The 144,179-nt window shown below is 43.6% G+C and overlaps 6 protein-coding genes across 7 annotated transcripts; 4 read left to right on the plus strand and 2 right to left on the minus strand.

The window, feature by feature from the left end:
• Positions 1-3,505: 3,505 nt before the first annotated feature.
• Positions 3,506-20,853, plus strand: ssh2a (slingshot protein phosphatase 2a). The gene is made up of 14 exons (XM_079224993.1): positions 3,506-3,698; positions 10,701-10,813; positions 11,248-11,312; positions 11,601-11,722; positions 11,942-12,004; positions 12,260-12,325; positions 13,008-13,202; positions 15,673-15,766; positions 15,896-16,024; positions 16,147-16,193; positions 16,539-16,685; positions 16,793-16,993; positions 17,087-18,002; positions 18,638-20,853. Exons 1-14 carry the CDS (start codon positions 3,571-3,573, stop codon positions 20,246-20,248), a joined length of 3,897 nt encoding a protein of 1,298 aa, XP_079081119.1. The 5' UTR covers positions 3,506-3,570; the 3' UTR covers positions 20,249-20,853.
• A 3,039-nt stretch (positions 20,854-23,892) lies between these two features.
• Positions 23,893-55,133, minus strand: ankrd13b (ankyrin repeat domain 13B; the record flags this gene model as incomplete). Of its 2 annotated transcripts, none has more annotated exons than XM_079224767.1 (15): positions 23,893-24,094; positions 26,395-26,471; positions 28,017-28,183; positions 29,193-29,381; positions 29,604-29,761; positions 30,487-30,623; positions 31,613-31,677; positions 33,723-33,804; positions 35,146-35,212; positions 37,727-37,970; positions 38,590-38,733; positions 39,137-39,182; positions 40,320-40,444; positions 41,751-41,886; positions 55,026-55,133. In XM_079224767.1, 15 exons carry the CDS (start codon positions 55,131-55,133, stop codon positions 23,893-23,895), a joined length of 1,947 nt encoding a protein of 648 aa, XP_079080893.1. The 2 variants fall into 2 exon arrangements, with proteins under 2 accessions (XP_079080893.1, XP_079080894.1); XM_079224768.1 differs by having other exon boundaries at positions 37,727-37,963; positions 38,583-38,733.
• Positions 55,134-56,844: 1,711 nt separating this feature from the next.
• Positions 56,845-73,770, plus strand: git1 (G protein-coupled receptor kinase interacting ArfGAP 1; the record flags this gene model as incomplete). The annotated part of the gene is made up of 20 exons (XM_079225472.1): positions 56,845-56,896; positions 60,476-60,609; positions 60,957-61,069; positions 61,941-62,046; positions 62,393-62,479; positions 62,593-62,723; positions 62,813-62,907; positions 63,033-63,075; positions 64,551-64,599; positions 65,366-65,438; positions 66,078-66,175; positions 67,150-67,261; positions 67,712-67,836; positions 68,986-69,138; positions 70,186-70,539; positions 71,724-71,804; positions 72,317-72,393; positions 72,859-73,035; positions 73,385-73,448; positions 73,555-73,770. 20 exons carry the CDS (start codon positions 56,845-56,847, stop codon positions 73,768-73,770), a joined length of 2,340 nt encoding a protein of 779 aa, XP_079081598.1.
• A 3,662-nt stretch (positions 73,771-77,432) lies between these two features.
• Positions 77,433-83,132, minus strand: tp53i13 (tumor protein p53 inducible protein 13). The gene is made up of 9 exons (XM_079224901.1): positions 83,010-83,132; positions 82,771-82,848; positions 82,519-82,554; positions 82,202-82,260; positions 81,903-81,981; positions 80,704-80,832; positions 80,202-80,393; positions 79,047-80,109; positions 77,433-78,931 (listed from the first exon to the last, which is right to left on the minus strand). The coding sequence occupies exons 1-9, from the start codon at positions 83,121-83,123 to the stop codon at positions 78,825-78,827; spliced, it is 1,857 nt and encodes a 618-aa protein (XP_079081027.1). The 5' UTR covers positions 83,124-83,132; the 3' UTR covers positions 77,433-78,824.
• Positions 83,133-87,028: 3,896 nt separating this feature from the next.
• Positions 87,029-96,968, plus strand: LOC306742888 (uncharacterized protein). The gene is given in 28 exon segments (XM_079225334.1): positions 87,029-87,135; positions 87,676-87,827; positions 88,130-88,246; positions 88,701-88,793; positions 90,082-90,163; positions 90,917-90,969; positions 91,051-91,143; positions 91,539-91,717; positions 91,719-91,842; positions 92,096-92,179; positions 92,474-92,522; positions 92,609-92,655; positions 92,741-92,795; positions 92,895-93,016; positions 93,164-93,241; positions 93,484-93,585; positions 93,684-93,776; positions 93,869-93,964; positions 94,046-94,138; positions 94,223-94,312; positions 94,395-94,457; positions 94,556-94,618; positions 94,770-94,826; positions 95,092-95,196; positions 95,331-95,402; positions 95,499-95,582; positions 95,663-95,707; positions 95,853-96,968. Coding segments are annotated over 28 exon segments (3,132 nt in total). The 5' UTR covers positions 87,029-87,110; the 3' UTR covers positions 96,669-96,968.
• A 918-nt stretch (positions 96,969-97,886) lies between these two features.
• On the plus strand, positions 97,887-101,511 carry LOC306742857 (uncharacterized protein). The gene is made up of 4 exons (XM_079225294.1): positions 97,887-98,048; positions 98,245-98,342; positions 98,636-98,881; positions 101,358-101,511. The coding sequence occupies exons 1-4, from the start codon at positions 98,027-98,029 to the stop codon at positions 101,361-101,363; spliced, it is 372 nt and encodes a 123-aa protein (XP_079081420.1). The 5' UTR covers positions 97,887-98,026; the 3' UTR covers positions 101,364-101,511.
• The last annotated feature ends 42,668 nt before the right edge of the window (positions 101,512-144,179 follow it).

The following is a 144,179-nucleotide window of genomic DNA, read 5'->3' on the forward strand; positions in this document are numbered from 1 at the left end:
TTTCTGCCAATTCCCATCAAAGTGACAGAAGAAGACAGTTGTGCAACTTTTCCAGGTCTCAGGACGAAACACCACAACAGACTCTCATGTTTCCAGCACAGAGACACCGAGTACTGGTCAATTAAACGACACTAAACAAAACCACATGACTAGTGCGTGTGCGTGTGTGTGTGTGTGTGTGTCTGTGTGTGTGTGTGTGTGTGTGTGCGCGTTTTGGTCATGGTTGCTGGCAACGTGCCTTGTGATGCAACGGTTGTTGATGGGAAGGTGAGACAGAGTAGAGCTTACTTTAGTATGAGGGCAGGTGTTGGTGTGTTCATATTTGATGTTATCAGTTGAGCTGAGCAGAAGTCACATGTAGAGTCGCTAAAGGATTGTAAAAAAATAAAAAAGGCCTGTCACGATAACAGCTTTTGTTGGACAATATTGTCTGAGGAATGATTGCGATAAACAGTATTATTTACATGTGATTTTTAAGTCCATTTTGTGGCAATGATATGACATAAAAGCATTTCATTCTTAAGAATATTGGAACTAATATGTGAATATTAAAATATTAAAAATAAATTTCAATATCTGCGCAATACCATAGTCTTATAATAGTACGGAAAACCCTGCTGTTAATTCTGGCATCATGAAACCCGAACCCAAAATGTTGGGGACATTTTAATGTGAACAAACATGCATGTAAACACACTGGGGCAATATCGAGATCAACAATAATTGAGGTCATGTCCCGATATCGGACGGTAAATTGAATTATCGTGAAATTATTGCTAAATTGTAAAGCATTGCTAATAAGATCAGTTATGTAGTTTATAATATCCCATAAAGATAATATCAGTTATTTCCAGGAATATTATGAACATGACATTATTAACTAACAATAGTATTGCTTAAAGTACATTGGTTGCATTTCTGTTTATTGTCTAGTATCTCGACTGATAACACGAGCCATTTATGGATTATTTTAGCTTTGCACATGTACACATGTGTAACAACAAGAAGAGAGTTTTGAGTAATATTGAGGCCGGGTTCCTTTTTGCAATTTAGTCATGAAGAGAAACAATTATATTTCAGTGGCAAGAGGTGGACGTCTTTTAATTAGTTTAATAAAGTTGTAATTTCCCCTCGGTTAAGAGTGTAAACAAGGTTCTTCTGATTGTTTACTGAAGAAGAGATTTGCGAGGCATTCCTGTGTTGTTGTGTATTGTGCGTTAGCCGTCGTTGTGGTCCCCAAGGGAGAGGGAGGAAAAGGGGACTCACCTCTGACTTAAATTTAAAAAACAATGTAATAGATCTGATTCCCTGTGTGAAGGAAACCCGGCTTTTACAAATAGTCCCCCTTTGTCTGTTATAAAAAAAAAAATCACAGGATGTAGGCTGATCTCAACATGGTAGTATTTTACAGGACAGAACAAAATGTTCGCCTCGTACTTTTTGGACATGTTACTGAATCCCCTGCACAAAAAAATGTCACAATGGATTTTAAAGTTTTATATGATGCATAAACACTAGAATAAGAGACTTTTCAGACAAGTCACATCCTCTAGCAAGACCACAAGGCCACACATCTGACCAACATGGGTTTCCATTGGCCAGAAATGTAGCTTGTAGTAGTTTGTGAACACCGAGGTGTGGTTTACAATAGCTTACTTAATTGTGTCTCAGTCAAACTCCCTATTGATAACCACTCGGCTCTAGAAAAACAGCCCAAACACGAACATAAAAAATAAGTAAAAATGTTCTGTCTGTTTGTTTTTGTTTGTTCCTGTCTCTTCCGCTTTTTTTTCTTCAGTTTGTCTCTGCCTTTATTAAAAGCATATTTGAATACTTAGAGAAGTGCTATATAAAATGTAAGTATTATTATTATTATAAGCATTACAACAAAGCTTGGCTCCGCTTTGTCCAAGACCCCGATGTCTTTGTTCCCGGGCTCTTGGCGCACGCTGGTGTGAATAATGATGAGGCTGCTGCAGTTTTACAATGTTTTCCAAATTGTTGTCAGACCACACGGGGGCCTTCCATGTCGGCACGCCGGCAGAATATAAAATGTTTAATAGGCTGTAAAATAAACCAAAGCACTGCGTCCACCAGTGTGCCTGTTGATTCTTGCCGACCTCGGACCACCTGAATGGAGAGGAGTGAGCATCAAACACAAAAGCAAACCAACATCTAATGTGGGCTCAATTGACTCTAATTCATTAGTTTAATAAGCCTTTTATTCATTGTTTTGACCCTGTTGTACCAGGACAGGATTAGCCTGTGGACGGCAGTTGATTGTAACAATATTACCACGTTATTAGGATTAATAAAAAGATATCGGTAGCCTACAGCATTATGTAACCCATCATGTGGGCAACCATGTGCCATGTGGTACCAAGAGCATGCAGCTTTTAGGCCAGTGGTTCTCAAACTGTGGGGCGCGCCCCTCTAGTGGAGGTATTACAGGTGGGGCGCAAGGAAGAAATGCAGAATTTCTTTATTTCAAGACTTTTTTTGAGCCAAAAGTACACGGACATAACACGTCATTAATAAATACATGGCGAAATGCCTGTACTTTCGTGGAAATGTTTACGTTACACCGTTAACAGGTTTTGGATATAACTTTATTTGCATCATTCTAACAAAGTGATTGCACATTTTATTTGTTTTTGTCTGATGAAGCAATCTGGCTTACTTGAAAGTGATTGCAATTTTCTTGTATTCTATTATTTGAAAAAGCACGGATGGAGGAGTCACAAAAATGGATTTCAATACAAATTCAGCATGGACCATTTCGTTACAATTTGGTTGGGGCGGTGGGGCATGAACATTTTTCTTTCTCCAAAGTGGGGCGTGCCAGAACACGTGTTTAACCACTGATGTATCCCACCATGAACCATGTGCCATGTGGTGCCAAGAGCATGCAGCTTTTAGGCAAACACACGCAGGCAGCGCGTTCTCGGATAAGCACGCAATTCCGCCAGAGAGGAGGACCCAAACAGTCTGATAAACTGCTGGATTATTAAATACCTGCACGGGTGCCAGCGTTTCTCTATCCCACGCGCCCCTCGGAGGGGATGGTTGTTGTGGGCGGTCCCACACCTCCGCTGCCGCTGTCCTCATTGGCTCCCCGCTCTTCCCAAAAAAAAAATCCCCACACGTCTCCAACTCCTCCCTCCTTGACTTGTGCAGCGAGAGTTGGACCCAAGTCATATGTGTGCGTACTGTACGCGGGTGAGGACGTCATTTAAAGAGGGGTGAATAATGTTTAAACAACTCTGCGGACACTTGTTCGTTATAGGCCTCGCTTCCGCAATATTTGGAAACCTCGGACAGCCAGGCGTCTCCGTTTGGAGCCAAAGTGCGCGAGACTGAAACACTTATTTTATTTCTGTTGCCCCGCGTCCTTTATTACGACAGAAAGAAGCACGAGCGCATTTACGTCGCGGGAATACTTGGTGTCATATTTGTTTCTACTGAGAAGTTTTTGTGGGACGTTTCGACATGACCGTGGGAACCGAGTAGCACGTTTTCTGTCGGGGACCGAAAGAAACACCTGACTCTCTGCGTCCTCTCGCCGCCGGCATGACCCTCGGCGCGGTGCCCGGACCCGACGGCTCGTCTGCGGCCAGCTTCTGCTCCTGCTGCGGGGCCAAGATGGTGCCCTGCTTCAGCGAGGACGCGGTGGTGTCCAAAAACCAAATCAACCAGCTGTAAGTTCCTTAAAATAATATAAATATAATAAATAAATACAGATAAATAAATATATTTTTTAATAAATATATATATATATATATATATTTTTGTATATTTATGCATAACATAAATAAATATATCATTATTTTTATTAAGTGGCACGTTTTGGAGGGTGGATCGTATTCTGGATTAAAATGCGGTTTTAGAAGGTTTTATACATATAAAGACTTTAAGACAGTCAAGGTTGTCGAGAAACTAACAGGGTCCTCCATCAATGTATAGACTGCTCCACACCCGGTTACATGTGAGCACACCTTCAAACTGTGACGTTTGAATTGTTTGTTGCTACATCTACACGTGGGTCTAAACATTTCAGCATTTAGTCTGCGATTTGGAAACTGTTTTACATATTTTCAACATTGCGAGGAAGCCGAGCATGTGTCAGAAGTTTTGCAACATCTGTGTCTGGATGCGTTTCCTGCTGATGTAGAAGGTTCTTACTCATCTCAGTGGCGCTTTCTGACCTTACTCACGCAGCCTGACTCATCCTACCTGTTTCTCAGGTCCACAGGGGGGAAACCACATCTACTGATTTACTGAAATGAGCACCTGGTTGTCATTAAAGGGTGATTGTCCCTCCCTTTTATTGTTTGTCCAAGGCTGGAACATTGTGTGTTTTGAATCAGTGGGTGGTGTGATGCCCATTGTTGTTATTAAGCAATTAAGGACTGAAATGTAAGCCAGAGGACAGCATTGTTGTTTTGAATTAATATATTTTTGGATCAAATTTGGTGTTTGACCGTAAACAACTTGGACACGGATCCACACTTGTTGATGCTTCGTTTAGGAAACCAGGATGCAAGCAAATGAACATCACTTTGAACACAACCCCAACTATTATATGCTACACTGTTTTGCCACTGATGAGAAAGACTCTAGTTAACCTTTGACCTACCGACTGAACTCATTTGGTTCTGGCTCCGTTGATACTAATGCAGCGATTGTGCTTCGATGTAAGAGTGTTCACACTGATGCATCTCGCCCTGATCTAATCTGCGGTCTTCAGTGTCTGCAAGACATCAAGGCAAAGTGAGATTTTAAAACTGATTTACTCGACTTGCTGAAGTTTTTGCCCTTCAGATCAGGATCAAAGGCCTGATGGTCTTTTCCCAACTCTCCTGTGGAGCTGGTCCAACAAGTTTTGGTGGGAAAATCAATGTGGAAAAGTACTGCAACTGGATTAAAAGATGACGAAATCAACATTACCTAATTTATTGAGTTCCAGTGTCGGTGTTTTGATGTTGTTGTGTAACCTTTCCGTGCAGTCGGTAATTGGTTGTGCCCTGCATGAGAATTGGCCTTCTGTGGTGTTTTTTTCAGCAAAAAGTCGAAGTCCGCTTTCCTCTTGATTGCATCGTTTCCCAGCAACTTTACACATGATTGTGCAGTGAGGTTATTGAGTAAACTGAACATTTAGTCTTTATTAGGACTGCACCCTGTCTTTAAGGAAGTTCATTTTCCTTCTTTTTTTTCAGCAAGTTTGCATAAAGAAGGTTTATGGGAAGATGTTACTGCATGACACACGCACACACAAGCGCATGAGTCTAGTAAATAGCAGCAGATGTGGGAATCTTCTGACTTCCTGGTTTGGTTGGCCACGTTGCATGATTGTTTTTAATCGCCCACTTCTTTGTTGCTCAGGATGGCCCTCGTCACAATGCGCACGGATTTTGGCATCCTTGCATGTGACTACAGTGTGTCGGCATGTCTAATGTTTGTGCACATAATGTCTGTTTGTTCAGTGTGAACGCCAGTACGCACCACAATGTTTAACCAGGGTTTGAATGAGTAATTACAAGCCTTGAGGCCGTCCGTGGAGTTAAGTGTTACCTGTGGCTAAATGGCGTCTAAAAGCCCATTGTTTTCCCACCAATTTTAGAAAATGCCAGTAAACCCTTCTCTTCCGCTGCACTTGTGTGTTTTGTGTTGTCTCCGTGTCTTTCAAAGAAAAACGGAAGAGATCAAAAACGTGTCTGTGTGAGGGACTTCAGCAGCTGAACAGGGATTTGAGCAGCTGGATGTTGGTCACGACTTGTGCTTTTGTGTGTGTGTGAGTCCACAATCAAATGAACTGAACCTCAGTAAATGGCTCGATCAGACCAGCTGTTTAGCTACCTGGTAGTGTTTGCTAATGGACGTAGTTCCTGGAAGTTCCATATGTTGTTCCTCATTCTTTCTTTTTTTTTACTACGAGCTATTAAAATGGGAGTGCAACCATTTATTGAGTCAATGTTACTGCCGACTGAGCTACAGATGTCTTCACTCAACCAGCATTCAATCATATTTCACTGGGCTTCTTTAGTGGGCTTTTTTCTGCCTTTTTAGTTTGTTTAAACTGGAGGTTAAAATGTAATCCGAATCCTTCTCAGAATAGCGTGGCATGGAGGGGTAAGTTATGTTTAGTGCACTCAGGTGGCTGCCACTTGGACCACGGCCTGCACACTGGATTATTAAAGAAACCGGAGCAATATATGCAAAATATGTGGTTCTCGCTCGCACACATCCAGAGGACAATGGGTTGACGGTCATCTGTGATGGTTGATGAAAGTCTATGTTTAGTGTGACCTGGTATTCATTTCTCTTTAGCAGCCCTGACCCTCTCCTCCCCAACTTGCCGTCTGTCTAAAGCCTCGCCCCAATAATCTGCTTTGCAAGTGTAATAAATCTTGAACCTATTTCGAGGGCAAAATTGCTATAACTGGACTGTAATGTTGGAGAGTGAGACGACGCGTTGGGAGTTTTGGGCCTCGGCTACACGGCGCCCCATGAACTTGACCTTTGTCCCCTCTGTCCCTATCTCCTGCTTGACACATTTTCCACGGCCGAGCTTCCAAGCATCAGTGCCTAACGTGCACCTGTGGACGGACACACACACACCAGTTAACTCCCTGTCTTTCCCATGGGCTGTATCCGTCTCTGGTGCAAACTCATAAGGCCTTAGCGGGGCTTGCCCTCCGTAGAACCAGGCCCTATATTTATCCCACTCTCCTCCTGAGAGTGACTAATATGGACATGGGCAGCAGGCGGGGGGTCTATGTCCACTATGTGGAGTGGTCCTTACATAGTGATGATTGTGTCTGTGACTGTTGCCCTAACAAGTACCTACCGTTTCTCTTCTGCCCAAAGCCCGGGATGACTGAATGCCAAAAGATGAACCCACTCTGACTCGGTCTTCATTCTGTATCTCCCTCCCTTCATTGTCTATTCCTCGTTTTACTATTTTTATCTTCACTAGCTTTATCTGTCTGCTTTGATTGGCACCTTTCCAGTTGTCCATTTGGTTTTTCGATCGTAACAATGAGCTCAACATACAAATATTGTAGTTCATCTGGGTGCATGCTAACAGACTGAGTAGTGGTGTTATCGATCTTTGATAGGCTTCATTAGTAATGCTGTAATGACCGATCAGTTTCACTCACTCCAGTCGAGCTGTATTACATAAGTTGACATTGCTAACCTTGTAACAGTCATTGGTGCAGAAGTGTCTAAACATATATTGTTTGTGTGTGGTATTGGCTATTTTGATGAGTTAATTCATCATTTTGTTGATGGAGCACAAGAAAAAATGTTTTGTATCATTTCCCACAGCCCAATGAGACGTTCCTCATCGAAAATATACAGTTTACCATCAAATATGGCAAAGAAACATCAAACCTTTGCAATGAATGTGAGGCGTTTTTGTTTTTTAAAATCACTGAAACAATTGATTATGAAAACGGTGAATACTGGTACATTTTCTGTCAATCATCAATCGATTAATCGCTGCAACTGTATGGAATCAGTGGGTGATTTAATCGGTGTTAAACCCCTGCAGAAAGCTGTCGTATTGAAGACATGCTTTTATGTACAGTAAGTCGTCCGTGCTCTTCGGAATCCAGTCTATCAATAGCTGAGACTTTTAAAGGACTACAGTATTTTTAGAAACTGTAGTTGAAAGTCGTTCACAGGCCCCCCACCACCTCCCCAGGCATCGGGCTTAGAGGCCACGTCCTTGACGTGTCTGTGTGCAGGTGTGGAAAAGTGTGTGTGTGTGTGTGTGTGTGTGTGTGTGTGTGTGTGTGTGTGCACGTTAGCCGCCTTCCATGCATGATTTTCCGGGAGAGTACAAGTGTTACATTACAGATGACATTGTGTCGGGAATGCTGCTTACACACGACCATTGCCGTGTGTGTGTTCAGTGGGACGTGATACAGCAGGAATTGAGGACATGAAAAGTTGGACGAAATTGTGAGAAATGCAGAAAAGAGGAAGTGACAGAGGGCAGGGTGAGAGGAAACGGCTGGTTCAAGGGTGAGTGGATTAAGGGAAGTTAGCTCAGCACAAAGCTGTTTTTTTTTGTGGGTTTTTTTCTCTCTGTCTCCGTTGTCCGTGTCTCCTGATCCTGTACATCCACGGTCTCAGCAAAACTCAGGAAGGACAGTAGGATGCAGAGATGAAGTTGCAGAGAAAACGGGCATGCCAGGAAGTCTAAATGGCAGACGGTGTGAAACTGAAGAACCGCAGAACCTGGTGAACTGTAGAGGCCGGGTTCATTGAGTGTAGACTTGCTGCAAAGGGCAAGATGGATTCTCCAGCGCAGCGCTGAACTGTCAAAATAAACAAGTCAACCTATTGTTTGCGCAATTTCTAAATATGTTCGTGGCTCTGATGTCATCGCCCCACTTGGATTGATCCCAGCGATCGTCAGTGCGTGTGCAGTTCTCATAACACTCGTCTTAAAGTTTAGCAGAACAGGTCGCCCAACTCCCTGAATCAGTGTTTGCTCTATTAACGCTCGTGTCCCCGGTATTTGTTCTGTGTCGTTATGGACGACAAACGGCAGTTAGCTTAAACCTGTTAGCTCTACTGCATTTGATCGGTTACGTTCCCGGATTCAAGGTCCTGGGGACGAGGGGAGTAGCAGTATAAATAGACCCAGGGAAAGAGTCACGGGCAACGGATGAATAAACAAAAGGAATTTATGAACAAAATAGAAATGACTGCAAACTACTTTCTAAAAGGAAAGCGGCACTGAATATCAGAAGCAACAATTTAAGACTTAAATCAAAAGACCACAGTACAAGACAAACTAATCGGTCACACTAACAAACCCCGGCACACACGGCTCGAGCAGAAAAATCACCACAAATGCACACACGACACACACGGCTTGAATGCTGCAACTTGGCCCACTTGGGCCGTCTGTCTGCCTCTGCTGGCCTCTGGACCGCCAGGTTGCTAATCAGTGATTGAGCCCAGCTGCATTCACACACTGCAGCTGCTGGGCTTGGAAAAGGGTGGCACCTGAAGAGACACTGGAGGGTGGGAGGAGAGAGAGAGAACACACACACACACACACACACACACACAGCACGTAACATGACCTCTTAAAAAAGAGCATGTTCTTTGTAAAATGTTCAATGTGGCATAGCGGAGAAATACCAAAATGTGTTTTTCTTGGCGTCTATTTCCCCATTTTAAGGCCTGTTTGGCTGGTTGACAAGCTTGTGGCTGCACATGTTCCTGTTCCTCGATGGGCTGCGTTCCTGCCAATATGACTTGCGGTCTCAATTTTGGCAAAAGCCAGCAGTCACTCTGCCCATTGTGATGAAACATTCCACATGCTTAGTTTTATCTGACATGTTTTGGTGCTCTCTGCATCCAGTGGTATAAACGCAAGAGCACCATTGCCCGCAGTGCTCACTTTCTAAGTGGACCAGCATCATAAAGGTTATGGTTTACTGGTCCCATGGCTGTCATTCGACATGAACATAAGCAGCAGCAGAAGTGGGTCTTCACCCTGTTTTATTGATATCTAATGTGCCTTCGGTTCGTGTGAGACTTGAAGAAAAGCCTAGTTATGAAATGTAAGCAGGTGCTCACACAAACACACTCAAGGTTTGGTGTCCAGTTGAAACACTGACCTCCGTTTATTATGCGTCCTCCTCTTCAATGCAGTGACCTCAATCACAGTTAATATGATTAAGTGTTCCAGAGAGGAACAGAGATTTGGTTGCACCCTTTTTAAAATGTTCTTTTAATGTACTGCATGGTATTGATCAGTGGTAAAAGACAACGAAGTACAATTAATGAAGTACTTCTGCACTCAAGTACAGTTTGTATGCATCTTTCTACTCTATTACATTTCAGGGTGCAATATTGGACTTTTTGCTATACAGAAACCACCCAACTCTATAAAATGAAAAAACATTTACTCTATTGCAGCCAGCTCCGACTTTAAAATGCATCTTGCATGTAATTGTGTAGATAATAAGAAACTGATGTATAAATATATATTAATGTAACAATGTCATTTTAATCAATGACACTGTCTCAGTCTGTGGTTTTCTGCTGCACATATACGTCCATCACGCGCTGTGCACGGCTACATTTTCATGTACGCATGCACAAAAGCGGTCCGTCTAACACGGAACTGCTCAACGCCCCTCTTCAAAGTCACTTTGGAGGCGGGGTTTGAAACGTGACATGTTTAACTCACTCACTCTCAAAAAAAAAAAGAGTGCATACATCCTGTCCCTGCTTGTGTGCTGGCCAGCGCTTATCTCCGCTCTAAAACATTGTGGAGGAGAGGACTCGCGCTGTCTTCCCTCTCAGACCCCGAGTCGCCTCCCTACTGGCAGCTGCAAGTGTGAGTAAGTGTGTGTGTGTAATCCAGCTGTGTGGAGGAGAACATTGTGTTCCGAGTTCAAATTGGGGCTTGAATCTTGTTTTACTTGCACTGGACTGGCGGCACTGATTTGAGGGGGAGCCTGTCGACCCAGAGGCCAGCTGAGTGGATCTTTGTGACACTGACATAAGCCCATGACGATGCTCATCTGTTCCCTGTCCCTCATCTCTTGCTTATAATGCGAACACATTACACAAGGGACACTAAATACCAAGTATGACTGGATCACTTGGAAGGAGTCCCTGTGTTTAAGGCTTCTATTCATGTGTTTTTCTTTTCTCTTCCTGCGCAGCATCAGTGAGAGTTTCCTCACCGTTAAAGGCGCGGCCCTGTTCCTTCCCAGGGGAAGCAGCCCCACACCTAACTCTGCACCTTGCATCAGCCAACGCAGAAACAAGCACACAGGTAAAGACCCGGACGCACAAATGACACCTGCAGCTTCTCCCACCGCCGACTCTCGGCCTCAGAAATGAACTCCGCTGAGGAACGTGATGTTTTTCAAATGTACATTCCTCTAGAGCATCATCGGTAACAGCTGGTGTAAACTTGACCAAAGCTCTTTCACAACACGGCAGATGAGTTCATGACTGCAGTCAGTTGACTGCTGCATGCAAAATATCTTCACACTTTAAGAAATATCAGTTTTTCTTCCCCTCAGACGTAGAGATCGGGTTGAATGTGGGCCCGAGTGAAAGAGACTCCAGTGTGAAGGCACTGGGAACTCGCCACTGGCTCAATGATACGTTATCTTACGTGTTATGTCAACCTACAAAATGCAGAGAATGCAAGTGTTGTCCACAAGGACCTGAAACTAAATGAGGATGTTCTTTTCTATCCAGGTGACCTCCAGAAACATCTTCAGACCATGTTCACTGTGCTGCGGCCGGAGGACACCATCCGACTGGTGAGACACACACACACACACACGCTGGAGAGAGGTGGCATTGTGATCAGGAGCCGGTTTCAGTTCTTTGTTAGTAAACAAAAAGACCTGAAACTGGGTATATAAAAAAAAAAAAGAGTCTTAACCCTGATATCTGATAACAAACATACTCTTACATAAAACAGACAGTACTCAACGTTTTTAGAGTGATGCACATTCCTTCTATGTTTTCTCTGTAACATCTTTGAAAAAGAGGTATTCCAGCTATTTCTGGCAATCCGGCAATCTCCTCTCTGTCTTTGCCCGCAGGCTGTGCGTCTGGAGAGCGCCTACCCTCAGGTAACCCGCTACATGGTGGTGGTCTCCACCAACGGTCGACAGGACACGGAGGAGAGCATCGTGCTCGGCGTGGACTTTGTCTCCTCTGATAGGTCAGTGCTTAGTATTAAAACTCATCAAATCCCACACTCGTACCAACGACGCAAGAGAGATGGCATGTTGCCCCTCTTTTTAGCGCTGCAATAATATTGACTACTTGAGTCTGGCGTCCTCTACTGTGTTTCTTCTTAACGTTGTCCTGGACACTCGCCTGTATCATGTCAAATCCAATGTCTTCTAGTTGCTTAACGTGTCGATGTTCCTACCCGCAGCTGCACAGTGGGTCTGGTTCTACCTCTCTGGAGTGACACTTTGATCCACCTGGATGGAGACGGGTAAGACGCCACACCTACCGGCTCACTGGGGCCACTGAGTCTGACTCTGATGACTCTTATTTAGTCATCTTATTGAGGGTAGATTTGTTTATGTTGTAAAAAGGCAATACACTATAAACGTGCATCCCCTTTCTAATCTCTCTCTCTCTCTCTCTCTCTCTCTCTCTCTCTCTCTCTCTCTCTCTCTCTCTCTCTCTCTCTCTCTCTCTCTCTCTCTCTCTCTCTCTCTCTCTCTCTCTCTCTCTGTCGTCACAGTGGTTTTAGTGTTTCGACGGTGAACAGGGTTCATGTTTTCAAGCCAGTTTCTGTCCAGGCCATGTGGTAAGCAAACCCTTTTATTGTTTCCAGCAAATGCCAGCTATGTGAAGTTGCATGAAAGTTAAGTTTGCGGCCTTCAAAAAACTGTCCAGTGTAGCCCCCCCACACTTTGACTTTGACCTCCAGCCTTTTATCTTTGTCACTGTTATCTGCCCTTTCCGCTTCATTTTATTTTTCTCTTTCTCATTATCTCTCTTCCTTCCAGTCTCTTCATTATCTTCCCCTGTCTCACATGCCAGCGCTGCCTCCTCATTTCCGTACTGGTCTTCATTTCCTCATCCCTTTTGTTACCTTGCTCTCCATCTGACCTCCCTCCCCCTTGAACATCTGCTACCTTCATCTATCTGCAGTTATATCTCCATTATGTCTCTTCATCTGCAATCTTTCTATTCTTCTCTTCTCATTTTGTTTCTCTCGCTAATTACTAAACCTTCCTTATGTGTATTATTATATTATTCATTCCTCACAAGTTTCCCTCTCTGTTTTGTTGCATTTAGCATAATACCTCCCTTCCTTTGTCCTTTGTTACAGCCTCTCCTGGTTTGCATACTTTTACTCTATCATTTATTTGAGGAACACTGTCATGTTAAGTCCAAAGTTCACTCTGCAGTAGTTTTTTTTTGTTGTTGTTGTGTTTTTGTCCCTCGAGACAACAAAGTGTGAATCCTCCTCCACTGTGCCTCAGGTCGGCCCTCCAGTCGCTCCACAAAGCGAGCGACGTGGCCCGCTGCCACAACCACTACCCGGGCAGCCTGTTCCTGACCTGGGTCAGCTACTACCAGAGCCGCGTCTCGTCCAACCAGGTCTGCGTCAACGAGTGGAACGCCATGCAGGACGTCGAGTCGCACCGTGCCAATTCACCCGTTCTCTTCACAGACCTGTGAGTAGAGACCACATGACGGCACACACACACACACACTACGCAAATCCACAGTTCATACCGATGATGCAATATCTGGAATATTATTTGTTTTGTGGGGCAGAGCTCCCATTGATATGAAGTGCAACATTCCTATTGAGTGAGTGAATGGTCGACGCAAAAGATGTGTTTATTGGATACTTGCAACAAACACTGCATTTCATTCCACTGGACAATATATAGATGCATACAAAAAAAAAATTTTGTGACCAAAACTAAATAAATTCTACAGCAATAGTTGTTTTTGACAGTTTCCTTTTTTACAGTAAAGTATTCAGACACTTATCTTGATCATGGTTGCGGTAATCAACCGCTTAAAGGACCAAATCGTTCCGATAGAAAAGCTGTTTGGATCCTTCACTGATCGAGGCGTCCGCTTAGTGTTCATTCATTCATGACAGAAAACAGGGGACAGCAGCGATAGTTGAAGCTGCCCTCGTCAAGTGGATTAATGATGCCTGGTCATGCATTGCCCCTTTGACAGGGCTTCGGCACGCTATTTCTTTTTTAATACAGCACTGTTCTGTATTATAGTGTATTTTAATTATACAGGGGACAGTAATTTAACTTGCACAGTAATGTAATTTGGAAAGCGTTGGAAACAATTGAACTGTATTCTGAAACGTCAATCAAATTTAAATAACTAGCGACGCTGCCGGAATATGCACGTGTCGATTTGAATGATAAACAAAGACAAAAGTTAATATAATAATCATAATTTGACAATTATATATATATATATATATATATATATATATATATATATATATATATATATATATATATATATATATATATATATATATATATATATCTCAATTTGACAGTGTTGCTACTACAGCAGGGCATCAGTCTTCAGAGGCTCTATGTAACCAACGTGCAGTCAGAGTAGACAATCCGTAGCAATGCAAGTAGACACATGCCGATAAACACTTGCATTGAGTCTTTGCGACAAAGATGTCTAGAGATCCACGAGGGAGCCTTGAAATCACAGACACAGGCTGCTGGATTTATGTCTTTACTAATAGCAGAGAAATTCCCCTCTCTGCTGCTTCGTCACGGGCCTCGCTATTTGGAGCGTCTCTCATTCACACACACACGCGCCCACACACACACACACTTCAGACATCCTCCAGGGTCCAAAATAGCTGAGGCTTTGGTCGGCATGATTTACGGTTGGAAAAATGGAAACCAGACAGACGAATAGGTAGACCGACAGAAGGATGGACAGAAGCAGGTGGTAGGCAGAGAGGAGTTCGAGGAAGGGGGTTTTAGGGGAGGATTAAGAAGAATATTCTGCTTCAACCCATGTTTACCGCCTGTCTGGAAACAGAAATACTTTGCACACTCTATTTTCGGAAGAGGTGTGTTTGCACTCGAGTGCCCTTATCCTTAAGATTTCCACCTGCACTTTATGAGCTCCAAGCGCATAAAGGTGTGTTGCCCCCGCGTGGGAAGACTGCCAAAGCCACATGACTGGCAGTGTTTGTTGACACGGCGGTCGTGTCCTTGTGTAACCACTGGACGCTCAGAAGTTCAGATAGCAGGAAGTGGCACGATCTCTGCACGTTATCGTCTTTGTTGACTAACGAGGGTTACTGTGAGTTCCCGTAGGCGACTCCTCTGTCAGCCGTTCAAGGAAGTGACATGGAATTTTCATTCTCCAGTTACTCACTGGTTCCTTGTGTCGTCATACACGTGTCCTGTGCTTTTTTTTTTTTTGTTTGTTTTTTGCTCAGCTGTCCCTCCTTCAGGCAAGTCTAGGCTCGCTGTGGGGTTAAAGTTTTAGTGGATGGCCATAACTAGCTCTTATTTGTTCCTCTTACGCCCCGTGGACTCGATCTCTCGGGGTCAGTAAGACGTTCAGCGTTGCGGTAAACAAGCCAACAATCTGAGATTGCTTTTAAGCCTGCAGTTACACACTTGTGGCCTCTTTGTGACTGCTGCCCCACACTGCTCTCTACTCCTACTGTGAGGGTCCAGTGAGAGGCAAAACAAAAGAAATTGAGACAACAGAAGGAGACTCTAGGAGACCGAGTGAGCTCTTCTCTCCAGAGACGTAATTGGGCCACTTGTTTGTATCATCAGTGTGACGTCCAAGAGCTAAATACGTCCCCCAGCAGAGTGGTTAGAAACAGCGCCAGGCACAACAACAGGCGCACTTCACAAGGGGACTTTGTTGCGGATCGCTGATGGGCCACGCTCTCAGATTTTCGGTTCCCTCTCCAGTTTCTGAGAATAAGAACAAAGTGGCGATTCTCTCTCGGAACAAGTAATGTCTTTGATAGAAAAGTGAAAATGAATCAAAGGAAAGTGTTGTTGCTGTGACTGTGAAGGTGGTTAATTGTGTCAAAGGGCGGTGTGTTTTTTTGGCGTAGAGAAAATGTGTTTAATGTTGACTTCTCATGAAGGTTTGTGTCTCCATGTGCAGGCCCACAGAGGGGGAGCGCACAGAGCGGCTGATCAAGATGCGCCTCAGAGAGATCATGATGCAGAAAGACCTGGAGAACGTCACCTGTAAGGAGGTAAGAGGCACACGGAGGAATGCGGTGACATTCATGTGTACATCTTGGTTTAGCAAATGCAGCTTTTAATTGTTGAGATACCAGAGTGCCGATTTTTAAATTGTTTTATTTATTTTTTTACCTTCCCAGATCCGAACAGAGCTGGAGATGCAGATGGTTTGTAACCTGAGGGAGTTCAAGGAGTTCATAGACAACGAGATGATCCTCATCCTGGGTCAGATGGACAGCCCCACTGAAATCTTTGAACACGTCTATCTGGTGAGTAAAACATGTGGATGTCTGAAACAATGTACAGGAACCAAACTCAAAATCTCCCTCATTCTTACTTTTTGTCACGCGCTCATACACATTGATATTAACTGGACTTGTGACGTCTCCAGGGCTCTGAGTGGAACGCCTCCAATCTGGAGGAGCTGCAGAACAGCGGGTATGAGTCATTAACTTAACACACACTTGCACGCTCACTAATATCATTTTAATAAATGGAGAGGCTACGCTTCGTTTATCAAACATGTTTTCTAATTGAAGTTCATTGAAATGAGAACATGCATTACCTCTGAATCAAAGTATTGCTGCAAAGGTTCAAACATTGGATTGAATACTTCAGTCTTCATCCGCATCATTATTGAAACTCAAATTCGAGGCCTCCCGTTAATTGCATTGAACTCCACATTTCTTTCCAGCCATGTCTGACCCCCTGTGGTATTTGTGAAGCATTGATCATCTGAACTACCACACATGATTTTAATGCCTTTCCCTGTCGCTTATGCAGAGTGCTCTACATCCTCAACGTGACCAGGGAGATAGACAACTTCTTCCCGGGGATGTTTCAGTACCACAACATCCGAGTGTACGACGAAGAGGCCACCAACCTGCTGGAGTACTGGAACGAGACCTACAAGTTCATCACCAAAGCCAAGTAAGATAAACACACACAAGCTTGTCTGGTCCTACTTGAGTTCTCAAATGTTGTAATCCAACACAATTCCTCTCTCTCTCTCTCTTCTGCCTCCGTGTCTCTCTCAGGAAAGCTGGCGCTAAGTGTCTGGTTCACTGTAAAATGGGCGTGAGTCGCTCCGCCTCCACGGTGATCGCCTACGCCATGAAGGAGTACGGCTGGGACCTGGACACGGCCTTCGACTACGTCAAGGAGAAACGGGCCGTGACCAAGCCAAACCCTGCCTTCATGAAACAGCTGGAGGAGTATCAGGGCATTCTGCTGGCCAGGTGTGCTTTCATGTCGCAGCAACTCTGCAATGTGCGCGTTCTTCAGGGAGCATTTTGGTGCTAACGAACTACTGTTTCTCTTCACTTCCGCAGCAAACAGAGGCATAACAAGCTATGGCGCTCGCACTCTGACAGTGACCTATCGGATCGCCCGGAGTCCATGTGCAAAGCCTCGTCTCACTCTCTGGGCCGCTCCGACTCTTACAACAACAACAGCACGTCCTCCCCCTCCTTGCATCACTTCCTGGGCGTGGCCGTGCTGCACGCGCTCGGCGCTGGGCCCGAAGACTCTGCCGAGGCGAATGCCCCCCTCGCCTCCGACTCCAACGGTGTGTGTGACTCACCGGATCCGGAGGAGGTCGGGTCGGGTTGCGGAGACCCCCTCCTGCTTCCCCTCCCCAGACCCCGAGCAGCCGCCGCCGTCCCGGAGGAAAGGCTGGACAACTCAACCAGCGTGGCCGTCGCCGTGCCCGCCGCTTTACCCCAGCCTCCACCATCACTCCACATCTTAACCCCTACTCCTGAACTCCAACGTGCCCACCGGGGCCCGCCCACACATCTGTCCATCTCAGTGCCCAAACACAAACCGTTGGAGCTGTCACTGAATTTGCCTGAGCGAAGCAGCTCAGAAGAAATCTCTTCTCTCACTCTGGGATCTGCTGACTCGGACATACTAGACTCTTTATCAGATGTTACAAGTGAGAAACAGAGCCCCCTCAGCCCTGTGAACATCCCCCCCCTCCCCCCGGCTCTTCCGCTCGCTGCCAGCGACGACAACAACAACCCCAGCGAGCTACAGATCGGGCGCGGCGAGGCCGACGGGTCGTCCATCCACAGCGCCGACAGCATCGACTTCTTCAGCGCCAGGGAGAAGTTCCTGGGCCTGGCCCAGGATGGCAGGGCCCGGACGCTTTCTGAGCAGGCACAGCAAAGGGCACCTCTGTCCTTTGAGGAAAACGAAGACACTGAGGTTCAGGAGGAAGAGGAGCAAAGCTATGGGAGTAGTCAGGTAAACTATCATTCAGCTTTATATACTGTTATCATTTTGTCTTTGCTAGTAGAACATGCTTCATGCAGAAAGATAAACACATTTTTTGATGTGCGCTTTTGTCTGTGTTTGCATTTGCTATGCAAACGTTACCTCAGTCTGCTCATGCAGCTGTCGCCGCAGCGTCTCATTTTGTAATCTTTTTCCAGACTGCATATTTAATTCAGGAGGCCCACAGCCATGCTAGAAGAGGGAAAGGTTTTCTTTGGCATTGTGGTATTTTTTTCAAGCAAACTTCACTGTTACCTCTGATCGCTTGCAGCCTTGTACTGGACGCTCCACTGGGTGTGAATGTAACCTCAGGTCTTCAAGGAAGCAGATGAACTGAGCCAATAGCACAGATTCCACACTAAATGTTTATGAATCATAGTGACCCCTTCTGGAAGATGAGAGAATAGTCCAGATAATATGGGCACACGTGTCACTCGATTGTCTCCTTACTTTCTCATTTTCTATTGCGCTCTCTGATCTATGGTGTTTTACGTATAACTTATAAACTATTTATTAATGTCACAAAAACACACACACTGCTGCAAGTACACAATGACTAATATTATATGCACATGACTCACTTGCTTGCTCTGTTTGTCTCTCAGGCGTCTCCGCAGTCTGATGACGGCGTCGACAAAGCCAGTCTTGACCGCACTCCTCACGACAACGGCGTCTCAGTCCGCCATATAGTCACAGAGATTGAAGCCATATGCCACCCTGCCTCCTGCCTCCCCGCCGCCGCCTCCTCCTCATCGTCGTCCCTTCCGCCATCCTCCCACAGCCCTCAGCTCATCCGATCGGACCATCCGACGGAGGCCGAGGTTCCTGAAGCCGCGCCCGGCTCTCTAACGCCCCCGTCGTACCCGCAGTCCCCCTCCATGCTGCCGTGCGACTGGCCGGCAGGCTCGGTGCGGCGAGCCGCCGAGCAGCTGGAGCAGAAGCTGAAGCAGGAAATGGAGACGGCCGCGTCTCAGCGCTCGCCGCTGCATTCCCCCGGCGCTGAGCAACCTCCGGTCCGACTGTCCCCGTGTCCCCTGAGCGCCGAACATCCTCCCCTCGACTCGCCTCAGGACTGCACAGAACAAAGGATCACTCAGGGAGAGGTCGCGGCCGACTCTGCCAAGTCCAAAGACGAAGAAAAGCACACAGGGTCACAGGCAGGGCTCAGCTCCTCGGGCCTGGACAACCTCCCAGACTCGAATATCAGTGCTATACCCATCATTGTGTCCACTTCCATAGACAGCCATATGTTCACATCATCACTGGCATCATCTCTAGATACCTCAGCCCAGTCCCAAAGACGGAGCCAGCTCTGCAGCCAAAGCCAGCCACTTCAGACCCAGGACGCCTCTCACCAGATGACTCTGGATGGGGCGACAGAGCAAGAGTCCGACACAGACGAGAGGATGGAGTCCAGCTCTCGGGGCGGCTGCGGCCCCGGCTGCGACGCCGAGAGCAGGCTGGCCCGTGGCAGCCAGGAGCTGGAGAGGATTCAGCAGACGCTGAGAGAGCTGCAGGCCTTCCTCCACGAGGGCGTCGGCCTGGAGATGACGGACAGCCAAGACCAGAGCCCGGGCCCGAGAGACGTCATGGACACGGAGCCGGATCCTTGTAAAGATTCGGGCTCTGACCAGACGGAAGTAGGGCTGCGGCGCCGAGAGAGACAAGAGGGCCAGAGTTTCCTGGAGCCCATCGTGTGGCACAGAGCCATGGAGCTCGAGGCCCGCATCCGCCAGGCGGGCCTCACCCCTCCTTCTCTCATGAAGAGGTCGGCCTCCTTGGCGAAACTGGACTGTCTGGAGCTGTCGGCCAACGACCTCAGCGACTTGGACCTGAGGACGCACACCAGGGCGGCGTCGTCGTCACATTCCCAGGACTCCTTCTCCGCGTCCACATCTCACCCCGACGACACCTGGAAGAAGCAGAAAGTGTTGGCTCTCAACACGCGCGTCGAGAGGACGGGCTTGTCCCGCGGCGCCGGGGAATGTCCCGAGTCCTCCTCGTCGCCCTGCCTCTCCCTCCCCCTCTCCCCCAACGGCCCACACTGCTGTCCCAAAGACGACACGGGGGAAAGGGAGGAGCCGGACGGCGGCGGGAGCGGCGGGGTCGCCCCGGCGCGTCAGCAGGGGGCCCGGGGACACTCGGCCAGACGATCTCGCAAAGGCTCCGCTGAGAAGAAGCAGCGAGCCGTCACTGTGCTATACAACACCATGTAACCTCAGCCAGCGGACTGGAGCTGCGCAGATGTGCGAGAGGCATGATGCGTACTAACGTGTAGCAGGAAAACTGGAGACCTCGTGTAACCTCCCGATGTACGTTTAAGAATTGAACTACAAACATTTGTTTGCATGTAAACCACTGGATGTGTTGTTTCAACTGGAGTTCAGGTTTGTGCGTACAGTAATGAAATATGAATGTGCAACTGAAGGCTGAACCAGTGCATACTTTATGCACTCCACTATGTCTGTCCCCCTCTCTCTCTCTTTTTAAAGAAGCCTTTGTTTTCAGTGTTTGACCCTCACTGCCTGTTTCTACGAGAGGGGCGTTTTCTCCAAACATGCACTTTACTGTTTCAATGATTTTACTTTATTTGAACTCTGTTTCTTACCCCGGGGAGGATTATTTTGCACTGATCTCGGTCGACTTGTCTTTGTATGCGTGTTTTTATTTTGTTTTGTTATTGTTTGTTTTTCAAAGTGCACAGACGTGTCTTTATTCAGATTTTAATTGAACCAGGACAAAAGCTGATACCTTGTTTTTTTTTATTCTATGCTTCAGCAGTAAATAAATATGTTGAGTTTGTTTTGACTCCTGTGATGTACGTTTGTTCTGTGTGTTCATCTGAAACGTACACATACATTTGAGGTGATGGGCTACAGATGCCGAATTTATAAAATGTATTGACGTCACTGCCACCTGGTGGCCAAGCAGAAAACTACAGTTTGTAACCAGTCCTGCAGCAGTAGAGTGAGAGAAGGTGTGCAAGTGGGACATTGCAGCAGTGTAACAACCAACGACCACTTTTAATGGGTGAAAGATAAGCTCATAACCTTATTGTTGGGCTTATTGTTCTGGCTGTCATTTTTAACTGCCAGTGTGTGTTCCTACAAGTCAATCCCGTCTCCTCGGGGGTCGGCACAGCTTATTTCAGGCTGATATTTTACCCACCGTTTCATGTGGGTAATTAAACCTGGAGATGGAGGCCCTGCTGTCTCCTTCAGTGAAGGCCCCTCCCCTCCCCGCGCCGCAGTGGGAGGCTGCTGCTCGAGTCACAGACCAGACTATTAGTGAGATGAGAGAAAGTGTTGCTCAACGTTTCACCTTCTAGCTGAGGCCGCAGCATAAGCCTGCTGTGTGCTTAGCAGAAGCTGAGTTATTACATGGCATATTTCTTTTATGACTTTTTATCATACTATGCGAAGACTTTTTGGGACTTTGACTTCACATCAACTGACATTTCTTTATGTCTTTATAACATCCTTATTTCCATTCTGCAGTGATGTTTTTATTGTCGTTTTTTTTTTTACATACAATACTATGACTTTGTAATATAATAAATATAATCTTTGCTGGGCGTCATGTATCAAGAGGAAAGCTAAGATCCCTTGATTGATTTAACCAATGAACTGGCCTCAATGGACAGAGCATCCTTGTTAAAGGATGACTTTTTTTAACAGTCTGTGTCCCAAATTCTAGTTCCTGGCCCAAGTCGGCCAGGAACTAGTTGAATAGTGAGGAAAACAATCTGTGGAGAGGAACCGAGAGGGAGCTACGCTGCGTCCTTCCTCTTTGCATATTGACGCTCTGCTTCACGCTCTCTCTCTCTCACACACGCCTTGTTTTGTCTGCGGCTCTTTTTACAAATTCACTTCACACGCCTGCAGCCCAGTGCTTCCGCCGTCCTGATGTTATTCATAACGTCGAGCTGAGTCAGGGCGCTGGAGAAGTTGCGGCTGCATACTGCTGATTCACCGGGATAAATCCTAAAAAAAATATTTTTTTTTATTCTCTTTTTGCATCAGCCCACCGCCAAAGCACAGAAAAGCAGCCTTTGCACAAATAGCAGTGGGGTTTCTTGGATGGTTTAGAATCTCCAAGCTGTCCTGTTCCTCCCTGTCAAGCCTTAAATAACTACAGGCATAGCCCCCCTTGGATTAGGCTGAGGCGCTGGGAGTCCATGTCACGGGGAGGATGATGGAGGTGGGAGCTGCTAAAAACAGATCAACTCTCTGGTGCCGAGTGACGCGGCAGCTCTCTCTATCTCGTGAGAAATTAATTGCCCTTGTCATCGTCCTTCACTCCAGAGGACCGGGAGAGTAGCTTCCAGTGGAAAGCTGTAATTCAAAATAAAAAAGAACCCACGCTGTTCCAAAAAGATGTTTATTTGAATCATTGTCTTAACTCAAATCCCGGCATTCACCATGAAAACATCTCGCTGCATCTCTTTTAGAAAGTAAAAAACTGAATAACATATCTATTATGCAAGCTTAAATGTGAATTGGAGAGAAGGCAGAGGTGGTTCACCTCTGTTTGTGCTGATATTAGTGAGAAGGTTGTACATTTCTTTTGAAGAAATAATACAAGGAAAAAAAACAAGCTTTCCTTGTCGACCCGTGCAACAAAACTGCAAAATGTGTTCCTCGGTGGTTAGCCTCGAGCTCTGCAATATGATGTGACTCACAATTATGAGAGCCAGACTGAACAATCTTTCCAATCCAAGAACATAATGCTCCACAGTTGTTTTTTGGGGCCAATTTTCAGATTTTGTTGTGCCGTGGAACCAGTGATCCTTTCGGGTCACGTCCTCTGATATTTAGGACTCGAGGCTCGACCCAAAGTCGGACTAAATGAACCTCACGCGAGTGCAGACCATGCTAAAAACACACATTGTACCGTGGAAATCATCCGCTCATGTAAGGTGAGAGGATGCAAAATGTACACTGACACATTTTCTGTAACAATTTTATTCCACAATCCACTTAAAAACCACTATCAAGTCCCTTTATTATTGTAATTACACACAGGCCAGCCACAAACCCATTCAGTCACATACAAGTTAGTGAGAAACCACCGAAATCCGATCTGTGCTCCTGCAGTGTGAAGTTTAAACCTAGAGCTGGCCTGAGCTTAGCTTGTGCTCTAACTCGTCATCTACATCCATCAACAGTCATATATGTACATGATCTGCCAACAAGCTAAATACAGTACATCTGGATTTTGTGCAACAAAAAAAAGAAAAAAAGTTGTAGTCAGTCATTTAAAAAACAAAAGAAGTTGTTTTCATTAAAAGTCAGGTTTGTCGACATTCAACTCAACTTGATCAAGGTTACAGTATTCTCCGACACCACTGGTCCTACTCTTTTTTTTAAATTGATTTTATATCAGTTAAGACTGAAAACCACACGACTCAGTGGCAAAACATTGAGCGTGTGTGTGTCAATATGTTTTCAGGACAGAAGGCGACCTGTTAACAACTGTGCTGAGAGCTGGTTTTGAAACACACACACACACACACACACACGCACACACTCATCCATGACACTAAACTTTGTCGGTTGTAAACTGGCCCTGGCCTAGAGAGTACCGTACCACGGGGCCCCAGAAAGACGCCTCTCTCTCTGGCGGTCTGAGGCTGCAGAACCAGATCACTGTATATGGCTTCATGAGAACGGTCCGGAGAAGGAGATGGGAGAGAAAGGAGGAGGCCAATTGGTCGCATGCAACCAGCGAGATGGTTCTGCTGTTTACTTCCAGCGTGTGCTTTTTTAAAAGGAGCCTTTGCTGCCCTTTTCTCCCATGTGCCCTTGGTCCGGACCTCCCTCCTCTCCTCAGACCCCTGCTGGGCTCGCCACTCAACCTCTCACTTCTCCATGAGTGACAGCCGGATGATGCGCTGCAGCTCGGCCTCTTCCCGCCGCCGCCGGAGCTCCGCCTCTTCCTGCTCTCGAGCCGAGATCTCCATGGCAATGCGAAGCTGCTCGTCGTAGCTGCAGGCGGTCGGCTGCTTCTTGGAGGGCGTGGAGCAGAGGCTGGAGGGGGGGCGGGGCTTGTGCTGGGGGGTTCTGGGTAGGATGGAGGAACACAGGGTGAAGCAGCCGCTCTGGGAATGACAGCACGGCACTTTGTTTCATTCCAGTACATTATGTTAATCAAATAAGGGAAAGGAGAAGTTTAGTTGATGTATTAAGTCACATGACTGACTACTTGAACATCTAGCTGTGTGAGCTTCGACCACGATGAAAACACACATTCTGGTACCCGAGACATGAGTCAAACTTCCACTTGGCAACCACGCTAATGAAAGATATAACTATTCACAAAATCCCCCTCATAAAACACGTGTTTCCTTATTGTTCTGCATATTTGAATATTGAAATGATGGAATGATCAGGCACGCGTCCACGTTGAAAGCAGACCACTTTAGTTTTCTACGTATGCTGCTTTTGTCCTGCTGCTGCACCAAACTGGGGTTGGATGTGTAAACCATCCACATTCTCCCAGGCTTCAACTCTGAGTAAGCTTTTATGACACTGCAGGTCGGGAAATTACAACCGTATGGTGTGATTTAGAAGACGATAAGCGGTTTGTACTACAGTTAATCTGATATGTTTTACATGCAATGCCTGCTGAATGCTCCTTTAACACCTGTCCTGCTTCCAAATTAGAGCTTTGATTAAAAATAAGTCACTTTGTCGCAGTCTGAAGCAGCAAGAGAAGAGCTCAGGACAGCAGGCTGCTGCCTTCCTTCTTAGAAAACACTGAGGATGTGCTCTGACCTGTTTGGCCACATCTGTTTATGCTTCTCCCGCTGTAGCTCTGGAAGACGGCCAAGGACGATCAGGAGTTTAGCATTTAGCTCCTTTAACTGCTTTCACAACTGCAGACTGGATTTATCAACATTAATTTAAAACGTTTGCTGTCGGCTTATCCGACCTTTTGACCTTTGGCAATGACTTCATTGACGTGCTTAGCTGTAGAATTGATGGTTTATTAGAAAGTAGCATAGAAGACATTGACAGAGGACACTGTTTAGGAAAAAGACGGATATGTGACTAAAACGTAGCTTGGAGTCATTTATGTGACGCTGATCCATACGAGGAAAGAGCCCGGCTTGATATTGTTTATGAAACGGATTCTAAATGAGTTAGTTAGTTTTGACAGAAATTGCCGCTTTAACCCCAAAAGCAAATATTTGTTCAATATTGTATTTACTTTACTTTTACATGCTGTTGTTCCACATCTGAACAGCTTAATACGTATTAAGAACATTATGTTGGACCCACTGCCCTTCATCAATATTTCACCAACGCTTAGATGTAAAGAGACGAAGCAAATGTCGTGCTGGGATTTCTTCACAACCTGGCAAACCAAAGGTCAGCGTCTTATAAACCGGTAATTACCCATAAGCGGTACCATGTTCTCCATTCTAGGTTCACTTTTAGTTTTCTTCTCACTTTCTGGGATCATTTCATTCTTGTCACAAAGAGGACATGTTGAACTGGCTTTTTAAAACGTCAAAATACTTTCGCACGCAGAATACTTAGTTTCAAGGTGTTTCCACGATAAGTTCAACAATCATGTTCAATCAAAACAGCCGAGATTGCATTTGCTTCTTTTTTTCACCCCTTACAGGACATGAATTAAAGAACACCACAACCGCAGTTTCCTTGAACATCATAACGCCGATGTCAGTAAACACTGCAACAGCAAGATTGTGTCACAAAAGCGAAAGACTGCGTATCCATCCACTCCCCTACAAACAGGGGGAGAAAGCACCGGGTAAAGATAACGCGCTTAAGTCAACAGCCGTACTGTCGGCTGTGAAAGCAGGAAACTCTCCCATCCTCCAGTCTCCCCCTTTCCACACACACACACACACACACACACACACACACACACACACACAGCAAATAGGAGACGAGAGGAGAATAGCAGGATGGATAAGAGAATGGAGTCGGGGAGGACAGGACAGGAATACAGGATGTGAGTCAGGGATGGCGGGAAAGATCTGCAGGATGGAAAAAAATGCAATGGAAGACTGTAAGACAGTGAGGAATGACAATGGAGGAAGTCAGAGACAATATAGGTGAAGGAAAAGCAGGAAATATTGCCTTTGTCCTGACAGTCATGGAGATTTATGTGTGTGTGTGTGTTTATTTTTTTTATAGATTTCCAGCTCTTTTGAAGATAAAAGTCCCATTCATTTTTTAACGACTGATGCGTTTATCCGACTTCATCTGCAGCTCCTGGTTGTTCTCCTGATAATAGAGGGGTTGGCCTATACAGTGATGTACAGAACAGAGAGGAAGCCTGAGGATAAAGAGAAAAAAAGAATGGGATTGAAGAAAAAGAGACGTCTGACCTCTCCTGACGACTCGGGTCACAGGGCAGAGGGTGTGTTCCTGGCTTGCTGTTGGTCAGCGCCTCCCAGATGGTCACCTGGACACAAAGAGGAGGCACAGGAAGTCAGAGAGCGGGCACAGGAAGTGGGTAGTGGGCGAATAAAGAGACGACGGTGCATGTAACACAACGGCATCCTCCCTGCAGGCCTTTCCCTGTTAATGTATGATAAAGTACCTCTCACACACAGCAAGCCGGCTTGATTATGAATTATGAACTGACTGAATGAGAGCTAGATCGATCCCTGGTCTTGGTCCTTTTGTGCATTATTATTACTACTGATACCGCTATTAATATTGATCGGCACCTGTTAAAAACTCTACACATTGAATACCATTCGCTCTTTGAGGGTTGGATGTTTGGCCTGATTTCACAACAAAGTTTCTACTGAAGACCCTGTTTTATAATCTAGTTAGAATATTTTTAATATTTACTTTTATTCTGTAACATGTATCACCGAGCTATAGGGTTGCATCCTCAGCCTTTGAATACACTTTCATGCCACTGCAAGTTAAGATTCTCGCTGTCATAAATTTAAAGGAAAATGGGAACGAAAGACGGGGAATGACGACGTTATGGTATTTTAAGAAGATGATAAGCAATTTGTACAGTCGTTATTACTTTGTATGTTTGACATGAAAGGTCCTTTCCTGTCCTGCATCCAAATTAGATTTGTAATAAAAAAAGGTTCATTTATCAGCAGCAGCAGTACACAGGTTCAGGACCGGAGGCTGCTGAGCCTCACGAACCGCACAAACCCGGCTGCTGCCTGCCGTCCTGCAGCCGAGCGGAGAAAGCACTGAGGATGTTCTCCAACCTGTCTCACACAGACTATTTATACTTCTCTCCCCGTACCTCTGGAAGAAGGCCAAGGACTATCAGGACCAGGATCTCTGGGACTTTTAAAACAGCACCTATCCCGGGGCCGTGTTGAGTATAATGGGTCTCGGCTCCGCACATCGCAGGCAATTTATTCTGCTTATTGATTTCGCTTCAGCATTGATTGTTTGTATTTTGAAAGTGGTCGCTCTTCTGCTGCCGCACTGTGTCTGTTTGTCTGCTGTTGCTTTATTTATCTGTGAATTGCCTGCTGTCATTTTGACTGGATTTTACAGCTCGGTTGATATGGCAACATGGCTCTGTGAACCTTGAAAGCATTATGAAAAACCTTTGCAACCTGCGCTAATGTAGTACTTTACAAGGAGGCAGGAGAGGAACACACTTACTTACAAGTGCAAAAGCCCAACATCTTCAACACAATCAAATGTGAGATTAAATTGACTGATTTGATTGGCTGCAAGCCCCGCCCTTTAACAGCGATTGTCCAATCGTAGCGTAGCAAACGTGACACGGCACGACCAGCTCTGTCATGTTTTGGACATTTGATGTGTGTAAAGTGTGCATGATGTCAATTTTTTGGGCTTTTCCAAAAACAAGAGAAAAAGTGATGGATTTAACAGAGCTAACTAGCTTACTACAGCCAACTAAAGCCAAGGCGCTAATCATTAGCGAGCTTAATTTGTAGGCTGGACCTAGAAATTAAACTGAACCTTCCAGCAACAGTTCCTCTCACAGGCAGCTCACCTGATCGTATTCGGAGCCGGCCTCCAGCAGACTCTGCTGTATGGCGAACTGCAGCAGGTCCTCCTCCTCATCCCTCATGCTGTCTCTCTGCTTGCCCCCTGTCAGCATGGAGTACCCAGACGGGGGCTCGAACACACACGGGGGAATCTCTCCGGCTCGACACGACACTGCAACACACGGCAAAGGGCAAAGTCATGTCTAACGACCTGCAGGCCGCAGCTTCAGTTCACACATTGTACTTTATTGCGCACCCATGACTTTGTGACATCTCCCATCTCTTTTCACATCAACCCTGAATAAAAAGGAATTTGCAAATGAAAGAACTTTGTCTTAAAGTAAATTAAGGTCCCAAGCATGGTGTGTTTTAGGGAGTGGCTACAGCCTCTCTCCCACGGCATCCCTCCTCCGCCGTCCAAATATGGTCACGTCTGTTCAGTGGTTACAAAAAAACAAGATGGCGATGGCCAAAAGGCTTCAAAACCACAGTTCACAAACCAATGGGTGACTTCCCGACGACTACGTCCCCTTCTCATCCACAGTGGTGTAACTTTATTGACTCTTATCGACTTATCGGACTCTTAATAACAACCCTGTGTGGCCGACTGTCAAATACTACAGCCAGGAGCAGCGTTGCTGATACACATCTGTAAGAGAGGGAAGAAGTGATATTTAACAGTAGAGGAGATGATACCAAAGGAGGAGAGCAGGAAAGGAATCACAGGATAGTCATTTCTGAGTGAAAGGAAGATAAACCCAAAGTTAAAGAAGTCGTATCAGGTCCCTTTCCTTGCATACTATTTGACTCAACTGTGTGTATTTTTACTGGACTATAACTCAAGATGAAGAGGTTCCTTTGGAGCGGTCCCACAATAAATGATATCGTCCCTCTGCATGGATGCAGTTCAGAAGCGGTAGAATGATGAGGAAACCATAATCTCACACGTAACTTAATAAAGAAAATAACCTATTGTCCAACGTGATAAATACTCCTCGTAAGTTATCACGCAGCTGCACGACCCAGATTCTGTGGAGATTTATACAACGGCTCGTTGAAAATAAATCTGCTGAATATACAGTTGAGCCGAACCTCATCTGTAATTGTATCAGCTGAAGAAGGAGATTTACAAAAAGGCCCCTCCGGTACAACAAATAAAGTGCGTGGCAGTGTGTGCTTACTGGTGGAACTGGAGCTGGAGACGCTGGAGGAGTCGCTGCCCGGAGACGGGGTTTCTGTCCTCGGGACGTCCCTCTGTCCGTCCCCCTCCACCCCCACTTCGTTGTCAGCCCGGACGCCGGAGCCTTCCTCGCAGCCGTTCAGGTTGCTGAAGGTGATCCTGGCGTTGAGGATGTGGTAGAGCGGGATCTCTGCGGGGAGCGGAGAGAACGTGAGCAGGAGGCGGCCTTCTTCTTTGCATCAGTCTCATCACCCGGTTCATCATGCATATCCTGATATCAATTCTTTTACTTTAAGGGAGCATATATTTCACTCGCTTCATCTCTCCGTCTTCAATTCTTTCCATCCATCTTTGTATCTGTTTTAATTTCCCATCGTCCCCCTTATTTAACGCTCCCATCCGTCTCACTCACCGATCTTGACGGGGAAGCCAGGCGGCAAACGCAGAGTGATGAAGTCTCGCAGCTTTGCGAACAGGGCGTTCGAGATCGCCATGAGATCGATGATCGGCACCACTTGCTCGGCCAGGGACAGAGGATGGGACTCGCACAGCCACAGCTTGGCTTTAAACCTGGACACAAGAACACAAACACAACCTCAGGATGCTGATGAGGTGCAGAAGCAATTCATGTCCTCCATCAAGTGATGAGCTCTTTCACCAGACACACACACACACAGACATTGATCACATCAGCTGGCTGTCCACAAGCTGCTGAGTTGTTTGGAAATTGAGGCCAATCAATGCTTATATTTTAACTCGTCCGATAATGAACACAGCATTGAGAGGCTGCTCTGAAACCTCCAACACTTCATTCTCACGATGTCCCGTCACTGTTTATTGAGTGCCAAAGAATAACGACACTTTCAAATGAAAAAGACAGCGAGGCTGATAGGCAGTTAGAGGAACACGGGGCAGATGATTGCACAACAGGTTGGCAGGTGGATTAGAGGAGCAGGATCATTGAAAACCAGCATCATTCGCTGCATTACAAATAAATAACAGAAAATGCCTCAATTTATACTGAGAGAAACTGCAGGACATCTTATTTTTGTTTAATCTTTCCTTTGCTCATATAAGAAAAGATGACTTGTCATGAGCTGTTTGAATACTCTATTATTTGTCTGTCGTTCCCAGGATCTCGGCCGTCAGCTGCCATGATCGGCTCGCTTTACTCTGCCTGCATGTCCGCGTGAGCCTGTCTCCTCTCTGTCCATCAGCTTGTCAGCTCTGGCACTTGGCGGTGACTTCACTGTACGCATGGCTGCCTGTCTGTTGTCGCCGTCTGTCTGTGTCACCTCTGGGTCTTGGTGGTGAGCTGGCACGGGTGGCCGATGTCCCTCTGAGTCGGTGACGAGCCGGGGTTGAAGTATTCCTCGGCCGTCAGCGCTGCGGGGTTGGTGATCCCGGCACACGTCATCTGGGTCACCAGGGCCTGCAGAAAGTCAAATAATGAAAGAAAAACCTGACGTAACAACGTTGTCCGTGATCCATACTGTAAATGCCTCTGGCATTTCAAACTAACTTTATTTGCTATTCTCTGTCACGGAGAAAACACTCAGCACCCACTGGGATTTCAAGGCTATCCTCTTAGTTGCTGGCATTTTCAAAAGCTCAATGAAAAAAACAAAAGCAACATCTGCTCAGAAGCCAGAGCTTGAGAACAAATGACGAGGCAGTTTTCTTATTGCAGTATTTCATGTGGTTACAGTAAATGATGCGTCTGTTGGTTCGCTGCTCTAATTAGTTGCTCCCTGTTTACTGTTTGACCTTCATAAACCTGTCAAAGGCAGGGCACCAAGTCTGGAGGAGGAGGCAGAGCCTGCTAACGACTTGAGAAAAAGAAGAACGGCATTCTTTCCATGTTGTGGAAATTTCCTTTCAGTTGCAGTCAATTCTTCACACTCAATTTAACATTGCAGCTTTATAGTTGCAGAGCGTATGTCGAAGCCAAAAATAAAAGCACCAAGTTGTGTCGAGAGGACAGAGAGGCATGAAGCTGAGAGGAGCAGAGGTGACAGTGAGGGGGAACAACAACAACAACAACCACAAAGACGGAGGGAGGGACATATGCGTCATAGAAGCTCTCCAGCAGAAACAAATTAAAAAAACATAATCAATATTTCAGAGGAGGTCGGAGCCCCTGACTTATTGTTCTGCTCTGCAGGCATGCTCTCCTGATGGACCAGGATTCACACACTATCCACACCCAATGAAGGAGATGATGCCACGATTACACCATAATTCATTCTTGAGCACCAGCACCCATTAATCACATTAATCACATTAATCACCCAACACATCCTTGTTCCCTGCTTGTGCTTTTAAATGCATTAGATTGGGGTTTGAACATATTTAATTTAAACATAACACAGGACAACACTAGAATTGCAATTTCAACATGTAAATAAAGTGTCCACTTACGCCGTTGTTAGGTCCCATGTGCTGCTCAGCAATCCCAAGGAAGTTCTGCAGTGGAGTCTTCCCACCTGCCCAGAGACAAGCAGCAGTTTGGTTTAGTCTGAGTTTTGTAAACACTCCCTCCACTACAGAGCGCCCGGAGCTGGCTTCACTTGGTGCTCGTCCATCAGGAGATGATGACGAATGGGCTCATTAATCTCCACTGTGGTGACACTCCGCTCCACAATGTTTCGCTCAAGACAACTTAGTGCATTTTGTGTTGTGGTCTAATCATCAGCGACGGGCCAGTGTTACAGAAACAGAGCCACACTGGACTGAATTTAACTGAAGTAAATCCAACATATGGTCGAAATATCAGTGGATCTGAAACTAGCGGCAATATGGAGTTCATGAACAATGAAACCCTGAAAGTCACAATTAAAGATATTTATACAATGTAGTCAGTATAAGTGCCTTCAATGTATATATTGAACCCAAACATCTACTTACTCTAGCAAAAATCTGATTAAAGTCCACTTCAAAGTAATATAGAGTCTCCACAGCAACATGTGTGACTTACCGTCACCATTAGACGATAATTGCATAAAACTGTGTGTTTGATGTTTTTTACCTGGTTGAAGATTCATAAAGCTACCTCTACTCTTTTCCCTCTATGAAGCCATAATCTAAGAATATGCAAACATATTACCTTACCAACTGTTGGACACAAAACTAGTCTAAAATTAGTTGTGATGTCACACATTGTGTGTTTATATGTCGAGGTATTAAACTGAGTTTAAGGTGACCACAGAGAAACTCTGCACCGGCATCATTCTGACACAGCGTCATAGTGAAGCTCAAAGGTCCAATTACCAATAAGCAAAACACATTGTTTGAGTGGAGGGGAACTTTAAATTAGCTACATATAAATACAAAAATAAAATCTGAAGTATTTATCTGCAACATTAAGAATTCATAACAAAGTCAGCAAGTATCAGTTGGACAAACACATCTTAGGTAAATATTTAATCAAGCATCTAACTTTTAAGAGCTCAGCTAGTCTGCCTCAGCAGGACCGTGTGGGTGCTGTTGACCAGATTTAATAGACAGTGACCACACAACTGGCATCACATGTTGATTCCTATGTTGCTGAGTCCTGACGTCACCTTTTTATAACTGGGCCACTGAGAAAAGCACAGAAAAATACACAAATACAGAAATCTCTTGTGTGAAATGTCCATTAACTGTCATAAAAATGATTGAGAACACACGATTTCAGGGTCACACAATGACCGTCAGAGTGCAATAGGAATACCAGCAGCTCATTAGGATATGAGGGGAATATGAGCAACATGTGAGTGTGTGGCTTGTACTTCCAGACAGAAGTGGTGCTGTGGTTTTTCCTCACTAACCAGAAACTAAATGAGTGCTAAAAGCAAAGCAAAGGTCCACCAATTAGTGTTAATGACGGCGGTGCCATGGTGTGTGTGTTCACACTTTGACCTTCGGACCGCTGATCAGTGTACAGCTGCTGCTTGACTCAAGATATATTGTGTGTGTCTCTCTTCGGATATATACATATAAGTATATATATACATAAGTCTTCTCTACAGTGTTGACAAAATGATGACGAGTAGCACAAGGGAAGGCCGAATGGAGTGAGTCACCCATGCAGGCGTCGGTGAGGCGCGTCCAGGAGCACTCCCGTCCTGTATATTGGCAGAGTGCAGGTTGGGATTGTGACCTGGGAGAGCGGAGGCCTCCGAGGAGCATGTGACGGTTGATGCTCGCTGACAGCGACAGGAGAGGAGCCGGCTAATCCTGTTTGATTTATGATCTGAACCAGAAAACGAGCCGGAGACAGCGATCTGACGTTACGGGCCGCCAGCCGGAGCCTCGGGGTGATCTCACCGAGCTCAGGTGAGCGGGATTACTCATCAGTGACCCGGTTATCGGACATGATGCAGCACTTAGGCTGGAGGGCTCCGGCGGCACAGAGGGGATAACGGAGAGATTCTACCGCTGCAGCTAAAGCCATCAAGGTGTTCCTCGTGTGCAGGTGTGTACTTGCACACGAGGAACACCTTTGATGGCTTAAGAGGTGACGATGTCTTGACAACGTAAAGTGACGTACCTTTTGTCTTGTTCTTGTTCTGGTCTGACAGATGGTCAGTTCTGGTCCTGGTGATCAGCTCCACGTTGGATGCTGCGAACACCTGAAAGAAGAGGAGACATAATAAGGAGAATAATGATCATTGCAAAAATCATGCATCTATTCCTTTTTCTGACCTAATTAAAACCTAATACATAGACCCCAGAGAAGTCTTGATTCACTGTTTAATCTCTGATTAACAAACTTCTGAAACTCCAATAACATATTGGGGCATTGTTGTGTAGCAGGTACTGTCGACAACAATCACATATATGGAGGAGTTGAGAACCCGTTGTATTGAACGGCGTTCTACAGTCTGGGATCCCAAACAGAAGTAATACATGAAACATGTCATGAGCTCACAACCATGTTTATAAGAAACATGAAAGTAGGACATTAAGTATTAAAGTAGGACAGCAATGCTGAGTATAGTGTGACCCCAACATATACATTAGAGGTGTAGATTGATGTTAGAAAAGGAGCGACAAAACTGATTCAGAAGCGAAAAAGTAAAAAAAAAAAATAGGGGTGAGAAAATAATGAATAAATTGGGGCAATACTGACTCAGCCTTTTGTTTTCCTCATTATTTATTCATGTACATGTTAGAGCGCCCTCATTTTTACCGCATAAATGGCACTGCTTACATTTGTCAGAATAGGAGAAAAACTCATTTTAGCTTTCTGTTTTTGTCCTACATCTAACATTTACAAAAAAAACCTATTTTGTCTGCTTCCTCATACAGGACCAACTTCTTCGAGCCACAGCTCAGAGCAGAATACTGGACTTCCTCACCAGCGATCACAACAAGGGAGTACCGATTGAAAATTGAGCAGGCTGCTGGTTCCGAGTTTACACTGGCCGACGGACAAGAGGAGGCAAGAGGTAAAGAAACCTCCAACGGGGGTTGTCTGTTTACGTTTGTGACTCTAAATCAATGATGCAGAACATAGATGCTTTTCAGGCAGCAGCATTCTACTGTCGAGCCTGTCTGAAGTGCTTTTAAACCAGCAGTGACAGATGGTCCTGGGTGTCTGACTCCCATCTATCCCTCCAGGGGTTCAAGGAAACAAATGGGGTCAAGGTAATGCATGTGTCTGCGTAGATAGATAGGCTTCTTATTTTTAACTACATTTTGATAGGCCATCTGGTCTTTTAAGGGCTGATGCATTCCCCCCCCCCCCCACTTTAGGGGGAAGAAATCCGGTTTCAGAAATTCATCCGTCATTATTTGAAAACGCAGAAGGTTATGTCCTTTAAAAGTTTGAAAATGGCCGTGGGAGTGATTCTTTCTGGAAATGAAACTCTTCGAGTGGAGTGGCCTTTCGTGGGAATATCAAATGGAGCTCCGGCAGCGGTGCTTTCTGTGGACAGAGTGGACAGCTGTCCGAGGCGCCTGCGCTCTACCTTGGCTTCATATCCATTCACGGTCTCGGTCTTCTCGCTCCTCCAGCCCAGTATGCCCGTCTTGTTCCTGCGACAAGGATTCAACACATGGCCACACGTCAGTTCTCTGTGGTCTCGACAACAACAACATTATTCTGTTTTCCTAAGCAATCTGCAGATATGTACCGGAGAAGAAATCATGAATACAGATACATTTGCAAGTCACAGGCTCTGTTTTCTCTGTAATATGCAGCCAGAAAACATGTCAGCCATTGTCCTTGTTTGTCGTCTGTGCTTCAACAGTTTCGTGTGCAATCAGGAAGTCTGCCCAGAAGTTAGTGAGGCACATCCCATCCTCATGATCTATTGACGTCATGGAAGTCCTTCAGGACCCCACCACAGAGTTTGCATTTTCATTGCCCCATATTAGCCCTTATATTTGAAAGGTCATGGTATCTTTGACATGATATCAGGTATATTCCAGCATATGGTAAATGATGTGACACTGGCATGTCTGAGAAACCTTTCTTGGTGTGGCGAAATCGGTGGCAGAATTTTGAACACACATTCATGTTCCCCTTAGGATGAATTGCAGTTACTGTGGTTATCCTCTGACTTTTAATTTAGCACTTTTTCTAATTTGTCCAATACTTTGGTTCATGACCAAGCAGCATCCCGCCAGAGGAAACTTCTTGGTCTTCCTGGGAATTGCAGCAACACTCTCACGATGCCACACTTTGACAGCAGCACATGATGTTACTCCTTTAGTTCAGCCCTGAAAACAGCAAAACTGCAGCGCTGCAGTTCCTTGTCGTGCGTGGCTGCGTAAAGACGTATCAACTCCGGAGGTGGATGTCATGTCTGTGGAGCTTGACAAAGTTATTTGCACTAAAGCATCATAAATATAGTATTGGCATGTAGACAGGAGTGCTGACCAGGGAGAATGCACATCGCGGTGACACTGAGTTACAAGTCTGACAGGGAGATGATTACCACGACAACTTCTCACTTCTCTCTGTCGCCCCTCTCTCCATCTCCTTGCCTTTTATCTGTTAACATTCACTCTGCGTCTTGTTCCATGATTCCCCCATCTATCACTGTGTCTCTCCATGGTCCATTTTTATGCTTTCTCTCCGCCTGCCTCCAAAAACCATCAACTCCCTGTTTGGGCCTCCATATTGTACTTTTGTCCCCCATAGTTTTGTGTCCCATTCATCTTCCTCTCCCTGTTTCTCTCTGCTTGTCTTCTCTCGTTTCTCTCTGCCCCTTCCCTTATTCTCCCCCTCGCCCCCTTTTCCTCTCCTCCCCTTTTCATCCTTCTCTTTACGATTATCTCCTCTATCCCTCAATGCCCAACACTTTCCTTCTTCTGTCATCCCTCTCTCTTTCTCTGTCACATCAGTCAATCTCTCCTCTATGCCCCCATCCTTTTTTCCACCTTCCACTTCTTTGATTATGTGAAACTGAGCCGTAAAACTGTACCGTTAGCAGAATAAAAAGCTCATAAATTGACTGCACACACGCTTCCTGCTCATCCAATTTTCTTTTCTACACCTCTTCTCCATTCCTCTTCTCGTGGGCTTCTGTATTGACTGCCTCTCCCATGACTTTCTGTGCTGCTATCTGCCTCTCCATCTTTGTGCAACTCACTTGCAATACAGTGTTGAGCTTTTATTTTAAGTGACCTGAGGCTGATTCACACAGCCAGAAGCTACGTTGTGCCTCACTACCTCCACAACACACTTACTCCTGTGTGTTAGCCTTCTTTCAGGTATTTTCTTGTCTCCTATTCCCCCTTTACTGCTTCTATTTCTTTTAGTGTTTTCTTCTGTTTCTGAAAATGCATTTATACAGCCACCAGAGAACGTGCCTGAATTTGTTGCACTCGGTTGTGGGTTGTAGCATAGGAGACAGCTGCTGCAGAAGAGTGTCAGAAATTCAACAACAAAAGAGAGATTTTCTCCACTTAGGGAAAAAAGAATGCCAAGCGCTCAGAGCAGAAAATATCTGAGGCTGAAATACAATGTGTTGTAGTGAGGCTGCGTTGGTGGAGAAAATGACTTTTGTGCTTGTTCAATGGAAGATTTCTTCCAGTATGATTGTTCAATATCGTTGCAAAATGGTGAGATTGATGCCCTTGCTCTTGGATTCTGAATGGAGTTACATGAAATATGATTTCCTGATGGATTTTCTGTTACAGTTTCATTGGACACTGACCCATCATATCATCTAATTTTGCTCAGCTATCCACAAAAATTCGGAAAAAAATGTGCCACGAAATGACAGAAATGCAATGCAGTGTATTATTAATTAACTCTATGCATATAAATGTATATGTGAGGGTAAATATATGTGTGTATGTGTAGACATACCCTTGTTTATCTATTTGTATTTGTATGGTTATGTGCATGTGTATCTTTATGTACATGTAGTGTGCACATCTTTCTTAATATCTAAAAAATCAATAAAAAATGTGAAAAGAACAGCTAAGTATTAGTTTTATCAGCTGGGATTTCTCCTTGAAAATGAAGCGTGTTGTGCTCACAATCATGAGCATAACGTTCTCATATTCTAATCCGTGTGCATCAGCGTGGCGTCTGACCTCTCGAAGGCGATGTTGCGGGTGTCCAGCTGGGTAGTGACCACGGCGGCCGACAGCCTGGCTGCTACCTGCTCGTCGCTGGGCAGCGTCGCCCCCAGAAGGCCCAAACCGGCGGCGTTGCTGCCGCAGGCGCCGCCGTTCCCCCCGCCGCCAGGTGAAGGCGTCGTGTTCTGCGAGACACACAGGGTCTCGCAGAACACCAGCTGCCTGTCGTGGTCGACCTCCATCACCTCTGCGCTGGAGTCTGAGCGGGAGACAGACAGGGCGAGCCACGTGAGTGGGCACGAGAGAGGCCGACGTTGACAGTGGGAAAGGGCGACAATACAAGCGTGCCAAGTGAGGCTGCGGGACACAAACACACATGAACATGTAAGGAAGAGTCAAGGGAGATGATGACTGATGTCGAGAGACTGTATATTTGCTCCATCTCACATATACTTCAAATAAAACCTGTGACTGATAAATAAAGTTTCCTAAACTTAAGCTTTGTTCAACTTGGACCAGTGACTTCACCGTGTTGTCTCGCTGCATATGATGTCCCACAAGCTTGTTTAATACAATATGACACTACTGTGAAATAAATAATAATAAAATAATCGTTGTGCTCACATAGTGGAGGAGGAAGGAGGATAGTAGAAAAGGAGATTGAGATAGCCAGCGCGAGACAGAATTACAAACACATGCTAACTTTATTTGCAAAGTTTGGCATCTTATCTTAAATGTTTTTTATTTTTGGGGATCTGTACAAAACCCCTTTCTTGCCGAGAGTTAGTTGAGAAGATGGATACCACTCTCGGTTAGCTTCACATAGCACAAAGACTAGACACATTCACACGCAGTAAGTCAAGCGTTTGACCTCTGACCTTGTCCCCTGAAAATGAAGCTCCGGTTTCCTCTCTGCCAGGTCATCTGGTCGAAGCCCATCAGGGTGGTGTCAACGCGAAGACACTGGCCACTCTTCCAAACTCTGTAGGTGTCGCTGGGGCAGATACGAGACACCAGCGGCACTGAGGCAACACACAGACGGGCTTTAAAGGAAACTGTGCCTTTTGTAATGGATGTGTACAGAATTGAATGCAGCTTTCTGGTGTTTCCATGTTAACAGAGACATTTCAGTCGTTGCAAAAACAATTTACGCACAAAAACATACAATTAGTCACAAAACCGCTATGGAGACTAGTAGTGAAATAACATCCACTTGTGGTTTTTTAAAGCACTTTAGCTAAAACGCACACGCCGTTTAACTCTAAAACCAAAATCACAGACGTGCATTAAGTGTGTGAGCATCAGTGTCCAGTGCAATAGGAAGAGACAGGCCTCTTCCGCCCAAGAGGGAGATGATAACAGGATTAATTCGGACTGGTCGGTACATGACTGCTTCTCCTGCCTGGAATGAGAGACTGGACTCACCCCAGCTGGTGAACTCCCATTTCATCTCCACGTAGAAGTCCTGGGCCTGGACAGAAAGAGGAAGAGAGAGGAGGAAGACATCAGGGTGTGTGTGTGTGTGTGTGTGTGTGTGTGTGTGTGTGTGTGTGTGTGTGTGTATGTGTGTGTGTGTGTGTGTGTGTGTGTGTGTGTGTGTGTGTGTGTGTGTGTGTGTGGTGTGTGTGTGTGTGTGTGTGTGTGTGTGTGTGTGGGGCGGGTGGGAATATAGAGAGAAATTTGATGATGAAGATGATGAATCTAAAGATGGATAGACAGAAGGAATTGCAGTGATGCTGCTTCATTGTCTGTTCCAAAGACGGGGGGTTGGGGAGGCTGTGTGTGTGTGTGTGTGTGTGTGTGTGTGTGTGTGTGTGTGTGTGTGTGTGTGTGTGTGGGTTAATAATAGAAGTGATGGATGGAGGACAATTATGTGGATGGGAGCAGCAGCAGAGAAGTACGGTGTGCGATGGGCATGTGTGCTTGAGTGAGAGTATTCATTGTCAAAGTGCGAGGGTGTTGTGTCTACAATACAAGTATGCTAGAGTGTGTGTGTGTGTGTGTGTGTGTGTGTGTGTGTGTGTGTGTGTGTGTGTGTGTGTGTGTATTAGGGAGCCAGCTGGAGCAGATACACAGGCAGACAGACTGTGTGAAGGCAGTTCCCTGCATCTCTGCCACGGTTCTCTGCAGCTCTACCGCTGCAACTAGATCAGCTGCACCTCCGTGTTTTCATAACCGCCAACGTTCATCTGGTCCATCGGTGCTATTGTGCCTTTAAGCGTGGCACTCCATAACCCCCTTCAGGGGAACGCAATGACTCAAATCACACAGAGACGGAGGAGGGTTTTTGCAGCATTGAGATATTTGAGTGTATTCCCCTAGTTGGGTAGTACACAAAGTTATTAATACCTTCAGACAAACCAAGAATATTCTATCCTCAAACAAAGATGTTGAATATTCAAAAGAGTAATCTACATTTTAAATGAGTGCATCTCTGCTCAAAAACTCCCTTCATGTGCCTTTGTAGTTGCATGTCATGTTTTTGTGCCTGTGCTTACTGGCTTGTTTGTGCCTGTGCAGGTGTGTGTGGCCATGGATAGGAGTTGTTTTTTTCCTCAATGTGTGTGTGTGTGTGTTTGTGAGTGTGTGTGTGTGAGTAAATCCCCACTTGGCGCAGTTGCTCCAGCAGGACGGGGATGCCCGCCAGTCTCTTGGCAGTCCTCTGGTAGTCACGGTAACGGAGCACGAGACGCACCAACTCCGGATCTCTTGTACTCACGGCCTCCTGGAGAACTGAGAGAGAGAAAGAGAGAGAGAGAGAGAGAGAGAGAGAGAGAGAGAGAGAGAGAGAGAGAGTAAAACAGAGCCAGTCACTCAGACCTCATCTAAAATGTATGTCCATGAGCAAATTTAAGGGGGTGCAGCGAGGATTGACGAAAAAAACTGTAGGCCAAAGGAAAAGTTAGGACCAATTACGGGTCGCCACTTTGCTGTTAATCTTACACGCTGTTCTGCACTCGAACAATTAGGTAACAATTGAATTCCTCTCACTCTAACACCAAACCTGTGAGTAAAGGCTCAAACACACAGAAACAATCTACGACCTGCGGCTTCACCTCACGACACACAACACAGCAGTCAGATCAGAATAAAAAGAAATAAAAAGATGACATAACGATACTCTGCACCACAGACTCCCGGGAACAAGCGTGACAATAACAATGATTTGATTTTTATAGCAATTAACTCATCAAGACAAAAAGAGGCTGTGTGTTACATGTAGTGTCACACAAAAGAAACCCTCAGGACGAGGGTGGGAAATCAGCCAATATAATTTCAAGGTTAAAAAAGGAATTGATTTCATGCTTCATTAGTCTCCAACTGCCAGACCGCCACATTATATTTGCACAGTGCCGGCAGATAAGAGGAGTCTGGCAGAAGCCACCGCTGTTCTACGAAAGAGGTGGTGAAGGAAGAGCACCAGGGGCGGTCGTGTTTTTATAAAACAATCAAGAGGACCTCCTCAGCGTCAATGTAAAATAGAGCCAGTGGGAAATGATGTTGTGGACACCATTTTGCATTTGCATTTTGCATTGTTTGGTGCATGATAACTCACACCATATATTATCATAGTGCTCTTATTGTGACCAAGGGGACCACAACCACAACTTGAACTCTTGGGGTCCTCACTCATGCAGGACTATTCTTTAAGCCATTATTCACTCATAAAGCACATACTACATTCATAGTTAAGTATAAAACAGGTAATATCCATGTTAATTAGTGGTTACTTTGTGTTTTATTTATTGGTTACTAATGAAGATCGTGACTCTGGGCCAAATTGCGTGAAACCCCCATTAACGAGTGCAGCTCGCTTTCATGCTTATTTGCAATGACAGATACCGAAAGGAGTTCAAATGCATAACATTCATATCCTCTAAAGGAAGCAATTAAAAATATAAAAATGTTGTGGATTTTAATTCCTTTCATGGGAAATGTGGTCATAGGTTTTAACCACTGGTGTGCAATTTAAAACAACAATTGTTTCCACTATGGTCTAATTATCTCTCTCTTTTTTTTCTCTCTCTCTCTCACTCACCGGTCCATCCATTGCGGTTCTCCTTGCTAACATCAGCTCCGTGCTCCAGCAGGACCCTGGCACAGTCCAGGTGACCCAGCGTGACAGCCAGGTGGAGAGGAGTCCGACCACGAGGGTCCAGAGACTCTAAATCCGTCTGGATGGGAGGAGAAGGAGGAGGAAGAGGAGGAGAAAAGAAAAGAGAAGGAAGACAAATGAGAGAAATAAATAAATAAAAGGGAATAGTGGAAGTTAGCATGGAGGTGAGAGGAGCAGACAGAGAAGAAACTTTGGGTTAAATTGTGCATCATTGTAGTTCTCTTCCATCCCAGACAAGGGGTATGTCATCTTCACACTTATGTGAAGACGAGGATAGAGAGAAGGAAAGAGACACAGTGGCAGGTGTTAAGTGATCTGTCACCACTCCAACACGACTGGGTGTTACACTCGATACTTTTCACTACATGTGTCCCACGTGTTTTCTGGGCTGGATGGATTGGTTTTAGCACCCAGAGCTCTTTAAGCTGCCTTCTGTCATCCATGTGATCCTCCAGAAGGTTCTGGGAAGGTTTGTCAGTTTGAATCCCTGGCAGGGAAATGGGAACAAGGAGCACAGTTTTCAATGTGCCGTGCCATGTTCTGTCTTCCTCCGAACATGTGTAGCTGTCTGGCAACAACATCGATGAACAAAAAGCCTAATTAAAAGCTTAAGGCTTGACGTCGGCTCTCAGCTCCACTCTGGATTTAGAACAGCAACGAGATCTCATCTGTCAGCCATATTACATTTGTGTTATTCTGTAATATCATTCACTGTTTTTAAATCCCTCTCAGACATGTAAAAGCACACTTGGCAGACAGCCATGGATAATTTAAGATTCTCAGAATACTGACTCATTAATGTCTCTCGTTTTGGGTGTATCGTTAAATTAAACAACTTCATTTTTAAAGGGGGGTTATTGGTCTTTGCCAGGGCGAAAATAATGTCTAGTATGTCTAATTTTGAGCCCTAAAAAAAAAACATTCTCTTCTCTCGTCGAGTGCTAGCTGAAACGGGTGTCTGTAACTAAGACGATTAGCTTAGCTTAGCCTAGCATAAAGACTGGAAGCAGAAACAGCTAGCCAAAAGCTCCACCCAGCACCTCTAAAGCGTAACATATTACTCAGAGAGCATTTAGTGTGGTGTTAAATCAGAAAGACCTACACACTACTGTGACTTTTCTTCAATATATATCGAGGAGGGACAATGGAATGAATACAGAGTCACGGTTGGAAAGAAACCCTCTACTGCAGGCCGACAGGGTCACATGTCCTCATTGATCATGGAGACTGAGAATCCTACAAGTGTTTGCCTTGTGTCAAACATCAACACCTTATGAGGTATCATGTCTCTACGTCCAGTCGATTAAAAGGCCGTGCCGCTCTGCAGGAACTGCTCTCTCTCTCTGTGCTCCAGGCCGCTCTATGCACCACTGTTGTCCCTCTGCAGTGTGCTGCACTGATCTCAGGTCTGCCATCCAATTAAACCGATGCCGACAGCCACCATTATTCAAGAGCTAGGCTGATCCAAGGTCAGTATGTCAGTCCGTGGCAGGCTTGAATTCCAATTAAGGATTACCCTCGGAGATAAGTGACTCAGAATCGGCACTCTAATACAGACCTGAAGGAAGCTGTGGGACATTCTTTCGAGGAATAAAAATGGCAGTATTTGAAGAGCAATGTAAGGGTTTGAGGTTGTTTATGATTTATATATTTGATGTATTATAAAAATATATGGCTGAGTATGTGAATTTGGGGAAGAGAGAGACCTTATTGATCCACATAAATCCTTAAATCAAAGCAGTGCAGGCTGAGAAGATGAACTACGGGAGACTAGACAAAACAACTCAACAACTCAATATGAGGACGCTGCCCTGACTGTTTACTGTGCTCTGTGTATAATATCCTAATAAAAATGACTGACAGCTAGTGTCCAACTCAGGTTTGCTGCTGCGCTCTGAGCAGCACACATTGTGAGCAGAGCAGGAGAGACCAAGCAGTTACATTACTGCGGGTTTCTGTTGCTGGTATTTGCAAGGGAAATGAGGAAACCCGCACGGACGCACACAGACGCACGAAGAGTGTTCGCATTCAAATACAGACACAAAAATAAAACAGGCTTGCATAAAGCAGGACACTCTCAGGCTCTTAAAATGTTACATGACGTCACGGTTCGGTTTGTTAATGGGTGTCGTATCTCTGTGTGATCCCTAACCAGCCACGCTTTGGTTAACAGCTCTCTGCACTCCCCAGCTCTTTCCAAGGAAACCCTGAAGGGAAAGAGTACGAGTGAAACAGGCTGACAGACATATTTGTGGAAATTTCTATTGAAAGAAACTGCCCGTCAGCGACAACTGCAACGTGTAAGACACGAGAAGCTGGAGAAAGAGGCAGAATCATGAAAAGATTGCTGTGGCAAGCGTTGGCTCCGGCAAACAAAAGATATGGCAAAGGAGCGAGGAAAGAGAAAGAATGGAGGATGGAGGGAGAGAGACAACAACATGAGGGAATCCCTCAGGAGCCGTGCAGACTGGGGAATAGACGGAAGAAAGAGAGGCGTCGGCTCTGTTTGTGTGTGCTGGACAACGAACATGGTGTAACATGCAACTACAGCCACATGCAGTGCTGTGTGTGTGTGTGTGTGTGTGTGTGTGTGTGTGTGTGTTGTGTCTGTGTGTGTGTAACACAAGCAGTGTCTCAAAGGATAGTTGTGCATGGGCAGCACAAATATGAAAAACTGTCAGAGGGAGAAGAGTCTGAAGTGGAGTGTCCATCATTTAAACAACACAAGAGACAGTGGAAGCAAAATCCCACGCTGAATATTAATATTGAGTCTTTGAAAACATTTCCCGCCCAAGTGGAACATTTTTTTTTTTTTTTTTGGAAAGAAACCCCTCACATATTGTTGTCAGTACATAACAAAAAAAAGAGAGAAAGAAGAGAAAAACAGAGAGACAATAACAAAGCTGGTGGTGAAAGAAATAGATGAGAAGAAAAAGAAGAAAAAGAAAGAAAAGGAGCAACTCGGCTCTTCTTTCATTCACGTCTCCTTATGCCACTCGTGCTGTCTCACCGCTTTCATGATTTGCTCCCCCTTTGAGTGGCTGAGTGTAATGTCGGTGATTATCAGTTTAAGCTCATTTTACAGCTGCGCTTGATTTCAATGACTCTGGATGCAAGAGCTGGGTGGGAAATGCTGCGCGGAGGCACACGGGGAGCTGGAGAAGGAAGAGAGGAGAGGAGTGAAAGAGGGATGCTAATAAGGGCGAGGCTAAACGGGATCATGTGGAGACATAAAGAGTGGGGAGGTAAAGTCAAGAAAGGGTACAGTGAGGTGATCACAATGGAGGATGTAGGGGGCGACAGTTTGGAGAGAGGGCGCAGGATGCTGCCACAAAGCTGCGTGTGAAACACGTAACATGGGGCGACGGGGAAACAGCAGCGCAATCCACTCAAGTGTAGCCTCTGGAGCTGCTTTCACCTCTCTGCTCGACTACACCTGGTGCAGCTCCGGTCTCAGGCAAAAGAATAGGAGCGCCATGTCTACATGGCGTCTGTGATGAGGCCTCCTCAATCTAGATCAGCAGCTGTCCGTTTTCATTACATTGGTTGTGATGGCACTTTCGAGCGCTATCAGAAATGCAAAATGTAAAAAGCCAAAGCCTCAGTGATTAGCTGCGGTTCCTTTGGTTTAGTTTGCATCAAAAGCAGGAGGGGAAGAGAGAGAATGAAAGTGGTGAGATCAGAGTCAACGGAGCGCACAGACCGAGCCGCAATTTACACCGTGAACTCTACTACAACCGTTATTGATGGCTACAGCGACACGCTAAGCTATTCATTTAGCAGCGACACATTAACATTAGTGGCACACACACACGCACACACACACACACACACACACACACACACACACACACACACACACACACACACAGACACACGTGAAACTAAAGCATGATGAAGGACACCGAGTTCCCTTCCCCCATTAACAGAATAAGAGCTCTCTGGAGGAAATTGTTGTTTACAACTAATGGCTCATGTACTCACATGTCTCTCTCTCTCTCTCTCTCTCTCTCTCTCTCTCTCTCTGTCTTCATTTCCTACACCGACACACACACACCGACACACACACACACACCGACACACACACACACCGACACACTGGCCTTGTTTGACTTGTGGTTCTGCCGTTACTAGGGACATTATGTCATCGTTGCGCATCTCTTTCTGGCAAGCTGAAGTATTTTTTTTTGCTTTGTTTCTAATTGCCCAGTTCATGGTTTCCCGTGTTACAATGCCATCATTGATTAACTGACGTTAAAGCCATTAAAACAAGTATTATTGATATGGGCAAAGACTGATTACAGAGAGTGAGGAAGTGTACACAGAGAGTAAATCAAGCACTTGATCGCTCACATTATAAGGATGAGATGTATCACTAAGGCAGACAGCAGACATGTTAAATCGCCATAGTAGGAAAGGTGCTAACGTTCAAGGCGGCTCTGTTCTATTCAAGAGCCCCGATAAGCTACGGCACTGTGATAGAGAGCCAGCATGCACAATACCTGCACCCCAAACAGAAGCCGCTAAATGGAATTCAGCCATCAGTCATTATGTTATTTACACCTGTGCTTTTCCTATTGTTACAAGACAGATGTCTTCAGTGAAAACAAAGAATGAAAAGAAAAACAGATTACAGATTGTAAAGGCCTCCGAGGCAAATTTGTAATTTGTGATTTTGAGTGATACAAAATAAACTGAATGGAATTGAAAAAAGGCCAATCATGACAACAACCCTTTTCACAATGAATGTTTTCTCATCACAATCGCGATAACCAAATGCATTGAATATTTCTCTAAAGCAGATACAAAACTACACAGTATGTCTGATCCGGGACAGTCGTACTCACACAGTGCACTTTTGGGGTATTCTAGAACAATGGTTCTCAAATGGGGGTACGTGAGATTTGTAGAAAATATATTTAAAATTAGCATCCGTTCAAAAATCCTTTACAAATTGTTATTTAATAAGTATTCAATAAAATATAAGTGTAAGTTCATAAACTAAATTGTATGTATTCTATATTAAATCAGACACTGATGGCACAGCGCTGTGAATTACATATTTCTTTCAACACAAAAATGCTTTGCGTTGGTTAGGGGGTACTTGGCTGAAGAAAATATTTCACAGTGGATACATCACTGAAAAAAGGTAGAGAACCACTGTTCTTCAAAATGCATTGTAATATTTTTGCTGAGAGGTAAGATGAGCATGATGATTGATTGATAGCACTGTACTGTGAATATGAATTTACAGCCAGCCGCCCTTTAGCTTAATTTAGCCTCTAACCCCTAAAGCTCACTGGTTGATTAATCCTCAGCCCATATCTAGGTCTCATAATCAAACTCTTTACTAATTATCCTCTCCTTCCGCTTTCCTCTCTCAGTTGCAATTGCGTTCCAATTTTGCTCTTCCCTCAATAGTGAACTCAGTGGAGGTTGCATTATTGATAAGCATCTCTATCTGTGGCATCTGCTCCTTCTCTCACTTCCCCTCCCTTTCTCCCTCCCTCCCTCTTTCTCTCCCCCATCTCTCCCTCGCTCAGTGTGTGCCTGGCCTGATGCAGCTTGGCAGGTACTTAGGCTGACATCAATCTTTCATACAAACACCACACACACACACACACACACACACACACACACACACACACACACACACACACACACACACACACACACACACACACACAAACTGTGCATATACTGTACAGAAAGCCTTCCCAAAATGTTTGTGCATGGGGCGCAGAGGAGCAGGGGGTGTCTCTGGGAGGGAGGAGAATAAAAATAACTTTTCCTCCCCCACCCCGCCTCCCTTCTCGCTCCTCTGTGATTCTACATGCGGCGGAGACTTTGACGAACGCGACACTGCCATGAATCCCTGATCCATTTTCTTCGGGGCACTGCTTGAGGATTAAAAGGACCAGACCTGCGTCACAGATATTGAACAGAACAAATGTTGATTATGAGCCCATGAAGAGTAACAAAAAACCTCTCCCCAAGTCTCACGCTCATCTTAACACGGCCATTATTTCCACTTGTGCAGGTGCATTGGAGCCCTGTGAAATCAAGCAGTAGAAATAAGACAAAATGTACCAAATCATTAATGAAAACGACCAGAATGGCCTACATTCCAGCAAATGTACTTTCTCTGTTTCAATGCGCTTAATTCAGTTTCCCGTCCTCGGCAATCTTGACCAGACAGATAAGCGGACAGACAGAAAGAGATGGAGACAGATACAGACAGAGACAGTGCCTGCTGTTGGACCTGTCAGAATGGCAACAGAAGAGTTTCTCTGACGTTGATCTGAAAATGATGACACCTATTTGTTGCAGTGAGCTGGCAGACCTCACCAAAGCGTGAGGAAAGACGTTCAGCGCGACACAAGGACTGGTTCTCACTCCTCGCACTCACAGATGGGGAAAGCAAATCTTTTCTGCTTGAGGCAGACATCGCATACGCTGTAAAAGAGCATAGTCACATAATGTAGCGGCTGTAGCCTATTGGCGTGAAACCTTGTGTGTGTGTGTGTGTGTTTTATGGAGTAATTTAAGGAAATCCATTGACATCAACCATGTCTTACTGAAGACATGGTTGATCTTAGGCCTGAGCTGATAATGAAATCAGAGGAAATGTTTTTTCTCTCAGACATTTAGCATTTAACTGGCAGAAAAGTAAGTACAGGTATATCACGCTGGCCTAAAATGTATTTGCTTACAATTATTGGTACTCAGTGCAATGGTTATGCATAAACGAGTTGTAACAACATAGCTAGTATTTCTCCCTGAAAGCAAAAACAAAAGTCACCTTATTGATTTACGGTGTTCCACGACCGGAAATTGTTCAAATCTGTCGGTAAAAATAGAAATAAAAATGACTTACAGGCCTCCCGTTCAGGTTTCACTACCTCTTCACTACCACGGTCCCAAATGACATCAATAATATTACAGCTGCTGCCACTAGCTGCTCTTGAGAGATACTTGAACTTTGCCAGCTGGGACGGCAGCAAACCAGCAGAGTCCTGCAGAGTGGAGGTTGCAGGCAAAAGATGGCATCAAAAAGATGGATAAATAGCATCATCCATGAATCCAGCAGATTGGACAAATCCCATAGTATAATATTGTGCCTTGAAGGGTTTTTTATGAATGGTGGGACTTTTTGACAATCTGTGAGGAGGTTGAAGGTGATCTATTGTTCCAGTTCTAAAAAGCTGCATTGTACCATGGCACGTTGGGCCTGTAAACCCTCCAGTATTTATATCAGTCCTGTATAGACTTTTTACAGGGTGGCTTAGCTGTATGACTTCCTGGAAATTAAATCTGCATCACCAAGTGCTTTATTTAGATTTGGACACCCAACCCCATCGGACACTGATCCCACTGTCCATACAATATTGTAATAGCACATCAACTACAACAACCACACAACACTGACTGAATACCTTAGAACTCCCTTGGTGCCGTGCCATCACAGAACTATTGAACTTGACTGGAAATTTACCTTTGCATTAACATCGACCCTCCAGACTCTACCGACACTGACCTCTGCATGGATGACATGCTCCCTCGGCCTTGGGTGAATGCTGGCTGGCTGACCAACAAATAAAGATGAATACAGCGCCAAAGACCGAGAGTCAAACATGGTGGTTGAAATATTGAGACGTGGGGATACTATGTCTATTACAAAGGATCGGTAACACAGGGATGAAGATAAAATGGCCGCATCTAGATGGGGACCCAATGGCGAAACTCTCAGGTGACTCGCTGGCCGACGACCTATCTTAACCTCACCCATCTCGCCAGAGTTTCTCAAATGGAGGCTTACCATCTAGCTGACCTTAACCATTCAAGGTCAATGCCTTACCTCAACCAAAACGAGGGTTGCCAGAGAAATACTGGAGGCAAACTGGCAGAAAGGACTCAATGACCCTGAAAATAATGTCTGATCCTTCCTTGGACTTCGAACCAGGAATATTTGATGTCCAGCACTGATGACTTGAATATCTATTGTCACCATTGTTTGTGTCACGTGTGCCACCCTGTCTGTTTGCACGGGTCTTTACTTCCAGGTGCAATCTCCTATGATCTATTATGTAGGCCTATTTGTTTCCATTCCTCACCACCTCCATTTCTTTCTATCCCATCTTTTCATCATTCAATTAGCAATCCTCCTTTCCTCTTTGCCTATAACTGCTGACCTAGCTCCATCTCTCTCTCTCTCTCTCGTTGTTTAAGTGCTTTCAGCAGCTTAACTAAATCTGACCCCAACCCAGTCCTATAGCCTCTCTTTGTGGCTTCGCTGCGCTGCAATTAGGACTTGGTGTTTCATTACACTGATGAACGTAAGACGGGTGAAGGTGGGGTTGATAGCTGGATGGTAGAAGGTACAGAGAAAGGGAGGGCACTGGGGCATAGAAGCTATGAAGGCAAAGTGGTTGGATGTGATTAGAGGAAACAGGGAGAAGCAGGCTGAGAAGAGAAGAGAAGAGAAGGAGGATATGTGAAAGCAGATAGAAGATGCAGATGGTTGGCATAAAGATTCAATGACAACCCGTGAGATTTCATTTACGGCTCCGTTCCCTCGCGCCAGCCACCCAGCATACGATTTTATAAAGCTGATTTAATATTAGCACCTTGCTGAGGGCTCTATAATCAAACCACGCACTGTGAAAGCGGGAGCAGGGGTCAGACACGGAGTCACAGGGAGGACAAGAAATTGCAATGAGCAGAGCTCTTTGCTATTTCCTGCCTCCGTCTTGAGATAGACCATCACCCTCTTCGTGGCTCTGTTCTTCTTCAATCACCCTGTGCTTTAACGACTGTTGCAACCCAGATGGACTCTGTTCATGGTCAAAATCTGTCATTATTTTCCTCTCCACCTTCACTCCCTTCTTCACCTTGTTTGCGCCTCAGTCAGCCAATGTGAACTCCTTGCTTTCACTATTTCACATCTCTTTACCGGCTGTTTTTTCTCTCCTTCATATCAACTTTGTTTTTATGAATCTGGCGACCACAGCTAAAAATGTATCTCTCATCACTTCCTTTACCCGCCCACCCTCTGCCGATTTTACTACTCCTCATCTCCGTCTTTCCCTTTGTACTCCTCTCTGTGGTCAGCTGTGAGTCCCTGGCATTTACTCAACCGCTCCTCCTGTTACTATGGTTTGTTTCCTCTCTCTGGCTTTGCGTCGTAACATCGATATTCGACATACCAATTATTCCACTGTAGCCTGCTGTGGCAGCGTTTCTGCTCTCCTCACTCACTCGCAAATACAATCTGTTACATGCTGCTCATAGAAGATTTGGCCAGCATAGATGTGTCTCTACATACAGTTGTCCAGTTTCATACCGCAGTATTGGGGAAAAGGATTTTTTTTTTTTTACTTCATCAAGCAGCCATTTGTTGCATTATTGTGCTGGAAGGAAATACGACTGTGATCAGAAAGAGTGCCGGATATTTCATGCATGGAAAAATGAAATTACTCTCATCATTTCACCAAAAGAATGGGCAGGCTTTTTAAAAAAGCTCCGATATGGAGCCGGCTGTAGATTACCTTTATTTGACTGTGGCGTGAAGCATTACACGGTCCTTCTACAGCTGAGTGGGTACTGAATTCATCAGAGACCGACATCACCACTATCATGCAATATCTGCACACATAATCAGCATGGCCATTATGTGATGTCACATGATATATCACAATGCACCGTATTGTGAATATACTATGCATATTATGAATATGTATTTCTAATGTTCTTCTTCGTCTACATGCTTCCCCAGTCTTTATCTGTCATGGCTGATGCTCACAATAGAAATGTCTCTCTGCAAGTGGATCATGAAGTCAATTTAGTCTGCCAGGTGTATCTGTGTATCTCAAGTGGATGTGAGATATCTCTGTCAGCCATCCAAAGAGAATATGTTCAATAAAACCAGTCAATGCATTGGGACACAATGTCCCAATTATGCACGGCAGGCAGGCCAACTATGGCTGGTACGTACTGTACTTGGCCAGGTAATATTGGAGTCTTGGTTTACTAGAGTGGACCTTTCAGCAGCTGCAGAGAAATTAACAATTGACATATTAAGGGGAGTTAACTTTGTTCATTAGTCCTGCAACATTCAACTTCCATCACTTGCCTGTAGCTATAAAAACAAAACAAATCTTTGACCTGACCAGAGCAATAAGAGTCCTACAGTTATACAAAAGACTTCTTGACACCTGTCATCGCCATCACACGTGTGTATGTACATGTGTGTGTGTGACTGGCAGAAGATTGGGGTTGGAGCAAGGGTCTGTGTGTGTGTGCTGTCCTAGCTTAAGCAGCACTGGGCATTTTGAAGACATTTACTCTATGACGTAAAGTGGATGTCAAACAAATTTCAGGATGTGATGCTGACAGTATACTAAATGAATTAGGGTTGTAAAATGTAAAATGTTTGACTATGCAAAAAAAAGCACTGCGTTGGATAACACATGCAAAGCCATGATGCATATTACATGTGCATGAACCCACATACTGATACAAACACACACAAAAGCAGGAGAGCAAGAGATGCAGAGGTCGTTTCAATAGTTGCAGTTTTAGACTGAGCAGAACCTCATTACCATTAAGATGGGAACAGGAGTAGAAAGAAGTGAAGCTCCTTTTCAGTTGTTTACTACCTGCCTCCTCACAACTTGCTCTGATCTACCTTTAAACACAGATAGCTGAGAACTGAGGTTTAGGGTCTTGGAGAGTGCCTCTGGAGCTGGCATGAAAAGAGAATAATGGTTGTTGTAAAAAGTGGAGAAACAAAAAAATCTCCTATTTACTACCTTTCTCCCTCGTTTCTATTTCATTTGTCATTCTTTTGAAAGCATTGAACAGCTTTAAAGCCGAAAAAACAATAGAACCTAGGGAATCCAATATAGTCAAGAAGCCAGGCAATTCATTGAAACATATAGTGTGTGTGTGTGTGTGTGTGTGTGTGTGCGTGTGTAGGCTTATAGGTTTACATTTTGCATAGATTTAAGGTCTTACAGTGTTCATGTTACATACAGTTTCTACTGTGGTGAACAACATTACATAATATATCCCAAAAAAATGTGCCATGATGGATCTACAAGCACACAGACGAGGGTGTCTAATCAAAGCTTTACTGAGAATCAACATCTAATCTTTTTTGATTCTGAACACTTCGGTGTGTGAGAGGTTCATCGTATTTGTATTCGTTCTTGCACAAGGAGCACAAAGCAGTCTTGTAGTATACGTTTACGATCAAATATGAGGTCCTGGGTTCAAATGCACAGCAGAGGAGCAATAACATTTGCATCATATAATATTTATAGATACAAGGGTTCCTGAAAAATGAATGACAATGGGGCTACGAGGACTCACTTAAAGTGTCTCTGTGTAACCCAAACATGGCAAAAGTTTCTACTTTCAAATGGCTGCCAATCCATCCAATAATTTTGACTTGTCAGACATTGTAACCGCTGGACTGAACGACTGACTGCCCTGACATGATCACCGTTTGAGTCACTACTGGCTCAAAACAGATCCTTGTGCCTGTTGGACCTTTACATTTGATAATGATATTTAAACCAAAGCACCAATGAAGAGTCATCTGTTCATTCCAATACAGTGTTGAGCCAGCAGGGGATGAACATGTGCATTCAACAACTGCAAAGCGACATAAGTTTGAAAAAGGTTTTGTTGTCTCATCTGCCTCAAGGAGACCAGCTTTCCTTTCAAGGAAAGACGTGCTGGCGTTACCTCAGACATTGACTTGACTAGTAGAGGTCTTAGTTCATTCTTAGAGCCACTTCCCTGGGAGGTGTATTCAGTTTGGACATTTATCTCCCAAAAGTCATAATTATGGTCTATGATTAAATGGTAACGTCACTTGCATGCTCTCCTGTGAATGTAAAGATTGTGGGAAACCATCTGATCAGCTGTCTTTGGGGCACTAGCGGGCCATTTTGGTTGTAAAGGAAAAGCTTACAGGCTCGTGATTTTGTAACCACGAGAAGGCAAGAGTGTGTGTGTGTGTGTGTGTGTGTGTGTGTGTGTGTGTGTGTGTGTGTGTGTGTGTGTGTGTGTGTGTGTGTGTGTGTGTGCGCGCATGTGTGTGGAAGTGTGGCGTCTCAATGCATGATGCATGCACTCAGATTTCTGTTCGGTTGCTAACCTGGAGAGCATCTCTTATATAATGGCAAAGCGCTTCAGTGCATTTACAAAAGAAAATAACTGAATTTGTATGCATGCTCCTGCTCTCTCTCACACACAAACACACAAACTCACCAGTGTGTATCTTATTATATTATGGAGTTCCTTACCATAAGCTGAAGTACTTCAATTTTACCAGTGGGTGAAATAATTTGCTATGCTTTTGATTAGAACAAACGTCTTCTCTGGGTGCATAACCCAATACCTTAATGCTTCTAATATTGTTTCTACTAGTGGTAGTGGTTGGCCACTGGTCGCTCACATGCTCAGTATCTGCATTGTCTTACCCACTCAAAAATGGTGTGTGTGTGTGTGTGTGTGTGTGTGTGTGTGTGTGTGTGTGTGTGTGTGTGTGTGTGTGTGTGTGTGTGTGTGTGTGGAGGGGTGGAAAGCTACAATCTTGAGCTAGAACACGCAATATTGCTGCTTATACACAGGCATAAAGCCCACCTGACAAGCCAAACGCACTCTCTCTCTCTCTCTCTCTTTCACACTCTCACTCACACACACACACACACACACACACACACACACACACACACACACACACACACACACACACACACACACACACACACACACACTGCAACACCATCAGGGTCAGCAACTACAGTCATTTGCAGTTTTTTTCTTCCTCGGAATAAACTCCAGTTCAACTTCCCCATTTTTTATAAATAGATATTTCACACCGCGATGCAGCAAAGAACACAGATCCTTGCCAAACATAAAGTGTGTCGTGTCACTCTGTGAGTTCAATGTGAATGACTTAAAGATAATATGTGTGGATGATATTATCCACACGTGTCCCCCCCTCCACCCCACTGATGACAATTGACTGCGCTATTCCCAGTTATTGAGCAGGTTCTTGAACGAGGCATCTGCCACCTATTCCAGTAGATCTCTGGACCCGCACCCATCCAGACGCGCATAATGAAGACACAGGCCCCCGTGTCTGAGGAGGAGAGGGGCGTTAATCGCTCGTCGCCGTCTCACCTGCTCGTTCGCTGCCAGCTCCTTCTCCAGCTGTCGGTGTTTGTTGTGCCACACCAAATAGTGGACAGGATACCGACTCTTCTCCGGAGTTTTCTTAGCAGAAATCATCCTCGGATCATAGCTTGCAACCACCCCCTCTCCTCTTTCTTCTCTGTGGATTGTAAGGAGACTTTGTTATCAATTCACGCTGTATAATCAAAAACGTATCATCCTTTATCGGCGGTGATGCCCAACCAGCCTTACGCGTCAGAAACAGTGGCTGACTCCCCGCATGCTCTGCTTGGAATAAGCTGCAAAGCCCAGTGAGAAGCAGTTATAGACGCAAGCCCCTCGGTTGACTGTCTCCGTGTTCGGCTACACCTTTATTTCTTAACTACTCGTCCCTCCACCTCTTGCCTCCCTCTCTCTTTCTCCGCTGCCTACTCCAACGCATCTATCCTCCTCCTCTCCTCCCATCCGGTGGTGACTGAGAGAGAAAGATGCATTGACAAGCTGCAATGAAATGTGCGCACACTCAGCCAATCCGCTGTCAATGTTGAGGAAAAAAAGCCTATGCCTCATGAAAAAAAAAAGAACCGCGTAAATTAGACACAAATGTTTAAAAGGAAACTATAAAGCATAACCTTGACCCCCTACAGGAACCTTGAAGTAGTGATGGGGAGAAAAGCATACACCTTGGCTGCAAGATACCAAGTAGTTTTAAGCATAACACCTTGCTTTGTAACATGCTAGTTGGTTTTATTTAAATCAAATCCATATTTTGTCTCTGGCTGTCAATGCCCCATGTTGAGTAAAATCTGTGTTTTAAAATGTGTGTGTGCGCGTTTTCATGAATTTGTGTGTATGACAGAATGGAATCAACATGATTAACAAACACAACGACAATAACAGCAGGAATAATGATAATAATAATAGCAATACAAAATAGCAATATATCAATAGCAACATAAAGATATTCGACAAATTTATTTAGTATATTTAAAAAAAAATGTTATTGTATTTTATATACCAAATCTATAAATGAGCCTAAAGCCTCTTTTTTATTTTTTATAAATATATACATATATTTTAATTAAAACGTTTTGTCAAAGATATGCTCGTTATAACGTGTTTAAAAGCCACCATGGTCCTTTCATCTGTTGCTATTTTGCCTATAATGACATGTTTAAAAGTTCACAGATGCGAGATATCTGCAGAAATAGGCTACGACTACACAAATCCTATTGATTTTTTTAAGGAGATGAAGTAAGTCTATAGGTCAATATCTTACATTTAAAATATGTTCGTAAATATCTAGCAACATGTGAACAAAATATATTCGTAGAGTTTGATCTGTCCATGAAAACCCACCCCACCCCACCCCACCTGTGTGTGCGTGTGTGTGTGTGTGTGTGTGTGTGTGTGTGTGTGTGTGTGTGTGTGTGTGTGTGTGTGTGTGTGTGTGTGTGTGTGTGTGTGTGTGTGTGTGTGTGCAAACTGACAGGTAGAGAGCTGCCGTCTCTCGGTGAGTTGCAGGCAATGCAGCGAACAGATTTAGTAAATATTCCGTTATGAGGTTCATGCAAACAGCCACATCCACTATGTTCACGTAGCCTGGCTCCAGACTTGACTTCGGCAGTGGACGTGGGCGAGGAAACCGCAGGAGCAAACGGGAAATCCAACTGTCAGCTGGCCGGGAAAACCGATCGCACCACCCGGCTTCCGGGGATTCAAGGGCCGCGTCGGTAGACAGCAGACGTCGGCCGGTAGCTCCGGGGAGTGAGGGCGAAACAACCACATCATCGCCGACATCCACCTCTCGATCTCAGCGACTTTCGAGATGTCACGGAAGCTACAGAGGACAGAGGTCTGCGCCGACTGCAGTGCGCCAGGTAGGGAAGAAGGAAAAATAAATCACAAAATAGACCACTTTTACTTGAACAATACGTCGGGTGGGGGGGCGGTGTGGTGGGACGACAGGGCCGAAGCTGCTGTCACTGTCGGCGGGTCCGCAGAGCAGGAAAACGGCCAGGGCGCCCGAGCGTCGCTTAGGCCCAAAATAAACAGTGAAAAATAGGCGTGTTATCACAACGGTAGAAAAACCTTTTGGCTATTAGCTGCCCGACGTTAATTTAGCTGCTTCATGTGCATGTTTATTTAACAAGGAACATATGCGAGGACAACCACCTAATTGTCTGCATCGGATCTGAACGTCAGCTTTTTCTCGCCTTCCTACTTGAGACGTTTGTTTTGATTCCTCGTAACCGGGGACAGATTTCTCATCGCGTTAGCTTAGCATGCTAACGAGCAGGCGCTTTTGACTCATTTCGTTGCTATCTGTTGATAAACATTTAGCTTCCACACATTGTACTAGAATCATGATTGTATTTCGAACAAAAAAACAAGAACATTTGGTTTAATGTTGGCTCTTAGCAGCGACGTTGTGAGACTGTGTACCCGGCTAGCTTAGCTTCAGTGTTAGCTACTCCGGCTAACTTTTGCTAAACAGCAAGTTACTGCTGAGCTGATTCAGCTAGTCGGTTTACAGGAATCTGACGTTAGTTTATTCGTAGTTTCCCGTCCTCGGAAAGAGCTTACCTGATTGAGTTAAGGTTTCTACAAAATACTCATTTCAATTTCACTGTATTTTTTTATTTTTCCTTAGTGTAGACATTTTTTTTTACAAACGCTTAGGAGCAAATTCAGTCGAAAGCCACCTGAAAGTGGAACCTTTAACCCGATTCAATATGAAGTCGAAAGGAATACATAGGTTGAAACTCCACCTGTCGTATTGTGTATGAAATGGGTATGACCACCGCAATGAGTATTCTTGTTTGTAGATTTATTTGTACCTCTTTTACCCCCATCTGTGGTTGTCAGAGGTGAGATTGTCCCAAATCAACCTTGGTATCCCCTCCCATGCCTCTCTACCTTGTAGCCTCACATGTCTAGTTTTAAGCACTTGTTCGTAGGTGTGTGTGTGTTGCTTGCATTCATTCATTCATCTGTACATCCATTACTACAGCTGGCCCTTTTCACAGCTGCTCCCCCTGCTAGGGAAGTCTGTCTGTGTGTGCAAAACTGTCATAAGCCCTCCTGCTCAGTGTTCACAAGCTCGCTGGCTGCACCTCTCTTCTGCTTTCTGACCTGCACCTATTCCCTGATCCTATTGTATTTACTTCCCCCTCCTGATGTCTGTCCTCCTGCTCCCTCAATTGCATTCCCTACTTCACGAACTGACCAGCACTAACCAACTAAACCTAGTTGAACGTGTTTTTCCTTGAACTCCATATAAAATGTACATTGTTGGTCAGTGTGTGATGTCCCTGACAAATTAATGTTTGAGAAAGGGTGTGTGTATGTATGCTGCAAGGTAGCTGTTTCTTTACGTGGGTTTTCTCCAATTCATTCACATTTTTCATAACAGTGGTGGTCTTGTTTGCGTTGGTGTCCCTGTTATTTGCCGTATGTTTCTTCTTCTACCATCAGCTCCTTTCATGTATCCCCTCCTTACGACAACACACACACGCAGTGCGTTCTGCAAAATGCTGACCTAGCCACCGGTGACGAGCCACCTCCCTATTGCCCCAGCTTTTGTGTTGTAGGGATAACTGGATGGCATGGCGACAAAGGACGACTGCTACTCCCAGTCGATTGCCAAGCCTCAGGAGGCTTTAATGTCATGCCGTGGCAATCTGCACAGTTTATAGCAACAATGAATCACGTTGTCATGATAGTAAATTCTTTATTGAGAACAGATGCAATTGTATAAGAAGCTCTCATGCAAGCATTTAGAGCAGTTATTTTGTTATGTTGCCACATGTTATTGTTGACGTTGTTTGGTCGAGTTTAAAAAAGCAAAACGTAAGAGTAGATAAAGTAACTGCCGAAATGTACCAGTTACTCGACAAATTATGTATTTATGTGCAAGCAAAAGTTAGTGTTTATTTCAGCATCATTTATTCACCATTCATACTAATTGTAATGCATGTTTTCATGCAGGCTTGACAGCTACAAAAACAAATGTCAATGTTTTATTGATGAATTAGGCCAACTTTAGGTTAAAGGATGTCACGCTGCAGAATTGGCCAATACCCGCTGCCAATAGTTTCAGGCCTAATGGGCTATCCTCATATTGATCCAGCGAGCCAGGCAGATAGTGTAGCCTGTGGGCATTTTTTAAAATTTATTATGAAGATTAAGGAATTAAATTGCCACAGTCCAGCCTTTCGAGCCCACGAACTACTGTTCTAAACTGGGCTAGAGCTCTTCTCAAAGCCATTTTGCCAAAAGAGACTTGCAGCGTGTCAGTTCATCTGATGATGGACTATTTTAGCTCCATTAATACCCTAAGCCCACACAGTGTTATCCCTGAGAGTGACTAATACAGATGAAGTAGATGTGTGTGTTTGTGAACCGTGTGCATGCAAGTCTGCATATTGTTTTGATATTGCGGACCAAATGAGTTGTGAGCTTTTCATCACATCAAGAGTCCTGGGGGCATGAATATGACCCAGACTCTCTGACTAGTCTGCCAGTATCAGTAGACTGGCATCTAGACCGCAGCTGCTTCCATTCTTACCTCATTCACACTCATCTATTCCAATGTTGAGTCCCCCCCCCCCCCAAGCATTACGCACACCACTGTAATATCACACGGAACAGGCTAAAACAAATACCAAATGTTGTTATGGAAACTTCGGATTTTGTAGAAAACTTGTAGATCTGACATTTGGCGCAGCCAGTGAGGCATTGATCTCGTACCAAGCTGCTTGTGACTGAAAGGTTACTCTGTATGCTTGTAGAGGCATGCACAGTTCAGTGATATTGCCTTTAACATTTCCCCTTTTCACATAAGTGTTGCTGTAATAATTAGTATAACCAGTAATATAAAATATGGTAAAAATCTTCTATGCATATACAGTATAATGATTATAGATTCAATTGAGCGCTTTTACCAAAGCAGGGCTTTGTGCATGCATTGGTTCATTAATGAGTAACAGTACAACCCAGTATATGGAATATTTAATGTGTGTGTTTAATGTATTTAAATCCAGGTATTTGATACTTCCACCTGGCCTCTTCCAACTCACAAAAGGCTGGCTGATAATTCAGTGTTATGTACTGTATATATTCTTCTGCATATTTCATACTGATATATTACCATTGATGAATTTCATGTCTAAATACTGTAAATTAATCTAAGTAAAATATTACTATTGTTATTGCATAATTCAGCATTTTCTTCTTACCTATTCCTTGCAGTGAGAAATATTCTGTTCCCGAAATCCGTACAGTTTAAAGTTTAAAATACGTATAATCAGGAGATTTGGTGACGTAGGATCACTGTTAGTGTTGTGCTGTTGCTCATTATAATGCTGCAAAGTCTCACCTTCACACCCAGCATGTTTTATATGACTTCTAATACTATAATACCTCATTTCTGAAAATAATTTCTGTTTCTCTGTCAGACCCGGGATGGACCAGTATCAACCGAGGGGTCCTGATCTGTGATGAATGCTGTTCAGTCCACCGCAGCTTAGGCCGCCATATCTCCATAGTCAAGCACCTGAGGCACAGCGGATGGCCTCCCGCACTACTGCAGGTAAAGGCTGAGTAATGAAGAGTGAAGCAAAGGGTAAATTAAGCTGACGCAAACGCAGTACATGAGGCCCAGAATACTACCACAGGCACCAAGGAAGCAAATCCAATTTTTGTTCTCTATTTATGTTGAAATATATGCATATTCATCTGTTTGTACCTCTGTCTTTAAAAAAAGAAAGATTTTAGCTTTTTTTTATTTTTATTATATTGCAAATTTGCAATACAATATTGCATTTGGCCTGTAAACTGACACCAGCTTATTCTTATAGTAGTTCATTTTCATCATAAATATAATGTTCGTGCATTGCGATGAACCGTCACTGAGTCACTGCTGCATGTGGGTTTCAGATGGTTCAGACCTTGGCCAGCAACGGGGCCAACTCCATATGGGAACACAGTCTCCTGGACCCTGCTCAGGTACAGAGCGGTCGGAGGAAACCCAACCCCCAGGACAAAGTCCAGTAAGTATACTCCCTCCAGGCTCCAATACACAGAACAAAACTATCCCACTTTTGCTGTGGGAAATGATTATCCCGGCTGCACAAGATTGTTATATAACCTTTAACTGGTTTTTGCAGTGGTGCAAACCCAATTGTAGCTTAATGCCCTCTAAGCTGTCGTTTGACCTTCCTCATGGATAATGTTCTGTTCTCAGGGTTTTTGTATATCTAAAAACAGGGTAGGGTTTGTCGTTGTCGGTTCATAAGGCTTCCTTTGGGGTTGAAATGTGGCGATGGGGGTGTCGCGAGATCAGGAGTTGGACCTGCGCGACATCATCTGTTCTCCCCATGTCAAAAATGTGTGGAAACACATTCTGCCCCATCTCTTAAATGTCTTTGTAAAACAAGCAGAAAACCAGTACTAGTAACCCATCAGTTCTGAATCATTTAGTAAGATGTGAAGGAACCCCACTCAGGGCTGGCTGAGAAACCACAGTTTTGTTTAGGCGTGTAGCCAAGTTATTTTTATATTTGATTTATGGGTGTGATTTTCATCTAAGAGAAAGAACCAAAGGAGAAAATGAAAGTCAAAGCTTGAACTACTTTTCAGTCAAAAATACAAATCCACTGTTGTAGCTGAAGAGGGCCAGTTCCCCTCCTGGGTACTGCCGAGGTGCCCTTGAGCAACCCCTAACCGCTTAGAGCGCTCACTCTGACATCTCTCTACAACAAATAATGCATGTCTATACACAGTAAACTCACATGACTACACATGCCTGGGTAGTCATGTGGGTTTATTTTCGGAACATTAAATTTCACCCCAAGAGGAATTAATTAAGTATTTCTTCTTCTTTTATTAGTATTAACCGTCTTATCTTCTACTCTGCTCCAGTCCCACTAAGTCAGAGTTCATCAGAGCCAAATACCAGATGCTGGCCTTTGTGCACAAGCTGCCCTGCCGTGATGATGATGGCGTCACTACCAAGGACCTTAGTAAGGTGAGGGCTCAGTATTTGCCAGCAGGATTTCAGCACAATTAGCCCGCGTGGATATTGCTGAACTGCATGTGTATGCACAAATTATGATTTATTTAAAGATATCAGTCGGGGACCTCGCATAAAAAAAGAAAATGTGCACAAGCACACAGACCCACACACTCATGCACACTAACTCCCAGGCAGGAAGTGGTCTGAATGACACAGCAGGATGTAATGAGGCTCTCTAATGCTGTGGAGCTCCATAGGGCTAATAAGGGGATTCTGCCTGTTTCTGTCTCTTCGTGACGTTTATTCTTTCCACCCCCGTCACTCCGTTTCCCTCCTCTCCTCTTTGCTTCTCCATCAGCAACTACACTCGAGTGTGCGGACGGGGAGTTTGGAGACGTGTCTTCGGCTCCTGTCCCTCGGCGCTCAGGCCAACTTCTTCCACCCGGTCAGGAAATAAATAAATAAAATCTACTCGCTGACTCACTTCATCGAGGAAATGAGCCATGCTGTTCAGTTACTCTCGCTTGTCCTGACTCTGTCTGTGTGTCTTAACCCCAGGAGAAAGGCACGACCCCGCTCCATGTGGCGGCCAAGGCAGGGCAGATCCTGCAGGCCGAGCTGCTGGTGGTGTACGGCGCTGACCCCGGAGCGCCTGACATCAACGGACGCACACCTATGGACTACGCAAGGTACAAAACACTACCGCTCACAGTTTGCATTTAAATGAAATCTGCAACAACACAACAAGAAGGTCAAATTGTTTGTGTCTGTGTTCCAGGCAGGCCGGCCATATAGAGCTAGCAGAGCGGCTGGTCGAGTGTCAGTACGAACTGACGGACAGACTCGCTTTCTACCTTTGTGGACGGCGTCCAGGTAACCCACTGCACCAGTTAGTGGGCACCTCACATGCACTTGTACTTTTGTAGTTAACCTCAGTGACATATGCGGTAGCTTTTATCCAGTTGTTCAGTCTCCTCTCGTCTCTCGTCTCTCCTCAGATCACAAGAATGGCCATTATATCATTCCTCAAATGGCAGACAGGTATGCTCCATGACATGACATGTGTGCTGTGGTTTGATTGCATGCAGTGTCTCTGTTAGCGTACTTGAACTTTGTACCTACCTGACTTGCTATACTTCTGTCACTCTTTTCTCTGCGTCTCCCTGGCGTGGATACACTGATGCTGAAGCACTTTAATGCTCTGGCCAGATGGTGGCACCACAGTATATGTAACCCCACCCCTAAAATCAAAAATGGAGGTAATTAAAAGATGGCTTTGGCATCGCCATGAAAGCCGGCTATTTATCGTAAATGCCGATCTAAGCTATTGCAGGTGCCCGCGATGATTTAGATACTTGATGTGTGCTTGGTTTATTCACCCTAAACTGCAGGTTTGATATTGAGAGGGCCAGAAGTGCACAGTCAGGTTACGATAAATCAAGTTGAGTGCTACTTGGCGCTGCTTCTTTCAAATATTTGATGGGTGCTGGGTTTTCTCAGCTGAGTCAGAGAAGTAGCTCAGAAATACACTCGCACACGTAAGTAAGTATTAGTTGCTTAAGTGCGTCTGACCTCTGAGCTGCCGTCTAACTCCACTCGCATCTGTTCTGTTCTGGTAAATGGATCCTCTTGATGATAACAATTGAAGCGTTTTTGATGTGGCCTCTCTACCCCTCCTTCTGTCTGTTTTCTTCCTTTTTTCTCACTCGTCTTCTGTTCTCTCCATTTCGCTGCGCTTGGTGGAGCCAGAGCTCGTCCTAAGTGCCCAACACAGAGGTATCTTTACTTTCCTTGTTCCTATTTCCCCGCCCCCTCCCCCAGAATCTCTTCCTTCATTTCAGTCCCCTCTGTCTGCTACCCCATCTTTTATAGATTTTGCTTGTGGACCACACTACGCCTATCTCTTCCTTAGCCGTTTCACAGTAAGGGGAAATTGTTAGGCCTTCATCTGCTATCATGGGAAAAATACAGCTGCACAGCAGGTTATGAGGAAAGAAACTCTAGAGGACTAAACGCTGAAAGGAAATAGAGTGGCGGAGGGCCTCCTGCAGTAAGTAAAGGTGTTGCTGTGCTCAGGAGAATCACACATATCTATATCTATATCTACATAAACAATAAGATTTGACCTGCAATAAATATATGATAATGCAGGAAACTGTTTAATTTCTAGCTCTTGTGTCCGTGAAGTCAAATCCATTACATTCATAATGCATTTTGAGTGTAGAGAGACGTATAGTATAAGTAGAAATATGTGCACTATTCTAGTTTTTAGCTCTGAAGGTCAGTCCCTGTTACATCTCGCCCTTTCGATCTGACACCCAAGGCATCCCACCCCAAAGGTTCCCTCCCTCTCCCTGTACCCCCTTCTTCGAACCAAACACCCTTCCCATCCCCTCACATCCCGCTACTCTCTCCATATCCATGTCTTCCTCCCGAGCCTCTCCCTCTGCTCTTTATTCCACTGCGTCTTTGTGGTGACGGTCTGACTGTTGTTCTCTGTGTTTTTATTCTTTTAGTCTGGACCTCTCAGAATTGGCCAAGGCGGCCAAGAAGAAGCTCCAAGCGGTGAGTCGGGTTGAATTGTGAGATTTGAAATGACGACTTATTGTACATTTACGTTACATTTCTACAGACGGTGCTAAGAATTGTCAAGTTACAGTTTTTGGTCAGTAGATTTGATTTGGTTTTCGTGTGTCTTTAACATTTATGTAAAAGGAAATTAATTAAAAATAAAATAGGTTAAAAAAAAGTTGGTTGGTGTATTAGCCAGATTTTCCGTTCCAAAATCATGTTTGTCCGTTCCAGGGCCATCTGTTCAGCCCCACGTTTCAGTAATCCAAAAAAACTGAGAGCTGATGGTCAGTCATCAACATTTAAAGTACTTAAAGTACTCACAAAACAAGACGCTAAAGTTTTAGCATGAATAGGATAAGCTAAGATGAAGCTATATTAATTCCGAAGGAAATTCTTGTGCCAGATTTTGATCAAATATTACAACAGAAGAATAACAAAAAAACAATATAATGGAAATATAAACATCTATGAGAAATAGAATAACAATTACTAAGTGTAAAAGAAGTAATACTGACACCAGTGCAAAATAGAAAAGCAATAAGAGTCACCAGTGTCACTAACACCAGTGCCTAATTGAGACTAAAATAGAAAAGTAATATTAAACATGATTTTGAGAGTGTTATTATATAGATATCATATATATCAATGATATTGAAAATAATGATATATATATATATGCAATGATTGACTCAAAATAAAGCAGTAAATGTAAAATGTAGATAAAATCTTAACGTGTGTGTGTGTGTGCGCTCAACAGCTCAACAACCGACTGTTTGAGGAGCTAGCGATGGACGTCTATGACGAGGTGGACCGGAGAGAAAACGATGCAGGTGAGCCTAGTCCCCTCCCTCGTCACGTCCTCCTGTTGCCCCTCCATGAAGTAGACAGATCCTTGTTTCCTTGTATGGAAGCTCGATATTGAAAGTATTAGAAAACACCCCCAACACGACATCACTGACATGAACTTTAAGAAGAAAATAGATGTTGAGAGAACAGAGAGTGAATTCAAAGAACAGAGTGAGGAGAAAAGGAAAATTACTATTGAGGGAGGAGGGAGTGAAGGAGGAGGAGGAGAGACGGAGCGAGGAACAGCCTCAGAAATTCTTGAGTCTCTCTCCTCCTCCTTGGCTCGTTTCTCCTCTTTTTTTCTCCCTTTCTTCTCTCTCTTTTCCTTCAGTAGCAGTAGCAGTCAAATTGTGCTTTCTGACAGAAGCACAGCAGGTAAGTGGCAAGGATACAAACACACACACACACACACACACACACACACACACACACACACACACACACACACACACACACACACACACAAAACAGTGGATTATAGGGGCTGGAATCCAGTTTTAGGATCTTCTGCATGGTTGTTACTGTGCTCTTGTTTATGTTTGTATGCATGTGTGGGTGGATGGACTGGGTGTTCCTTAAACACACATACAGACTTATTTTTTGCTTCATATCTGTGTCTCCAGTGTGGCTTACAACCCAGAACCACAGCACTCTGGTCACAGAGCGCAGTGCGGTGCCCTTCCTGCCAGTCAATCCTGAATACTCTGCCACGCGCAACCAGGTAAACACACACACACACACACACACACACACACACACACACACACACACACACACACACACACACACACACACACACAAACCTATAGTGCAGACAACCACAGGTGGCATGCATGTACTCATATACATTTGTGTTAGATATTTCTTACCTGTGCACAATCCTAAAACCGGAAAGAAGAAAAAAACTAATAAAGAACTTCCGAGTGAAAAAACCCAAAAGATCAGAGGTATGTGAGCAGAGGCCCGCGTATGTGTTTTGGGGAGAAGCCGAGAATGAGTGTGAAATTGACGAGCGATGTTCCTTGCCCGTGAAAAATGAGGAAAAGATGTAATCCATCTGTGTTTCTCTCCCTCCTTCCGACTTTCCCTCACTCTCTGTGTGAGAGAGAGAAATCCCATATGTCCTCTCGCATACTTTCTCCTAATCTACGTGGCTCATTAGTGTAAACATTTACTTATAACACACGCCGTAAAAAACACACCTGCGTCGCTCACGTTTGCTCGGCCCAGAGCGGGCGGCTCACTGTGGGCAGTACCTGCTGTCTATTTATGGCGGGAAGAAAAAAAACACACTTGAGCACATTTTATATCGGGTGAACTTTTTACTTGCCTTTGTCTTCCAGACTATGTTGTGAATAGCACGTCGCTTCGTGCAGCATTTCCACTACGGCACTTCATTTGAAAGTGACCTTTTAGATTCTCGTACATGGATGCCAGCAGGCTCGCGTAATTGCACGGTTTCTTTCCTCCTGTGTGTGTGTGTGTGTGTGTGTGTGTGTGTGTGTGTGTGTGTGTGTGATGAGTGTTAAGCATGACTGTATTTTTCCACAGCACATGGTCGTTGACCACCGTCGTCCCACAGGCAGAGAACCACTGACTGTGGGCTGGATTCTATCTGTATTCCACACAACTGATGAGACAACTTTGAGAATTCTTTTTCATGCCAGTAATCCCGAGTTTTAACTCCCGCCTCAGGGCCGTCAGAAGCTGGCTCGCTTCAACGCTCGGGAGTTTGCCACGCTCATCATCGACATCCTGAGCGACGCCAAACGGAGACAGCAGGGGAAGGGACTCAGCAGCCCTACTGGTGAGCCACTGGGAGGAAGGGGCAGAGGAATTAGGATGGAGCGCTGAAGGCAATTAGGGGGATTTTTAAAGAATAAGAAAACATAGATATCAGTTCACTTGACTATTCCCAACACCGCTCTGTACAACAATGTGGAGCTTTGAAGCCTCGAACATCTTCGAAGCAAACGTGATTATTGTTCCAAGCAGCAACACGTTGAACGGGCTCCAGTCCAGCAACTTGGGGATTTCTTTAGGATTGGTTGTTAAAGAGTTACATTTCCATTCATGTCTTTATCTTTGCCTCTAACAACTGGTTTCTTATGTGAAACCAACATGGAAACCCCCGTTGAAATACGTTGGAGGGGTAAAAAGCTGGCCATTCCTTAAAGCACAGATGAAAAGACAGGAGGGCTAATAAATACACTTTAATGTTTAGGAGAGTAATCGATCAACATTTTTCCCTTGTCAGACACGATAGATCTGGGCATCGACGATGACCAGCATGACTACGACAGCGTAGCGTCGGATGAAGACACAGACAGCGAGCTGACCACGCAGAACAACAACAACACGCAACGCAGCAACCGTGCAAAGGTATCGTACTCAAACACACGCCGTATTTGGGGGAAGACCAATGTGCATCTTGTCACGTGCGCGCTCATTCGTTTGGTTTTGATCACAGGCCGAAATGTTACTCAACAATTCAGTCGCGTTCCTCTCAGTTGGGATTATATAGAACAAGTAGTTGCATTAGCTCGCAAAGATATGTTCCGTGGTTTCCCTCTTTACGACTGCTTGTCCCAGCATGCTTTGCGGGGAGTGGCCACAGTCGGGGCTGCCACATAGCTCCTGAGTGACATCATCAGCTACTCTGAGTGCTTGTCAGAGAGGCATTGTTCATACAGAGAGAGAAGGAAGAGAAGAAGAGATTGAGCGAGGGGGGAAAAAAAAGAGGGGAGAAATGGTGCAGAGTGGGAGCGGTAGAAATGACAAAGTAAACAACAGCTAAACCAGTAACTATCTCCTTTTCCTGTGGACTTGTTTAGCTCATCGGGCAGAACTCTGACTAACCACAAGTGTGAGGTTCCGCTCCCATCTGCACTCTAGAAATACGTGCATTATGTTTGTTGCGCCCGTATCAAATGTCAGTGTATCCAGTTATGTATTGTGTTATCTATAGTGCTAAGTGGAGGCATGAGAGTAAAATAGAAATGGATTGGGGAGGAGGAGGACGAATTTGTAAACAAAGCACTTTTAAGAACAGTCAATGAAAGATGTTCTATGCGGCCTTTTAGGGAGTGGTATAGACATGTGTTTGAGCATGCTCCAGGGTCACAGGAAGTGGGGCCAGATGGTGCATTGGGAACAAGAACTGAGGCACCACTGTCTATGTGTGTGTATGTGTGTGATCAGCTGTAGTGCTGGCCTCCAGGCTGCATGCCAGCCCTCCTCCTCTCACACCCACACAGTTGTAAGCTGTGTTTTATCCAGTTTAAAAGGCACTAAGTCGTACTTCCTAACCCCAATCCTTCCTCATAGTATTTCTGCAGAAAGGCTGCATACGTTACATCCTGTATATAAGATAGAGTGGTGGGATAACGGCACATTCATTTTTAAAAGCACTGAAGAAATGATGTGTTCCACATTGGGTTTTTACCCTGGAGTAGCCTCTCAAGTCTCACACTGTCAGTTTCCTCACTTTGTCTGTGCATTTCTGTCCATCTATCTTTCTCATCAATCCAGAGCATGGACTCATCAGACCTGTCAGACGGCCCCATCACCCTGCAGGAGTACCTGGAGGTGAAGAAGGCCCTGGCCTCCTCAGAAGCCAAGGTGCAGCAGCTGATGAAGGTCAACAACAACCTGAGCGAGGAGCTCCGGCGGCTCCAGAAGGAGGTAGGGAGTCTGGAGGGCGGAGGAAAGGACGGGCAGGGAGACAAGACGGGCACATAAGGTCTAAGGGTCAGCGTATGCAGAACCGTAGCCACAGCAGAGTGTTTAGAAGTACAGAGCGAAAGCAGGAAGTGGGAGTTTAGCTCACTTCTTACGCTGTTTGATAAAATCAGAGAACAAACGGGGGCTGGAAAGAGAGATGGAATGAAGCAAAGAAGGTCAGCATGAATCGTTTCTTAGATCGACATAAAAACCTGAAATCTAAAAGTTATATTATGCAATCAGAAGGAGGAGGGGTCTTGAAGAACACACCAGGTAACGAGACAGGTTGACAAAATGAGAAGGAACAGTTGATGCAGACAGAAGGAGGCCAGGATGATGGAGAGACGAGCGCATGCTTTAATGTCTTCTTGCAAGCTGATGTATTCTTCCTGACGGTCGTGTCGTTTTCCCACAACGAGGCTGCGACGGATACTCGTTTCCGTCGACATTCTCAGCCCGGACAGATTTTCACTTGATAACGTCTATTTGCGGTCGCTTCATTTGGTTTCCATGCGAGTCGTCATCATTAGCTCACCGTAGTTATTAGTGGCGGCCGGTGTCAGCTTATGTGACCCGTGATTCATGCAGCCGTTTATTTTCGGCATTTGACTGAGGAGTTAGTGACGAACTTGTAAGTACACACTTATGTGCACAAACGTCGCAGATAGCAAATACTTTGGTTAAAGTCCCTCAGTGCAGGTGAGCCCTCACTTACCCTTGAAAACAATACACACACATACACATATTTGTTTTTCTTCCATCCCATTCCCCAAATCTAACCCCTACTTCGACATGTAACCTATTTAATTGTCTTTACTACATATTCCCTCCCTCCCCAGTACTAATGTGAGTTAACATGTATGAGCTTGTGTGAGCCTTTTACTGTACCTGTGAATTTGGATGCTTGTCTTTGACCATTCAGTTGACCCCCCTCCCTTCCCTTCAACCTCCCCATGTCCCTCCCTCCATCCTCTCATCCCTCCCTGCTCCCTTCCTCCTCTCCTGTAGATCACGCGGATGCAGACAGAGAACAGTGCGCTGCGGGGGTGCCAGCAGGCTGGGGGGCCAGCTGGCCATGGGGTAGGGGGACCTGGCGGAGGAGTAGGGGGTGGAGGAGGCCACTGGCAAGGGGGCGGGATGAGAGGAGGAACAGGCGGAGGGGGCATGGGTGGGTTCGGTACAGGAGTGGACCCCCCGGGGCTGTCGGTGCCCTCCTCGGTCGCTCCCAACTCCCACCCCCACCGAAGGGACCGCCAGGCCTTCTCGATGTACGAGCCGGGGGCGGCCCCCGGCCCCACGGCTCATGGCCCCCCAGTCCTGGACTCCCTGGCAGCTCGCCTGCAGCCCCTCAACACACACAGCGTAAGTTAGATCTCCCCCGGCCCCCTTTCTACTTCCCACCTTCCTTTCGGTGGCCATGATTGGCTCTCTTTGCCCTGATTGACGGGTCCAATCCTGATCTCTCTATTTCCCTTTCGACTTTACCCCTCCCTGCATCTCAGTTCCCGATCCTTCTCTTTAAACGGCCCAGTTGTGCATGAACCCCATTCAAATTTGACGTTTGTCTAAGAACAATAAAACCTTGATCTATGATTTTTGGGGAAGTGCACAACTGTGGCGTTAAGGAGAAAGATGGAAAAGGGGGATTATGCTCTCTGATCGGTTGCCTGGGGACGCCTCTGATTTCTCCGCTCTCTGGCCTTCTCTTTACCCTTTTGATCTTTACCTTCTCAATCCCTTTTCACCTCCCAGTTAGCTCTCCTGCTTCTGGACAGCTGCTTAATTTATTTCAACTTTGCTATGATCACCCACATGTGAGTGCACACACACAAAAGGGAAGGACATTTTTACCAGTGATGGCATTCAGCAGCATTTTTTAACCCACAGTATGCAGACACACACACACACACACACACACACACACCACATCTGTCAACCATTCTAGGGAGGCCTCCACGGAGTCCACGTCCCCATCTCCGTACACAAAGATTTACCTGTTTGTCTGTTTCCTTTCTGTCTGTCTGTCTCTTCACCTGTCTGTCCCTCGCTCACTGCAGTGCAGCCGTGCATCCTCTGGATGTAAGCATTCTATCAGTTATTGCATTGTTTGCCATTTCATCAAATAGCACACTAGTATTCTCCCACATGCAACGATGCACCACTGCTGCTTGTTATGCATTATCATAATGGAGAGCAACGCTAGTTTGTGTGTAGTCCATTTTAGATGTGCCGTGCAGTCCTTCATCTCCAGCTAGCTTAGTTGACGGTGTTCTTAGTATTTCAGTGTTAGATAGAACTATAGAGGCATGTGGTCTTGAGGGGATGATGGGTGAGCTGCCGCTGCTCTCACTAGCTCATTCATCTTGTTTTTCTGCTGTTTTTAAAAACATCTCTTCTCTCTGTCCCCTCACTCTTCTTCCTGTTTCTTCATCCATCTCTTGTCTGCTAATCTTCCATTCCCTTCTCCATCTCTTTGTCCACACATCTCTCTTCCTCCTCTTATATTTATCCCTCCACCACTCTTCCCCTCTTACCTCTTTCCACAGGGACGGAAGGGCGGCACAGGGGGCCCGACGTCGTACGGGGGCCATCATCTGTCTGGGTCGACCGAGATGGGCCGATACATGGTGAGTGTCTGACCGTCGTGATCCTGCACTCCATTTAGAGCGGGAGGTTGAGATCATGGATTTAGATTTATGTGTCAAAATCAGTCTCCTACAGATATTGTTTCTAATGTTTTTTTGTTCATATTTATCTTGTCTTTTTTTATATTTATCTTGTTTGTTGTATATAATATGTACATAATGTACGACGAGAGCAACGTGTAATCGGAGACAAAATCCATGTATGTGTACACACACACATGGCCATAAAGCTGATTGTGATATTTCAAGAATATTGGACTTTTTATCATCCAAATTGGGCATCAAATTGCTTTTTTTAAATAATTAAATGGTTATTTAAAATATTCTAACTGATGATTTGACACAACTTTAAAAATATACACAACTTATTGAAGAACTCCTCACGTTCACTGGGAACAAATGCCTAAACTTTGTGGGAGGAGGTATCAGTGAACAGATGAGGAGATATTTGGTGAGGAGATAATCGCCCTGACGGAGCGCGCTTCTTTCCCCAGGTGACGAGATCGGAGAAGCACGGCAGTGGCACTGACAGCGACTACGACAACACACAGACATACGACTTCTCGCTAAGGTCAGACACGCTGCAAGTCATTGCACACGCAAGGACAAGTGTGTAATTGTTTTGCAAAGTGTATGATTAATTGCTAGTATCAGTCAAAGTCGGCCCCTCCTCCGCTGTTGCTCATCGCACCACCTGCAGCATCACTCGTGACAGATTTACTCTCCTCTTACTTTAAGCTTTGTCCTGCTTGGCTTTGCTTGTGTTGTCGTTAATTCAGCGTTACAATTATTTGGAAAATTGATATTTCACTTGGCTCTGTTTGCTCATTGTCTGTGTGTTCTTACTAAGTAGTAGTTCTGTGAATTCTGGACGCCCACTGAGCGGGTTAATGGTCTTTAATAACGGTTGTTAATGAGAAAACAACAGGCTGTCTCTTAAGATGTCGGACTCTGTTACGGGGTTATTACTGTCCTCTGTGACTGATTTATTCCAAGGTGTTAATTAAGGTGTATTTATGGATTTCCCTCTCCTCAGTATGGGGCGCAGCAGCGAGGAGGAAGGTCGTGGGGACTCTGAGGAGGGAGGCGGCGGGGAGGCGTGGGAGCCGGACCCCACCTTGCCCTGCACAGAGGACGTCATACTGAAGACTGAGCAGGTGACCAAGAACATCCAGGAGCTGCTCCGGGCCGCGCAGGAGTTCAAACACGACAGGTAGGTGTGAGACGACCCAGAGATGAAGGGGGAGGAGGACACATTGTGTCTGTCTTTTAGAATAAACGATGCTCATTATACCCTCGCTGACACGTTTGGATAACACATTGAGAAGTCACAGGACTCATTAACCGCTGCACCCGGGGATGTTGGTGTTGCTATAGCCACCGCTGAGGGAGTTGTGCACGTACTTTGGATGTGTGTGTGTGTGTGTGTGTGTGTGTGTGTGTGTGTGTGTGTGTGTATATATATATATATAAAGGGCTGTACTAGTTCAAAGCATCATTTAGTACTAAATCGTTCTGCTCATCAGCTACTCAACTAAATATCACCCGTCTCTCCTCTTCAGCTTTGTTCCGTGCTCTGAGAAGATCCACTCTGCTGTCACTGAGATGGCCTCCCTCTTCCCCAGAGTAAGTTCCCCCGTGTTTCTGTTTGTGTGTCTCTTTGCTCTCTTCCTCTGCCTTGATATGCCGACACCATGCGAGCTGAGCGTTGATCCGCTTCCTTTCTCCGTAGCGCCCGGCGTTGGATGCGGTCCACTGCTCCCTCCGCTTGTTGGCGTCCAGTGCCTCGCGGTTGCAGGTGGAGTGCCGCAAGGCGGCGCCCTCGGAGCCCGGTGGCCCCGCGGTGGACTACCAGCTCCTCACTCAGCAGGTCATCCAGTGCGCCTACGACATCGCCAAGGCTGCTAAGCAACTGGTCACCATCACGACCCGAGAGAAGAAACAGTGACCCGACAGATGCAGTGGATGGACGGATGGAGAGGGGAGCGGGAGAGGGAACGGGTCAATGCATGGGAGGGGCTAAGAGGGATGGGAGGGGCTTCAGGGAAACCTGATCACACTGAAGAGGGAGGGAGAGCGATTGAGAGAGTGATGGGCGCAATGAGGAAAGAAGACGTTTGGAATATGCATGGAAAAGGAATCGGATGAAAGCAAAAGATAATTGATTGTTTAGTAGAAACACTACAGAGGACTGGAAAAGGGAGACACTCCACAAGCGTGGAAGAGAAAGTAGGGAAGGACACGTGGAAGAGTCCCAGATGGGAACGACAGCCTGTTGGAATCAGATGTGTATAATAAACCGCTAAAGACTGTGACAAGCATACGTGAGACGCAACTACGACATGTACAGTGAACTGGATCCGGAGACGTTACCGCTTTTTATTTATTCTTCCCCGTCACTCGTCGTCCCTCTCCCGCCCCGTTTACCTGAGCTAGAGAGTGAGGGAGGGTACGCTGCGAGAGAGGGAAGTAGATCGACCTGCCACGACATACGCTACATCATCTCCATCCCTCCGTCCAGTGGAGTCAGGACATCCCCCCCATCCCCCCCCCCCCCTTCCATCCCCCCACATCCTCGTCTCTTTTTCTCTCTCTCACTCTAACCAGACGTGAGGCTCCTCCGTCTCCTATCCCGTCCCAGACAGGATGCGCTTGCGGTGCAGAGAAGAGACCCCCTGGGACCCATCCAGCTCCACCCGACCCACCCTCCCCCCTCCCAGGCTCTCAAGATGCTTCCTCCTGGGTTAGCCTTTTTATGCCAGAAGGCTCCAGTATTTCTCCTCCCTATTGCCGGTGGTACACAGCATGATCCGGCATGTTTTAAGTTCTTTCCTCTCTCTTCTTCTTCTTTTACTTTGTTGTATTTCAATACGCAGATGGGTTTGGTCTGCACCTCCGAGGACAAAGATTACTGACTTACACAAACAAAACACTTACACTGGAATATTTTTTGAGTTGTTGTTGTTGTTTAACATGCCTATTGTTTTTTTGTTTTTTTTATTGATATTTTTACTGTCATCTTGATTTAACTGTTCATGTATGTTTTATTTTATTGTCTCAAATATGATTCTCATTTTGTGGTGGGAGTATGTGCTCAACTGGGATTTAAGAAAAAAAACACGTATACACACACACACGTACGCACATACGAAATAACCTGTGAAATGGTCATCAGACTTGTCTCGAGCGCTCCTTAGCTGGGTGACAGTTGAGGGTGTTTCTTCACGCCGTGAGGCGTCCTGTGGCCAAGGGGTTGCCAACGGGGAGAGAGGGAGTCTGATTTTCTGTCAGCCCAAAAGCCCCTTGGTGCATTATGACAGGACTTGGATCAAAAATGTTATAATTTGCCTCATTTGACAGAGCCAGTGGAATCATCTCAGACTTGCATTCAAGCAGCATGCTATTACATTACACAGCAGCCATTATTTGCATGCATGCCGACAAATGTTTAGTCCCATTAGGTCCATGCACATCCCGGTATGTTGCAGCTCCACTTAAAGTAGTCCCGTTAAAAAAAGCTCCAGAACCAGCGACCTGAAAAGACAGATGCTCGTCACGTCACCTGAGGAAAACACGCTCATCTGAAACGGATTCAACCACCTCAAGTGTTCACGTCTGTCGAGCTCCATCAAGCCGATCAATTCTCTGCCTGCTGCTCTCGGCCACAGAAGTTGTCACTTCTAGCCAAACGGGAGACGGCATTGGGAACAAAGATGTTTTTTTTTCTTTGTTCTTCAGAACGAGAGTGCAAATCCGGTCGTATCTGTATCAAAGGATGTAAAATGCTTCTCTTGCTGCCAGGAGGGCCGTCCTCTTCTGGTTTCCACTCACCTCAAAGTGTTTTTATAAACTGGTTGGTCTTGCGTTGGTTTATTCTATAATCCGGCTCGGTGCTCAAACGGCCTCTGCACATAAAATTGACTTTCCTGAAACACTGACCTCATCCTCCAAACAGCTGTTGCATCTCAGTCTTTTTTTTCCTCCTACGGCTGCCTTTTAAGCAAGAAGCAATTAGACCTTAATTAGCCCCGAACACTTTGAGAGACTGATGCTAGCCCACCGTCAGCGCGTCCCTGTCCACTTTATTCATGTTAAGTTCCTCACTTCCCCTTCTTATCGTCACTCGGGGTCTCTGGGTGTCCGTGCTCATCAGTCTCTCGCACAGTAGGGAAGGATGGAATGTTTTTTTTGTTTTCTGTACCCTGTCAAAAGCGATCATGTCCAGAAGCCTGGTGAAATGTATCATCGTTTTGATATTGGAAGCCCTTCGGACATCATCATCATCATCATCTCCTGACTGACTGCTGAAACAACAGAAGTACACACGCACACAAGGGGGCCGGCAGAAACGCCGGTCCCGTCAATCACGATTGCCCAAGTCTTAGACTAGAGCCATATATATGAACATATATTTTCATGCTATATTTTATATTAAGCTATATGTTGGGGAATGTCTGCGAGATATTTATGTCTATTTGTTGGCCCGAGTGGGCTTCAGGCTATGGGAGATGTCCACATCTCCATTCAGCATTTCAGTCTTGACACCAATGTACTTGTAGATATTTTTGAGTCTTGTGAATATGGTTATGCTGTGGTATTAGCCCCTTATGTAGTTATAGTGTACATATTAGCGATGCTACCACAGAGCCAGAACACCAGTTTCTCAGCGGCGTGACCTTGAGTTGCTCTTTCTTGTGTTGCAATCCCCCCCAAAGGTCTTGGCTCAAGTACATTGTGTGCAGGATTTAGGGTTTGATTCGGGATGGGGCAATAGGAAAGGTCTGAAGCGCACTTCGGCTAAACGCTACGGTCATCTCAAAATGTCGGGAGGAGGGTCAACAATGCACATGGCCCGGTCCGTTCCCGAGTTAGTGGACACTACGTAGGGTTCCTCTCGTCAGAATGTTCATGTTTAGCGTTCTCACTTTCATCATGTCCAGGATTCAGCACATACTCTCCAACGTCAGAAACACACTCAACTTATCAGTTGGACCAAGCCTTCTACGAAGTACAAACATTAACTCTGCATCCAGTGAATTACACACACACACACACACACACACACACACACACATATGCACACTTGTGATACGCAGCCATCGGCAGTGCACTGTGGCCCGTACTGTTGCTGTGCCTGTTCACAGCGCTACACTTTGGGAGATGGGGGACGGGAGGGTTATCTTTTAACAGAAGACGTTTAAAAACTGTATAAAGTAGACGAAACAATGACTTAATAAAGAGGTCAAACGTAATGGAAACTCATAAGCTGTACATTTGTATTAAAATAGTAAAACAAGTCAATTGTCCTGGATCTGTGTACACGTTTCTTCTGAAGGTGTGGATGATCACTCTAACAAGGACAAGTGTGCATTTACATCTTTGTAATGTGTTATAAACGTTTACTTCCTGATGCATTTATAAAAGCTTTTTTTAATTTTCTATATAACATTAAGCCACATTTATTTTCTTATTTGTTAGTTTTTAGTCATTCACTCAATGGTCATTTGCAGATGGCATTTCTACCATTAAAGGTCATTCATTCATTTTATTTTGTTGAGCAGGTTCTACACTGAGATCTAATGAAGACAATCCAGCCACTGTTGCTGCCACAGCTTTTATTTCCACTCACAAGCTCTAGAAAAAAAACGCTGGCCACCTCACAAGAGAAGTATGTCGTTACAATATGACCACGGCTACACAGCATTTAGAATCTGCATGATAAGAAACAATTTTACATTATAGGTCTTCAAGCAAATTATGTTTTTATTGTGTGTGCGCTCCTGATCAGTGCATTATCTTCATCACGACTCCTTAAAATGACACATTTAAGACCAACATATTTGTGTTGCGCGCTATCAACGTTTCCGCCGGGAAATTTATCGTCTTTGAAAATCCCTGCGAAGTCTTTCCAAAACCGTCTTGGAAACACAGCCGTGCACATGTTTGTACCATTTAACGGCAACACACACTGCGCACAACGTTGCTTACAACAGCAACTTACATATTCACATAATAAACCTTCACAGGTAAAAGCAACATTCTTTTTTTTTTTTTTTACTATTAATAAAACCAACATTTTGACGAAATGGAGCAGAATAAATCCTCTAATAGAAGAATTGTCAAATATTGTTGCAATAAATGGAGAGAGCACAATAAGGAGTGTGCACTATGGGATGCATTGGAAGAAGTTGTACAAAAACATAAATCACTTCATAAGATCAAAGGGCTTCTCTGTGGACTCTTTGATGTTGATATGGATGTCCTGAGGGGTCAAGGGATTGATCCAGAACCACATGACTGGTGAGGGTTGTGTGAGCTCACATCAATATACACCAGCCTCTTTTTTTTTGAAGATATTCTTAATGCTTTTTTGCCTCTGTCTTCTGTCTTTTCATAACGCCATGCTCATTTTGGATGGTCCAAAAAAGAAAATCACAAGGAGAGGTAGATATGACGATGGTCCCAATCTGAAAAAAAAACTAATACATGTGAAAGGTTCTCTTTCAGATCCCTCTACACCCAAAGGATCTAACTAACCCTGAAGCAGTTATGTGGAAATACAGCTTCAGCTTTCAGGTTATCCAGCAACTTGTTTGGATCGAGGTGGTCCAGTCCAGCTGTTAGATAAACAGCGCGGGTACCCGAAAGATACCGAGAAGACTCAGGGATATTCAAACGTAACTAGTCATTGAAACTACGGTGTGTTTGAATTACTGTTTTTGTGAATTCTTAAGCCCATTTAGATATAAAACTAGCTGGCTTTATAAATTACCTTTTTTCCTTCTTCTTCAATTTGCTAGAACAGTTTCCCAGTACCTTCGCAGCCCACTAGATGACGCTCTAAGGCCCACCAGTGGTTAAGAATAGCTGCTGTATGCTATATACTGTATCGATAGATTGATTAATTGATGAGTTTCAGTCTTTTTCATTGACAGAGTCTCTTCACCTTCTCTACATGCAATGACTCCTGGGTGCACTCTGAGGGCCGTGTCCTTCATTTCTCTACAGATGTTCATCGGAGCTGGAGGAGCTGGGCAGAAGAACACACTCCCGCCTTCTGCCCCGTTTCCGCCTCTTGTTTGCAATCCGTAGCCTCCTGCGGATCACATCTGGAGGACACACACACACACAATTAGCGGGATCTCTTAAATGTGGCATAGGCTGAGGGTAACCTAACATGATTAACTAACAGGATTCTAAGCTCTCTGCTTTCCGTCCGCCTACCTGCCACACTGTCGTAGTCGTGCTGGGGGTCTCGCCAGTAAAGACTGGGCGTGGTCCTCCAGTGGCGGTACAGGCGTGTGTGAAGCACCGACAGTGTCAGGAGAATCAGCAGGAAGCCCAGTGCTGCCGCCGCCCACACCGCCTCGTCGGTCCTCGGGGTCCTCGGCACCGCCTTATTCACAGCGTCCGAGTCCGAGTTGCATTCACAGCCGGCGCCTGCTTTGCAGCCGTCGCAGGCGGGGCTGTCGGGCAGGTAACTGGCCGGCTGCGGGTTCTGGTGTTGCTGTGGCTGGGACTCTGATTGGGTTTTGGAAACGGAATCAACAGCATTTTTTTCTTCACTTGTGTGATGAGAGTGTGTGTCGCTGTGTGTTTGCTTGTGTTCCAACTCTCTCTCTTTAACTTCTACTACTTCGTTATCCCTCCTGGTGCCGCCGGTGTTCGCTTTAGAGACATTATCTTTCAGGCTGTGTTTAACAAAGTCTTTGTCTCTCTGCTTGACGGAGTCTGTACCTTCATCTTCATCTTTAGGCCTGGCAGTCTTGTTATGTTCCCTGTTCACACCATCTGCAAGAGGGATTATGATGTCGGTGTGTTTCGGACTGGGCTGTAGGGTCAGCCTGCTTCTCTGAGAACCACTTGGAAGTGTAGTCCTTGACATATTTGTCCCCAAAGGAGTCGTGGACCTGGATGTAAGGCCCTGATTTGTGTTTTGGATCTCAGACTGAGAGGAAGCCTCCCTGGAACCTGGAGGATCTAAGAGAGTCCTGCTCCCTGGAGGGGAATCCGTAGATGGTCCAATCGTGAAGTTGTTGTTCTGGACGTCCTCTGTCCTGCTGATGGTGGCGGTTCTGTTGGTCAGGTGTGTTATTGTGTCTTCTCCCTCGTTCTCCTCCTCACCATTCTCCCGTATTTCTTTAATGACGGCTCTTATCCGCCTTCGTTTGCCTTTCTCTCTCATTGGTTTCAAGCGTTCTCTCTTCATGTTGGACTCAGGCTCTGTCTCCATGGCTCCCTTCAGCTGAGAGGAGATGGTCCGCTCGAAGCATTGCCTCAGAGACTCCTGTGAATTTACAACAACAGCTTCTTAGAGAGCGCATTTAACATTAATAATAAGTGACACCATCTAAATAAACATGGTCAATGTCTGCGAACCTTCATTTTTGTGTGTTCACAACAGCGCTGCTCAGCTGACCGGGTCAACAGCAGGTTGTACTTCCTGCTCTGGCTCCCACCAACAACCTCCTTTCTTCTCGTGGATGCCGTGGTCTCCAGCCAGTCGTAGACGTCCGACGATGCCGCGGTGGACATCTCCAAGGTGTGACCCCACGACACAAAGGCTATCGGCTGAACAAAGCAAACAGTGAGGATCCACTCACTCTCTTTCACTTAATCGCCTAATAACTCTTACCGGGGACACAAAAGTCACCTCTGCCACTGCTGCTCTTCAAACAGTGGCGTGAAAGTTTCCATCACACTTAACATAAAGGTCGATAAACCTGGTAAAGGCCTGGTCTTGCTTAGTCGATTCCAAATATGTGAAAGAGCGATATTGAGCGATATCCTCAGTTGTGCTGAGGTGATAAAGTCAACAAAGACATTCGTGAGTGAACAGAAAAGAAAGCAAAGGGCCTTAAAAAGGCCGGGCGTGTCTCACCGTGTGTTCGCTGAGCTGTGGGTGTGAGGTCACGATGTGGTCTGGCAGACAGGAGCGGGCCAGGACCGACAGGAGCAGACGCTCGCGGAGAGGAGCGCAGGGGTGGTAGAGCAGCACAGTAGCTCCGTGCTGGTAAATATACACACAAACACACACACACACACACACACACACAAGCACACGTGTGATGATCTTCATCATCAGCCTTCATCAGGGCTCCTTCTGCACACATGACATCTATTGCTTCTGTCCATCTGGGGAGAGGGATCCTCCTCTGTTGCTCTCCTGAAGGTCTTTTTTTCCCTGTGAAAGGTTTTTTTCTGTTTTTTGGGGGACTTTTTCCTTATTCTGATGCGAGGTCCCGGGACAGAGATGTCGTATGTGTACAGATTGTAAAGCCCTCAGAGGCAAATTAGTAATTTGTTATTCTGGGCAATACAAAATAAACTGAATTAAATTGAAAATCAATACCACAGGGTTTCCCCTCACCAACATTTATGTCACAATTACGACACAGCAACTTAGACTAAGCGCTACACAGTAATATTGTATTCCCTCCTTGTCTGTTAAGTATGTTTTGTTTTTTTTAGCTGACAAAATATTCATGAAGGGGACATTTCTAGGTTCCCCTGTGGAGAAGAAAAGCTGACAATTACAAACTAACGTGTTCAACCTGCTGTGATCGGCAGTACGTTCAGGTATTACGGGCTACAATGGCTCGTTAATTAAAAAATCCCTGACTCCATTGCTGTTTGTTAAATCCCTGATATTAAAAACAATCTACTTTCAGTGGCAGCCCTGGGACTGAAGGTCTAAACAGGTAGAACGTGAGTGTTGGCAGACTTCCCTGTATCACTCTTAAGTGAATTTGCAAGGAAACAATACATCGATTGTGTCTTAACTCCACAGTGGGATGCATTTCTGGTTGAAACAGATTTCTAGATTGGGAAATAATACTGAAGGGACTGTAGGAAAACTGGTGACTGAGGCCATATGGCATCTTAAGGAGAACTAAACAAGATACACCACACTAGCATCACATGTTTACTCTTTTCTATCATGTCATCACTTAAAAATGGACTAACAGGAGTTACAACAACTAAAATCTCTGTTAAGTCGCTGTGCTCAGCAGACAAATTGATTCAACGACTGTGAGAGTGGAGACAGAACAGCAAATCGTGTCAGATGTTGAGACTTACATGCAGGTTATTGAGCCACCGTTGAGGAGGACAGTACAAGTATTCTCCACTCTCTGCCCTCACTGGTCTGTACGCTCCACTATAACACACACACACACACAAATAAAGACACACATCGCAACATCCTCAAAAGCCCTCAGAGTCATGACAATGATAACTTTATTGCAGTAATACAAAGCACGGCAACCGAGAGAAGTAAAGGCCATCAAAAACACTGTAGTGAGATTTTTGTGAACAAAGGTGTCCATATTAATATACGTGTGTGCACGTGTCCACCTCATTTGTATTATATGTCTTACCTGTTGGGAATGGTATGGTTGTAGGAAATAGATGTATCCATGCAGATCTGCCTGGCCAGCTGCAGTGAAAAGAAATCGGGTCATATTAGGATTGTATTGCCCAATCGCCCGGGTTCACTATAAACGCTCACAGTCTCCTAAAACCAACACTCAGTTAGCGGCCGTCCCGCTTGCACCCTTTTGTTGTTGACATCAATAACATGACGAGGAGGACGTTTACGTTATCGCAAGTAAAACATTTCCATATGTCACTTTTTGTTTGAGTGTGTTCGAGGGGCCAAGGGTTAAATAAAGTGCTCGGTAAAGAGTTTACTCACCACAGGATCATACACTGTGTCAACACTGGGATGCATCTGTGGATGAGAGAGAGAGCCACTGATGGAGCAAACTTGAATAAACCGGGAAGGGTTAGAAGCTGACTTTACACCACCGACTGAGTGCCAGAGAGCAGGATTCACCACAACAATTACTTTCCCATGATTGTTTAAACTTCCTGGCACCCAGTCTAGGGAAGCACCCACCCCACCCATCCCATCTGAGCCAGTGATGGAGGTTGTATCCATAGTTACCTGAGAAGACTCTGGCCATGTAGACCCAGGACAGTCCCAATAAACAGCATCCGCAGGCAGGTCCCTGTCCACAGACAGCTAACACACACACACACACACACACACACACACACACACACACACACACACACACACACACACACACACACACACACACACACACACACACACACACGTTATTACATGTTAATGACTAGACTTAACTGGGTGACATCGACAGGTATCACATTGTAAGTCACCTTTCCATTGTCGCATCCCGGCCCCGGAGACCCGGCAACGCCGCACCGAACCAAAGTGACCCACAGCGCCGCCAGCACCGTCACCGACACCGGGCACGTCGTCTGGCTCGGCATGGTCACGCAAGTGTGGCTAGACGCCTAGTTAAAGAGCTGTCATGGCGTCCCTTTGGTCCTCTAGCAACCGAGTGGCTGACAAAGAACTGACCGTTCATTATTCCAAAGCAAGTTTTCTTTTTTTGGCAAAGTCCCGTAACGGAGGAGGAGCGGTGTGTCGGTTAAAGAAGGAAGTTAACCGTCGTGCGCCTGTTGTCTTCTTTTAAGCTAAAGTTGGCTCATTAAAAAAGTCTAAACAATAAGAGAAGCTCGGTTAGTTCACGCGAAGGTGGCAATAAAAAGTGTTGTGTACTTCCATGGCTACTTCGCCAGTATGCGTGTGTGTGTGTGTGTGTGTGTGTGTGCGTGTGTGTGTGTGTGTGTGTGTGTGTGTGTGTGTGTGTGTGTGTGTGTGTGTGTGTGTGCGTGTGTGTGTGTGTGTGTGATATACGCGGATGTCAAGTCGTTCACGCCGTTGAACGATAACGTTTCTTTTAATGTTTCAAAATAAGATCACTGTGTCGTCTTGTATCGACTTCATTAGCCCATGTTTGTATCTTATTTTATTCTACATGTAATGAGTGAGTGTTTCTTATGACATATACTAGCCTCATGCGATCCAGTGTTTGTTCTTTAATCATGTATTAGTTGAATTGTGATATCCCTGATCTTATTTTGAAAACCAAATCCGATTTCCGGAATGGCGCTGATTCGGTTGTTTCTGGGTAACTTTACTCAATTGTTATACTACGGAAGCTGGAAGGGAATGGAAAATCAAAGTAGTATACTACCCTTCTATGATGGTACCCTGAAGTTTTACACTCTGAATATCCTCTTAGGCGAGACACACGGTCACTCCAGGCCAAAGGATCGACGTTCCTGTCTGAGACCTAAACAATAGCTGTCAATTGCCCTGGGGCCACAAAAAACCTCCGGGACCCCAACGACTCCAGGCTTGTGATCATTCAATTCATTGCAAGTTTTGTTAATACTGTCTGCACTGCAGTAATAACGCCTTAAGGCAACACTTGCTTTAGAGACCCCATCTTGCTGAGGGGGCCTTAGTTAAAATCTAGTGATACGGCCTCGATGATCTCAATATACAGGACTACAGGACTACACATTTGATAAAACAAGAAATTATATGTGTATATATACACATATACACATATAACTGTCTCTTTTGAATAGAAATCAGAGCATTCTACATGGGAGAAAATGTATAATTACATATAAAGACATGTACAAATTAAAAATGTACAGTCTATAAGCACAACAGACAATTTGAAGTCTGCCTTGTCAAGGTGCCCCTGGTGGATTAATCCAGGCCTGATGTCAGAACCCCTCACAGGTCACATAGTCTCATGTAGCACCTCAGTGTTATGGTACAACTGGTTGCTGGTGTTGGGACTGTTTGTAGATGCATAGCTTCGGGTCATGCTTAACTAGCGATCTCCTGGGGCTTGTGCAACAAACGATCAAGGCATAAACAGTTTGACACTGTTGCTTTTTTAAATTGTTAAAGTTAGTTTTGGATAAATTCTTTTTACGACCATTGTACCATTAATATAGTGAAAGTCAATGTCCCAACTGAACTGATGAAAGAAATGATTGTCTGTCATTTAGATTTTGCATGTTTGTGCACGCTCATGAGAATATGCCTTAGAACCCTTCTAGTTTTTCGTGAGTTTTCATGCCCATTCATTGACGTAGAAGCAGTAACCTCACTGACAGTAACCTCTTTTATGGACGATGTCTATGTTGTCTTCTCCTTTCCTTTTTTGTAAAGGAAATCTTTGTTTCTTATGAGGTTTTGGTAAATGTGCCCCACCAGTAGTTTGTGCCTCTCGTCCTCTGCAGTTTGCGTTTGACTTCTTGTGTTTTATAAATTACACATTCTCAAACTGTTGGCTGATCTTACAAAAATAACTTCACTAGTTGAAATCAAGTATATTAAACATACAATATTTCAGTATTTCAAAAGGCTGAAGTAATGATAAGCCCTATACTATTGATAGTATACTTTGTAATGCTTTGGTGTAATTTATTATCATGCTGCAGCGAGCATGTCATCTGCTCTCTCTACACACACACACACACACACACACACACACACACACACACACACTCATTACTGCTAATTACTGTTATAAAACGCCTATACTTTGTCACTAAACCTGTTCAAGAAGCATGAACATGTAAACCACAGTGAAACCTAATGCAGTTGGCTCTATCGCTCATCCGTCATCGCTATGTTTACATGAGCACAGCAAGAAAGCTTTTTATTTGACAAACAAGCTAAAACAGAGAACAGGAGGAATGCAATCGGATGTCTGTGTTCTTCATTCTTTTTAAACTTCCCTCAGGAATGTTATTTATTTTACTGACATTTTAGTTTAGTTTCTAGTGAGATATAAATTACTTTATATAGAGGCCTTGCTGTTGTTAACATTCCTGTTGTTGCTCTAGAAACAATGTTTAGTTATATCTAAATTATAGATAATTTATAATCCTGCTCTGAACCAGGGAATTGATATGAGAAGCTCCTCGTTGGAATACAACCCAAAAGACCCCGATCCTGCCAGAGGGCCTCCGTAGTTCTCTGACATGCTTGCAAAGGGAGGGCTGAGCGGAGGGTCATGTTCTGGCTTGTAATCTGCAGCTTCACCACAAACACAAAGTATCACACACTGTTCCTTTAAACATGGGAACTCGATAGAAAAATTTACTCGACACCTGGTGGTAAAATCATTGATCAGGACATGTAATCATTGCAAAGAGGAGCGGAGTCAGAAACACAACATGATATATCAATTGCGTATCCTGGACTGCTCCATGAATGAGCAGAGAGATACCTCTTCAATACATTAATGACACAATCACAGAAGCTCTCATGACGTCTTCAGATTGGCTTGCATCGGCATGGTCATGATAACAAGGAACACCACGTTCTTCACACAGAGACATGTAGGCATCCACAGTCTCAAGACTCCATCAGAAGGTCACTGTTAAAGCATGCGTATGTTTTAACAGGAGAGGAGGTCAAATGAGAAGCCACAAGCCTTTACACAGTATATGATTAACAATATATCTGTGAAACAGTAGTTGATTAAGAGTAAATAAGTTTTTCTTCTAACAGAACTGCAACCTAAAATATGTCTACAAGGCAGGTAACTCTAGATGTTATACTTGCTATTCCTCAAATTTTAGAAAATTGTACTTAAAATTGATGTAACGTAGCACTTCATCAGGCACTCATTGAAATACTTTGTGAGGGAAATTACCATATATGGCTACTTGCACGATAAAGGGATTTATATATGTTGTTGCTCGATATATGAATAATGTAAATCGGTAATTTTATTGACTCCAAATTAGCAAAAGTCTACGTGAAGGCCGTGATGATCAAGCATCATGAACTTTCGTTGACTTTAGGTAAACCAACCACAAGGCCAATAAGTCTGCCACAGTTACTTACTGTTACTGTTAGTGTACGGATCACAGGAAAAATATGTTTTGTCAATAGCCTTGTTGAGGAAACAACTTATTGTTACTTATGTGGATTAATTAATCACTCAGTGCCTTTGTGCACTGACAGGCCCAGCCCATTGGAGTGCAACGACGGTATCAGACCTGCAGAAAGATATTTAGAACACAAAGCAGGACCTGGGCGTAAAACGTTGTTGCTTTCAAAATAAAACCGGCTGCATAGAAACAGCCTGTGAAATAAAACCGTACACTGTCAGCTGTTATGTCACAGGAATCAGAGTAATGCCATTTGAGGTGGCACATTAGATACAGCATATACAATGTACATATTTGTTAATTTCAAACATTGTATTTCAAAGTGGGTTTTATTTTGAAACCTGTGTTGGGAAGTCTCTTGGATTATGTACACTCTGTGAGTGTCCACACCCATAAAACTCTCAATCGTCAGGTACACACTTGCCATACAAGTGCACAAGTGGGTCCGTGAGACGGGAAGTGTGTCCCTGGACAGAGGACCTAATGGATTTACCTCCTCCACTCAAAGGTGTGCTGTCTTTTTTAATATATTTTTTATTTTTCTTAGCAATCTACTTAGTTTGTAAAAGTGTAGATTTCATTTGATTGTGGCTATAGTGTCTTTCTTTAATCAACAGATTACAATTTCAGGAAGAAAGCTAATGATCCATTTGTAAAACAAACTTTTTTTATGTAATGGTGTTTCTATGACAGGTATAGCGTATTTACACAAAACAAAGACAATGTCGTCTTGCCTTTTACTGTTCAAGGTGTGGTGCTTTTCTGGATTGTGGCAATAGATAGGCAATTGGCTGGATTTATGGAAAGAAAAAGGAACTACTAAGTAACCAATCTACACACACTATTTCATTAATTTACCACCTTTATGAATGTTTTTTCCATGTTTTAGTCTGGACTCCCGTTTAAGGAAGTTCCACAGTAAGGAAGTGCAGGTTGCTACAACAGCTGATCCTCTATAATGTGTGTAGATACTGGTGGCTCCTCGGCTGAGCTTTTAGGATTCAGAGTCCTTGCTGTGCGTCTCTAACCCTGTGCCCCTGTACTGTAGCTCCAGTTGGAGCAGGCGCTGCAGGTGTCCAGCAGCCAGCGGCGGCCCCGCCTGGCGGTTTGAAGCGCCTTGCTGAGGTAGCAGAGCCTGAAGACCCGGACAAGGTGGAGGGAAACAAGTGCAAACCTGGACAACCGGCAAAGGATGTGAAGGTGAGCAGGAGCACAGAATAATCATTTGAATAACAGGTGCATGTGCCTATGTTACTTTTTTCTACCCGATATTCAAGAGACTTTACTGTTCATTATTTATAGTAATAACTAGATAACTAGTGTAGTTATAGCATACAAATATACATATGAACTGCACTGGCACCTGCAAAATGATTAATTGCATTAAAGTAAATGTTTGTCATCTCAGTTTGTGTGTAATTATTCCCACCAGGCTGAATTCTAAAGATTGTGTGAGGGGCATAGTATATGATTTCAACCTTTTCTTTTTGGTCTGTCACCAGCAGCTGTACTCATGTGACAGCTCTCTGTCCTCCTCGGACAGCGAGGATGAGGGTATCGGCAAGAAAGACAAGAAGAAGAAGAAGAAGAAGCTGAAGAAGAAAACAAAGAAGAAGAAAGTATGTGTTTCAAAAAGCTTATCTTGACCGCCATTATTGAGTGTTTTCTTGAAAACTCTTCGTTGATGTCGGGACGGTGCCTCCTCATGACCAACAGGATGAACTTGTGTCTCTAAGATCAGTTGATGCTATGGCTTCCTGAGGGTGTTGCCTTGATGAAGTGCAGTGTGGTCTGCACCCAGCCAGTCAAACAGGGTAGAACTAGAAACTGATTTAATGTGTTTATAATGCAGCTCAACTGTCAACTTTTGCTTTCATGTGCGATTACGAGGTTGCTTGTGCAGATTCTTTTGTGCGCTGCTGAGTGCCTCTCCCTTCTGCTGCCAGCAGCACCGCGTGTCTGTCGTGACTCACTGGTTCAGTTCCTCGTTTATCACTTTCGCCAACAAAGGAAGGTATAAATAAACCTGTTCAATTGGCTTGATCTACAACCTCCCTGCTTCTTTCTTAACAGGATTCCAGCTCATCATCTTCCTCTTCTTCTTCCTCCTCATCCTCCTCGTCCTCCTCCTCCTCCTCCAGCAGCTCTTCAGACAGTGACAGCGAGGTATGTTGTCGTTATGCCATAGGTGCTGCTCAAGGATCACATGGTATACAAACAGATCTTGCTCTAACATGTCACGCACACGTAGCTGCCATAACATCTCCAAACCACAGAGCCCTGCCCCAGACTCACTCGGGACAAGCAACATGTTTTAGTTTTGCAAAGTGCATTGACATCCCAGGATTCTCTCAGTTGAAACCAACATGTTTCCTGTGAAAGGAGATCAAGGGACCGTCAAAGTGACGTTTTCACGATGCAGTTTTGTTTATGTAAATCCTTCGCAAATCTTTCCTGCAGCATTGCTGAATTAAGTCCTTGGCCTTGAGCACAAACAGTTTCACATCAGCTCACAGGGGATTCTTAGTCTCTTCTAACTATGTCACTGCCTCAGGTGAGGATACTGTCAAAGCCAACAATTGATTGTCTATTTATTGTGGAATGGCTTTTAAATTGACCATATTTAGAAACCCAAAATGGCAAATCAACCTTCCCCAGGCGTGATTTGTCGACAGTTTCAGCTTTTGAATGAGCTCTAATCCAAAACTCATCCACTTCAGTATTGCCTTGCTGGCTCACTGAGGGCGTGGGTGGAAAATCAGGTGATTCAGGAAAAGTGAGCGACTCAGCTCTTACGAGCTTTGAACACGAGACTGCAACAATGTCTTGCGTTCCACAAACCGGACCAACACCCATTTGTGTACCTCTGATTGGACTCAGCCCATGAAAAGCAAAACAAAGTATATGTAAATAGTAGAAAACGGAAAAGTAGGTGTACATAACATTGGAATGCATTTCACCCTGGACTGTAGGCGGAGGCGCCAGGATCTGATAACAGGTGGTAACTGACAGGAGAGGGACACACCCATTGACTAAGTGTTTAGCAACTTCTGCATCTACCACAGCATGTCATTGCAATTGTACATATACTGCATGCTCATGCATCCAGTATATACCATTACAAGTGCACATACTGCATGCTCATACATCCAGTATGTGTTTAATGAGAGTCACTTGTGCAGTCTGTGCATATCAACACTCATATATAGTTTTTTGGTGCATGTCCACATTGGGTGTGGATGTTTGTTATCTAATTGTTTTGAAGGCAGATCATTCTTAATGTCTAACTAGTTGGTGACACCCAACCCTGAACCGGATGACTTTATCTTTATATATATATATATATATGCAACACTCACTTTGCAAACAAGCTTCATACCCGAGCAGACGTGCAATAAAAGTGTTAATATGTCTAAACCTATACTGTTTTGAAAGAATCAACATGTCCTTGCAGGATGACAAGAAGAAGAAAAAGAAGAAGAAGAAGAACGAAGACGGAGAGAAAGAGTACGTCTGGGACAATGTTATCATATTGAGTAAGTGCAACACAACATTTGTATTTGTGTATATTAAGTTCTCAAGAGGATACTGCCTTTCCTGGTTCTGCGGATTCCCATTTATAAATACAAATATTGCTTATCATATTCCCACCCCATGTACGTTTGGGTGTACGCTTTCCAAGATCTCAAAAAAGCCTTTCTCAGGTTCTCTGCAAGAAGTTGATTTCAGTTCATCTCTCCTTTCATTGCTTCAATGCTTGTTGCAGAGCTCAGCCTCTACATGTGTGGTAGACGGTGTCGTGCTTATCTTATAAGGGCGACTTAAGTTAACGACTTGAGTTTAAACTTCCTGCTTGTTCAGAGCTTCCAGTCATCATGACACGGCCTCTCAAGCCACCCTGACGCCCACATTTGCACATTATTTAGTCATAGTGGTCTGGACTGACACTTTAACTGTGCGATGACACAAAAGAGACTCATACGTCAGTCAAACTCTGACATGCACATTCTGATATTTATTTTCGGCGACATTTGGCCCTTTCTTAAAGTCGTAAAACAAGGCTCTGTGCTTACAGATTTGAATTGATTTCATTTAGAAAACTTAGATGACTGTAATTACATTGAACAATTATCGTTGATTATGCGTTGATTATGTATACACATCCTTTTATATTCTGCCGCAGTGACCATTTGATTAAATAAATGTCTCTCAGCTGACAAAGCATGTAACTGATTATTTTCATTTATTAAACAGCATGCTTTACATTTTAACTTCTTGAATGTTCTCAGATCCTGAAGGCCAGGTGGAACAGCTGTGTGCAGAGGGTGTGATGATAAGACATGTGAGAGAGATTAAATACACCTTCTTCCATTTTGCTGTTTTAAGTTGTCATTATGTCATTGTTGTCCTCGTCTCGCTTCAGGATTTCAACTCGTCAGATGGTGAGGATGACAAGAAGAAAGAGAAAAAGAAGAAGAAGAAGAAAGACAAGAAGAAGAAGAAGAAAAAGAAGAAGGTACATACACATGTTCAATAATACATCATCTTATACAACAATAACTGTTTATTTCTCAAACTCTGTTTTTATTGTTTTCATGGAAATGAGAATACAATAGATAACAATCCCCTAAATAAGCAAACCTAAGTGCGCACACACATGCACACACACACACACACACACACACACACACACACACACACACACACACACACACACACACACACACACACACACACACAGACAAACACACCAAAGAAAGTTATATTTAAAAAGTGAAGAGGGGTGGGGTTTTGGTACGACGTTAGTTTGGTTTCATGGAGATAATTGAGAAATGAATGACACATTAATATATATATATATATTTATTTATTTTATGTTATTGAATATCTACCGTACTTCCTCTGTCCCAGGATTCGGCCTCTTCCTCATCTGACAGTTCATCCTCCGACAGTGAGGATGAAAAGAAGAAGAAGAAAAAGAAGAAGACGAAGAAGAGGAAAAAGAAGAAGGTATACTTTGTTTGCAGTTGCAATATTGTTGGATTTCATCTGTCAGTTCTACCAAATGATCAAAACGTTCTTTGTTCTTCTTTCGAAGGACTCCAGCTCCTCTTCCTCAGATAGCTCTTCATCCTCCTCCTCTGACAGTGAGGATGACAAGAAGAAAAAGAAGAAAAAGGACAAGAAGAAGAAGAAAAAGAAAGACAAGAAAAAGGTAAAGCAATGCGGAGGTTTACGAGCCTCTTGCTTATTATTAATGTCTAAAGTGCTGCTATTGTTTACTGTGTCAATTACGATTGGAAGGATTACATAAACAATTACAATACATACTTTATTGTATGTTGTCTTGGCAATTACATAATAGTGTAATGCATGACTTGTGTTGCTGATTACATAATAATGTCACATATTGTTGTATGATTGGCAACCGGATTCTTTATCGAGAGAGATTTTTTCCATTGACACAGGATTCCAGCTCCTCATCTTCTGATGGTGATGAAGATGAGAAGAAGAAGGACAAGGAAAAGAAGAAGAAGAAGGACAAGAAAAAGGTGAAAATGTTATTCTTTTTAAAAGGCCTGAAGCCTCTAATGATTCATTATGTTTTCAGGTCAGAGGTGAAGCTGCTCCTCTCGTAAACCTTGCACACATTTTAATTATTGTAGGAATGCTGAGTCAGGTTTGTCTTCTTTGTTTGTTTTCCAACAGTGCACACGCCCTCTGAGAAACGTTTATGTGTGTGCATGTACTGTGCGCTTCTGTACATACAGTGCACCATTTAGAGGAAAAACAGGGTGCAGCTTATGCAGTAAACCTGAGCTTGATTGTGTTTGTGATTCCCGCAGGATGAAGAGCAGAATGAGCTCCTCACTGTTCCTGCTCTTGCAGCTGCTGGTGAGTGTCAACAAACACACCAACAAATACACATGACGATCATTGCGTTCATGAGGTTGATGCTGTATTGCTGGACTTTTCTGCAGACGGTGAGACTGATGGAGATAAAAAGAAAGAGGAGTTTGCTGACAAGGTGAAATACTCACACATGCTGTATGCATGCCAAATATGAATGCACAAATGCACATAAAAAACATTGCTTTCTTTTGTTATGGCAGGCCAAGAGAGACCTTAAAGAAAAAGAAGAATGCAAACTGTCCTCTGCAATGGCTGGTATGTGTGCTACGTGTAGGCTCTTGAACACCACACACAGGTTGGAGGCTTGGGTATAAAGTGTTGTTTGGTTTGGTGGTAATGGCGCTTCTGGTCCAGCAGGGGGAACAAAGGCTTTCCCCGACGGCATTGAGGACGGCCGCCTCAGTGATGATGAGGGCGAGGGAGGAGAGGAGAAGGAGAAGAAGAAGAAGAAGTTGAAGAAGAGGAAGAAGGAAAAGGTGATTATACGATGTACAAGCTGCACCTTTCAAACTAAATGAGACATGTTGATAGGTATCACCACCATGTACTGATGCAAAATATACTTATGATAAAGGATAATCAAGATCACACTTCTTTTTTTTTGTTGCTTTGTTTTGTTACAGGATTCTGGCTCATCCTCAGACAGTGACGATGATGATAAAAAAGACAAGAAGAAAAAGAAGAAGAAGAAGAAAGAAAAGGTATACAGAGCAGGAATAATGTTTTTCTAATTAATTTTTCTTCTTCAAATTAGATCACACAAATAAATAGGGATATATATATATATATCGTATGGTGCCTTTTTGTCCTTTACTATCGTGGTACATTTTGTTTATTTGTATAAAATGGATCCATGAGTAAGTATTTTTGGTGTGCAGGCTAGATTTCAAATGGTCTGTTTGTGGATATCAATGTGAATATTTATATTTGATCTGATCTATAGGACTCCTCCAGCGCCTCCTCTTCTTCATCAGATAGCTCCTGCTCAGATAGCGAAGATGACAAGAAGAAAAAGAAAAAGAAAAAGAAGAAGAAGGTGAAGAAGGTGAAGAAGAAGAAGGATTGTATAATAAAACTTCTGTATATCACATTTATGTATGTGTATTGTTTAATATTGTTAATATATCATCCTCCCCTTTACAGGATTCTGGTTCCTCCTCTTCTTCATCCTCTGATAGTGAAGAGGACAAGAAGAAGAAGAAAAAGAAGAAGAAGACAAAGAAGAAGAAGGATAAGGTTTGTGTCTACGACACGTCTCGATATTACTTTTTGTGTACTTATGCTGTTATTATAGCGTTATTATATCATCCTCGGCTCTCTCTTAACAGGACTCCTCCTCCTCATCTTCGTCATCTGATAGTGAAGAGGACAAGAAGAAGAAGAAAAAGAAGAAGAAGAAGAAGCCAAAGAAGAAGAAGGATAAGGTTTGTGTCTACAACACGTCTCGATATTACTTTTTTTGTACTTATGCTGCTATTATATCATCCTTGGCTCTCTCTTAACAGGACTCCTCCTCCTCATCTTCGTCATCTGATAGTGAAGAGGACAAGAAGAAGAAGAAAAAGAAGAAGAAGAAGCCAAAGAAGAAGAAGGATAAGGTTTGTGTTTAATTAAAACACCTCTCGATATTACTTTTTTGTACTTGTGCTGTTATTATATCATCCTCGGCTCTCTCTTAACAGGACTCCTCCTCATCTTCGTCATCTGATAGTGATGAGGACAAGAAGAAGAAGAAGAAAAAGAAGAAGAAGACAAAGAAGAAGAAGGATAAGGTTTGTGTCTACGACACATGTGCATTACTTTTTTTAGGTGTGTTATTTTATGTTAATAAGCATTAATCTGCTCTCTTTTCAGGATTCCAGCTCTTCCTCTTCTGAAAGTGAAGATGAAAAGAAGAAGAAGAAGAAGAAGAAGAAGGTAAAACACGTGGGAAAACTTAATGGATTAATTTCACGCTCCTGATGCTCCATGAACCAGGATGCACTTCTTTGACTGACTGATATCTTTTCTTTTAGTCCAGCTCTTCTGACGATGACTCCTCTTCTTCCTCCTCTTCCTCTGGTAGTGATGATGACAAGGTAAGATGACACACACACACACACACACACACACACACACACACACACACTGTTATGGTCCCTACTTAGTGAATTATTAATCTGTAAGCAAGTTTACAAGTTTAACGAACGGCAACACATCATGAGTACGTGTCTATTTATTTCACTTTAGAAGAAGAAGAAAAAGAAAGACAAGAAGAAGAAGAAGGATAAGAAGAAGAAAAAGAAGGTGGGAATATCCCATCCTTTGTTCTTCATTCCAAGTTTTTGGTTGATTATATGAATTACAACGTTTGGTCGTTGACAACTTGTTATATGGTGACATTTCCTGCAAAAAGTGCTTTTGATGAAATTTGGTCATGAAACAGATTAATTGTTTTTCCTATTTGCACTTTATTATTTTGGCTTGTTCCAAAGGATGCATCACCACTATTTAATAAATACTATGTGAATGAAATACTATGCGTATTATTAGCATCTCTCTTTCTGTCCAGGATTCTTGTTCTGAATCGTCCAGCGATTCTTCGAGTGATGACGGTAAGAAGAAAAAGAAGAAGAAGAAGGATAAGAAGAAGAAGAAAAAGAAAGACAAGAAGAAGGTAAAACAATGTGAATGTCTTGTGGTTGTCCAACGCAGCCTCTTGCTTAATATATTTTTAAGTTTCCTATGTATATCAAGATGGGATGTCTTTAATAATACAGTAACACAATTATCATGTTTGCATCCGTCAAGGACTCAGATTCTTCTAGCAGTGATGGTGACAAGAAGAAGAAGAAGAAGAAGAAGAAGAAGGACAAAAAGAAGGTAAGCTATCGTAGAGTACGGGTAAACACATGTATGCATATTTTTGGTTTTACAAAACATAGTTGATGGAGTGTTCCATGCTTTATGTTTGAGCAGGACTCGAGCTCCAGTTCATCTGATAGTTGCAGTGGCAGTGACAAGGAGAATAAAAAGGACAAGGACAAGAAGAAGAAGAAAAAGGTGAAATACTCGTGTAATGGGATTATCCATCGGATGATGGGAATGTGAAATTATTTAATTTACCCCTGTTGTTCCTTCAGAGTTCTGGCTCATCAGGAAGTGAAACTGACAAGAAGAAAAAGAGTGTAAGTTTTCTCTTAATATAAATGATGTGAAAAATATTTCGCCTTAAATCAACCTAATGGTCTTCCCTCACTTCCCTTCACCTTCTGTAACTCCATTTTCCATGTACACCATCCCTCATGTGGGTGGCTGTTGATGTCATTGCAGGAAAGCCCTGAGTGTCAGCAGAGCGGCGAGCCAAAAACAGAAGCTTCAGGCTCGGGTAACGGCGGACTTTCAGCTCCCAGCGGCAGCTGCTCGAAGCCTGGTGCGGCTCCTGGCGGTGCTACTGTCGTCTCCTATGTGTCACTCCCCTCCAAACCTGTTGTGAAGCTGGATCCTCTGAGTACTTCAGCTGTCTCCAAGCCCTCCGCCCCTGGTCACTCCGCCCCTGCTTACTCCGCCCCTGGTCACTCTGTCCCTGCTTACTCCGCCCCTGGTCACTCTGTCCCTGCTTACTCCGCCCCTACCCCTGTTAACTCTGCCTCTGTTCACTCCGCCCCTAGTCACTCTGCCCCTGGTCACTCCGCCCCTAGTCACTCTGCCTCTGTTCCATCCGCCCCTGTTCGCTCCGTCCCTAGTCACTCTGCCCCTGGTCACTCCGCCCCTGCTTTCTCCGCCCCTACCCCTGTTCACTCTGCCTCTGTTCACTCTGCCCCTGGTCACTCTGCCCCTAGCCACTCTGCCCTAAGTCACTCTACCCTCGGTTACACCGCCCCGAGTTACTCTGCCCCTGGTTACACTGCCCCTAGTTACTCCGCCCCTGGTTACTCCGTTTACTCCACCCCTGGTTACTCCGCCCCTGGTCACTCCGACCCTGGCTCCACAAAAAGTATTGGAGATAGGCCCCCCAATCGCCGACCTCCCAGCCCAATGGAGTCACTGATGGGGAACCCAAGGAGGTATGGAGACACAGGGACCCGCAACACCTCCTATCTCAGCTCGAGTGACCTATTGAAAGGCCCCAAGCCTTACCAACAATGAGACGTCAGCGATCAAAATAGAGGTTACAGATATTTTTTAAAAGCACAGCTTATATGACACTGGAGGATGTTGATTGTAATGATGAGATACGCTATGATGCCCTGCTTTCATGCAACGATATGATGAGGTTTCTGTGTAAAGACGCATTGTGACATGATGAAAATGTTTACGTTGAGGAATCAAATGATACCATGAAAAAATATTATTGTAGCTTTTTATTATTATAAAGCACATTTGTGGAATTCCCAAGCACATGAAATAATAAAAATAAAAATCCTCACTTTGCAGAATAAAAGAATATGATTATTTTTGTTTAGTTTCTTGTCTCTTGCCTATGTTGCCTTCAGGTACTCCTACATCTCAGGTTCTTTAGGTACAGAACAAGAGCGCTCTGGAATAAGACATTTATTTTCTGCCTTTTGGGGCTTCCGAATGAAGTGAAAATAAATCTTCAAACAGATGTAATACTAAAACAGTTGGCAACGCTTCGGATTAGTCTGTAAATGACAGTGTAAATATTGAGAGTGTAAATATTTACTACTTGCCCGTGACATACTGACTGGATACATTGCAGGCTGCTTTATTTTACAGCCTGCACATAATACTAGGGGTCATTTCTCCCATATTGTCATCACTTTGTCTTGGCGGTCGTGTACAATCAGTTTGGAATGACATCAGCTGGGAATGTAGAACACTTTAGAGGGATACTACATTGGACCCTTTTCCCAAGGCGTAGCCTTTAATCCACAGCCATTAAAAAGTGTAGTGTATGTGACCCGGTGATAAACCCCGCACAACTCCCATATTTCAAAAAGAGATATTATACTTTTTACTCCAATGCATTTATCTGTTTGTTTGAGTTACGTTGTAGTGTATTTGATTTTGCATAACTTTTGCAAAACTGTGAATTGTACATGAGGTCATTTCTTTAAAAAGGCAAATATTAATTTAAATATGAAAAACTCCGTGAAGGGACCCTCTGAATAATGCTATTCAAAGCATTATTGTTGTATTACTTCCTTACTTTATACAAACACAGCTGATCTCAGGGAATCTCTGGTGTTGGTGGTTTGTTTTTCATGAAATAATGCTGCCAGGATTTAGGGGGGCGGAGCTAGCTCTCTCCAGGTGTGTCTCTGCCGTCCCTTCAGGGGATTCAACAACCTACAGAGCAACAATACTGCTCTATAGTGCACATGATTCCTAACGCTCAAGTCACTTTAAAAAAACCGAACTTGTCCGGTGAATGTTTAACGCGTCTGGGTCACGTGCTTAAGGTGCGGTTCATCCCAGCAGCTGTTGCGGTGAGAGAGACTCTCATTTGTTTGGAAAAGCGCGCAGCACGAAGAGGAGTCTCGATGTCTTTCGATCTGTCGTCAGGTAGGCTCCAATTTATGTTGACTGTTTTAGGAGGAATACCTCCAATGTTAGTCGAATGTTTGTCTCGGTTGACTTCCGTTTTAAACCTCACAGACAAGCCCAGCTGAGTGTATGTAGCCTGCAGCCTGCTGTAGACTGAGTGCGGCTGTGGAAAGAGTTTGCTTTTGTCACGTCTGATTCTGTTGCACATGTGCAGCTATAGGTGGGGTGGAAGATGAGGTGAAGTGTAAAGAAGCTCAGAAGGATGAGGTGAATTGGCCCTGGAGCAAGAAGAAGGATGGGGATAAGAATAAGGTTGGTGTTTTGTGTGTATATACTAACACAGATAATACACAGACAATGAGCCTAAGAGCTTCTCCAGGCACTGAGAAATAATATTTTGCAACTACTTTTTTGGGGGTTTACAGCAAGTGCTTCTCTGTTAAATCGGCTTCTCGTCCCCTTTCGCTGCCCGCTCTACGGCACACTACACTGGAGCCATAAAATGCTTACTCTCGATAGATTAATTATGATTACTCTAACGCAACACTTAAGACTAAACCAACGCAATCAATGATGTATTCAAAGTCATCTTTTGCCCTTTTTAGGACGACAAAAAGCACAAGTCTGACAAAGACGGCAAGTCCGACAAAAAGCACAAGTCTGACAAAGACTGCAAGTCCGACAAAAAGCACAAGTCTGACAAAGATGGCAAGTCTGACAAAAAGCACAAGTCAAAAGACCACGAAGGCGGAGAGCACAAGAAGAAGCACGGAAAGAAAGACGGAGATAACTCAGGCTCCTCATCCTCCTCCTCCTCTTCCTCCTCAGGCTCATCCTCCGGCAGTGATGAGGTAGGCCAAACTCTGCAGTTAATTTGTTAAGATTTATTGCTAATATAAATTGTAATGCAGGCATTAGGACAGACCTGTATTACTTCCCAGTGTTCGGTTTGTAGAAGTGTTCCCACTGTGAACTTTCCAGTATAGTTTCTCCAATCTCTGAAAGCAATAAAATGCTGCTCAACAGGAAACCTCCCCGTCACACCTCACGTCAAAGGTCGTGTGCGTACAGCAAGGTCTAGAACGGCTGGTGGAACCGGTTTTACCCTCAGTACCAGTTTGAATCAGCTATGACACACCTCACCCTCCTGTGTGTGTGTGTGTGTGTGTGCTGTGTCATGTGTCATTTATACGGTTCAAGTGAAAACATTCCAGATTCCTTTTTAGCTCGTTAAGCCGCAGACACACTTCTATCTTTTGTTGCAGCTTTATTCAGAGGAAACGGAACTTACCAATAGGCTTACCACTGCAAACTAATAAAGCAAAAGAGTAAAGAGCCAAGCCCAGGGTGGGGAAAAGGGAAACTGGTCATTGGGGTCATAAAAGAGCTGTGGTTGACTCATAAATTGCTTTTTAATAAATCCTGTGTCCTGTGTGAAGCATAGTGTTGGTACAACAGGTACTTGGAAGGGTAAACTACATTCATTCCTAAAGGGTTGCTTTTTTTTTAACTTGGATCAAACGGAGGTTAAATTAATGAAAAGTGTTGTCAGGAACCAATAGGCCTTTTAACCTCTGTCAGCGGTTCCCAAACTTTTTAGGCCACGCACCCCCTTCTACATCCCGACCGGGTTCACGCACCCCCAATCCCCCACACCATAAAAAAAAACTGCAACAGAGCCTATTTATAGGCGCATAAAATCGGACCAATGCGAGAACTGTTTGCTCGCGCGTGGCGTTTGTTACAAGATTTAGTCCGCTGTATAAATTTCAGTTACACAAGGCGTCACTTTTAAAGAGCAATAAGGATGGCGAGGACACACGCACAGGCTGAAGCAGATTGCATTTCACATTTATTTACTTAAACACAATAAGCCACGTAAAGAACAAAGAGTGGCACATGCATAGGCTCAGAAACAGATATAAATAAAAAAGGAGGAGTCCATATGAGGATTTTCACATGCAGCGCAGCAAGAGAGATAGAGAGGGAGAAAGTGAGAGACTTACGTGAATGAGACTGCAATTGTTTTTGGCTGTTTTGTAACTCTTCCAATTTTGATCTAAAAGATGTAAGGGGCTTCTGACTTGCACTGGCATGCTTGGTGTTCAGGTGGCGGCGCAAATAAGAGGCTTCAGACAGCTGTTAGCCAGAACCCCACTGCACAACACGCACTGTGGCTTCGGGCAATCTGCATTGCCAATCCAAGTGAAGCCCAGACCCAGATAATTGTCATCATATTTCCTCTTTTTTTCCCAGTCTGATGCTCACTCTCGTCTCCTCTTTTTTCACCTTGACTCCGCGATGGGCCTCTGTGCTCCCGGTTCGTCTGTGACATCCCTTCCTCCTCCTCGGTCTCCTCCGTCTCCTCTTTCTCCGACTCCCGGTCGATTTCTTCTCCCGGTCTCTCCCCAACGCACCTCTCCGTTTCTCTCGCCTCCGGTTCCTCACTCTCTCTCTGTCCCTCTCCTCTTTTATTACTGATAGCTTCAGATGTCCCACCTGACAGCTTCCCCGATTTCAGCCAGTTTAACATATTTTCATGGATGTTGCTGAATGAATGAAATGACGTTAGGTGCACAAGCTAGGCTAGCTAGTGTGTACGTAAAAGACAGTCTGGCGGCCGGACCGGAAGTGCATCTATTTATTAAATTGTACGTTTTTAATTTTAAATTTAAATCTTACAAAGGGAATTTTTATAATTAAAAAATCCTACTTAATTTTTTTTAAATGATGTTTAATATGAATTATTACACCATTAGACCACCATTACATTTTTCCTCTCGCGCACCCCCTAGAGGCAGCTCCACACTTTGGGTTCCGTTTTGGAATGTCAAGGTTCCATTTAGAAATGTTTGGGTTCCATTCTGGAATGTCCGGGCTCCGTTTCGGAAGTATAGGATATAAATACTACAGTCATTGTGAAAAGCACGCCTCATGCCCAAACCACATGCAATAGGCAAATAATGCCAGTGTCCCTCAGCAGCTAATGATGCTGGACCTTTGTGACCTGGAGCTCTCAAGGATGGTCACCATCATGCCGGCTGTGATATTAGAATAAGTACCTGGTGCCTAAATGTGTACTTTAAAGATACTTAAAGTGTATATACATTTGTATTCAGTCGTACATTGTCACACCATCATTTCCTAACTTCACAAGTTGTTCCCTCCTACATGTAGGCCTTTGTATTAGTACATGGTGTGCTACAACACCACACGTACAACGAAGTACACCATAAATACAAATTGTTGCTGTACGTTTGCCGGCGGAATCTGAAGTGTTAGCCCTTTCTGCAGTCACATCATTGTCCTTTTTTGTTGTCATTTCAGGAGTGATGCTTCCTGGGGAGAGAGGACTGCTCCCTTAGTCTCAATATGATCTTGTAACCAAATGGCTGTGTGCAGTAGTACCAACTCTCTTTCCTGTCCTTACATTGATGTGTAAATGAATCTGCTGAGTCTTTGAAATAAATGTTGCGGCATCCATCAAGTTCTTCTGTCAAGTAAAGTGTTTTTATTTCACCATAAATAAAAACACAGATGCAGATGTATTTACCAGAGTATAAAACACATACACAATGTAGTTTTATTGAGATAACAAAACAGACAAATGTATACATAAATAAATTGTGGTTTTAAAGAAGTCCCTGTCGGATAGATATAGTGGAGTGAAACCTACAAATTCTCCCAATGAAATGAAATGGGAGTAGAAGTATAAAGTTGTGTAAAATGGAAATACTGAAGTAAAGAAGATGTACCTAAAAACTATTATACTTTATAACTGGTATACATAGTTACACTCAGTGAGTCACTGCAGTGGACACACTGACATGCAATTTTAAGATGTCACTTTTTGCACTTGAAAATTGGGATTTTTTTTATAATAAATAACCCAAAAATTGTTTAAATTATAATAAGATTAATTGTTAGTTGCAGCCCTAAACAGAACCTTGTAAGTAAAGCGCAAAACCAAACATGGCGATGTTCAAAGTCAGAATGATGTGGAACCAACAATTTAAAACTATGACAACGTTGGGCTGTAAAATCCAAGACCAGTGAGAGCGTCAGTATATTTCTGCGGTCGATCAGTCGATCCACACAAATGAAACAATCATACATGTACGTCCCAGTCTCCCAGGCATGCTGTTGATCGGGTTTAGTCTCGCACCACCTGGAGGCTTTTGTTCTGTCTGAGGTAGTTTCCCTCGAGTGATGTGTGACACTAACAACTGTTTCTTGTCCTGCTCTGCATCTGTGTATCAAAACAAATACCAGTTCATTTCCTGGAATAAATTGCTGTAAAAATTCAGTCAAATTCTAACAATAACCTCTTCCAAAATGTCAAATATTGCAGATTTAAACATAAGCTGTATGCTACCGTAAGACTTGATGGCATGATGCAGTATTTTCATACGACCAAAAGTAATTGAGAAGCCACATGTAAACATCTGCTGATTAGTCCTTCCTTGCTGGAAGGAAACATTAAGGTCAGTAATATGTTGAGAGAATGCAATTATATTGACTCAGGTTCCATTTAGTCAGTGTGTTTTGTTGCAGTAGTGGAGGACATTTTATTAAAAAAAATGTAAAAGGTTAGCAAATGAAAGTAACATGTGACATCATCTGTTTACACCTTGTCGGTGAATCTAGACTTGCTCAAATCTAAAGCTTTTCGTGTTCTCCTAATATCTAATACTTCTGTTTTAGACTTTGTGAATTAAATGCAACAGTTTTTCTCTCATGTAAATACACAACCCGTTTCTTGGAGCGCTCCTTCAGTTAAACTGCACCAGCAACACCTGGTAATTATATGACTTGTTCAAGACCTGTTCAGTTTTCATTGTAGAAAGCAGAGAGTACACCCTGTTCCCCATTTATTGAATCAAACCATAATTATATGCATTCACAGCCTTTTGTCCGACGGAGCCTTTTAGCCCCAGCAACAGCAATAACACTATATTCATAATAATAAGTACTACTTATTGAGTTAAATCAAGTGTATTAGAATATTTAAAATGAAATCTGCTCAATCAGCCTACATGCAAATGCTTTTCACATCTTATGCAGAGGTGAGTATATATTTATGTAATAGTGATCATTCTTCATAATAACTACTTTTTACTTTGAATACTTCAATTACATTTCGCTTGATATGTACTCTTACATATAGCACAGCTGCAACCCGTACATTTGTACCTCCACTTATTCACATTATAATAACCTATCATGCTCAGACTTCCCACTTTTCAGGTTTGTGATGTACATGTGTTTGTTTCTCCACCTGCACTGAACCCGGAGGCAGCCGTGGTTTGGGGGCGTGGTTAGGTTGAACCAAGCTTCAGGTGAGGCTAATCCAGGTACTTAAGATTGAGTCTCTGTGGACGCAGTGGTTTGTGAAAGTGAACGAACAGGAGACACGATGTGCGACAAAGGTAAGATCATTTTTATGTTGACTTTATTTCGGAGGAACACCCTGAATGCTTGTCTTTGTTGACTTTTAAAGAAAGCAAGTTGTATTTTATACTGCACTCTTGATGTGTGAAGAGCTTTCTTTTGTCACAGGATAATTCTGTTTTTATATCACTTTTATTCTAACCTGACACACCTTTCCATTTTTACCTGAACAGGTGAGGATAAGGAGAAGAAGGAGGAGGTGAGAGATTGGCATGTGTAGTTCATTAGTGTGCTATGAATCTAGTGATTATCTGACTCTATTGTCAGAAAAAGATCAATCAAAAAATTAAATCTCTACTAAATCTTCTTAATCTGCTTAATTATGATTACTGGACTCAAATACAATACCAAAGACTAAACCAACATCATCAATGATTTATTCAACTGTCAACTTTTTCCCATTTCTAGGGAGGATGCAAGGGGGATGACTCAGACTCAAGCTCAAGCTCAAGCTCAGGCTCAGGCTCAGGCTCCAGCGGTGATGAGGTAGGACCAATGCTATTGTTCATTTTTAGAGATCTGCTGCATTTTTGATAGAAAATGGCTTTACTCCAGGCCTTGCTGTGTTTGCTTTTTATTACACCTCAGTACTCAGTTTGTGAAAGGCTTCCCAAGTCACTGTAACATGATCGCAAGATGCAATAAAATGCAGCTCAGCAGGTAAGATGTCTGTCAAACCTTGTTTCAAAGGTTGGTCCCCAGATAACATCTGACCCGAGTGCCAGTTCTAGCTGGGTGTGACACACCACGCCCTGCAGGGTGTGTGGGCTGTTTTCTTGTTGGAGTTTGTTACGGGTCATGCTGCTGCCACAACCATTCATACACTAACGGTACTGAAGGAGCTGCGGTATTTTAAAGTATTTGAAAGCAGTTATATTTTCAAAATTCACATTTTAAGAGCGTTGTTTGTCATCATAATAGATTTTTTTATAAATTTTATTGAAAAGACAAAACAGAAATTAAAACAAAGTATGAATACATGTATCTTATTGATTTAGTCACTTCTCCTAAATAGTTAAATAGTTGTTTTGGGTTGAAACCATGGAAAACCTCAGTGACACTATCATCATATTTAAATCTTTTAAAGTAGCAATACCACAGTTTAAAAATACTTACAGGTGGCAACATTCTGAATTCCAAATCATCAGAAAAAAGTACTTGAAGTATAAAGTAAAAGCCCTGATTAATGGAGAATAACCCTTTGCAGTGTAATATTTAATTGTGTTGTTATATTGTATTATGTGTATAGTATCATGCTATAAAATACTTTTACTGAGGCATATATATATCTATATAAATATATACATAAAGCCTCAGTAAAAGTATAAACTAATGGTTTAGTTGAACGCGTGCTTCAGGTGAGGCTAATCCAGGTACTTATGGTTAAGTCTTTGTGGACGCAGTGGTTTGTGAAAGTGAACGAACAGGAGACACAATGAGTGGCTGAGCTAAGCCAAAGGAGAAGGAGGAGGCTGAGGTGAGAGCTTGGCGTGTGTAGTTCATAAGTGTGGTATGAATCTCGTGATTCTGTGACTTTATTTCCAGAAAAAGGGCAATCAAAAAGAAGCTTCTCTATTAAATCTGCTTAGTTATGATTACTGGACTCAAACGCAATCTCAAAGACTAAACCAACATCATCTATGATTTATTCAACTTTTTGCCATTTTAAGGGAGGCAAGGGGAAATGTGGCGAAAAAAAAGGCAAGCGGGGCGGACACGGCAAGAAGGACGGACACGGCAAGAAGGGCGGACACAAAAAGGACAAGAAGGATAAAAAGTGTAAATAATGAGGCTCCAGCAGTGAGGTAGGACCAATGCTACTGTTCATTATTGGAGATCTGCTGCCATTTATTTAAGATGTTATTGATAAGTCATGCCTCCTTTTTGAGTAACAGCATTGCTCTTTTTGTCATTTCAGAAAGGATGCTGAGACCGGCCTTCTGTCAGTCTCTTATGAACTCGTCGATCGAACCTGCTGATTCTTAATGTTCTGTCAAAATAAAGTGCATTTCCTTCACCACAAGAGAGCAGTGTTGTTTATTTTATAGCTCAATCAAAGTTAAAAGTCCAAGTATTGTAAAGCAGTTTTATTTTAAAGATTCACATGTTAAAAGTAAGAGTGTTTGTCATCGTAATAGATTTTGATCAATTTTATTGAAAAGATAAAACGTAAACAAAAACAAAGTATAAATACATGTATTGTATTTATTTAGTCACTTCTCCTTGATAAGTGTTATTTGTTAAATAGTTGTTTTGGATTGAAACCATGGAAAACCTTAGTGGCATTATCATCATATTTAACTCCTTTTAAAGTAGCAATACCACAGTTTAAAAATGACTCTACTTACATATACAAATTCTGAATTTAAAATAATCAAGTAAAAGCACTGATACATGGAGAATGGCCCTTTTCAGTGTAATATTGAACTGTGTTGTTATATTGTAATATGTGTATATCATATCAAGCTATAAAATACTTTTACTGAATCATTAATGTATCAGCAGCATTTTAATGTAAACTAGTGTATATGCTGCGTAGTTTATTCTAAAAAAAAAGAAGATAATATTGATATAAATGATATTTAATGAGATGTGTTAATGTGTAAATATAAAAGTTATATAACTGTAGTGGAGTAAAATGTACGGTATTCCCATCTGAAATGTAATGCAATAGAAGTATGAAGCTGCAAAGAAAGTAAAGAACAAGCACATTAAGATTGTTCTCTTAGTGTAGAAGTACAGTAGTTATATTATTATAATTTGGCAAAACTGCAATGTGACAGTATCTCGTAATATCCTTGCTCTAAAGTCAAAGAAAAGAGTGCATCAGTATTTCTGTGGCCAGCAGCTTGATGGCTCATTGCATCAGTCAGTAAAGCCACAACAATCCCCCACGCTTTGGTGACCCCAGTTTTTACCCTCAGAGGCTGAGACTTAGCATGGAGGTGAAGTGTGTGGGTGTGAAGGTGTGTGTTTCTGTTCATGCCAATTGCCACAAAGGGGGCGTGGCTGTGAGAGTGGCCTCGAAAACCCCCAAAAAGGCATGACTTCTAAATGGACTGACGCACGGAGGCCAATCCCATGAGGCATCGAGCGAAGGATGATGCCAAGGAAATATTCAAACTTCTCGCTGATGGACAGTTTCATAACCAGTTAAAAGTTCCTCATAGTAGCTTTAACAGCACATTTTAAGTAATAAAATGGAATATCATCTATGTAGAAATAAATATATTGCAGCATCAACCATCACACAATAATTTGTCCAACTCAGACTTGCCACTGTGCAGGTTTGCAATGTGCATAATTCCTAAATCACTGCACTTTAAATTAGAAGAAGGGTGAGAAGAAAGGTGATAAAAAGGTAGGAGTGTTTAATCTTTACATTCTATCAACAATGCCCATAAAGTTCATGAGTTTGATATGAATCAATTTGTGAGTTTGACAGTTTTTTGAGAGCAAAGACAACAAGTTGCTTCAATGTTAAATCAGCCAATTCACTGCCAGAGCTTCGGTGTGTGTGTGTGTGTGTGTGTGTGTGTGTGTGTGTGTGTGTGTGTGTGTGTGTGTGTGTGTGTGTGTGTGTGTGTGTGTGTGTGTGCTGTTTTCATTCATGGCTCACACTTTTGTCAAGTGAACATCTTCTAGATCTGCAGATGTATTTTTAGTCTGTTATCATGGTGTCAAACTACCTTTAAACATCGTCACCTTTACGCTAAATTCCATTCACACTGTTGGAGCTTTATTCAGAGGAGACAGAACAACACGCTGGTGACATTTGTATGAATGATAGTTTTACCATGCATATGACTAAAGGGTAAAAAACTAAGCCCAGGGTGGGAGAGAAGGGAAACGGGTCAGATTGGGCCGTTGTTGACTCATGCTGGAGCCACAACAATGCAAGATACGGAATAAATGATGATATATCCTTACTGCAGTAACAGCATTGTCCTTTTAGTCATTTCAGAACTGATCCTTCCTGGGACAACGGACAGCTCTGCTAGTCTCTCGTGATCTTCTCTGTTGAGTGTGGATCCACCTTTCTCTTTGTGTCTTTTCATTGTGTGACAGAAACGTAAATGTTCTGACAGCTAAATGCTCTTATTTTTCAAGTTCTTCCGTCAAGTAAAGTGTGTTTTCTTCACCACAAGATGGCAGTATTGTCTCTCTTTTTGAGGCTAATCATAGTTTTGAAGTCCAAGTCAAAGATCAAGGGAGTTTTATTTTTAAGATTTATATTTACAGAACACAAAAAAAACATATAGGGAAAGTTGTTTCATTATTTTAATTGATTTGAATAGAATACCTTTTCATCAGAAAAATCATAAATCAATGAATTGCGTTTGATGAAGTTTGAAATTGCTCTTTTGGACTGAAGCGTTTGAACGTGTAATGGCTGCAGAGTGAGTTGACACTATGAGTTATCAATGGATCAGAGGTGGACATAACATATTTGAAGAAGCAACACCACAGCAATGTAATAGTTCAACATTTACATTTTTTCAAACAAATTTTTACAATTAAGCTACTGTTTTGAAGAAATGTCTTAATAAAGTATGCTGATATACTTTATTGCTATTGCTGATTTTCAAGGTTGTAAGTGTTGATGCATTTTTTTTTAAAGAAGAACAATGACAACATCTCCCTGTGAAATGTAATAAGAAAATAATTATAAAGTACTGTAAAATGGAATTAACGAGCAATACTTCAAAATTGTACTCAAGTGCTTTAGTAAATACATAAAAAGTTGTATTCCATCACTGCAGTGGACGCACCGTGCCGATTTAGAACATATTCCTGAAGAAAGTGAAGCCTCTCAGCAACGGTTTCACAAAGGAATCAATAATAAATCAAGCGTGCATCTTTCTGGGGCTTCTGAGGAAACTCAGTTCATCCCATCCATCATGTTTAAACCTTTATTTCATTTTAGGGAATATTGAAGGGAGACATAAGTGGATGATTAACCACAACATTTACTCACATGTATGAGGTTTCTGTTGTGCCAAAAGAGTGTGTCCGTGTTCAGAATGGCATGTGTTTCATCCTTCTTAAATATGACTTTGCACATGATTGCTTTTGGCAAATGGAAACTGCAAACATCAGTCCACATTTTTAAAAAGCAGACAAGCAACCGCTCTCAGAGGGCTACGCTACTCGTAGAATCTGGAGTTACAATACAGAGGTCACATTAAGTTGCTCATGCTGTAGTTCGATGGATATCATTTACTTCCAACCAAAATCCAACGTTTTTCCAATGTCCAAAACCGAGTGTCTTTGATTCAGAAATGACGAAAGATTTAAATGTTGTGCAGCCTTAAGCCAATCTGTTTTCAGAAGCTTTTTGATGAATATTGTAACACCAAAGACGTTGTTTTCCTTCAACTTGCCTGAATGCAATATCACCAAAGTCGTATGACCTTTCCTCAGGGGGAGCTGAGGGTGCATGTGAGAAATGTTTCAAGCTCAGACTCAAGGAGAAAGTGAGTGAAAGATGAAGAACGATACGGGATGTGAAGGCCTCGGGGCATCCTTAAGATCATCTAACTTGTACCTTAATTGTCTCCAGTGACAGATACACGGCTGTAAATTTCTGCCAACGGCTTCAGGGCAGAAGAAAGAATGGAGGGATTGATGCAGGAAACAAAGTGCATGTGATCAGAGTAGAGGGCTGAACGCCTGCTATTTGATGTGTTCTCCTTTGCTGCTTCTTTTGAAACCCTAGCTCTTCTCGCCATCAGGCACTTCTAACAGTCAGAGTGTTGATACAAAATCACATGCAGTGATTTGATACATTCAGATAAAAACAAAACAAACAAAAAAGCACACTTCAACACACACAAAGAGATGCCACTTTCTATGCAGTTCATCTTCAGTCTGGTTTGTGTAGTCTGTTGTCTCTTGTTGCCTCTGACGTGTGACGCACTTGGATTGACTCACCTGGGTTGCGTCTATTTACATTACAGATTATGAAAATGACTCAGAATGTATAGGCAACAATCATCAAAGAGGCGGATGAAGTTCTGTATTATTATGGCAGGGGGGAAAAGTATGTTTTATTCCCCACACAGCAGAACTATGCAGCCTTGTGTCTAATTATGTATACATTATTGATTTATAATCTACACATAATTTACTGTGTAACGGTAAAAGTTCCACGTATCTGTGTGAACAAAGTCACTATAAATAATTAAATTCCATCGGCCGTTCTGGCCTCGCGCCGCAGGAGGGCACGAACGTCCCCCTCGCGCTCTTTCCCTCTCCATGGCGTCAGCGGTCTCCTAGCAACAGCCGGGCTCGAGCTCGTCTTAATCATCCGCTGTTGAGCGCAGGCACGCCGCCTAAAACCGGAACACAGGTAGATTTTAACTACAAAATAAAAGCACACTTAGTTCAGGTGTGTTTCTCACCGTCTCATTTACTGTATAGCCCTATTTACAGAGGCTTATCCTGGCTGCCTATAATATATCCCTCAGGAATTCAGTGGAGTCAAGTGGATTATTTTCACCTTGGACTGGAGGAGACACTTTGCTTAGTTTCTTTTTTTTTTTTTTTTTTTTTACAACTTGTACTGACTTTATAAAATAATTTAGCTAATTTGATATTCCCTTTTTTCCCCCCAACACATATGTATACATTTGTGTTTTTATATTTATTGTTGAGAAACTACTTTTTGAAAGTGTGGGGAGCCCGCAGGTTAAGTGGTTCCACTCTGACTGACGCTTAGAGGTTCAGGCGCACGGCGCATGCGCACTGTGCCCACACTTTGCTCGGCGCAGCAAAAAAAAACAAAAAAAAAGCCGTGGTGGCGGCGCGCGAGTCCCCAGTCACGCCGTTGCTGCCAATGATCAGCTTTGTCCTTTTACAACCTCATGACAAACATAATCGCGTTTTTTTTATTTTGAAAAAATCAACAGGAAGTCGCATTGTTTTCCAATGCCGTGCAATTCGCTCCCAGGTCTGCTCAGCCGCAGCGGAACAGACGAGAACCATGGAGCGCAACAAGACGCGTCGGAGAGCCTCACCGAGCGGACGGGATGAGCGACAGTTTATGATCTGTTTCTAAGTCACTTTCAGGGACAGTCGGAATATTTGACTTCGCCAGCAGGTGGACGTTGAGTTTCCCCACAGCGTGCGCAAATTGACTGGAGCGGTCTATGAAAGAAAATAGTCTTGGAGTGACCAACAGCTACCAAAGAACGGGAGGAAAGGAGGAGTACAAAAAAAAGCGCCCGAAGGACCGAGGAGTGCCCCGCCGGGTAGAAATGCTCCGTGGGTAGTTTTTACCACTCATCCTGAACATTTCACGTTATCTTCGGGACATGCAGCTGGTGCGCGCTGCGTAAAAAAACCCGGACTGCTTTCATGTCTCACGCCATCGGGGGGTAACAGTTACTTATCTTCAAGGAAGCTGAGATTTCATCCAGAAGGAGGCACTGGGTTCAAACTGGGAACCAGTGGCTGAACAGTTACGAACCATGGTGAAGTTTCACAACTCGGACCTATGGATAGCCTGGATGGTCATCTTCTGCATGGAGGGTGAGTTTGTGTGACACTTTCAAAACTTGTGCAGCTGTCCTCAACTACAAGCACTTCCATAACGATGATAACAACGTATTCATAAAATATGAATTACACAGAGACAGTATTCCAATGGATTTGTATTCTCTGTCACGTGTACGAATCATTGCAACGACGCGTCTCCATCAGCGCTTGCAAAAACAGATGTATTTGGAATTAAATTGTGCCATGAGCTCAACCTCTCCATTCCGAGAGCGCGTGCCACATCCATTTGATCCCCCTTCCTCCTTAATACTGTATGTTTGGATCAGGCAGGCAAATCCCCGGCATTTCCACAAAAAAACTAAAGCACCGATTTAGAATGACTTTGGCCCGGTAAGTCGTGTCATCTCTCCCAAAAGCACTTTTGATTGCGCACATCTTATCCATAATGTGCCCGGCCGTGGCTGATTTCGCTTTGCGCGTCTTACACAACATAAGGAGGGGAAATTAGTGCTGTTTCTTTTTTTTTTAAAAACCCACGCATCCATGAGCCATACACACTGAAAAGTGGCACAGTAAGAGAGTCCGTGTTTTTAAAAAGACACGATGGATGGTATGTATACCCACCCGAGAAGCATGGTGACCGGGCAGCTCAGGAGGGGAAAACCCCAAAGGAAAATCACAATACACTCCTATCCTGTGGGGAATTGTGTGTGTGTGTGTGTGTGTGTGTGTGTGTGTGTGTGTGTGTGTGTGTGTGTGTGTGTGTGTGTGTGTGTGTGTGTTGACTGTGGTACTTTATAGTTTGTTGGCCTTAACTTCCTTCTTAGTAGTTGTGTTGTTTGTAGTCCAACAATACAGGTATTGGAGGTGAATGCAAGTTTGTCATATGTTGATGTTGTTGGCTCTTCATTGATTGACACTTAAGACTTGCCTCTGACATTTGTTAAATGTCAGATTTCCTGTAGTCCGGTGAAAGCATTTTGGAAATAAAATAAAAACATTTATAATACAATAAATGCCATTAAAACAAAAGGTTAATGGTGCAATACATTAGCGTCATAACATGTTTTATTCATGCATATATGAAGTATAGGCTAATAAGTGAAGTTGTCTAAAATGAATTATGGGGATAATACATAGCTTTAAGTTAAAAAGGAACAAGTTCATTGAACTTTCATATTGTGTACACATCTATGATATTTTGAAAAAGAACAAAGCGGAGCAGAACAATGCTACAATGCCAACCAAGTCCCCTTATTGCCAGGTGTTTCACTCCGCTGCTCCCTTATGTAGCGGTATACCTCTGGTGTGAGTGGTTGTATTGTGTCTTGTCAGCTTCACTCAGGGTTACACACATGTCACACACACAACTACACACACGTGCACACAAGCTTATTTGATTTGACCATGTCTTACTTGATAAAGTGGTTTGAAATAAACAATTGTGGATTGCAAGTGATTCACATGCACCATCCAATTCCCCAAACTGCTCAGCAACCGCAATGAGCGAAGGTTCAAGTCTATGAGCGACTTCACAGAAAGAACAAACTGATGAGCGTCTCAGTGCCGAGCACGCTGGAGCGTTCTTCTTCTCTACTTTTACGTCTTAGTGTAGCGCTGCCAGTGTTTCTATAAATACATTCTGATGCAGCAAAGTCAGTATTGATTGTGGTTGCTTGTTTTGTCTGTGTGTTCTGACCTCCACGTTTTGCATGTCAGACACTGTCACTCGATTGATGCGATCTGATTGTTGTGTTAACGGACACCGGGTTGTTTCGTTTAGTACACAACGAGTTGTCTCACTTTCATCTCACACGTACTTTTTTTTTCAAAATCTGTTTGACAAAAAAGTGTGTTTTGGGCTATAATGCAAGCGGTACTTGAACTTTATACACATGTACATCTATATACATGAAATCTGACCTCTGACCTTGTGGATAAAATACGACCCTCTCTACCCACTGAGTTCACAGCTGACGTACACTCAACAGTTTAACGGAGGTGAAAAGAGGACATTTTTTGAAAACCGTGAGCAACTACGACAGGAGGAAGTCAAATCCATGAATGACTTGGACAAGTTTGTCCACTCAGCAGTAGTTGGAGGACATGCCATGTCCTTCTCCTGCCCCAGTCACACATAAATATAGTATCGTTTAGAAATCTCACAGCTGCACAGTGAAGACAACTTGAGGCTGTTCAGATGTGCAGTGCTGAACACATTTGGGGAAAGTTTGTAAAAGTTGAAAGAGTAAACAGCAGAGGCTCTATGCTCATAAAGCGATCGGTTCAGCTGTTGTCACCACGGACCCCCGTGGCGATACCAACACAGAGCGGCTCTGTCCACGATGCCCCGATTTAACGATTCACCCAGAACAACCCTCCAGGGTGTTGCAGGGACTGATCCGGAGGTCCAATCAATTCTAGTAAATTAAATTCGAGCAGAGGTGGTGGCTCTGAACTTTTTCAACAACGACCGTTTGTTTTGGTTGTGTCTGCATAATAGATATAGAACATTTTCAATTTGCATGCAGTGAAATGTTTGGATTAGCCTCCAGACTTCAATCCCACTGTGCTGTGTGTTTGAAATGAAGAGTCCAAGGAGCACTCAAGCATAAATATAAAAGACAACATGGAGGAGTTTTTTGTTTTTTTAAAAGCTCATTGACATTCAGGGCATTCATGTCGGCATCAAAGCTGAACTTAGACCGACTCTCTTCTCCACTTTCTGTGTGAGCTTCTTAACCTTTGAGGCTCGGCTAAACGTCCCGCTGTGAAATTGTATAGCAAGTCTGGTCTGATTGTTGTTTACATGGTCTCCTTTGCTCTGTTGGCTGATTGCATTTTAATCAATTTGTTCAAATATGATGGGTTCACAGTATCAGTGAGGATTTTTTTGGTGAGATGCAGGCCAAAATACATCCAGCAGTCGAGGTAAAAAATGATATCAATGTCAATAACTATATACTACAATGTATCACCGGTCAAATAATACATCTGCAACTTACCAAAATGACATTTACTGTGTTTCTATTGCCTCTAAAGCTGCTCTTTTCTGTTAATTGTTCTCTACCAAAACAAATCAGCTTGCCATCTCAGGCGATCATGCTGGTTTATTTTGTTGTTGTTTTAATGTGATGCACCTAGCATCCAACTTAGAGCATGCCTCTCAGGCTGATATGCAGAATGCATATGATAGAAAATCCCGTCTGTGTCAGTTTTATCTGATAAGTAGCGTTTTTTTCTCTGTTTTTTTCCCCCTCCCCTCCTCTTTCCGCCTGCTGCTAAAAAGGAGCAGCTGGAACAAGAGTGTTGGACAGATGGAACTTTCCACCTCGATTATTTCCCTCACTAAAAATAGCTTCTCAAAAAATTAAAAGACCGCTGGGACCGCTTGCAAAGTGCATGTGCGTGTGTATGTTTGAGCGACAGACAACTTCAGACGACGGGGTCCTCAGATGATGGCGGCAGCGGCCATCCTGGGGAGTGTGGATGAATAAATGATGGACAGATATTTGGAGGAGGAAAGCGCCGCATTCGCCCGGTCCCACGGTCTCTTAAGCACACATTAAACTAGGCCCCAAAGAGTCCACAGGCTGCTGCGCGGCAGTTGGCCAAGCATCTGAGGCAAACATCTGATGTGGTCAGTTCACAGAGATTTTGGGGCTTTGAGCTCTTTGGGGTTGGTTGTACCTTTAATCAGAACGGCAAACGAGGGAAGCGCGAGTGTGGAGGGAGCAGGGTGATGCTGTTGATGCTGACATGTGATCAGTTATGTTTCTAGCTGCATTTGGGTTTAAATGATTAAAAAGGAAGGTTGGGTGTTGCTCGTCAAAACCGAATCCGACCCATGGACAGGTGGCGCGCTTGTCAAACTGCAGATCCAGGTTTGCCATCTGTAACACTTAAACCTTCCAGGGAAAATTCATTCATTTTAAATTAGCAACTTTTATTTGATGACACGCGAGACATTTAATCCGTGAATCAAGGCAGTTACAGTAGAAATGTGTGTTGCAGCACTGCAGTACGCACATTTATCTCAGTGTGTTCGAGCCACAAAGAGATAATTGCCCTGAGCAGTGCAGTGAGATACGTTCTATGGAGTAAGTATGAAAATAGCGCTATTATAATCCTGATGTTAGTTAAGAACCTGCAAAAGGCAACACCTCCACTTTATAACTCAAGCATGGAAAATGAATCACTGCAACAATGCTTTATATGTTTGGTGGCGGAGGGGAATCCATTGCGAGACGATAGACCGTATGGAAGAAGTGAAAACTGATGCTGAAGTGCCTCAAACTTGCATTTTTTCAGATTGTATCGAAGTTACCTCGTAATTTATGGTCCCTTTTTAAAGTAAAATCAACTATAAAGCAGTGTATGCTTTAAGGTGCGGCTACCTTGTGGTTGACGAGCCGCTACCACGCCGACTAGCCAACCTCTCTTCCAAATATGGTCACTTCTGGCACCAAAATCCACACGATGGCCACTTGAGGCTTCAAAACAGTCGTCCACAAACCAATGTCACAGGGACCTCGTCCATTTCTTTTATACAGCCTATCGACAAGACCACAAAGCATAACTCAATCTACATGCTTAAGGGATAGAAATCTGTATTTTGGTCCATACCATACTGTGACAGATTTCACCATTTGGGTGAGACAATCTTTGAATTGATTTACCTTTCGAGTGTGAGAGTGTGTGTGCGTGTGTGACAGAAGAGCCCTGGGCTTATACATATTTAAAGTGGATGTCTTCCTCCTGTCGTGGCACCCTGAAGATACTCTCCTTGGAATGAGCAGTTTTGCTTGGCTGGCTCTTGAGGCTTGACGGGACCTTTGCTGACAGGACTCTTCCATTACATCAGTAACTCAGGAGACATTTGGTACATGCAGATGTACCATTAAGACGGGCAGAATAGAGTTTGGATGAGTGTCGTATGGCGGACATGTTCAACTCTTTGTAGCTATCAATGCTTTTTAGTTGGCTGCTTACGTGCATAACACATTCATGTATAACAGTTACTTACTGTTTGGATTGTCTCAAAGGCTCAGAATGAACAAAGAGAGTGCAAAGAGAGTCTCTTTCATCCCGTGAAGCCGAGCAAAGTCATGAGTGTGAGTCAGACTTCCTGGGGGTAAATTTGCACCCAATACTAATTTGGGACATTAAAGTTTACTATATCTATCTACCATCATAAACATCAGTCACAAATTGGGGATTTCCACAGATACTCTGACAGAATAATTGTTGTCTAGACGCGCTCAAGATCCTTTGCGATATTACATCCATATCAGAAAAATGTATTCGTTTCCAAACAGTAATCTGACTTTAAATCCATATAACAGTTTTTTTCTTGACATGAATAACATTCAACCCAAAATTTGTATATGCCAGCATCTAAAATCTACGCTTTCTTCTTTATTCATCCTCGCAAACGTGATATAAATAATGCTGCTGGCATCTGCTCACTTTCACGTTGGCAACAATGAAAGAGTTATTACGTTCATTGACTTATTTTACAAAAAAGGCCCACCATTAACTTCAGTGTGTGTGCGATATATTGCTGCTCCCAATTAGTGTCTGCCAGAGGGTCGTTAGGTTGATCTCTGGTATTACCAAGAACAGTTGCTGTGTTTATCATTGTAAGCTTTTATGAGCTCAGATCAATAGCGAAGGAAATGCCCCTGTGCACACATTATTCCCACAAGTGTGTGCTAACAGGCAGTGACTGTGTGTGTGTGTGTGTGTGTGTGTGTGTGTGTGTGTGTGTGTGTGTGTGTGTGTGTGTGTGTGTGTGTGTGTGTGTGTGTGGGACCTCATATTCCCCAGACAAATGAATTACTGTGGATCCCAAAGGATCAAGGTTTCCCCCGGACTGTGATGACCTCATCAGTTTGATCAACCAATCAGGTTCTAGACTGCCAGTTTGTCTTTTAGGTTCATTAGACAGATTCACGCTCTCCAGTGAGCTTAATGTTAAGAGGAAAGGGAACTGCAGGCTGTGCAGCTGTTCTTGTTTATGCATACAGAGGGAATAGCATTTGGACTTGGGCAGTCAAACCTTAAAAATAGATGTTTAAAGCTGAGAAGGTATCGGTATTATTATTAACATATAAATACAACTGTGATAGGCTGAATAAAATCAGTTGCACAATGGATTAAGGAAATTACCAATAGAGAAAATTAAATTGAATACATAAATATATGGTACTGTTACAGCCCGAGCTCAGTGAGCTAGATAAAGTGGAAGACCACACAAGATTGAAAGAGATTTAAACAATATTTTTGTTTTAGACTAAGACAAAACCATGATAAAGGAAACTGTAGTCTGTAGGCTTGTAATGTAGCATGTAAGTTTGGACAGACAGCTACAGGAAATATGGCAGTGGGAGCTGCATCACAGCAGGCTGAGAGGAAGGACGGGTGGCTTTCTGACACGAGCGAGTCCTGAAGCAAGGACTATATATAAGTACGCTCAACTGTACTCCCTGGAGTACTGTGGCCTTGTATCACTAATTTGAAATTGATTGTTAATTGATCGACTAAATGACCTTACAGCACTTGATGAACCCGGCAGCTGAACCCGCCTGTGTCACACGGAGAGATAATGCAGATCCTGTGACCTGCTTAGTGCGCATGGTGGTCCATTGAGTTGTCTTGATCAGATAATTGTGCAGACTCTAAAAATACACTGTAGGTAATTTCATACGAGGAAGGTCATTTTGTAAATTGCTCAGTGTTGCACAGAAGGGGTTGTCCGTGCTCTTCTGTAATGCCTACCTTTAACCATTAGCTGCCCGGTTGAGAGCATCTACAGAAATTACATCTCTCTGTTGTGTTTTTAAAAGCGTCTGCAGGGCCAGAGGTCACAGACACAACGTGGTTTGCAAAAAAGATAGAGAACTAACCAGTCAGCATTTTCTTCTTATACAATCTTTCCTTTGTGTTTGTGTAAATGTCCTAAATCGTGTTCTTTTCCCTCTGAGAGCAACATGTTACGTGTTTGTGATCAGAGTGAGCCGATGAGTTGAACTTGAAACCTTCTGCCTGTCGTCCTGACACTCGCGTCTGCTAATGGAGTGAAAATGCAGAATACTGCAAAGTGAAGAGAACAGAGGGGAACAAAGTGAAAAGGGGGACAGATTCTCCTGCATTAAATATGCCCAGGGCTTTTCACAGCCATAGGTAATTCATAAACTGGCTGTTGGGGGTAAGGCAGTGCTGTTCTATTTGTGCATTTGCTCTTTTAATCTAGTTCAATGTCTCTCCTCTCAACATCTATTCACAAGAACTATACAGACAGAGCTGAAGCTGAAGTCCTCAATGGAAGAGTTTTAGTGAAAAACAAAAGAAAACAAACTCACAGGTTTGTTACTTGGAAGACAAAACAGAAAAAAAGTTGCGCTTGGGCCGTCACACAATGTTTCTCATTCGTAAAAAAAATCTCAAGGCTTTCTCAGCCTTTAATTCAGGCCCTCACTGTGGCTGATATGCAGTACTATACTATGCATCGTATAGCCGCTTTAGTTCTTTACCCATCACATTTGGATTTAGCAATGGAAGCAATGTTATGATGAAGAATGTTATTATATTAATAGAAAGAACGGTAAAAACTAAGACAATAAGACTGTAATTAACTGAAAATTATCACAAAACACAAAATTCCCATAAATCCAACTATAGTGTGTGTACAGCTAATCCCACAAAGCCCGTTGCTCTTACTGTCGGGGCAGCACCACTCCACACACAGCCTCTGTCTGGTTAGTTGGGACTCAGGCATGTGATGTCCCTGCTGGAGTGGAGGCTCTTGGTGTGACACACTTTGGCTCTCAGTGAATGTGTGTTAACTGCCTGAGTCGCTACCTTTAGGAAAGGTTGCACATCAGTTCTCTGTAGTTTCATTATTAGTCCCTCTTTGGCACAGCGCCCCACAGCCAAACTCTCTTTCTGAACACATTTGCACTTTCTTTCTCAACATTCCTACTCTTTTTCAAAACATTCAGACTTTTTTTTTGATCAACATTCAGACTATTTTTTAAAAACATTTAAACTTTTTCTCAAAATTCTGTAAACTTCAAACATATCTTTCGTATTCAAACCATCTCAAAGAATCTTGCAAAGAATCTTGAAACATTATCTTTACAAGGCTGCATTCATGTAGCTTTACATTTTGCCTGCCCGTCACCCATTCCTACTCCCTCTCTCACACACACTCTGTCTCTCAGATGTCAATCCTTCAGAATACAGGTCAAACTTCCCTCTCTCTCTTATATCCTTCCACATTTCCCTCCAACATCCCTTCACTTTTGCATTAGTGTTTTGCTTTCCTTTTACATCACTCTGTTTTCCTATTTCACTGCCTCTCTTTTTCACCCCCTATTTCCCTCTGTGCCTCACTTTCACACACTCTAAATTTCTCTCTGCCTCTTTTTCACCGTCTTCCTACACACTCTGCCGACACACAAACGGCTTTCCAGGGATGAGGGTGAGACTGAAAAGTGGTCCCCACTTGTGAGCATGTCAAATGTGATGCATGTGAACAGCCAGGAAGAATGGCGAGTGAAGGCGTACAGTGCGAGAGGAAGAGACAAAGAGAGAATGAGAAAGAGAAAGAGAGAGGCCAGCACGAGAGATCCCATCTGTGCATTGTTACAGCAGACTTCACCTTAACATTGCTGCTTTCATATCCAACAGAACAGGAGGGGGCACAGGTGGGACTTTGACAAACAGGGGAACGCACATTTGCCCAGTTGCGTGCACACATACACAGACATTCAGATGCCCTTGCAAACTAACTCCACAGACATACAGTACATTTGCAATACATGCACATGTCCAAACCGAGACACCTGAGGCAAAAACACCTTTCATTTACAGACTTACTCACAGTTTGCATATTAAGTTTCCTTTTGAAGCTATTATTTATATACTTATATTTCACACTTTGGCCACTAAGAGGGCACTCTTTAAGTTAATGGCTGATAAAAATGAGAAGATGAGCACTCTTTTCTCACATCCCGTGAGACCTGCTTCTGGTGGCGACCACGTAGGCGGTGTTGGTCTCACAGGAATATGAGGGGGCAATGATATCAGGGGGCACCATATGCTGCTGTGCCCCTTCAACTCTTAATCCATGCCTCCGCTGCCGTATCTGGTTGCCCTCCCTGACAGCCTGGGGACTGGTGGTGGGGGCAGGGAAACACTGTCCAGTGTGCCGCACACTGCTTTGTATCTGTAATGTGCTCAATTTGCAAATCCACTCGGCCCTAGATAGTTCTGCCAAAATGTGAAAGGCCAAATTTCCACATTTAAGGATGTACCTACCCACACACACACACACACACACACACACACACACACACACACACACACAGAACCTTCACCCCACCCTCCCACATGCGTTCATATCACGAGGATATTGCACGGACTTAACTGATAATGCCAGATAGTAGTGTTGTCACAGACCCCACTGACACACACAGTGTGTGTGTGTATGTGTGTGTGTGTGTGTGTGTGTGTGTGTGTGTGTGTGTGTGTGTGTGTGTGTGTGTTTGTGTCCTATTTGTCCACTATCCTACAAAAAGCCTTTTAAGTAGATCCCGGCTATTGGAGGAGCTTTAAATAAGCATAACACAATAATGGAATGTTCGTCTATGCACGTTTGTCCCACATGACATGGGGGTGAAGGGTTGAGGGTGGAGACACAGAAGCACTCTATTCAGGAAACCAACTTTGGAGAAATACACTCTTAAATATGAGAAAGTGTTCTGTAATTAAATATACTCACTTTGAGATAAACCCAGACTTAAGCAGCCTTAACAACCCTTAACTTGCTTCTTACTTCAATCACTAACATAACAGTGGACTGTGTCAGATGGAACATGATCATTTAAATGATTCACCGAAGCATTAACTTCTCTTATCTCTCAGAAAGTCAAGAGAAACAGGCTGCACGAGTGTCCTTGTGACTTCACTTGAAAGAGAAAGTGATGCGATCAGGATGTGGTATGAGGTTCATAACTGAAACCTTTCAATTTATTGCATTCACATGCAGCATCCTCTTCTGCTTTTGATATATTTTCCTCTGCTGTAATTGTGTTATCGCCAAATTAAAACCCTGCTGCTTTCATATGACCGTGGGAGGCTGCGACTTGCTCACTTGCCTCCTCTGATGAGCCGCGGCTGCTGATCCGTCGCCAGCTTGTCCACTAAGAGGTGATTTGTGAATATGGAACAATGTGTAAACTATTGAGCCAAGGCCCAAATCATCTGCTAAGACGGGCTTTGCTACAGATTATGTCTGTCATTTGGTCTGTGACCCTGGCTTATAGATAGCTTTGGCTTTATTTGATCAGTTCAGTGACACAAGAGCGTGACCTTGCGTGCAAACACATGTATAGTATACACATAAGCCACACTTTATTGTAATTAACACCATTCAACCCTACTGTATCTATCAATATATAACATTTAATTTTACATTTCACACATTGCTGTCGTTCACCATTTTCGTTAGAACATTTCCGACATCAAAATCTACTTGGAGGTGTGTGAAGGAGACTGTGTTTTGCTGTGTTAAACATATTTGTATGTATGTATGTGCAATGTCCATCACCTTAAGAATGTCTGAAAAGACTTTGCATCCGCTGCCAGGTTCTGTAAAACCACCCAACATGACGGCGTCTGGACAAGCAGAGAGACAAACGCACACTTGAAGCCGACATGTGTAACTCACAGCAGACAGGAAGTGAGTGTATTGATGCAACAACAGAAAAGCAGCTCTGGATTTGGTTCTGGAAAGCTGATCTGACTCTGTGTACTACTCTTTAAATTAAAGTAAAAAAAGATAGTGTTTCTTTCCCAGGATAAACAGGGATTTGGATTTGTAGATTTACACAAGTTTATCTTCCCGAGGGGATGCCGGTTCTAAAGATATGTAGCCTGGTAGGAAATGCTCCACTGCCTGCTAATTTCCCCTTGATTGTCGGTGACAGTCTGCCAGCCGGCACCCTGTGATCGGAAGGCGTGACAGGGTACATACGGTATGGTGAGATCAGATAAATATGATTGTGTGGGCTTGTTTGCTATTTATAGGCGAGCAGAAGCTGCATATTTGAAATCAGATCAAGCGCAAACTGGGAGCCAGTGAAGGGAGGTCAGGATGTGTGCAGTGTGACCACAATTCTGATGTGATTTCATTTTTTTTTTTAAGCTGCTTTTTGTATGAGTTAAATGTTTCTGGTGCTGTTGATTGGAAGTCTGGACAACATGGCATGGGAAAATGTGAAAGTTAATGAAACGTTCAGAGAATGCAATTTTGTGACATTGCAAAATTAATGTAGTAGAATCATAACAGAAGCTGTTCTTCCAGGCGACTAAGAATGCATATTTGGGTGTCATTGGCAAAGCTGTTACAAATGAAGTCATGATTATGGACATCATTTTGCAACACTTAAATAGAAAATAACAATGGGCCTTGCAAAGAACCTTGCGGCACACCTGGGTTTTTTCCTTTTTTTGAATCAGATTTGGAATCTTAAAATAGCTTTAAATCATGCACTGCTTTTGTAAGATTGCTTTTATAAGTGATTTTAGTGGTGGTTTGAATGTCAGATGTTAGAATAGTCTACTCCTGAAATAGTCAGTTAATTGAGAGACTTGTCTGTCCAAGAATTCAGAATGAAAGAGATAATATAGCTCGTTAATTATTAATACATGAAGAATAAATTGAAAATCATTAGGAGTGATTCTAAATAGATTCCTAAAGTAAAATGAAGTGTGAGTGTGCTGTGCCATCAATCAAGGTGGTTGAAAACACTGATAGTATGCTTTTGTCCTGCTGTTCCTACAAATAGACTCTCCTGTGGTTATTTGTTTATTGTCCTCTGCTCCCATATACAAACATGTACGCACACACACAGACACACACACACATATACACTCCTACACACAAGCACTCATGTGAGATGTACACATCCACACAATGTCAAACAATCCAATTTGCTACCATCGAGTCAATTGGGGTAATTAGCCAGAGACTATTAAGTCTCTTTCTCCCTGTGCACTATCCCAACTGTAATTATGGCAAAGCAACAATGATGTGCAATTACAGTTCACCGTAATTGCTCCGAATTGATGTGATGTCAGAAAAGATGGCAGAAGGGCGCTGAGATGATAGAAGTATACTTTATAATATTGATATAGAGAGAAATCACACGGTGGGGGGAAGGACAGAGTATTCTGACGCAGAGTTGCATTCTAAGGCTTCATAAACATTCCTTACAATCAGTGGCAGAATATCAAGTGATCCATCTTCTCTGGCCTGTAAACGGTTGACATTTTCCCGTAATGAAAGCCGTGAGATGAAACGCATGAGTTTTAACGACGACGTGAGATGATCAGTGACTCCATTGTACCCGGCTCGAGGGTGCTTCATCAACATTGGACAATGTTGGGGATGATTTCTCCATCGGAATATGGGTCTTCAATGGACATATTTGAATGTGTGACTCTTCCTCTATTGTGCATTGTCATTAAGCAGAATAGGGCAGTGTAATGCTTTAAGAGTGGGTGTGAGACGGAGAGAGAGCCTTTATTTCTGTACCACTGGGCGATGAGAGAGACGCAGAGATGGGTTGTATATTAGAGCACAATGGGAAAAATACTCTTTGTTAACATGAGGAATGGGAGTGCTCATGGAGACTGCCATCGGATGCCATATGAGACTCACTATTGTTCTAATGAAACACATGCTGAGATAAAAGATAATTAATACAGGTTGAACGGAAGGAGCTGAAGCAGCCACTGTGTAATGGATTACACCACCGATTTTAATTAATCCTTGTTTGAATTACAATGAGAAATTAATATGGCCTGAAGATGAGATGAGGCAGAGATGATACAGTGTTCCAAAGCTGTTTATCAAAGCATCACAGACACTGAGGATGAGAGCTAAACTCTGCAGGAACGTGAGTGGGAGAATAACTGGAGACCAGTGGACTGATGGAGAGGTGAGCGTGAAGCTGAGAGAACAAATCAGACACACAGGCAGATTTTACACCTGGTTTAACAATTGGTCTGCGGATGGGAGACCTGAGAACCTGACAGGTTCCAGAAATGTTGTGTTTTGAGAGAAATAAAAGGAATGAAGCATTTACGCTCGAAGCTTAGGGAAAGATTGTGCTTTTGGTAAAATATTACTACAGTAAACACGCTGTGTTTTGTGCTTCAGGACACTTTTGACATTTTTTCCCCCGAACCTAAGTGCTTGTATTGCGAGAGCAGAACGTGGGAAAACAAATTAGATATGTTGTCAGTGAACATTTTACAAAGAATGTAAAATAATCCTGGCGGGAAAGTCATGTTCAGTAGAACGGCTGTTTTGACACCGTCACACACCTTCGGTTATCTGGCACTAAATGAATTTGCTCTCTGCTACTGTTTTAATGTGGCAGCTTGTATCCAGTTGTGAAGTATTAAGTCATCCTCTCCTCTCCTTTCCTACTTGTTCCCGCCATCCCTTGATCTTCCACCTTTGTTTCAGAGGGCAGAGGGCTCTCGACAACCCAACAGCTTGATTTCCCCTCCTGTCATTTCCTTTCCTTATTCCCAGCGTGGGGAGTTGTGAATGAATACGAGGGAAAAACTTTATTTTTACCGCTCATTTGCACTGCATTTTCTCTCCCTCGCCTGGTGGAGACTCAGGTGGGCATGAGTATTAATAGCTTCCTTCGTTCGTGACGTCAGCTGAAATCACACATGCGCCTCTTAACGCTCAGAGGTGTTTTATGTTAATTAGAAATATCACTCTCAGCAGTTATTTAGTCAGCGCTGTAAAGCTCCTGTCAGTATGAAACAGAAAATATGATTTTTTTTCTCTCCACCTGCCTGCCTTTCCACTTGGTAGCCACAGTCGTGCATTCATTTCCTTACCTCTTCTATCTGCTATCCTGGTCTCTTCTGCCCAATCTTTCTCTTCATCATTCTGCTCTTTTAATGTGACTGTCAAAACAGTATTTCATTCCCCTTCTTTTCTCTATTTCTCTGCATACCCACGTGACTAATCTCCCTCTTTGCCTCTCTCTCCCTCTCTTTATTGAAAAAGGCCTTATACTCTGTCTGAAAGCTTTGTGGGGTCCTAAATGCTAAATGCCAGTCTGTCTCTGCCAGGCGCCCGCTTAGTGCCGGTCTCCTTGGTGATGAGACCGGCGATCAGGCCGTTCTGCACCAGACACTGAGGGGTTTGTGATTGAGCGCGCATTTTCGTGTGACTACGTGTGTGTGTTTGTGTCAGCGTACAGTATATATGTGTGTGTGTTTTGCTCCCTATCGGTTTTGAAGACGCGTCCTGTCTGTAAGACGGAGAAAAGCAGGGCAGTACGAGGGACATGTATTCACTGGCTCATTATCATGTGAATGCATTATGTTTCCTGTCAACATGCCTCTGCCAAACAAGAGGGGCCCTGTTCTCCCTGCCAGGACTCAAGCGACACAGCGGCCAGGCCCCAACGTGGTGCGGTTCTGCGCTGGCACAATTTACCAGGAGTTTAGCTCCACAGACACTGCTGCTGGCCTCGTCTCGATTCAGTCCATCTGCACTGGCATCTCGGCAGCCGGCAAGGAGATGGGAAGACACCATTCAGAAACATTGAATGATTGGGCTTGATTGGATTTAGATACTTATGAGATAATCTTGAATTTGAAAGAAGATGGTATTACAGTGTGCAATACACAATGGGAATCAAATTTTAAGTAATTTCAACCCCAACATTTTTTTTGTCAAGCCATCAAATTTTTTTTTTTATTGTAAGACAAGAGACAATACATAGACATAACACTAAGGACCAACAACACAGTGAGATGCAAGCCAGCAAAACACCACATAGGCAAGGTATGGGAGAACAGTGTGTGTGTGTGTGTGTGTGTGTGTGTGTGTGTGTGTGTGTGTGTGTGTGTGTGTGTGTGTGTGTGTGTGTGTGTGTGTGTGTGTGTGTGTGTGTGAAGCCATCAATTTTTTGACGTGAAGCCCGACTCACATTCCTCTCATTCCCAGCGCGTCACATACTGACGCTTGGTCAAAAGCATTTCCTTGCCCCGTGCATGGAAGGTTAGCACCGTTGTAGCACCTTTAGTAGCACTTAAATGGCACTTCCTGATAGCACTTTGTGGTTTAACTTCATTGAAGAAATTGTACTTTCTTGATTCTTGTTGTTCTGAGTTTGTACTCATGGTTGAATTGCACTTATTGTAAGTCGCTTTGAATAAAAGCGTCAACTAAAGGAAATGTAATGTCACACTGGTTAACCGAGCTTGTCAAACTATGATGCTCCACTTTGGTCGCATTATTTATGAAGGTAATGTTGTGGATTCAGATAAAAACACTTGCTTGGGTTAAGGCAGCAAAACCACATGTTGAGTTAAGGAAAAACATCATGGTTGAGCTTAAAACAAGTAAAAAAAAAACTGCCTCCCCGTTGATCTCAAGCTCTATTTTACCCGCACTTATAAACCCTGAGATACTTGAAGCACCTCACTGCTTACCCAGAGGGGAGCCATACATGGTGTATACATGCACAGTCTACATGTAGACTGGATGAGCACAGTCCCATGACCCCTCTAGTAACCCTGCATGACTAGTTGGAGCCTCCTTTCCAGCACCTCGGCATCAGCGTTCCCAGCGAGGCTGAGCAGTGTGATAAGCCAATAGTTGAAGCACACCTTTTAAAAAAGGGAACCACCCCTCTGGTCTGCTATTCTGCAGGGACTGGCCCTGACCTCCAGTCGACATTGAAGAGGCGGACCAGCCAAATGACAACTTTTCTCTTCACCCGAGCGCCCCGGGTGAACGGCCGCAGATCTGATGATACGACCATGAAGTTGATTGACTATTTATATCCTAATTAATTTGACTGACTTAATTGTCCTCAAAAAGGGGAAATCCATCTTGTATCAAGTGTTGACCATGCTACTAATTAAAAACAACAGATGACCTGATTCTGCTTTCTTTATTAATCAAATCCCAAGACGATTTTTAATAACAGGCAGACCATTTTCCCTCGAATCAAACCTGTGCTCTGAGGAGAACCACCAAGCAGATGGCCTTTGCCATTCTCATAATCGGCCCAGTAATACTCTACAACAGTCTCCCTACATCGGAGCTGGGTCTCTGGCTGCAGTTGTGGGTATTGATCCAGCTGACAGACACTAGTTCATTGATATGTAGGCGTAAAGTTCGAGGTCAGCCTTTGGTTTGAGCCCTCATATCTCACTGGGACCAATTTAAAGGCCTAAATAGCCGAGGGGCCTAACAGCATGACTCCTTCTGCTAATGCAAACCTGAGATGTTGTAAAGATATATTTGCAAGGTTTCCGTGTGTGTTAGGGCAGGTACACGTGTGTGTGTGTGGGTGGTTGTGGAAGGGGGGGCTTATATGGATATATTCATGCATGTGTGTGCTCTGCTTTAAACTGCTAGTGCAAGCAACATTGGCCTGCTTTGACTTGCATGCTTGAGAGATTGCATGCAGCTCACACGCACTTATTATGTATAAATGGGTAGACGAATAACACCCATGAAGCCTGTGTGAACGAGCAGAGAAAATGGCTCCACTGTGGGCTAAAGCCTCATGTATTATGAAGACGAGCAGTTACTGTCTGTGGTCTGAACTCAGGTAGAGGTGAACCGAGGGTCTGTGATGGGCTTTTAAAGGCCAAAGCCCTCTAGGTATTGCTAGTACAAAATAATAAGGGAATAAAACCAGGAATTAGTCGGATCTTTTTTATCAATTTTATAGAAAGTTGTCTAAAATGAAATCAAGAACCAGAATCCTCTCTGAAAGAGGAGACCTGGCCAATAAAGACCAACAGTCAACACATTTCAAAATGAATAACGGATAATCTCACTGCTTCATCATGTAGTTTTCATTTAAATTGTTTGACAATTTTAGAAATACGCTTATTGTCTTTCTCGCTGAGAACCGGATGGCCATAGAGAAGCTCAGGGAAGCGGTTGTGCGCTACTCTTTATTGGAGGTTGGGAAATTAATCAGATATACATTTGCCAAACCGACCACTGAGTCGTCATCCTTCAAGTCTTTTCTTTTGTAAAACTGAAAAATACAGTTTGAAAACACTTGTGATAAAGCATAATGTAAATCTGACCAAACAGGAATTAATTTAGCACAAATACTGGTGATTGTCTGGCGACCTCAAAGTGCTGACCGGACTCCTGACAGTGTCTGTGACAGGCCATGAAATAGTCAGGTACATACTGTAACTGCATGTAAGACCACAGTTGTTATGCTTTGTTTTTTTTTTTTTACATATAACGTGTTCATTTCTGAGCTTTAGAATTGCCGTGGGCGGCTGTGGCTCAGTGGATGGAGCGGGTTGTTCTCTAACCACCAGGATGGCGGTTTGATCCCTGACTTCAAATGATTGCATGCGATCAAAAACATTTCCAGACTAATTTGGGGATGAAAGAAGGGGAATTATGCAGTTTACGGTCCTGTTTGGCCTAATTCATTTCCGTCCATGAGTCTAAAGAAAATGCTTTTGCAGGAAAAAAAAGCTTCCCATGTTATTTTGGTTTCTGACAAATGATGTGGGCTTGATTGAGAGAGAATGTAAAAAAAATCTGGCTATCTCTGCTGACAAATTGACTGTAAAATGACCTTTTTGATAAAAGCATATGTGGATCCACTAAATTGGCTCCAGCAGTCTCACGCTCTAACATATCAGTGCCAGACTGAGCCACTCTAACTGTTCTTATTTCCTTCACACTTTTTCCAATTAAAACATGACTTGTGATTAAAGGCCGGCCGCCTGCTTGGTATATACGGTATGTGTGAGTGTATGTGAGTTTAATAGAGAGGCAGATATAAACAGGCCTTTGTGTGAGTGAGGCCACGCTGGCAAGTGTCTCTGTGACATGCTCCATAATAGCTTGGCCTGTTGGCGTGCATGTGAGATTGCGTCATCCATTTGCATACGTGCACGTGTGGCTGTGTGAGTGTGTCTTCATTAAATTGGCGCCAAGAGTTCTCAGTTCACGTACGGGGCTAATTGACCTCTGGAGACGTTTCTCTCCTCAGTGATGAAGAAGGCCTGGATGCTACGATTACTCTGCATTTGTCATAGATTTGAGATTTGTAAAGGCTTTTGAGTTGTGAGGTGGCTCATTACTTTTTAAACGAGACATTTGAACACAGCATTTCTTGTATTGTGAACGTTTCTTTGATGCCTGTTGCAGAATATTTCCATCCACTGGGCTTTACTTTATGAATTTTTATCATTTCAAGATGTTGAGTATTTACATAATGTGTTTCCTACCAGCAAATCAGACCACATACAGGCCACAAAACTCATCAGGGGATAATTTTTACCACAACATTGAGTTGCAGTGCTTTGGAACAGAGCTCTTTGTGTGTTTTATCACGAGCAGATACATTTTATATGAGCAATATTAAAAGGTCTGATCATCAATGATTAATCGTCTTTGTGCTGTAATGTAGGTTAGGTCCCAGGAGGCCAGCTAGCTGGAACGCAAAACAAACAAATCATTCTCCGTAAAAGAAAACATCTTTTAACGCCCTCTCCGTTGCATTGAAATGACCTGTATTCCCAAAGACAGCTGATGATGAAAAATTATCAACGTGGTGATATATATATATATATATTTTTAAATGTGTTTCGCAATACTCGCAGGGACAGTGTGCACACACATGAGCGGGCACACACGCTCACTCAGAGGCATTCTCAGCCACACAATCAAAGAACAAACTCAAAACTAATAACGCCTTTTCTGAAACAAACAACTTGATTAAGACTCCGGAGGGGAAGAGAATCAGGTGTGAACACCGTGGGTCATGAAATCATGTGTGAATGCGTGCCAGGGATGTGTTTTTTTTAAAGGTGCGGTTTGTGTGGGTTTAAGAAATGCGGCGCCTCCTGAGGGAGTTTGTTTGAGCGTGTTATCTCCATCACTGCCCCTTCGCTACCTGGTGAGCGTCTTCTGGCTGAACACACTCGCAGGAGAGCCGAGCGTAGGTTGGCCTCCGGGAGACGCATTTCGTTGTTTTTCCTTGAAGCTGCGTTCATCGAGGACTGCTCTTCCTTTACTTGTTCTCTTCGCCAAGATGGAATACAAACTGTGAGCGAGGCAGACCAACAAAAGGCACATTTCTGACTCTAATTAAAAGATTCAGATTGAATCCTTCAGATTACCGGGAGTGAATCTTTACCTTGACACCATTGATTCACCGTGACTATTTAAAGGTATTTCACTTCAAACAGGAACCTCAGGAATGCAGAAACAACTAAAGAGTGATTTATTTGTTTCTTTGCAAACATTGCACTGGTCTCTCTCTTTCTCTCTCGCTCTCGCTCTCTCTCTCTCTCTGTCTCTCTCTCTCTCTCCCCACCCACACATTCCCTATTCCCCAGGCCTCTTCACAGCCATTTCCCATCCATCCACCAGATGACCCTCGGACTTTCCCCGTCACCGGACTGCCCCACACATCAACACACCTGTTCCCACTTCCCTCATTAGTTATTTCAGTTGCCTGGCCGCCGCCGCCCACACGCTCACCTGCATCTCATTACCCCATCAAGCCCGTCACTGTACGGACTGGTCCGTACCTGCTTTCTATGTATAAATGTGTTTTCTGTTGTTTGCCTGTTTGGACCCTCGCCTGCCTCAGTACTGCATTTGGGTCGTTCCCTGGTGGCCTGAACTCAGCAGCCTCGACAGTGCTCTTAGGATGAAGAGCTGGGAGGTAAATGCATATGATTATGTTACAGAGGGGGTGAGGCGATAGGAGGTAAAAAATAAGCAGGAGCATTTGAAATAGAATGTTTGCGGATAATGATGTGATTTATGATCAGACACTGTTGTTTGCATAAAAATCAATGTAGGGAATCTTCTCACCCAACTATCTAATTATCTCTCTTGTTGCTGCTCATCCATGTGGTAATCTAGTCTATATTATTCAGCATTGTTATAGCAGATACGTAATTTGTTTCGACGACCACATTTTCTAGATGTCTTTTTTTATTTATTTTCGGATTGCTGTTTCGCGAACTAAATTCCATTAATCTCCATTGTATTGGTGAAATGTCATATGGAAATCTCAAATTGAATCTAAATGGCTAGATGCCATTGAGGAGAAGCAAGAACATTGTCCTTTTGTTTTGGTAATTTGGTTGAGGCTCCCCTTGATTTGAATTCCCCTTGAATTCCCAATAGACAATAATACAACACTCCAAATACATAGACCTATTCCCCAATGCACTGCTAGTGACAACAATTGCACAGCCCCTCTCAAGTTGAAGACATAAGTACTGATCCTGCGTCTGTGTGATGGCCTCAGCTATTTAATAAAGTCAAAGACAAGAAGCCTTCTTTCCACATCTGTTTGGCCAGTGTCTGAAAGAGTTGGCAACGCTGTAATACTGAAGAAGATTCAGTTGAGCTCCATCAGGGTGGATCATCCCCTGGACAACAGACTCCAGCTGTGAACGCGGACATACTGCATTCACTGTTTCACATATGTCACCATGTAAATTGCTTATTTACACATCCAGCAGCAGACATAGAGCAACATTATCATTCACTTGGAGTTGTGTCTCTGGTTAACTGGCAAATGGAAGACCATTGACTCCTTGTTTAGGTCCGTCTTGGTCTCCATCGACCTCTGGCAACCATATGAACGGTTCAATATTGATTAAAGCAGTTTTAAACAGCCAACTACAACCAGTGTCAAACATACTTTTTATTTATTAGGTTCCACCTGCTCTCAACTCTCAGCGTTAATCCTCCTGACTTAGCTTATCCTGCCTTTTAACTTTCTGTAAATGTAATACGTCTTTCTATTTATTCCCACGAACGCCTCCAGAGTCCGAGGGAAACTGCCAAGGAACTGCAAATGAGCAATTACCAAGATGGTGCAAACACCGAGGCAGAGGTTTGAACTGAGAACAAAGACGTAAAGATTAACACAAACATTGATGTCAGGAAGAGAAAGAAAGGGCGAGACGGTACACAAGAGACAATTACAGAGGTTTGTGATATATGTGCTCGTCAATGGGCTTTTACCGACTTTCACTTGTGGTGCCATGCGGGGTGGGGGGATGCTACAGCTGGGGTGGCTCGGTCTCCATGGAAACTGGCATTCCCTTGAAGGTGCTTGGCAGCCACCACCAATTGTTGAGCTTCGGTAATGGTTTGAAATTCCCCGTAAAAGTGCCTCAGAGGTTGAGATTAAATTCAACCTGCTCGGAGGTAGACTGAGGCAGTGACTAATCGCACCGTTTTAGAGGGAAGGAAAGACGGAGAGTGTGATGGCATTCAGACAGGGAAATGTATAGTCTGTTACTCACATGTTTATTTTAGCTCTTTTCTTCTTGGCTGCCAGTCAGTCACACAGATATTACTTGTCATTGTTTGAGAATCATTTCTTGTATCGATAGTCACTGATTGCTCATATTCCTGGAGGCCTATCCAACTGTTGTTCCAACCAGGTCATTTGAGGCTTTATGTCCAATGTATCAATTGATAGAATAACAGCATGTGCACACCCTTGTTTTTCTGTTATTTCTGCACACCCTCCATGTTTCCCTCGAGCCTTTGCTCCAGCTGAAAGAGCTATCTGAATGTGACTGGTCAGGCACCACTGCTCAACAACAGATGAAATGATTGCTCCTCACCGTGTCCAACTCTTTAGCCGTATGTAGTGTTAGGGCCTGCTGCTGATGGGCCGGTGAACATCTGCCACTGAAAAGGATCAGCCAGGCGAAGCGTCGGCCTCACACTTCTACCCTTCACAGCCAGCTCATGCTGAAAATATGGGCAATTATCTCCGCATGCTTTTTCTTTTTCTTTTTACCACTGAATACACCGTTGAGAACCTTTTAGTTGACTTGGAATGACATTTGTAAACGTAGGTTTCACCGAAACGAGCACAAAGCATTTTTTTCTGGCGAGTCTGGCCTGCTCCTTTTGGTTTTGATCTTGTCACACATGAAGGGGGTGTAATAGGATTCTCCATCGAGTAAGTGCATATGTTTCAAGATTATAAGCACTCGGCTCTCTATGAAATGTTTTTTCACATTGGTTATACGAAACAGCATTACTTGTGTCAAATACCATAAGAGCATATACACAGGGGTGTTTAAAAAGAGATTTGATGTGATTCAATATCTTTTGTGCCCATTATTTGGGATGAAAATCTCCTACATGAACTTGCACATGGGTGTAACGCTTATTTGTATGCTGCAGCAGCTCCCGTTGTTTCCAGGCTTCCTGTCGCTTGGGTGGTCAGTCTCTGTTCAGCCTCAGAGAGCCAAAGGATTTTGGCACAGGACATATCATGCATTTTAGAGTCTCCTCTTTTCACAGGTCAGTAAATGACGTAACGACAATGAAGCGTGAGTTTTGTGTGACTTTACAGAATAAGACAAATTAGATTTTAAAATAGTTTTTTCCCTGCTCTTACAAAATCAGCAGTGTATGGCTAAAGTGCCATTTGGAAAGGCAAAGAGATATACATGCATGTCTTTCCCAGGAGAATCATATGCAATGGTTCCAGCTTTTTCCCTGATGATGGCATTCAAAGCCATTTGAGTGAAGGTGAAGTATCTTAAATACTTGCGACTAGCATCAATGTTTCTGACCAATCCTCAGCCAGTGCTTGACCATCCCACTGAGCACATCTGGTTATCAGGCAGCAGGTGTAGTGAGCAATAGCAACAACAGGTCCAGCAGACATAAGTAAGAAGAAGAAACCCATAATTGAGGATGGAGTACTTCAGGAAATTGGGGAGATTTTTTTTCACTACTGGCAGTGTTGGTGGGCACCGTTTGGCAGTGGGAGGCGTATAAAACATTCATTCAAATTCCCAGTGAATCCATTATTTATTATGTATCAAAATGAAGATGAAAACATATCAACAAAGTATTTTCTGTTATGTCCTCTGTGGCCAATGCACATTACCAAAGCTCTTAGCACAGAGCTGAAATCATTATTCATCTTTTACACTGTAACAATGTTTCAAATATGCACTCGCAGTAATTTCTGTAACCACCTTTATTCTTTAATACCAGTGAAATGTCAGAAGCATCGATTGCTGCAACCATGCTGGTAGCAGAAGTCAAAAAGGTTGACTGATGCCAATTGCACTGATGATGGCAGTAAGATGATGGTGGCGGCTTGTCAGATGCAAGTCAATGGAGGCACATCTGGTCTGATTTTATTGAGAGAGGCATTTAGTTTGGGCGCACATGCTATTGACAAGCAGCTGATGGTGATGTAAAGACATCCGATGTAAAGACATCCGATGTAAAGACATCCGATGCTTCGGTGCGAACGCTCACCAGTCAAGGTGATGATGCAACAATTTGGAGTCGGTTTGCAATTCACCGTACGGGTGTATCCGAGTGTGTGTGCAGGCGTGCTAGAGAAATGCTAGTTGTGTGTCCGTCCCTGTTAGAGAAGTGCATTGTGTGTGTGTGCACACGAGATGTACTATTAGTACATGTGGATGTTGACTTCTTTTGTTGGATATGCACCCCTGCACAATAATTACTTTATGCTTAGTGCCAGGGAAGGATTTAATTAACTGTCCCTTTTCAGGGTAGATAGTCAATAAACCACACATGCACACACATCTCTCTCCTTCGAACACACATTGAATAAGTCAATATGTTTGCTAAGCTAACACTAATGCTGAGACTGGAATGTACTAACAATTACATGCTGTTGCAGGAACATGAAGTACAAGTCTTGAGTGACACAGCTCAATAGGCAATTATAGAGGAGTATTGAGAGAAGCCGCCGACAGAAGCCGAGCATGGTGTGTGTGTGTGTGTGTGTGAGGGGGAAGGGGGGTTTCTGTCTGCACACAGAGAAGCTAATGTTGTTGATTTTATGTTTAAATTGCTTCATCAGTGCGGCAACACACTGTATGATCTGCTCAGCCCTGCGTATGTGAACACAACAATAATTATGTTTTCTTCTTTTTTCTTTCGCAGGTTCAAGGTTTGATCTACACACGGGGAAAGGTAAAACAAAAGTCTTCGATTTAATCCTAGATCTCTTTGCTCTCTTTGTTCTTTCTTTCGCTGTGTGCATGCGGAGGGAGACAGGAGGATTTGATTGGCAGGCATTAGTATCTGCAATTATGTGTGTTCAGGTTGTGTGCGGATGGATAGAGAGGCATTACTGGGGGGATTTGTGGGCCAGTTTTCCGTTTTCACTGCACATTCACACATCCACAAACAGTTATCCTAATCATGGTGAACATCAAATGTGGATTAGGGGTGTCTTATGGTATCAGTCATAATCACACACAAACACGTACTGAAATGCTCCAGCACACATGCACCTGCTGCAAAAAAAAAAAGAATGCAACTAATTCATGTTTTATGTTATGTCTCGACACAAATGGCCTTCTGAGAGATGGTAATGCTGGCTTTGCTAAGTTTTTAGTTGATACAAACGTCTTAAAAGGTCCCCTGCTGTGCATATTTTTTGCGTGTACTGTGTCTTTTGCTAATGACTCGACAGGACGTCTCTCCCAACTGATCTGACTAAATAGAACATCAGCAATCTTTCCATCCTGAGATTAAAAAAACGTATTTAGGGTGTCATCTAGGATGACAGTTGGAGCGTTTTTTTGCGTTTTGCCATCGAGGCAGCATTTGATCATTATGCCGATGGTGGGCCTTACAGCTTTTTTTGGTCTATTTCTGGCAGATGGAGTCTGCAACGGTTTATGTCTGCGGCCTTCCCTGTGTAGATCCCAGAGTATTTTAGTCCAGAATAATCCCCACCATCTGCTGTCTCCTCTACTACGTTTTAGTGCTCAGTATCTCCCCTCTATCTTTCGCTGTAGTTTATTTTTTTTATTGCATGTCCTCTTCTTGTTTTTCTCTATATTTTATGATCCCTCGCAGCTGCATTTTTTTTTTTTCATGATGCCACTCTTCCTCTCATATTCATGCTCTAACTCTCCATCCCCTTCCTTCTTCTTCCTCCACTCTATCCCAATTGGACTGCTCCTTCTTTCTCATGGATGTTCATGTTCTTCTCTTTTCTTCATCTTGTCCACTTTCTTAATATTTGCTTTTGGTCGTTCCTTCTTTTTAAATCTCCGGATGTCTCTACACACTCTATTTCACAATGTTCCTCTCCGTCCACTCATATACGCCCACGCCAACCACTTTCCACAGGCTGTCAAATCCTAATCTGGGCTTCATGAGTGCAGAGTATACCCCCGGTTTCCAATTTGAAAGTCCTATAGGTCAACTCCATTAGGGATGTATGGAGCAATATTTTATACATGCATTTTTTAGAAGCATAAGTGCTCCTCAAGATTGGGTTGCACCAGCTGTTTGTAAATCCATCACTAAGTTTGTGTGTTAAGTCCTTCCTAAATTCTTAGTAACCCCTAGCTAGTTTCAAACTGGTGATTAACTAAATTGGGTCGCCCCATTCAAACTTAAGGAATGTCTTGGCGAGTAAAGTGTAAATCTGTTGCTAAGAAACATCTGTAACACTGTCCAATCAAAAGCAATCAACTATGTGTACAGGAAGTCAGTGCAGCATCATGAGCTGTGAAATAAGATCCTGAAATACAAGTTTTAGAAAGCCAAAATATATTTTAATATTACATGAAGAATACATTCTTATTTATGAGATGTAATTGCAAACATGAAAGTATACAAAGCAACAACTAATTTATTTAATCATGTGATGTCCACACTCACCAAACACCACTTCCCTTGTTGTTTTAAGATAAACCACAGTCTTTTCCTAAACTTAAGCAAGCAGTTTTGTTGCCTAAAACGTAATGAAGTTGTTTCCTGTGAGGATGGAAGTTTATTTTGAAAAGACTCTATGTATGTAACAACCTTAAATGCACGCGAAATGAAAAATAACTTTATCCTAAAATATCATATGAACTTTTGTTTGAGGATACGCTGACTAATTGATGTGTAAATCTACACTGATTAAACTCTTATGTTGTAACTTGAATCATTTGGAACCAGCAGCTGGTGCGACCGGCTTTAGTAGAGCCCGAGAACAACAACCAACACATTTTTGCTGGCCATGCTGCTGACAAAACGCAGTTCATCTTACGCTGCTATGGGCTGCCAGCTCATTCATAATGCTTAACAATACATTTTGAAAAGAATAAGCAGTTTGCAACTGAGGATAACAATAAAACAGGGACTTGTTGTTCAGAGACGCTGACGACTAACAGGCAATTTCACAACCAGGATGAAACATTTAACGCATCATTGTATTCCGTCGTACACTTCTCGAATCCAAGCGCTGCACAGTTGTTTTGTGATCTTCTGTGAAAATACAAGAGCTCGACAGTACAACAGTGTAGTTTAGATGTTACGCAATGGGACTTGGGACTGAAATCACAACTGCAAAAAGAGATACATCTGCTTGCTTGGAAAATCCCATTTGCAATATGACTGGCTCTCATCTTCCTGTACAAGCACCACTAAGGTGCCATGGGAAAAGGCACTCGACTCTTAGCTGCTCCGCTGGAGTCGTTCTCTTGCAAATGGTACATGACTGCTGCAGAAAGTGTGTGTGACTGTATCACTTATTTCCTCTGCCCTCCTCTCTTAGACTGATGCTCTAAGTGAGGCTGAGCTCTTTGTCAAATTAGTACAACTGAGGACATGACGACAACACTCAGAGCAGAGGTACACGCATCTACGACATTGATGACATCCACGGAGAGACATTGTGCTATAATGGGAAGGGTAGAGTGCAGACGTTGTGATGGATTCAGATGTGTGTTCCCTTGAGAGAGGTGCAGCAACAACAAGGACAACATTTGCAACCCAAGTACAGGCAGGTATGACATCCGCACCTCAGTGACATGGTTGTCAGCCGTGCGCGGCACATCTCTGTACCAGCGCACAGCTGGATTAACAATGACTGAATGGATTAGTGAGTGTGTGTGTGTGTGTGTGTGTGTGTGTGTGTGTGTGTGTGTGTGTGCGTGTGCGCCAAAGCGCGGGAACCAGACAGAGACAGAATGATAAAACACAGTGGTGACTCCTGTGTCAAGTGGGTATTTGATAAAGCCGGATACCTTAAACAGATACCGATAATACCCCGAGATCATCATATTTTGGCTGGACTTCTAATGACATCACAAAACCATGGACCCCACGTGTACATGTGAGCACACACACACACACACACGTACACGGCACTGAGCAGATCCTTGTCATCTGACCCAAATCCGTTAGCACTGGGAGTCACAACCTCATCCACCCGCTCTTCTCCCTCAATTTCCTCCTCTTCCGCTTCCTCCTCTCTCATACTTTCCCATTTCCCAGACATAAGGGCCCCTGCGAGGGACATTTCCTCTGCGAGCTCATCTGAAACGACGTGAATGGAGACGGTTGAACAGTGAGATTAAGCGTGTAGGTGTGCACAGCCCATGGGCACTTACGTTGCAGTTTTTTTGAAGTGGCTGCTAAAGAGCCAGCCTCGCTCTACGCCACTCAGAATGTCAATTTTCAATCAGTTGTTCCCATTTTACTTTCCCCTGAGAGCAGGCGGGCTTTGTAAGAGCAGAGACAGATAACGTCGGCTCAGGCTAATACAGACGTCATCTTGTGTTAGAAATGGTAATGCTGATGTTCCTTGAATAATTTGATTTTTCTTCTCATATTTCTTTTAAAGAACAGGCATAAACTCGATGTGTGTATGACAGTAGTATGATTACCAGCTGGGCCATTTATGCTAAAACTGCATGCCTCCCTGCTGCTGTAAATGGCCTTGGATTTCTGTTGATAGCCATTCCTCTGCTAGTCCAATATTCAAATCCTCCATGATGTTATTCTTCTGTAGCTCTTTATCCTCACTGCTGCAATGCATTTCTTGGATTACTTGCATTCTAACATTGAGTAGCGCTCATATGAGGCATGCAATCTGCTTGACTATTCAAAACGCTCCTAATTGAAATGCTGAAAAGACAGCTCGGGCTAATCAGCTTAGAGATGTAGTCCACAGTTGACGGATCATAAAGAGGATCTTAGTGCTGAAGAGTCTATTACCACCCCTGTAATGAGAGTTCACATAATGTGATCTGAGCACAATGGAGGGATAGGGAAGACGGTGGCAGCGGGTATGGAGGACTAAACGGCTGTGAAGATGGCTCCCATTGTTTAAGAAGAGGGGTGAAAAGAAGAGGAATATGGGTTGAACACCTGCTGCAGCAATGCACGTTTGGGAAAAAATATTTAAAGCTGAGATTTAAAGGATGCTGCTAAGTGTATGCTGGAGTAAATCCTTAACATTTCTGGAAAAATCTCCTGGCATTTGATGCAAGACTGTTGAGAAACAAGTTGGTAAACCAGTGCCTTCCAAAATGGCCCATATGATATGACCAATATGAAGGTTTTATGAGCTTAGACAACTAAAAATACTGTGAGAGATCAGATGTGAACCAGGTTCTCAAGTGTCTTCACTTTATGGTTTTGAATGAGGATAACAATGTCACACTACGTTGTCACCATGTAGCAGTCGTTTGCAGGATGATGAGGAGAGTTCAATTGACAGACAACGCAAACACATGTTTTCAGAATTGGGACAATGAACCGTTGCTGTGGGACGATGTCAAAGAGGGACATGTGGTCAGTCTTCTTTGTCGTGCTCAGGTGGCTGGCTGCTCAGATAAAGATGTTAAACAGGCTTTAGCAATGCAAGCAGATTGCAGAAAAGATAAAAGCATGAATAACTTTCAATTCAGAGAACAATCTTCTGATTTTTTGAATACATTCTAACTTCATTCAAACTCAAAGATCATGCAATGGTTAAGTCAATAATGAATTCCTACATGTGGCATTTTAAGGTGTAGAACAAAAGATGCTCTGGAAAGAAGAGTACAGCAGAAGGTGTCCAATATGACCGACATGAATGTGACAGTTGGCAATAATACATGTACTGTATACTGGTATTGGATGAAGGTTTTGTTTTAGTTATAACAAATCTGTTCTCACGAGTTCAAGATCCTGTGTAAAAGGAACAGTTTCTGGATGCTGACTACTTCGTGTCCTGCAGTAAAGCACATCAGAGCGGCTGCTTTGTGAAATTGCTCCTCGTCTCTTTCATGATGCATCTTGGGAAAAAGCAGTACCGTAAACATCAGGGTGCGTCATCGTGTGCTGACATCACTCAGCTCTCTCTCACTTTCGCTCCCTCTCGTACTCTTTCTGACCCACCGACCTCGCCTTTCCACACACACACAGACACACACACACACACACACACACACACACACACACACACACACACACACACACACACACACACACACACACACACACACACACACACACACACACACACACACACAAAGTGTCCAAGGCCTCTGTTTATGATCTGTTTATCCCACCAGTACAGAAGTAACCCTCACTCTTCTTACCTCACTGTGAAGTTAATCTGGCCATCCTGTAGAATGCATTTTGTAATATCTTAATCCTATTAAAGTTGAAACAAACACCCCTTGGAATTAACGGCGCATGCCACAGTTATTGGACGTGTGATCAGATGTCCAATTTAAATGAACCTGTCCTTGCACTCACTATCCTCATAGTTGGCACTTCACAGGAGCTATTTATGACATTATTTACACACACTGCTATACTAGATATCTTATCTGTTGTTTGTATTCTGAAATGCGAGGGGAAAGTGAATCCATGTTGAAATCTGAATATAACCACAGGCGCTGAACTTAAAGGAAGACTTCATATACGCTTGTTTGTTTTCTTGTCGAGAATTGGATCACAATATTGATTTAACTCTCGTTTCCGTAGCACAAAGACTGGAACTTGAGGGGGGAAACAGCGAGCCTGGCTACATCAGCACTTCTAAACACTAATTAACACTTCTGAAGCTCACTAATTAACATGTTATATAGCGATTGAGCAAAAACAAGTTGTGGTTTACACATGTGTGTGCTATACTGTTGGCCAGGAGCAGTGACTTCATGGTATCTTCGCTGGTTAACACTGTAACACCTGTAAGACTTTGTATTTTTACTCTTGACGGGCAACAGAAATGTACTGAACCCAAATACTTTTCATGTCGGCTCCATAGAAACAAATCAACAGTTTATAGGCGCATGCATTGACTTATTGGTTTTTATTTGCCCACCCACTGTAGCGAGTGAGGGGGATCTGCCTGTAGTGACAGGGGCGAGCTCACAGATCGCAATCGACACGGTTGAAATGTTCAGACATATACAGATTGATATTTGTGATTCAAACAGCTGTCTTTGCAGACTATGATTCACTGCATGTGACAAAAATAGACTTGAGGTGTAAAAAAATAACGTGCGGGACTCCCTGTGACGCGTAGAGTGAATATGTAGACGTGCGAGTGACGGGTATGAAGAAGTGTGAATCGACAGTTAGAGGTACTAGTAGATGGGTTTTGAGCCAGATGAGCTCGTAACCCCATCTCCAGTCTTTCTGCTAAACTTACTGGCTGCTAGAGGTAGCGCCATCTCGTGTCTATCCTATAGATATGACACTTTCCTCACGTGGCACAACACAGAATCTAACACTGCGTTCTGAATTCTGTTCTATTTATTTTCATTCTATTCTCTTCCCTTCCATTCTCTTCTCTTCTATTCCATTCCCTTGTGTGATGTGCCAAGAATATAAATTGTGTTAGCTCTCTCTGTTCTGCCCTCCAGCCCGGGATAAGACTACTTTCTCTACATGTGTAAGGCGGGCAGATGCCAGCCACAGGAACGGAAGAAAAAAAAAGGGCACAGCTAACATCCCATTGCTCATTACCGTCGACGACGCAACCATTAATCATCACACCTTCAAGTATCGGAGACCTGCAGGATACACATTGGAGTTGGGTTCAAAGGGGAGACGGCAATTTGTAATGGACTTACCATTATATAGGCCATGACAAAGTGGCAACGTCCATGTGTTTCCTTTAACAAGGTCAGTGGATGGGAACGATATGTCCGCCCATATTCCTTCAATGTATATATATATGTATATTGGAACAATATAGGTGGACAGATTGAAACTGAAAACATGACTGGATCCTTTAGTCTGATGAGGATGTGATTTAGGGTGTTCCATTTCCAGGTTGAGATATCTTTTGAGCTGCAGCCTAAGGTGTGTGTGAAGTGAGGGAGACGTTGTGGCCAGGGGTGAGGTCAGGCCCAGAGGCTCAGGCAGTGGTTAGTGTCAGGCGGGCTAATTTAGAAAGTGTTGTGTCGGAGTAATAGGAGCTAAGAGACACACACACACACACACACACACACACACACACACACACACACACACACACACACGCAGGCTGTCTTCCTATCTGCCTGACTAACTACTGACATTACACTCTTGACCCATGTGCTTCAATGGGGCAGTTATTCACTGTAAGTAAATGAAAGAAAAGTGTGTGGAAGGAGAGCAGAGTGAGAGTGCTCTATAAGGACAGACAACAGATGGGGAGGAAATATGGTGAGTTCAAAGAGGTGGGGCTGGAAGAGGAGAGTTAAAAGTTTGTCTGTGATTGACAGAGGGAGAAAGGCAAGGAGTGAAAGAGATGGGGGAGGAGGAGGGAGGGAGGGGGAGCAGCTGTCCTCAGATGTCTGTCTCTTAGGGCTCCACCAGGAAACATCTTTTAAGTTGCTCAACCTTGGCATTTGGGCACCAAGACAAGTGCAAAGATAGGAAAACAGGGTCCTGAAATAAAAGTGTACGGACGGGATGGAGAATGTTGGACCTCATGCATGAACATGTTCATATTCTTATCTTCTTATTTTTACTTTTTCTTTTTTTTCTTGTACAAATGTGCCCTGTCAGATACTCCTAACTTCAGGTGCCAGCGTAAACATGACAAATGCGTAAAATGAGCGCGTGTTCATGAGAATTGTAACTCGACACAGTTACCTTCCCGATAAAACCACATAAGGCTATGCGTCCTGTCCCATGTGTCCTATAGTCATGCTTTCAGGGAGCCATAAAGGAAAGCATTGTTTGGAACAGCATCAGCAGCAGAAGTAACAGACTTGCCAAGTCAAGGAATGGGGAAAATAAGGAGTTCTGTTAATGCCGCGTTACCTGAGAGTCCAACTGTCACTGCAGTAAAGAACAAAATGGTTCCAGATGAAACACGTCTTGCCACAGCAAGGAGATGGATGACTGCAATACTTTCATTTTGCAGATTGAGATGTTCATATTGATATTGTCGTGTTATACAATATCATCAATAGCCAATTTGAATTAATGGTGAAATCGTTGGGCTACATGGGTGCATTTAGAATTTGATTAGCCTATAATTTCCATTGAAACAAGATAATAATGTCAACATAATTATGAAATGTGATTCATAAATGGTTTTCAAACTCAAAATTGTTTCAAAGAAATTATATAGAACACTTGGATAACAGCAAACTAATTCCCCATGACTCCTAAGGCTGGTCTGGTCAACTCGTAAATTATGTTTGAGAATACGAAATATAAAACAATTGTTGAATGTTCTCCTAAATCCCTCGAACAAGCCACTTTACAACTAATCTCTTTGTGCGAGTGGTTGCATGAGGCCCATTGTGTGGCCATCTGTGTCGTTGTGACTAAAGATGACTTGATGTCTTTGAGTAGCAGCTTTATTTTACATTAAAGGAAGAAAGAATTGCTTTTGGATCGGCGGTTTCATATGCAATTTGGGTTATGCCTAATGTAAAATAACTGGCTTCGCTGTAACCTTTTTTCTCCTTGCTTTTTAAATCTGAATTGCAGATTTACACAGGCTGCTACTGTACAGTGCGTGTTGAGAGAATTTCATCATCCCATTAGACCCAGTTAGGAGCGATTATTGCATAATTTCAGAAAGACGAGGGTGGCCAGGGGGAAATGAGCCAGTTTTCTTATTGATTGACCTTTTGGAGATGAAAAAAAAGGGGTTTGTGTGCCATGAAGCATGCGCCCTTTGAGGCAGCAGTGCAACACGAGCAATGATCCACCACCTTAAATTAGGTCCATCCATAGGAGCAGTGGAGTGCTGAGAAGCGCTCAGTGTCTTGCTCAAGGACACTTCGACATGCGAACTATGAGAAGACCAGGGATCAAACCGTCATCTGAAGTGATTGTCATAATCACAGGATCAACGATAAGGAATAGGCTGGAGTGCGTAT

The sequence above is a fragment of the Taurulus bubalis genome, assembly GCF_910589615.1.
Source record: "Taurulus bubalis genome assembly, chromosome: 10".
NCBI classification, from domain to species: domain Eukaryota; kingdom Metazoa; phylum Chordata; class Actinopteri; order Perciformes; family Cottidae; genus Taurulus; species Taurulus bubalis.

Excerpts from the sequence above, each read along its gene's own strand:
- LOC306742857 (XM_079225294.1), top strand. The coding sequence starts at position 98,027 with ATGTCTTTCGATCTGTCGTCAG. Across the intron at positions 98,049-98,244 it reads GTCTTTCGATCTGTCGTCAG|CTATAGGTGGGGTGGAAGAT; the intron begins GTAGGCTCCAAT and ends GCACATGTGCAG. Across the intron at positions 98,343-98,635 it reads AGGATGGGGATAAGAATAAG|GACGACAAAAAGCACAAGTC; the intron begins GTTGGTGTTTTG and ends TGCCCTTTTTAG.
- ssh2a (XM_079224993.1), top strand. The coding sequence starts at position 3,571 with ATGACCCTCGGCGCGGTGCCCGGACCCGACGGCTCGTCTGCGGCCAGC. Across the intron at positions 16,686-16,792 it reads AAGTTCATCACCAAAGCCAA|GAAAGCTGGCGCTAAGTGTC; the intron begins GTAAGATAAACA and ends TGTCTCTCTCAG. Across the intron at positions 16,994-17,086 it reads CAGGGCATTCTGCTGGCCAG|CAAACAGAGGCATAACAAGC; the intron begins GTGTGCTTTCAT and ends TCACTTCCGCAG.
- tp53i13 (XM_079224901.1), bottom strand. The coding sequence starts at position 83,123 with ATGCCGAGCCAGACGACGTGCCCGGTGTCGGTGACGGTGCTGGCGGCG. Across the intron at positions 82,261-82,518 it reads ACACAGTGTATGATCCTGTG|CTGGCCAGGCAGATCTGCAT; the intron begins GTGAGTAAACTC and ends TTTTCACTGCAG. Across the intron at positions 78,932-79,046 it reads CGACTACGACAGTGTGGCAG|ATGTGATCCGCAGGAGGCTA; the intron begins GTAGGCGGACGG and ends TGTGTCCTCCAG.